General features: G+C 28.4%; 3 protein-coding genes across 4 annotated transcripts; 1 reads left to right on the top strand and 2 right to left on the bottom strand.

Moving 5' to 3' along the window:
* Positions 1 to 26,623: 26,623 nt before the first annotated feature.
* On the bottom strand, positions 26,624 to 31,123 carry LOC100199702 (E3 ubiquitin-protein ligase MYLIP). Its single transcript, XM_065813599.1, has 4 exons — positions 30,878 to 31,123; positions 28,762 to 28,958; positions 28,244 to 28,672; positions 26,624 to 28,174 (listed from the first exon to the last, which is right to left on the bottom strand). The coding sequence occupies exons 1-4, from the start codon at positions 30,965 to 30,967 to the stop codon at positions 27,427 to 27,429; spliced, it is 1,464 nt and encodes a 487-aa protein (XP_065669671.1). The 5' UTR covers positions 30,968 to 31,123; the 3' UTR covers positions 26,624 to 27,426.
* A 12,174-nt stretch (positions 31,124 to 43,297) lies between these two features.
* LOC105845888 (uncharacterized) lies at positions 43,298 to 54,573 on the top strand. Its single transcript, XM_065813598.1, has 2 exons — positions 43,298 to 43,936; positions 50,159 to 54,573. The coding sequence occupies exons 1-2, from the start codon at positions 43,318 to 43,320 to the stop codon at positions 50,542 to 50,544; spliced, it is 1,005 nt and encodes a 334-aa protein (XP_065669670.1). The 5' UTR covers positions 43,298 to 43,317; the 3' UTR covers positions 50,545 to 54,573.
* Positions 54,574 to 86,428: 31,855 nt separating this feature from the next.
* On the bottom strand, positions 86,429 to 107,646 carry LOC100201986 (uncharacterized). 2 transcript variants are annotated; one of them, XM_065813597.1, is made up of 26 exons: positions 107,283 to 107,646; positions 106,586 to 106,636; positions 100,978 to 101,193; positions 100,563 to 100,728; positions 99,209 to 99,357; positions 98,924 to 99,064; positions 96,407 to 96,513; positions 96,073 to 96,131; positions 95,789 to 95,934; positions 95,261 to 95,710; positions 95,069 to 95,175; positions 93,095 to 93,153; positions 92,854 to 92,999; positions 92,266 to 92,727; positions 92,047 to 92,156; positions 91,726 to 91,960; positions 91,364 to 91,618; positions 90,891 to 91,277; positions 90,379 to 90,762; positions 89,894 to 90,280; positions 88,607 to 88,996; positions 88,341 to 88,529; positions 87,773 to 87,832; positions 87,440 to 87,688; positions 87,125 to 87,292; positions 86,429 to 86,990 (listed from the first exon to the last, which is right to left on the bottom strand). In XM_065813597.1, exons 2-26 carry the CDS (start codon positions 106,629 to 106,631, stop codon positions 86,947 to 86,949), a joined length of 5,112 nt encoding a protein of 1,703 aa, XP_065669669.1. In that variant the 5' UTR covers positions 106,632 to 106,636; positions 107,283 to 107,646; the 3' UTR covers positions 86,429 to 86,946. The 2 variants fall into 2 exon arrangements, with proteins under 2 accessions (XP_065669669.1, XP_065669668.1); XM_065813596.1 differs by lacking the exon at positions 107,283 to 107,646 and adding an exon at positions 106,882 to 107,109.
* Between the last annotated feature and the right edge of the window lie 36,533 nt (positions 107,647 to 144,179).

The following is a 144,179-nucleotide window of genomic DNA, read 5'->3' as shown; positions in this document are numbered from 1 at the left end:
GGATCATCCATTACTTTTAATAATGGACAACCACAAAACTCATATATCGATTGAACTGATGGATAAAGCTAAGGAAAGCAATGTTGTGCTCTTGACATTGCCACCCCATTGCAACCACAAACCCCAACCACTTGACAGATCAGTACTTGGGCCATTAAAGAAATTTTACAATTTAGCACGTGATTCATGGTTAAAGGCACATCCAAATACTCCTATGACGATAAATGACATTTCTAAAAATTTAGGAACAGCTTATACGAGAGCCTTTACTTCCCAAAACATTCAAAATGGTTTTAAAGCAGCTGGCATTTTCCCGTACGATCCATATGTTTTCAATGATGTCGACTTTTTATGTTCTTATGTATCTGATCGACCAATTCCAGCAAATGACAATTCCAACAAACAAACAATCCCCACATCACTGTGTATTGTATCTAAAGTTATTAATGAAAAGAAACAGCAAATCAGCACTTCTGCCTACCATTGGACGGCAGAAGATATAAGGTCATTTCCAAAAGCGGGTAAAAGGGTGGCAAAGAGAAAAAGTGCAAAAAGAAAATGTTCTAGGTCTAACAGACACACCAACAAGAAATGAACTAGTTGAAAGTTTATCAGAATGTAAAAGAAAAAAAAAAGATAAAGATAAGAAAAAGAAAAAAAGTTACCCCCTCAGACATCAACGTAATTTTGACTCAATTTAAGCATCAAGCAACCTGTTGAACAAAGTTACAAATGCATTTAGAATGGTATTTTATTTTTGTTAAACATAAATAAATTTTGTGTATTGTTATGTTAAATAAGGAGTAGAATAAACAATAAAATAATGCTTAAAATTATTTGTTTCTATTTTTGTCCCATTTCACCCCAACCATTGTCCCATTTCACCCCAACATGAGGTGAGACGGAACAAACAGTGTCACTTTAAAAAACTTGAACTTAATTCGATGGTTAAATAATGGGTTTTGCAATAATTTAACATAACAATTCATTGGACTATAGTTTTAAACTGATTTGTATGGTTTTTGTGGAAAATTTAAAGTGCAGCACGCAAGCAAATTTTTTTGTCCCATCTCACCCCGTTCTCCCCTATATATACACACATATATATATATATATATATATATATATATATATATATATATATATATATATATATATACATATATAAATATATATACATATATATATATACATATAAGTATATATATATACATATATATATATATATATATATATATATATATATATATAATATATATATATATATATATATATATATATACATATATAAATATATATACATATATATATATACATATAAGTATATATATATACATATATATATATATATATATATATATATATATATATATATATATATATATATATATATATATATATTTATATATTTATATATAGCCCGTAGCAACCGGGTGGGCAACAGGAGCATTCCCCCCCTTCCCCCCAATAATATTTCAAATAAATAACTTTGAATAAATTGACTGAAAAAATGACAAAAACAACAAAAAATGTCCTTGAAACTATTTCAGGGTAGTACTGCTCCCTCAATATAATTTTTGTTCATACGGACCTGTATATATATAAATTTATATATATATATATATATATATATATATATATATATATATATATATATATATATATATATATATATATATATATATATATATATATATATATACATATGCAAAAAGTTGCAAAAAGTTGCAAAAAGTTGTTTGGGCATGATGCTAAAACCTTCATACAGTAAAGATATCTCGCAGTTTATTGAATCTGCTGAATAATTAGAATACTATTGTAAAGATGTGTTCGACAAAACATTGTCACTTGGTTGGAAGTTCCATATTATTAAATACCACCTAGTAGATTTTCTCAATAGGAGTCAGAAAGCTCTTGGACTTTTTTCAGAGCAGACATCCGAGGCTGTACATAAAAATTTAACAAAAACATTGAAGCGCTATGCTGTCGCAGAGACTAAGAAAAACCATGGATTGAATCTTATAAAAGTTGCTTCCATCTACAGCTCTATGAGAATTTAAATTAATTAAATTCAAACTTTTTAACTTATTTATATAATATATATGATCTTATTCTTTAATTAAAAAAAGAAAAGTTTTTGATTTCATTTTATTTTCCTTTGAAACCTGTAATGTATATAACGGACCCAAAAATACTAATTCTAGTTGCACGTAAGCCGTAAAGTCATAAAATCATTAAAGGTATTATTATATATTAAATTAACAACATTTTGAAGACAAAGATAATGGATGGTCATTAGGGTTTCTATGATTTTTTTAATGAGAGATAGCTAAAATAATACAAATGATATTGTTTTTATATCAAAATAAATGTCATTTGTATTAAATGATATTTATTATAATATAATCAAAATATCAATTTTGGACTTAGAAGGAACGCTTTCGATTTTATTTTTAAAACATTCCAGCTCGTACATATACATATTAATAGAATCTGAAGAAAAACATCATGTCTTTTGAAATTCAACCTAAACCCTTAGAATCAACTAAATTCAACCTAAAACCCTTAGAATCAACTAAATTCAACCTAAAACCCTTAGAATCAACTAAATTCAACCTAAAACCCTTAGAATCAACTAAATTCAACCTAAAACCCTTAGAATCAACTAAATTCAACCTAAAACCCTAAGAATCAACTAAATTCAACCTAAAACCCTTAGAATCAACTAAATTCAACCTAAAACCCTTAGAATCAGTGATGGGCAATAGCAGCAACTTAAAATTATAATTTTATTTTTTTCGGTAATAATTTTAATAGATAAAATCTCTTTATCGCCATCAGAAATACACATGTCAGGCCTGATAATAGACTGCAAATTATTGTTTACATAAATTAGAACACCTTCACCTCGCTTGTTTATTTTACGTACACTTTTACTCAAGGTATGCGATTTTCTTTCTCTCTGTGTATATATATATATATACACACACACACACACATATATATATATATATATATATATATATATATATATATATATATATATATATATATATATATATATATATATATATTTTTTTTTTCTTGTATTTTTAAACACTGAGTAAATTCTTTGCCTATATATTTTTACCACTTTTTTAAGCAACCAACTTCATTGAGCTTGTAAAACGCAAAAGTAGCATCATTTATTTTTTTATCAAAGTTATTATTTTATCAAAAGTAGCTTTATTTATTTAAATACATAAAATATAAAATAAAAAAAAATTGTCAATAATATACAATAATGTTTTATACTACAACTTTAATACCATTTTAAATGACTCTTGATACGTTTTTTTTCAACTCTAGAGGGCTTTTTATAGCAAAAAGATTTTCTTGCAATATAATATATTGAACGCTGTGAAGGATTCAGAAAGTCATCAACAAAATAGCCTATTTTTATAATATATTAAGTTATTTGCATGCATGCTCTTTGCGTGTGCTGGAGTTAATCCACAATTAAAATAATTGTAAAAATATACTTTGTATCCAACGATACTGGCAAATACTTCATCGAACCTGCACACTCAATGATATGGGGATGGCTTTTTTTTAATTGATATAACTCCAAGTCTAAAGATAGTTATTAACAATTCATATAACAATGTATCTCCATAAACACTCAATCTATCTCTATTAAAGTCAATATAACAAAATAATGTGCATAGTGCCAATCCCTAAATAAATTAGTCAATAAAACAAATTAAAAAAAAAGTATTTAAATTAGAACTTTGTTAAAGTTAATATTAGAAATGTGTTGAGCTTAATTAACTCCTAAAATTACTGTTTATTACTTTCGTTATTAGGATTGGTTTGTATTTTGCTTAACTTTAAGGACTAAGACAATAAAGAATAATTAAAAAAAAAAACTTATACTAAACCTATTTAACCATGTCTTGAAGTTTTCTTTCCTAGACTGTTAGTTAATAATAAATGAAGTAAATTTTAATCATGAAAGTTCACAAAATTTAACCACAATTCAAAACCGTGCGCTTTATTAAAAAGTAATGATAAATGTTAGGCATTTTTATAATATGATTTCCATTAAACATATTAAACATGCGGTAGTGGTGTAGTGGTTAAGCGCTCGCTTCATAGGCGAGAGGTTCCGAGTTCAATCCCCACCAAGTCCCTGGTAGTACCGCGCTCAATTTGTTTCTGCGCACAGCGGCCTTGTTCGTCAAAGTTCGTGTTTCGGAGTTATAGAATTCAGAGAGGGTTATAACCACTATTAAGTAGCCTCCTCATCTGTAGTGGCCTTCTTGGCCTTGAGGAGGTGATCAACAAACAAAAAAAAAAAAAAATTAAATTTATCCAAACAGAGTACAAGCAAACAGAGCACAAGCAAACAGAAGCAAAATCAATAACTAATAAGTAAAATTAATACAATAACTATGAACTCGATAAAAAAACATTTCTCAAAAGCAATTACAAAAGTATCAATAAAATATTATCTCCCAAAATCTTAAAACCTTTATCTTTAAAGCCGCCCCTAAATTAATAAAATTGAAAAAATAACGAACTAATTTTCTTTTCTTTCGGAAAACATAATAGTATTGTTTCAACAAAAAATGGCTTAAAATTTGATCTTTTGATGGTAAGTTTTGTTAAAAAAAAATCATTATATTCCAAAAATTAGTTCTATTTGTCAGGCTGGTATTTTTTTACTTAATTAATGTTACTTTTTTGAGCTAATATAAAGTGCTCATATTACCAAGTGGTCTGGGTAATATGAGCACTTTTGCTACTTTTTTAAAACCTCTGTGTTTTTAAGAAAAAAGTTCGGGTAACCAAATATTTAAGTGGATCATGAGTAAGGATCCCTAAAAATTGTTTATTCGCAAAAACTTTGGATCCAGCATAAACATTTTTAAAAATATTCCAATTTTCGCTTAAGGTGCTCATGTTACCAATACTACTTAAGGTGCTCATGTTACCCGAGTCTACCTTAATTTTAAATACTTACCAATACTACTTAAGGTGCTCATGTTACCCTAGTCTACCTTAATTCTAAATTCTTGCAACTAATATTAACAACTAAAGTTATAAATAGTTATGCAACTAAAATTATAACAGAAGTAAAAAAAATATTTTAAATGGAATGACAGTTTCTGCTCAAGTTGAATATACTTGGAACAAAAGAAGAAAAACTCTCAAAAAACTGACTAGGATTTCATTTGTAGGCAGCGACTGTGGAAATATCCCATTTGTACCTTTAGAAGTGAAACTTAAAGGAACACGATCTTGAGTTTGTCAGAATATTTTAATGAAACTGTTGTGACCAAAACCTATGAAAGCAAATTATTCTTTTTGTGTATAAAATTTTAAGATCATTGAAAAAACAATCATCAATACTAAAAAAGCTAACTGTTTAAATTATTAAACATTTTGTTTTGTCAAAAGAAGAAAAACAAGCTCAACAAATTTCTGCTGTTTCACTGAATGGACGTAGTGGAGCAAGTTGAGATTGTTAGTGGTTCTTTAAAAAATTTTATGAATTTTCTTTTTTTTATCAAGAAGATTTTCATAGAAGTACAACAAATGAAAAGAATATTGGAGTAAAAAAGTTATAATTTTCGCAGTTGTTGAAGAAATTCAAGAAAACAATTTTAACCTTTCTAGAATCATATACCGACTAAACTAAATGAGTTGAACTTGTTTCTCCTTTCTGATTTGAAACTCATTAATTATTCACTTTTTTGGTAAGATTTTTTTCTTAAATAGTTTTGCTTGATAATAACAGCTTAAATATTTAGACTCTTGTAAGTTTTTAGAAGGATATTAAGACATGTTGTTTCTAAAATGGAAGAATTGAAACTAAAAAATCTTGATTCTAAACCTTCACTATGATAAAAATTTCATATAATCAAAGCTTATGAATTATCGGTTGTAATCTGATTATCTCAATAGATCATTCAAAGATGATCTATTGAAATAGTCCTGCAGGAGTCTCAATAGATCATCGTTGCCTCTTAAAATACTTAGTGTGCAGGCAAAAAAAGCTGTTCAAAAAAATGTGGGCAAAACGCTAGGGCAATTTTTGGTTTCGAAATGTCAATCATGGTAATCAGCATTGAACAAATGACATTTTATGACATATTTTAGTATTAGAGTATGAACAAATCATTGTAAAACTGATTTTGACTGTGGAACTGTAAATCTTAAATCTAAAAAGTGAATTATTTTTATAAGGTCCTGAAGAATGCGTTAAATTTAAAGCATTCTTTTGAAACTTAATAAAAAACTCTTAAAAAACTTTGTTAAAAATTTTTAAAGACTTTGTTAAAATTGAAAATTTTTTTTTTGACTGTTTATGTGTATGGATTATTAAAATACCTCATAGGTCCTAAAAGCAAGCAGAAGCTTTAACGCTGTCAAAATCAGACAAATATATTGTTTTCAAAAATAAAGAACAATGAATTCATAATTTAAATATTTATTTAATATTATATTTGCATATTTTATATATATATATAATATTATATTTACAATTATTTAAAATATTATTTTAAAGTTGCAATTTAAAAAATTTTTTTAGTTCGTAGAGCTTAATTAAAATAAAACTTTGGAGATACCACGAGTAGTGATTTTCGCCAAATGCCGAATATTCGGCTAGACGCTTGACCGAAGTACCGAGTATCAGCTGCTGAATATTCGGCGACTCTTAGTTATTTTAAGGGTTCCGACCTGCTTCGTTGAAGTGCAACGTCAACTACATAGTGGGCGTTTTTGTTTCATTTGTGACTAAGACGTGTCACAGCATGCATTATTTGTTGGTTGTTACATCAAATACTTTGATTATAGTAGGTATGTATAAATCTAACACTATTTAAAACATTCAAAAAGACTTTAATAATAATAACCAGCTCAAGTATATCTTGCTTTTCTGAGGTAATTTTAGAAAATTCTATTGATAGATATAGCACAAAGAACTTCAAACTTATTAAAAATGATACCTTCCGACAACCTGAAATTAAAGTATGGTTTAACTTTAATGGGAATGTCAACTAAACGGTTGCACGTTCCAAAACTAATTACCTGGGATTAGTTAAAACACAACAAAAATGACAAATTTAATTGATTTGAGAAAGATAAAGATGTGTGGCACTTGTAACAATTTTTTTCAGAAAAAAGTTAATCTTCAGTGAAAAACTAATCCTTCTCAACGAAAGGCTGCTTGACACCGATAAACCATCACCGGTGTCTAGTAGCATCGGTGATGATCCATATTCACTTCGTAAGAAATGGTGATGTAAATAAAACAATCAAATCAATCTCTACAGAAAATATGCACACATATTAAGATTTGGAAAAAAAAATCCAATTGCAAATGAAAAAGGTTTTTACTTGAAGATGATCGTTTTATTTGGACAGAAAACCCTTTTAGACGGTTGTTAGCAAACATAAAACAGAACAGAACTAATAAAACTTGCTAAAATTACCTAAACAGAATTTGCTGTTTTTAAAAATGAACTTGCTCTTTTAAAATTACCTTATTATTTGCAGGTGGAAGTGTACACAGTGAATGGCTATTTTTGGAAGCATGTATAAATTATGAGAAAAAGCGCATTTATTTGTCAAACGATGAAAAGCTTTTTCTAATAACTTACCATCTATAGATTTAAAATATCAATTATGCTAATTATTTGTTATAGTAAAAATTTTAAAAAAAAGTTATATGAGATCCTTATTTACGCGTTTTTTTTTGTTACAATCTGGTATTCGGCCAAATAATTGGAAATATTTTGGCCGATTCGACTGGTTTCGCTAGTAACAACTTTGAAAATGCTGTTTTAACGCAATATTGTATTTTCACATCATCTGGTGATTTGATATGCTGACACCTCATAAGATTACAAAGTTAAATAATATTAAAAAAAAAAAAAATTAAGTTTATACTTTTTACACTATGTAAAGTGGAAGGCATCGTTATGCCTTATGTTTTATGGCTAGTAGCCAGGTCTTTGTTAAACGTTTACAAAAAAGTACTTTAGACCAATGCACAGTGTGCCGGATATTAGACATATGGTGGAAAAAATTATTTTGATCTTTTTTTTTTTTTACTAAAACCCTTTATATGTTCAAAAAATCCCTTTTTATTAAGATATGTTTACTTTTATTATAAATTTTAGTTAAATAGTTGCCAATACTAAAAATTATTTAACAAACTTTATAAAACTTTAAAAACGCGGATTTAAATTTTTTTAATTTAAAATCATAGAACTTCTTAAAATCGTGGAACTGAATAACAAACTCTTCTGGTGGAATAAACTTAAAATAAAAATTGATGCAACAAACTTTAAAAATAAAAATGCGCACTTACTTTGGAAAAAATGAAAATTTATCACTTGATTTGAAACTCTATTATCGATACTATTATATAACAGATTTGAAATATATAAATAAATATATAGATTTATATATATATATATATATATATATATATATATATATATATATATATATATATATATATATATATATATATATATATATATATATATATATATGTATGTATATATATATATAGATTTATATATATAGATATATATATAGAATAAATAAAAATTATAAATAAATATATAGATTTCAAACTCTATTATTGATATTATTACATTTTCACGACGTTTTGGTTAGGTCTGTAGATTATTTATCATTTCTATATATAATAGTGTATTATTTTTATTTTTAATATATTGGCCGCAGATTTTTGGTGAATGATATTACAACGTTTTTATTATTATAAAGTCTACTGAGTTCTAAAGGTACTATACAGATAATCAACAGGCACTCTTCATTCCTCACTATTTTCATTTTAACTTACCTGTTTGTAAACACTATACCCTGTAGCACCATCAAAACCAGCCTTGCATATAAACGTTAGTTTAGTTAATTCCTTAGCATTGTGATTAGCACAGTAGTTTGTATATCACATTTTTTAATTTGTATATCACATCGCTTTTTAAGAGTGTGTTTTAGAAGATTTTTTAGCGATAATTGTACTAACTAGCTATTTATTTGAATGTTCTTGGGATAGCATTTAGCTTTTGAAGATCTTATACCATTATATAAAGGATATATAGAGTGAAATATCGAGTAGTGATTCTCTTCTCTCTGGTAGAAGAACACACGCCTAAAGAGCTAGAATTGCTTTTTGATTTAAGTATATTCCGAAACTTCGCTAAAGAAAATACTCCAGATTTTTAAAAAAGTGGAATACCCGAGTTAAATGAAATAAAATATTTATATTATCACGCCATCCTGCTGTTTCAGTAATCACTTATTTACCATACTTTAAATTCTTTCTGACCTGTTCGAAGTTCTTTACAAGTTCCGGGGTAAAAGGATATTCGATATTGGGTGACATGTTGTTTCCTCTAAGTTCTTCATTCGTTACCACACGAAGGACTCAGTCAAGAACATGATGTTGACAACCAATGAATTGTGATTATTTCAATTTCTTTTCAGGAAAAACGTCTTTGAAACTGGCGACAATCTCATTCCTTCTTTGTGACAATCCCTTTCCAGCTTCTTTAATACTTGATCTAAAATATACCCCATCAAATTTACCCCATCAAAATATATCCTATCTTGACACGACTATTCGACAAATGGTTCCTGCTTTACTAGTTGATAACTTTGAAGATGTTACTAATTTGGTTGCTGTTTTGGTTTAGCTGTAGTTCTTACTAGTACTAGGGCTTCCAGATAAAACTTTTATTTAAAAATTTCGAACCTGAATATGTTCGAACTATTACGGATAAAAGTTCGAAATATTTCGAACTTTATTTTAGTTATGCCAAAACACATAAATGTAATACAAAGTATGCGTAAAAGTATTTATTTGTTAATCATCATTAATTAGGATAAAAGTAAATAATATTAATGAGTACTCTTTATAGTTTGCTTGAAAAAAATTGGTGCATCTAAAGTTTTGTCATTTATAGAACTTCTTGTTTTAGTAGCAAAAAAGTCTAAGCTAGTCTTCAAAAGTTCTCTCAGCTTCTACGGATGTAGGAGGAATTGTTTGAAGAGCTTTGAAAAGTAAATCAAAACACTTGGGCCTAACTTTGCTAGCTTTAAAAACACCCATTTCATTTTGAACAAGGTTTGTTCCAATTTTTTGGTTAACTTTCATTTCAGTGTCTGATTGTTTAATAAAAAGTTTGAGTTGTTGCTAAACTCAATTCATTTTTGATACTTTTTACGTAATCAGTTATATTATCAGTATTTACTTTCTTGTCATCATCATAGCTATCATCAGATGGCTGAAATAATCGTTGAATGAGATTAGTAGTAAGATTAGTAGTTTTTTTTTTTTAATCTTGTTGCCAAATTGGTCATTTTTATTTAAGATATTTAAAAAGTTGATTTACAGATGTGTTAGCATCATGAAGTTTTTTCTTTTAAATTCAATCACACAAAAGATCAGCATTTCTTTTTGAAAGAGTACTAATGGCCAATTTCAGTGGTTTAAAAGCGAAAAAGTTTATTTATGACGTCAAGCTTTTTATTGTAGTACTAAATTTTTGTTTTCTTCAAGTTTCATTTTCAAAAAAAATGACAAAATCGCTAGCGATTTGTGGACTTTTAGGGATTTGGTATTCCTGGGCACGAAATGCTGATCGCAAAGTTTCACTTTTAGCAATGGTATAAAAGTTGATTCTATCAACAGCTGATAGTCGACTCAAAAATTCAGCTAAAGTTATTCTAGTTATGTTTACATCTTTAAACGCATCCATATTTTTTATTTTGTACAACTAAAAATAGTTTTGTACAACTATTTTAATTTTAAAAATTAAAAGTAACCGTTCATTTGTTAACATATTCCATTTTTGACTTAAGGTGTTGCTTTTGAAAAAAAGTATTGGGCAACAAAAATTAAGAATAAAAAAAAATGTCTAAAAAAGTCACAGTTTAAAAAAGATTTTGATTTAATTGTTAAAAAATAATAATAAAGAACCTAATTTTGATATATTTATATATGTTCAGACTTTTAGAGAAAAAAGTTCGAACTTGAACCTCTTAAAAAATGCCAAAAGTTCGTACGTTAGAACTTGTTCGAACTAGAAACCCGAGCTGGTACTTGTCGACTGTTTTCTAAATTCTCAGACTCTTAATATTCTGCTCCAGACTCGTATTTGGAAGTTGACTTTGTTGCTGTTGCCTTTACTGCTGTTGAAGTTGGCTTCATGAACATTTCTCTTCTTTTAAATGGATAGATAGTTTTTGAAATAGCAGCTTTCTCAGTTGCATGCTCGACCAGTCCTTCGCTTTCAATCTGAAGATGATACAGTATTTTATCCTTACTGCAGGGCTATTCACCATTTTTTTTTTGTAATGTCAAAAATTTCCTTCAATGGATCATACTTTCTTTGTTTTACACATTTATCGTACGTCTTCAGGACTTGATCCAGTTTTGCATGTAAGACTTGAACTGGTATATGGTGAAATTCAATTTCTTTTCCCATAAACTTGTTACTTCTTTCTCAATTCGCTTTATGTATTCTTGTTTCTCTGTGATGTATTTCTCCCAGAAAAAGATAGCGACCATTGGATTTTGAGAAGTATCCTGCTGTTATCTTCCAGTTCTTCTAGTGGAACAGCTCTTCTTTTCTTATGTGACTCATAAAATTGTACAAGATTCTTCATCCAGATTGTCTTGTCTCTTTCAGTAGTTGAAATACCTTTGTGTAGGACATTATGATTGAGATAATTATGATTAAGATAAAACTTGAATACAATTCTGAAAGGTAATAATAATAAATATAGGTGCTGGAAGAATTTAGAAAATTCTTGAAAGTTTAAGAGATTTTTTAAAACATCCAAAACAGTCCAGAAAATTCTAGATTTCAGAAAGTCATAATGCCACAGCTTGCAAATACTACTTGTATATCATTTTTAAATATTCATGTTGTGGGTGACCTTTTTATAAATTTGATCAGAACAAAACCCATTTATATATATATATATATATATATATATATATATATATATATATATATATATATATATATATATATATATATATATATACATATATATATATATATATATATATATATATACTATATATATATATATATATATATATATATATATATATATATATATATATATATATATATATATACCCATTTATATATATATAACCAATTTATATATATATAAATATATATATATATATATATATATATATATATATATATATATATATATATATATATATATATATATATATATACCCATTTATATATATATAACCAATTTATATATATATAAACATATATACATATATATATATATATATATATATATATATATATATATATATATATATATATATATATATATATATATATATATATATATATATATATATATATATATATATATATTATGTATATATATATATATATATATATATATATATATATATATATATATATATATATATATATATATATATATATATATTGTTGTTGTATGATTTAGTGTTAAAAACACTAAACTCTTGATCGTTGTAGAGTGCTCAATATTTAAGAAAATATATATTTTTTCAAAAAAGAGCGTTTTATACTTAAATTTTAGAAAAAACAACTTTTAATGGAACTTAAAGTTTCATGCCTATCGGCAATTATCAGCCATGAAGTACAAAATCAAAAATATAAAAAACCGTTTAAAAATTACAAACAACGGTAGAATGAGTTCTGACGTTATAGTACAAGAAGACGTAATGGAAAACTAATCTCCGCTATCAATTAATGAAAGGAGAAATTTATTTTTTTGTCTGCATTTAGAGACTAATTCACCTCTTTTGTTTAGCAGATTGTTTCCTTTGTAAAATAATATTTAGAACTTCTCATTTAAACAAAGCTTACAAATTTTTGACGCAGGATTGTATGATTTACAGCGTTTTTTTTTATTTTTTTTTCGTTCTTTTTATTACATTATAATAAGCATTTCGTTACAATATTTAACATACAAATATATAATAATAAAAACATATATATATATATATATATATATATATATATATATATATATATATATATATATATATATATATATATATATATATATGTATAATAATCGTTATTAAATAATAAAAGAACGCGGGAACTTGTAGAGGACCATACGGTCTTGTCGTCGAGTACGCTAAGAAACGATCGTGTTAAAATATATAAGATATTTACAAGATAAAAAATAAGTTAACGAAGTAAGAAACTTAAAATATTCCGTTACAAATACAAGATACATTATTATATATTACAGTTGTTAATGATGCATATATAATTTTTATAAATCAATAGTTAAATAGGGGGTAAAAAGGAAGATCACTAAAAAAAAAAAAATATATTGTTACATCTTCAATTGTAAAAATGAGTTCTTTAAGCTTTCGTTTAAAAGAAAAGTAGTTACTTTGATGAATAAAATCCTTAGTAAAATTTTTTAAAACTATTTTATTCCATAAGAATGGTCCGCGATAATCAATACAAAATTTAAAAAGATTTGTTTGAAAAATGGGCTGCTTAATAAAATTATCATTCCGCAAAATGTATTTATTTTTATCTTTCGATGAATACAAATTATGGAAAGAAATAGGGGATAAATTGGTTTTACATTTAAACATAAAACAAAGAATATTAAAAATGTTAAGCTCATATATATTAAAAACTTTCATTTCAAATAATAGAGGCTTGGCATGAGTATAACGGTCTTTAAAATATATGCGACGTACTACATTTTTTTTTTTTTTCAAACATCTTCGCTTCCAACAAGGCTGCAAGCAGCCACTAATTAAAGTTGGAAGTTACTGAAAGAGAAAAGATGAAGATTGTAGAGCAAGATAACGATTGACAGACGACTTAAAAGATTGCAAATTATATGAGTCAGGAAAGCAAGATGAAGGAAGCGAATTCCAAAGAACTGATGTTCGAGGAAAAAAACTAGACAAATAAGCGTTTTTGGAGCACTTAGGAACAGTCACAGAAAAAGGATGACACTTAATTGAAAGACGAGTAACACGAGAATTAATTATAGTAGATGGCACAAGAGACGCTAGCTCTTTAGATCAGTGCCCATTATAGTATTTGTAGAAAAGAGAAAGAGAAGCAACATTACGACGATGTGATAATGGTTGGAGGTTGGCTGCAAGAGCAGGTCCAACTATGTTTACAACGCGTTTTTGCACCTTGTCTAAAAGAGAAAGGGCATCATTAGAAGATCCGCCCCAGATATGGCAACAATATTCCATGCAAGGCCGGATTTGAGATTTATAGAGATAGAGAATAGAATCCGAAGTAAGAAAGTGACGAGCTCGATAGAGAGATGCAACTTTAGCAGATGCTAATTTTGCAACTGATTTGATATATGGTTTCCAAGAAAGATTGAAAGTAAGAGTTAATCCTAGAAGATGAAGAGTAGGTGTATCGAGTACATCACCGTTCATAAATATAGGAAGATCTAAATTATTGCGATAACAATTGGCTGAAAAAAATTGAGTTTTATCTGAATTAAAGTTCACCAGCCACTGAGAGCCCCATGCTGTAGGAGAAGTAAGATCCTTTTCAAGCTCAAATGCCCCCTCCAAGCAATCAGAGGGTGTTGGTTTTTTATCACGACAAGAATAAATGGTAGTGTCATCAGCAAATAATGCCACCTTAGATGAGAGAATATCTGGAAGATCGTTAATGTAAATTAAAAAGAGTATAGGGCCAAGGATAGAACCTTGAGGAACCCCTGAAGTTACAGAATAAGAAGAAGAGTGCTGTCCATCGAGGACAGCTTTTATGCTACGATTGGAAAGAAAGGATTCAATGATCTTAAAGATGTTGTCGGATAAACCATAAGAAGAAAGCTTATGGAGAAGACCAGCATGCCAAACTTTATCAAAAGCCTTTGAAATGTCAAGAGCGATGGCCTTAACCTCTCCACCTTTATCTAATGCACGATAAAATCTATCAGTTATTACTGTTAACAAATCAGCTGTAGAACGAGAAGATCGAAATCCATATTGATGGTCAGAAAGTAAGTGATTAGATTCAAGATGAGAAATTAAGTGTTTGTTAATTAAAGATTCAAAAACCTTGCTTATGATAGGAAGAAGACTTATGGGACGGTAGTTAGACGAATCAGATCGCTCTCCAGAATTTTTGAAGATAGGGATAACAGATGCCGCTTTCCAGCAGGCTGGAAAGCAAGACTCTAATAAGTACTTGTTGAATAGTTTTGAGAGTATAGACAACAGCTCCGGAGAACACTTCTTCAAGACAATAACAGGTACGTTGTCCGGACCACAAGCTGTAGAAGAGTCTAGGCAGGAAATCACTTTAGATACAGATGCTGGAGTGATATGAGTGTCAAGCAATGGATCAACCTGTTTGTTGACAATATCAGGTAGAAAGCAGCTAGTGGAATCAAGAGATGATATTGATGAAAAGTTTTTAGCAAACAGTTCAGCTTTGTCTTTAGGTGAGGTGACAAAGAATGAACCATTCAAGAGAGGTGGAATTATAGATTTGCCCTTATTATTGATATTATTAAAGATTCTCCAGAAGTCTGAAGAGAGCCTAATTTTTGAGATGAGATACGAGATTTCATGAGAGTAGCAGGTTTTGGCGTTAGACAAAACCTTTTTACAATTGTTTCTAGCAGTAATAAACAGACGCCTGTTTTCATGAGAATTGTTTTGCTGATAAATATGGAAGTAACGGTTTCGATTGGCAATCGCAGCAACACAGTTTGAAGAAAAACATGAAGGAGAGTGAGGCTTGACCTGGAATCGTCGAGAGGGAATAAAAGATTCCATGCCAGCCTGAATCCACGAAGTTATGTAAGAAACACATTTGTCGACAGGAAGACGAAAGATTTCTACCCAAGGGCCATCACGAAGAAAATCACGGAAAGAATCCCAGTCAGCTTTACTGTAGTTGTAAGTGGTTCGATAATAGGGGTATTCAGGTGATGAAGAAGAATGAGATAATAGTTTTAGAGAGATCAAACTGTGATCAGAAGCACTTAAGGGTGAATGTGGAGAAACTGAGCACTGACTAGGATAAGAAACAAGACATAAGTCGAGTAGAGAAGGTAAATGATTCGGGTTGTCTGGAAAGCGAGATGGAAAGTTGGCTATTTGAGTTAGGGATTGAGAAAGGCAAAAGTTGTGGGCTTTAATGCCTGCCGAATCACTGACACTAGAACCAAGCCATTCAGAGTGGTGAGCATTAAAGTCACCGACAACAACTATATTAGCTGATGGATAAAGAGAGAGGGCTTGGTCAAGATCAGAAATAACGTCAAAAAGTGTGCAGTCTTGAGATGAAGGAGAGCGATATAGCACATAAAAGAATAGTCTGTGGTTTCAAACCTAGTTTCACGACAAATGGGTGAATTCTTACGAATGTAAATGCCCAGGCCAAGCATGTGACTATTGGAGTCTTTACGAATTAGAGGAAGATAACCATCAACACTAAAATCACAAGATGAGACAGCTGAACTCAAATTAGTCTCACAAAGAGCAAGTAGGTCTGGTGAACTTTGCAAGAGATAAGACTCAACAGTAGAAAAGTTTCTTCGAAGACCACGAATATTAGTGAATGATAGGTTTAGAGAACTTGGTGATGATGATGGTTTTTTGTGTTTTATAGTTTTTGGTACTTTATTCATTTTTAAATTAGATTGAAGAACTTGACTCAAAGTATAGATAGTACTCAGAACACTGTTTAATAGCCCAAGCAATTGTCTCATTACTACTAATAAACCCTAAGCCGTAACAAAGGGCTCCAAAGGTGGCCTCCGCAATGCACACCAAAAGTACAAACAGGGACACCATCCATGCGCAACATGGCACTGTTAATACTTTGATATTTTTCAGCTGTTGACGGAATCAGCCTCTCTGAGAGCTACCACAGAGTTTGGGAAACCTGACTACTAGCCGGCCTCAGAACCATAAAACTGAGTTTTAGAGCTGTACCCTTATTAGGAGATAATCGAATGAGTTGCCTAGTCAACTCATTTTATTATCTCTGCGCATAGATGTGATGTATACTGACTTTGCGAAAGCCTTTAACAAAGTGACGCACAAAAGACTTCTGGATAAGCTAAAAGCTTACTGTTTTTTCAGCTCACTGATCAAGTGGATATCAAACTGGCTGCCTAACCAAAAGCAAAGGGTTGTAGTTGGCAAAGCTGAATCTGAGTGGAAAGAGGTAATTAGTAAAGTGCCTCAGGGATCGGTGCTAGGACCGTTGCTCTTCATCATCTACATAAATGACCTACCGGAAAACATAGCTCACCACATCAAGATATATACTGACAACAGCAAAACACTAGGCGTAATCAAAACAGAGGAAGATAAAGCACATCTCCAGCTAGACACTGATAAAACAGTAAAATGGTCCGAAAAGTGGCTAATGCTCTTTAAAATGGGAAAATGCAAATGCATTCACGTAGGTTGCTCCAACAAATCAGTCAACATCAACACAATGTCTAATTAGATGGGAATAAGATAAGAACTGGGTACGACTTCAGTCGAACGAGATCTAGGTGTTCTTGTTTCAGAAGACTTGAAAGTCAAGCATCAAGTTGAAGCAGCGGCTGCAAGAGCAAACCCAGTACTTGGTTGTTTTAAGAAATCCTTTAGAAGTAGAGTTCTCATACTTTAGAAAGTCCCTTACAAACTGTATGTTATGCCACACCTCGAACTTGCCATCCAATCATAGTGCCATATCCGAAAGGAGACATCAAAGCTCTCGAAAGCATTCGAAAGCGAAGCTGATCACAGACATTAAACATAAATCATATAAAGAAAGGCTTATAATTCTAGGCCTAACCAAACTAAAAGAGTTAGAAATGATCTAATTCAGCAATATAAAATTGCGCATGGTGTTGAGAAAATGGAATTTGTTGTGCCTCAAGTCTATGCACAAACGCTTTCTCAGTATAACCTTCGTGGCAATAGCTTAAGACTTACCGAGCCATTAGTCAAGAGCTGTGTCGAAAGAGAAAAGTTCTTTACAAACCGCGTAGTTAACGCATGGAATACTTTACCATCAAGCGTTGTTAACTCCTTTTCAACCCTTTCAATCCTTTTCACTTCTTCATCAATATATTATAAACATTTTGTTCTTCATGGACTAAAATTATTATAATTATTATTGATTTCTGAATAAACAAACAAACAAACATACAAAAAAATTAGTTATGTAATAACTGTAGTTATTTTGAAACCAGGGGCTGTATTCTTATCTGTCCGTTAAGCTTAACGGTGCGTTAGTTAGAAAAATTATTTCTAACTTCATTAATAAAAAAATCTTTAAAAATATAATTTTTCAAATCTAAATGTTTTATTTTAGTATTAGTTTTATTTAAATAAATTTAAATAAAATTTTTGTCATATCTTTAAAAATATTTTAATGAAATTTCAGACAAAGACTCCGTTAAGCCCAACGGAGAGATGTGAATACGGTTGCTGGAAGTTGCATCAACTACATTAAAAATTAAAAAAACATGAAAATAATACTATGGAATTAGGATAATTTTAGATTAGTTATAATTTCAAAATTTTCTTGTAAACAGAGCATACTATGTTTACAAGAAAAATTTGAAATTATTACTCATTTAGATCAAGTAAATTTACTAAATAAAAAATCTGAATTAATTTCTAAATGCAGACATGACAATAAGTACCTTTTAAAAAATTATAAAAACAAATGATCAATCTAAAATTATCCTAATTCCAATTCTTTTCGTGATTTTTTTAACTTTTTAATGTAGTTGATGCAACTTTTTGGTTGCAAAATAACTACAGTTATTACATAATTGATTATATCAATTTTCAACTTGCTGTAAAACATTTTTTCTATAATTTGAATTTTTTGATGTTTAGACATTCTTCCCGATTAACCTACTGATGAGAAAGAAACTGTCGAAGATAAAAATTAGATAAGTGTTTTTACTAATTTATTATTGTTCTGTTCTTTAGGAACATTGAGCTCTCTATTTGTAGAATACACTAACATAGTTAATATATATATATATATATATATATATATATATATATATATATATATATATATATATATATACATATATATAAATATATATATATACATATATATAAATATATATATATATATATATATCTAACGTATATATACATATATATATATACATATATATAAATATATATATATATATATATATATATATATATATATATTATATATATATATATATATATGTATATATATATATATGTATATATATATGAATATATATATATATATATAATAAAATTTACGTTAGTTATGTAAAATTTTATACATAACAAAGGTTCCTATCAAATGAACTTGATATTGAACATAAGTTGCACATTTTAACACCTAGCGCAATACGGCCCGCTGTCTCTATGCCATCTTTCTTACTCAACTTCTTCTAACTTTCTCTCTAATATCCTTCATTCTTCTAAAAATCACATACTCTTGGTCTGCGAAGGGGTTATGATGCTCTTTAGTGAGCTGAACTCGTCTTCGTGGATCTTGGTATGTGGCCTCTATATGGCAATTAGCCGGAGTAGGATAAACCACATGGAGGATCAACGCTTGGAAAGAAGGTATATAATAAATAAAATAGTATGTTAGATGTATTTTTATATTTATTTTTTTATAGTGCAGTCTTTTTAAAAAAGCTCTCTTAATTATTATTTTCGGTATCTGATCTATATTTAAATTATTTAAAGTTGTTTATTTAAAGTTAATTATTATTCTCAGTATCTGATCCGTATTTAAATTATTTAAAATTGTGGTTTTAGACAAAGTTATCTGTAGAATAGAAATTTTGATGTTGATAATTCTTAAATTACTATTAATTTATTTGTACTTATATAAAATTTATATTATATTGATTAATTTTGATTGTAAATTTTAAAATGAAATAATGCGATTGAAAGTTTTTCATGGTTTGGTTTTGATTTTAAGCCAACCTTGAATTTCAAATGTACCTACATCTGAATCTTCCAGTGCTATGCTAGAGAATTGGATAGATGTTTTCAAAGTTCCCTGGAAAAGCTACCAGCTGAAATTGTGGAGCAAATACATAATTTCAGCTCCTCTTTTGCCAAAACACAAAAGTGCTTTTGTGTGTTGGCAAAAGAAACTTCTATACAAGTGCGCAGCCTAGCACTGGAAGATTTAGATGTAGGTACATTTGAAATTCAAGGTTGGGTTGAAACCCGAACCAAAGCATTAACCTGGGGAAAACTTCTTCTAGCTTTCTCTCTAATACCCTTTATTCTTCTAAAAATTACATACTCTTGGTCTGCGAAGGGGTTATGATGCTCTTTAGTGAGCTGAACTCGTCTTCATGGATCTTGGTATGTGGCCTCTATATGGCAATTAGCCGGAGTAGGAAAAACCACATGGAGGATAAACGCATGGAAAGAAGGTATATAATAAATAAAATAGTATGTTAGATATATTTTTATTTTTATTTTTTTGTAGTGCCCAGTCTTTTAAAAAAAGCTCTCTTAATTATTATTTTCGGTATCTGATCTATATTTAAATTATTTAAAGTTATTTCCGTTGATTCCGGAAAATAAAAACTACGGAAACATTTAATTTTTACGGAGAAAGTGCTGTCACTTTGCTGCCAGAGATTCTCCGTTGAACCTACAGCGAATTTTTTAACAGTGCAGCCTGCTTTAGTTGCGCCCAAATAAATCTGCTTATATGAATCCTTAGATAGCCCACAATCAAGTATCAGAGCTAGAGCTTTTACAGGTGTATAAGACACTATAGAAAAATTTGACTCATTAGATTCTGATAGTTGATGATATAGATATTGAACAAAGTGTTTCAAGTCTCAGATTACTCAACCGCCTTGGACTGCAAAAGTATTAAATAATACAAGTGAAATTTTAGATATAAAAAAGTACTTTAAAAACGCCATCATTTGAAATTAATTTATTTGACAGCTTACGTACAAAGTAAGTAGTATTGCTCATTTGAAAGTTAGTACTTGATTTTATATAATTTTGAAATAAAAAGGTTTTAAAATTATTAACTATGTTATGCTTATTACTTACACAAAATAAGAAAATTGAAAAAAATTAAAAAAATTTTTTTTTTTATCAGCAGCTTAAAATGCAAACGCCATGATCGGTATAAAAAAATATATGAAATTTTATAAAGGCTGGATGTCTCAACATGGAATAAAACAATGTCACTTTTGAGAATGATTTTTTTTTTCAACTTTCATCTTTTACCTAGCTCACTGTGCAGACGAAATATAAATATTAGATTTAACTTCTTGGTACTTTTTGGTTGCATAAGTTGGCCTTATGAAAAATTGATAACTTTTGAAAAGTAACTAAAAAGTCATTGGTTTTATTTACTTTTTGAAAAAGGTAATTTTTTTTTTAAAAGTATATCAAGAGATCCAGGTTTTCATAAGAATTTCAGAAAGATTAATTGATTTAAGTAAAAGTTGCTAAATTTTATATAATTTATTGATAAGGTCGTTTTGTATAAGTTCTAACAAAATTTTGGTTCTTTTGAGACCGAGAATGATATACGTTAGGAGAATATTTTTACTGATGGGTGGGACCCAGCGTGTAATCAAGAATCATGCTGAAATTAACTTTTTTTAAAAGTAAATAAAACCAATAACTTTTTTGTTACTTTCAAAACAATGTTTATCTATTTTTTTACAGCTAACCCATGAAACTGTTAAAATGTGAAAAAAAACAAAAACATAAAGGTAATTAAAAAAATAATAATAAAAAAGATACTTTTACGTCAAGCTTCTGTTAAAATAATAACACATGTTTGCTATCAAGTATAGATAACCTTTCCTTTTTTACAAGACAAATATTCTTATTTCATCTTTGTGTTTGTTTTTTGTGATGTGTTTTGCATTCTGTTATAATAAGTTCTCTAATAAACTTTTAACTTTATTTTCAAACTTTTTAACTAAGTGATTTTTTCTAAAGATTTTGTTTTATTATAACTCGTAATTTAACTAAATAATATTTCTACGATCTTTAGTAAAAAAAGAATTACTTTAAAACAACCCTTTTGAAGAGTTTGCATTAATTGAGTTTAATCGAGGCCTATTATTATGTATATATTTTTTCATACTGTGACTGCAGTTCGAGGCCTAGTTATTATGTATGTATTTTTTCATACTGTGACTGCGGTTTGAGGCCTAGTTATTATGTATGTATTTTTTCATACTGTGACTGCAGTTCGAGGCCTAGTTATTATGTATGTATTTTTTCATACTGTGACTGCGGTTTGAGGCCTAGTTATTATGTATGTATTTTTTCATACTGTGACTGCAGTTCGAGGCCTAGTTTTTATGTATGTATTTGAGATCTTTGTTTGGTTTATATAAAAGTTTATATGGTGTTAATACAGTAAGGTTTTTAATTTTTCTTTTTCATTTGTTTATCAATAAAAAAGAATACTTCATTAGTACATCATATGTGCTTCTTTTAAAACTTTATTTTTGCATTCAATAGGGAGAACAGTTCACCCAGGTTTCTGATGATGACCTATGGTATAAGAATACAACGGTTAAGTATTTTTTTATACCTGTAACTAAAACGATATCGCTTTTAAGGTGAACTGAATAAAACTAGTAATTAAGAACTTTGGAAATTTATTGTATTTGTAATACAGGTTTAACTAACCACAAATTACTTAACAAAAGAACTTTTATTTATTCAGGATTTGTAAATTCTACTTGAAAGTTTCAAATTAATTTATAAAATATTAAAGTGTTTATGTAATGATTGTATTTTTTATTAATGTTGCTCAAGTAATATATAAATTATATTCATTTTGTTTACTATCATATTTCGTTTTGTTTATTACCACATTTTGCTTACTAGCAAGACTTTAAAAGGAAATATTGAAAATTGAAGGAAAAATAAATCAGATTAAAAATAGCTCATAACGTAGTTTATTTCAAAATTTATAAATTTAAACTCACAAGCGAAAGAAAATAAAAATGGAAATAATAGCGACAGGCTAATAAGATATCAAGATGAAGTATACTATCAAATAAATGTTGAATATATTAAACTAAATTTTAATATATATAGAAGTTATCGTAAACTTTGATTTTCCTAAGAACTATAAATGCATTAGGGGAGATTGGGGAGAAGTGGGACGCAAGAAAAAAGTGGGACGTCCCTATAATTCCCATTAGGAAAGGTTCCTAATTACTGTTATCTAATGTAAACAATGTGATTTATATCCCTCTATTTAGCAGATACCGCTTTGTCTCCCTGTGTATGGGAAAAACCACATTTTTGAAAAGTATATAGTACCCCAAAAAACAATTTATGAGGGGTAAAGTGAGACAACGAAAATAAAATGATCTCCCAATTTTCCAATGTCACTATGTAACATTTCATTGTGTAACATTTCACTGTGTAACATATTATTGTGAAACATATCGTTGTGTAATTATATTGTTGAAACCTCAATATTTTGATAAAGATTACGTGGTTTACAATTTTAATAAATTTTAAACTATAATTTTTATTAAAAAGTTGTTAATTATTCGCCAGTCTCACTTTACCCCACACTATTCCCGCTTTACCCCCAATGGTAAGGTTCCTCTATAACCAAAAAATTATATACTTTGTTTTACCTTGCTGTCAATCTTAGAGGATGGAGTCCCGAAATGATGCTTTATTTTTTAAAATTTGTTTGGTTCAGTACATACATTACATTAAAAAGATATTAAAAGTATTATAGAAATATTTTTGTCTCACTTCTCCCACCCTCTTCTACTCAAAATGAACCAAAAAGCGCTAATTACGATCAGACTATAATTTTAATTTTTACCTTAGTAATATTTTATTGATGTCATTTGCATTCGTGTAACACGCTTTTGGATTAAATTATCAGTAACATTCAAAAGAAACCGTAATTCCCAATATAGATGTAAATTTGATACAACTACCAGAATTCGTTTAACAAGGTACAATTTAGAATAATAATGCTACATATCAGTTCTTCATTGCGATGTTGAATTTATCAACATACTGTATATGACGTAGTATATATATATATATATATATATATATATATATATATATATATATATATATATATATATATATATATATATATATATATATATATATATATATAACGTCATATACAGTATGTTGATAAAATTCAACAACGCAATGAAGAGATTGGATTGTCAAAGATAATCTTCTTCATTTAACTATCTGAAAAAAATATTTCGATGTTTATATTGCCCAATAAAATGTATTTGCACCTGATTTGTAACATCAATTGCTTTTATAACTGTTTTATTTTCTTTTATAATTAAAGTTCGTGTGATCAGAGTGGAAAGAGATTTAGAAGTAAAACTGTTTATGAACTATAATTATATTTTATTTGCTTTGTTTGACGACGTCATTTTTGTTGACAGGGTTTCATTGCTTTAGGTCTCAAAACTCTTAAGTAGACTCGGAAACTGAACAAATAGATAAAGGAGCCAAGAATGTTCATGGCTTACTCTTAGTTTACATTAAAACAACCTTAAATTAAACTTTTGATTAAAAATTTACATTTCAAATTTTCAAAAAATTCTTCAATGTTTTAGCGTATTTTCACTTTGGCACCTACAGGCTACGCCCTAGAGTCTACTGAATTAAATAGTTTTTTTAACAAAGATAATATTTACAAGTTTTATCAATAATAAATGTTATCGGAAAATTAAATAAAAACTAAAGTAAAAAACTCAAAGAAAGCTATTTTTGCATTTTTATGAACTACGGCTCTCTGAGTTAGAGTATTACGTCAGTAACATAACGAAAGTAGATGACAATCTTCAGAATAATTTATGCAAAAGCAGCTAATTAATCTATACAAACTTCTATGTACAACACAGAAATTTAAAGTCAAATGTTCATGACCAAATAATAGCAAACCAGGTCAGTATAAAAGTTAGGTCATTAAAAAAAATATTGTTCGACTTGAAGATAAACACAATTAGTCTAAAAAATTTAAACATTTACCAATATTACTATATAAGTAAACAAATATTAGCTTTCATTATAAGTCTGTAAATTAAAAGCATTGAACTATGAAGTGCAGAGTCACATCGTAAAAGTGTAGCCTAGTAAAAAAACAATTTAAAAAAATTTATGCTAATCCTGTATAAGAAAATTAGATACTTATATATTAGTAAACAGTATATACTAGTATGTAAAACAGTCTTAATATAAAAGGTTTATCTGACTGAAAAGTAATTACTTACTAATCGCGTTATTCCAAAATACTTTTAATGAGCTTTAAAAACCATAAACAAGGCTGAAGTAATTTTCGCTGAAATTATTTTATTTAAACGGTAAAAGAATTTAATTTAATTAAAACATTGCATTAGTTGTAGGCATTTATTGTAACTGCATGTCACAATAATTTCAATTCATCACAATAATTTCGGACATTCGTCACAATAATTTCAATTCAAGAATTGGCTAAAAAGGTTTTCAATTACCAAAAAATTAAAAAAAGGTTTTTTAATTATCAAAAATTAGTAATTTTATGAGTTTAGTGCATCTGTAGACAAAAAAAAATAAATTGAAAATTTATAAAATTCGGAATATTTTACTGCGCTTGGGTGTAACTTTCAACTTAATTAAGTGTCTAATAACTCGTAATATCTCAAGCAACTGATTATACAGATTCAGAAGCAAATAAAGTTGTATTTAAATATTAAATTTTACATCATTGCAAAATTTGTGAACGACCAATGAATTATTCGTTATAACTTTATTTGAAAAAAAAAAAAAAGAGGAGAGGGGTGTTATGTAAAAAACATTCGCTTTGCTTACATGTTTTGAACAAATAATTAAATGGTATATATTTCGCATAAATGTGCTTGGATGACGTTAAATGTAGAGGAAAACACGCTTAAAAACTGCTGCTTGCACACTAAAGCAAAGAGTTGCACTGTTTCAAAAGGATATAATTTAAAACAATACCCATTAAATCTAAAAAAGTTAATAATAATAAAAATGCGTTATCAAGTTCATTCGTCAATAACCGGATAACATGACATTTAGTGTTTAGTGCAGTAGAAATGATCACGTAAACACGAAATAAAGTAGAAACGATTACGAAACATTACGTAAACACGAGATCATCATCATGAAAAGCTTTTACCAAACAAAATTGAATATAATTTTCAGTAGAATCTCTCCAACATTAAAGGTGACTGTTTAGAAATGACGTTGTAACTTTGTTTATAACCGTTTCGACGCAACTCTCTCGCGTCAAACAGTGATAAAGTTAAAATAAGCTTAAATAAATATGAAGCTAATTTTTAAAGTTTTGCGTATTTTTTTATTCCATTTAAACATAAGATTAAAATTAGGAATATTTTTGATTTGTTAAATTCAAAATATAAAGATTAAAAGTATATAATTTTAAACAATTTTTCCGAAAGCTCTTTTTCCAACGCGGCACGTTTTTAAATAATAAAAATATATCCGCGAAAATTTGTAAAAATTACTTTAAGTATAAAATAAACTAAAAGCATTACAACCCAGTAAAAGTAAACAGATTAAATAATTTTATTATATTTTACACTTACATATGCAATGCACATTCAACGCGCACTAATCTAATAAACATACTATAAAATAACTTAACATTAAATAGTTTTAAATTTATATAATTATCTCTTCAATCGTAAAACCTTAAAAAAAACTTTTTAAGTTAAAACCTTTCCAAGAAAATAAAACAAAATTCCACAGAATATTTTACGAGCAGGAAGAAAAAGCTCCTAGCCGTACACATAAAAAAAGTTCAGAAACATCGTAAGATTTTATACGAACATTAAAAAAGATTTTAAAGCAACAAACAAAAAATGAAATGCTTACAAATAACAAAAAAATACAAAACTTTGCGTGGTTAAGTCCACACGAACCAAAAACTGACACAATTCAGACATTTTAACTAGTATACAATAATAAAACTCATTGTGTAAAGAAATATCAATGATCAAAAAAAGACCATTAAAATGAAAAAGAGAATAAAAAAATCTATTAAATCGTAATAAATAAAAAGATTTAAAACTTTGAGATGCTTCCTCAATTAATCTTTTTAATTAATGAAAAAAAAATATTTTTATTGTAAAATCATAGCTACCATTCATTTCAGTATTATCACACTAACTGTTTTCATAAAAAAAAGCTTTTTAATAAATAATACTTCAACTCAAATTAATAAAATATTAAAACACAAGTAAAGTGTATTGAAAATGTACAATCAATTTTTGAGCAGTCTAAAAATTGACTGGCTAAAATTTTTTAATTTCTTTTTATATAATTAAATAAACAAAATCAAACAAGTATCAATTAAAAAACACCCTTTGTGCATAGGTGACCTGCGTTCTGCAGAGTGGACACTCTCTGCACACAGCAGCGCATTCTGTGCAACACACTACATGGCCACAAGGACAAAAAGCAGTAGAAACTTCTTCATCCATACATACTTGACACATTCTTTTTTCAATTAGATCTGTGACTGTGTCACGCAATTCCTCTAATGATAAACTGTTTATATCATTTGAGTGAGAGACAGTAGACTTCCACTGCTCTTTTCTATTAAGTTTATCTTCATTATTTATAAAAAAAAATGATTCTTGGTTCTTTTGCTCTTTTGTAGAGCTATTTGCAGGAATTTCATCTGCTAAGCTCAAACTGTAAACACTCTTTCTATTAAAACTTCTGTCACTGTGATAAAAGGCTGACTGTCGATTTTTATTTGGAGCATGTAGTACTGACCAAGCTTGATTGTATGCTTGTCTTCTAGTGCACATTACATCAAACAGAAAAAGTTTCCCTTTATTCGAATTAGGGAAAAATACAGAAAACACTCTACCAAATGAGTTTCTGCTGCATTTTTCAATTACGGAACTCTTTACAGTATTGCATTGAAAAAAAGAATGGTATTCTGTAAATGTTCGAAATAGACTAATGGCAGCTGAATTACGCTTTAACAAAAAACTTGAATGAGTGTGATCAGTATTGCCATTTCCATGAACAATAGTGAACCGTTTACCTTTGTATGATACAGTTGATATTGAATCATAGGTTATGCTGTAAATAAATTAAAAAAATTATAATAAAACTTAAAAAAAAAATTCTGAAAAAAAAAAAAAAACTCACAATTTTAAAAGATTAGCAGTTTCTGTATTCTTTTCTTTGCAAGAATTTGCTCGATAAACTCTCAAACCATCATGTCGAACTGACAGAGTTAGCTCTTTAGGATTATCACCCATAGAATGAACATGAAATGATTCAACACCATATAGGTCTAATTCACTAACCAGTTGTATAAATTTAATTTTTGCCTGTGAAGGAGTAACAGAGTCTAACTTTAAATGTTCTGTTTCCACAACTTTTTGAAAATCTAAACTCCATTCCTCATCCAAATGATACAGCACAGAGTAATCAGGTAAAGCTTCAGCATTAAAGTCACCAACATGAACTTGTGCTGTAAGAGCAAATATTTGAGCTACTATATTTTTATCAATTGATTTCAAATCAATTTTACCATGGTTGATGTGATTGATTAATGTTGAGTAATACAAATCTCTAATAAAAATAACAATAACAGAAAACTCTTTAAACAAATTTAAAAATCAATAAAAAATGTATTTTAATCAAAAATACTAGTAACAAACCTAGTAATAGGCTGTTGAAGTTCTTGAACATTGACAAAATATTTCACCATTAATTGAATTCTATGAGGTCCTCCTCCGGTATACAACTGATCTAATAGCCTGTTTCTTAAATTTAACCAGGACTCAACGCCATTTGAAGGGTTAATATAACGAAGACCAAAGTAATCTTTTTCAACCAAATTTATTCTAGATGCTATCTATAAAATGTTGCATATAACTTATTAAATCTTATGTAATTTATGTTAAATGATAGATTTTCATAAAAACTATTAATTTAAATGTTACATTACCGAAATAATAGTAATTAACAAAAAACAATTTTTTAAAATGGTAGACATTTTATTCCACTTCAATTCTACTATGAAAAAAAAATGCTACATTTTATTTTTTATACATTTTTTTTTGCCAACATTTTGGAACATTTTGTAAGAACCTTGTAGTAATGCAGGATACCAACAAAGACCTAGTGGCGTTGGATCTCAAGACTAATTAAATTGTATGTATATATATGTATGTATATATATATATATACACATATATAAATACAGGATTAGACACGCTCTAATAATGTCATACTAAAAAAAGTTGCGGAGACATACAGTACATACATCAACTATCTTATAGCTTGCTGCCGCATAGGAGTGCTATTACATCAACTAAGGGTTTGGCATGGGGCAGCAATATTTCCTATCATTATTCTTTGTTTTATTCTTATTTTTCTGAAAAATTAAAAATCACATTTTTTAATTGGGATTGAAAAAAATACTTGTGATATATGATAAATGCTTGTGATATATATATATATATATATATATATATATATATATATATATATATATATATATATATATATATATCACAAACAAATCATAGCTAAGGACGAAATTTCCTAATATTTTTTTCAATCCCAATTGAAAAATGTGATCTTTAATTTTTATATTATATATACATATTTTATTTTTATATTTTATACTTTAATTTTATATATATATACATTTTAAGACTACTTAAATTGTATACATATATGTATGTATGTATATATGTATATATATATATATATATATATATATATATATATATATATATATATATATATATTTATATATATATATATATATATTTATATATATATATATTTATATATATATATATATTTATATATATATATATATATACATATACACTTATATTTGCTGAATGAGATTAGCATAAAATTAAAGTATAAAACACTTTAATTTTATATATATAAACAATTTAAGACTACTTAAGTTGTATACATATATGTATGTATGTATGTATGTATGTGTGTATGTATGTATGTATGTATGTATGTATGTATGTATCTATCTATATATATATATATATATATATATATATATATATATATATATATATATATATATATATATATATATATATATATATATATATATATATATATATATATGTATATATATATACAATTATGTTCAGTGAATGAGATTAACACTATCTAATACGATTTTCACACTTTAAATTTTATAATATTTACTTTAATCCCAACAGTTTTTTTGGAATTTTTTTTTTTTTTTGCTTTTATAAAGTTTTTTCATATCTTTCAGTTTAACCAATCCCAAGCCTTCAATCAACGTAAGTACTGAAGTCCTTGCAAATAACTAATTCAGTATGAATATTTCTATTTGACATAATAGTTATCCTTTCTACTAAGATAGTAACTTTTCAAAGCTTCATTTATGTATACATCAAGATTCTTGATACATATATAAATATACATATATATATATATATAAATATATATATATTTATTTATATATACATATATATATATTTATATATATATATATATATATATATATATATATATATATATATATATATATATATATATATATATATATATATATATATATATATACATATATATATCAGTGCTTATGTATGAATGGTCATAATTGCAGAGATATCTACTTATAATGTAGATATGGTAGTAAGTTAGTAAACATTATCTCGTTTAAAATTTTTTAACTTCATAGTTATTATTCACAGAATTGCATTTTAATTCCATAAATAAATTAAAAAAATAACAACAATATCAAAAAAAGAAAGAAGAACTAACCTTTTCAAGACAATCTATTCCACGGCTTCCTTTCGGCAATATAAGCTCGTGGATAGTTCCGCTCGGTTCTGACACGAAACACCACATCATAGAAATCTGTTGGTTGTGTAGTGGTTTTAATTGTCATGTGAGTGGCAGTATTGTTGTAGATTAGAGGAGGTTGATGGTGGTTTGTTGCGCTGGTTCCGCTAGAAGGGTCAAGAACAAGGGAAGATTTTTTTTGTTATTAAAATCCTTATATCTTACCTCGATAAAATATTAATAAACGTTAAATATTGAAGGGAGTTATTTTACACAAGTTTTTATGCTATTATTTGTTTGATAGTTCAAGTTTAAATTTTAAAATAAAGAGAAATGCATTTTAATTTAAATGCAGTATATATTTTTAAAATTAAACATATAATATATATTTTTAAACAAATTGTATATAACTAAGTGACAAATGATACACCCGGCTTTTATTGCCTTGTTTTTTTTACCATTTCTATTATAAACCGACAACTTCTGTATGGTAACTACTTCTCCGCTGTGATTGAATTGTTTTTTTGAATGAAAGACTCTGTAAAGGAGACAAACTTAATCAATTTTCTCATGACGTCTTTGAATTTCATACAATTCTATTTTTAAAAGTGTTTTTGGAAGTTCTGCGACGCCTTTTTAATTTGTTTTTTTTTCCTGCATGTTATGCTTGTACGAAATTAATTAAACAAAAATAAAGAAAAAAAAAATTGAACAAAAATAAAGAAATATAAATTCAATATATTTGTTAAATGAGCTAGTATCCTACGGGGAAAGGATAAAATAAGCAAAATAAGGAAAATTAAATTTACAGAAATCGAAACTGATATAAAAAGTATAAACAATAGTATATTTCTTTTACCCCTAAAGAAGGCTTTAATTTATGCAAGCTTTTGCTCTAAATATGCGCTGTGTTAATTATAAAACAACCACGCGACGTATTTGATTTTTGAATTAAGAATGTTGAAAAGTATTTAATCTTTTATCTGTTAACGATTTTTCATTGGCGTACATTAAGCATACGCCATTATTTTTAATACACCATATTTTACTGACATTTTATGCAAGTTTTTATTCTTGTTCTTCAAACTTATTTAGTTTATCTATTATATTAGTTTATCTAGATAAAAAAAATTGAATAAAATTAAAGTATTAGAGTGGCGCAACAGGGCCGCCAATAGCCTTGATGACGCCTTCTTAAGCACGCATGATTTAATATGGAATTAAAATCAAAAGCTTATGCAGTCGTACATATTAATATTAGTAATTTATTTTTATTACAATTCTGCTGTTTTTCATGAATCGCATCTGGATACGAATTGCAACGCAAATACAACATGCAGTCAATAGGATTACTAGCCAACTAGTTCTTTGGAAATAAAATTTTAAATAACCCTCTATTTAAAATACACTCTTTTTGAGATCCAAATAGCGCTCTCCCCCATTGTTACTTAACAACTGTTCTTGATACGACAGATACTTGTATTAAATTAAAATTTTGAATCAGGGTACATATAATAATAGTGCAAATAGGCTAGAGTATGTTTGAGTATATTTGTTTTATGCGGCAGCCCAATTTTCGATTCATGTTAGGCGGATATGGCTATGACGGATTGCGGCCTTGCACACTGGGCCAGAATATAACAAAAATTAACAAAAATAGAAAGCGTCTAAATATAGTCATATTATACATGTAATCATATTTTTTGGGGGCCAGGGAATCCATTTCTGACATCAAAATTAGGTTTTGATCACTCTGAACGACGGGCTCTTTAGTAGGGCGTTTTTGATTTTTTGGTTTTGCAAATTTGACACGTTCAGACGTTATCATGTCGAATGATAACGTTTTGCAAAAGAATTCCTTTCCTGTGCTTTTTCAGAAAGCATACTAATAGGTATGCTTTTGTTGTGAACTACCTGGTGAGAATGTACAAACAGTTGGTGTAAATCCTGCGGCACATAATACCAGAGGTATAAATGGTTGAGGTATAAAACGTTGGACTGTCTCATTGCAATAGATCTCCATAGCCTCAGGGCTTACCTCTTCCTTACAGGAGACTGTATATAGTACGATGTACAAACGCATGGTTAGTCGATGCCCAATACTTCAACAGCAACAGAATAGTTTTGAAGACATTTATATTTATAAATATTTTATAGATTGTTAATTGTTTAGCTTAAATTATGAAAATCATAAATTTTTAGATTAAAAAAAAAAAAGCCTTGCCGTATTAACCATCTAAAAAAACGTCTTGCCGTATAACTACGGCGTTAACTTTGGTTCAAAAATCTCCCGATTGCCAGTTTGCTCGTGTTTTCACACTTACAGTCTTTAGTATAGTACCACACTTACAGTGTACAGTATAGTAAGTGGAAACCATGTGAAAATAAGAGTTAAATTTTAATAGACCAATCAATATCAAAAGTTTTTGCGAGTAGTTTCTATCGGTACAGACATTTTGCGCTAAACTTGAATTTTATTTTTAAGAAAACAAAGCGTACGTTTATGTACCTCATCCTCCCATAGTTTTAATTATGTCTTGAGATTATACTTTCACATTTGTAACATAATATGAAACCGATATTTGCAGAAAAAACATTACAAAATTGGACACTAGAATTATAATTATATTTCGGAATAAAAATTAATTATTAAAAAACTATAAGCAAAACAATTTTTTAAACTTAAAATTTTGTAAAACACCAAAATTAAACTTATCTCCAAAAATAATTTAAAGAAATTATAAAATATAAGTAATCGAATTAGTAAATAAAATAAAGGGAAAATTCTTCTAAGAAAATGCTGCTGTTAAAATTATTTTAAATTGGTTTGTAGTTGAAGGTTCTTTTGATTTCGTTGCAGGAAAGAAAGTAATCAATTGCAGCCTGCCAATACCTAAAAAACAAAAATAAAAATTTACTACTGTCTTATCAATTTATCATACATGTTCTATTTTCATTCAATTTGTACATTCTTTTTCATAAATCTACACATACTGTAATTTGCATAGCTTGTTGAACAGCCTAGCTTTAGATATGTTATGGATTAAATAGCTAAGCTTAACTTAATCTTAAACCAATAGAATAATTTATTCTTAAACCAATATAATAACTTAACCTTAATCCAATAGAACTAATATATACATCTACACCTTAATTTGTTAAAAATAAATAAAAAGCATAAAATCAAGAAAGGTATCATCTAATTGAGATTTCTATAACAGGTAATATTTATAAAAACTAATAGAAATAAAATATTTTCATATTTTGAATATCTTCTAATGAAGATTATATGAAAATATCTTGAAATGATATAAATAAAATCCAAGTCTAAAAAATATACATACAAATCCGGAGTACTTTTGCAACTCCACATCCCTGCTTGGATCATGGCTTTACTTAGATAACCTTAGCACAAGCATCAAGGTTTTTAATAATCTGATACCTTGTATCAGATTACTATAACCTCATTCAAAGTATATCTGATACCTTCTATTAGATGTTTATCAAATTTGAAAACAAACTACAAACTGTTTTTGTTTTTTGAACATGCAACATATATATATATATATTTTTAAACATCTTTGCTTCCAACAAGGCTGCAAGCAGCCACTAATTAAAGTTGGAAGTTACTGAAAGAGAAAAGATGAAGATTGTAGAGCAAGATAACGATTGACAGACGACTTAAAAGATTGCAAATTATATGAGTCAGGAAAGCAAGATGAAGGAATTGAATTCCAAAGAACTGATGTTCGAGGAAAAAAACTAGACGAATAAGCGTTTTTGGAGCACTTAGGAACAGTCACAGAAAAAGGATGACACTTAATTGAATGACGAGTAACACGAGAATGAATTTTAGCAGATGGCACAAGAGACGCTAGTTCTTTAGAGCAGTGCCCATTATAGTATTTGTAGAAAAGAGAAAGAGAAGCAACATTACGACGATGTGATAATGGTTGGAGGTTGGCTGCAAGAGCAGGTCCAACTATGTTTACAATGCACTTTTGCACCTTGTCTAAAAGAGAAAGGGCATCATTAGAAGATCCGCCCCAGATATGGCAACAGTATTCCATACAAGGCCGGATTTGAGATTTATAGAGATATAGAATAGAATCCGAAGTAAGAAAGTGACGAGCTCGATAAAGAGATGCAACTTTAGCAGATGCTAATTTTGCAACTGATTTGATATATGGTTTCCAAGAAAGATTGGAAGTAATAGTTAATCCTAGAAGATGAAGAGTAGGAGTATCGAGTACATAACCGTTCATAAATATAGGAAGATCTAAATTATTGCGATAACGATTGGCTGAAAAAAATTGAGTTTTATCTGAATTAAAGTTCACCAGCCACTGTGAGCCCCATGCTGTAGCAGAAGTGAGATCCTTCTCAAGCTCAAAAGCCCCCTCCAAGCAATCAGAGGGTGTTGGTTTCTTATCGCGACAAGAAATTTGGTTGAAAGTTAAGAAAATTAAGAAAGTTGATTTCTTATCGCGACATATAAATGGATATTAATGAATATAAATGAGAGAAACAAGTTTTTTAAGATATATACCAACATTTGTATAAAAAATTATTAATATAAAACATTTAAATTTGTAAAAATAGAAAATTTGTGAACACTTCAGTTCATTACTTATATAATGTAATATATTCAAATAGTCATTTGAATATACTAATTATAATTTCTAAAATACTTTTTTGTAGCTGTTTATACTTTTTATTCACAGTAGTACCAGTCCTTACATTCCTGGAGGTCTTTCAATAATAAAACTGTTGTAATCAATAATAAACTTCAATAATAAAAATGTTAATCAATTTAATAATAACTTAATAATAGGTTAATAATATGTAACCAAGTAAAAAATTTATCCTTAATAAAAATATTTAATAAAGTTACAATACAAGTATACAAAAAAGATGCAGAATAAAATCCAGGCTATTTTAAAATTTAATGAACACATCTTTAAAATTCATGAATATGAAATAAAACAGAAAACAAAAATATATATATAAAAAAAAATAATATAAACAATTATGAAGATCTTATAATAAAGAGATAAAACTTGGAACTTTAAAACCTTTCAAGCATTTTTTTTTCTCACAAAACCTGCTTACCTCAGCCAAATAAAATTAAAAAAATATTTATTGTGTTTAAATATCCTAATAACACAATAATGTAAAATAAACATAAACTTACTTCATAAAATGATTTGATTGCATTTCTCGGTTAAACATGGACAACACTGATGTGTAGCCAGTCACACGTTGCAAGTTAAGATATTTGTAAACATTTTTTCATACTGTTTTATATATATATATATATATATATATATATATATATATATATATATATATATATATATATATATATATATATATATATATATATATATATACCTATTAATAAATATTATTTTTATGAAAAATATTTTATCGACTATAAAATTAAAAAAAAAATTTTTAAATGTCATGTGACAAATAAATAAAAAATTGTATAATATTTACATTTTAACATTCAAGATAAATTTTAAAAAATAGTTTGTTTTTTAATCAAATAATAAAAAAATATTTTTCGAAAAATGGTTGCCAGTTTTCTGAAAATTAGTCAAAAAGTCACATAGAAACATCAGAGATAAACTCATACTTATCTTTTACTTCATTTATAAAAAAACTCCGCAAATGGTCCTTAGTGTGTTAGGTCGATATTTAGTTAGAGATTTTAAAGTTAATTCATCATTTTAGGTTTTAAGACTTTTTCAAAATCAAAAATGTCAATTTTTACCAGAAAAAATAATTCATTAACTTTTAAAATCTCTGGCTAAAAAGAAAGATATTAATGCAAGTATCAATTTCAAATATAAAACTTTGTGTATAGAAGAGGCATAGTGGTTTATCGAGTATCTTTTTGTAGACTTATTTATTATGATTAAAATAATACGAAAAATGAGTAAAAATTCATATATTTTTCCATGAACAAAAAATGTAACTCATATTTCAACATATTAACAAATTAAAACATTCAACTTTTGACCAATTAAGCCATGACCCTTGGTTACTTAACTGCACATTTTAACGTAGATTGAACCAAACGTTAAAATATTCCAATTTAACACTAGAGTTGTTAACCGGAATATTTCGTACAATTCCGGAAAAATAAAATTCTTTCGGAAGGATATTGAGAACCAGGATTTTTTTTTTTTCGTACCGATTTTTACGAAACAAAAAAAACCGTCGATGTTCATTTTGCAAATGCTACTTACGAAATGTCGCCGTTCGCAAGTTGAATTACAAAATAAAACTATTTTGCAACATAGTAGTGCTTACCGAAGTCGCACTTGCGAAACGACTTGTTGGTCAAACGGATACATATGTGAAAAATAAAATTTTTATATACCAAAATGTTTTTAATAAAATATTATTTTCAGTATTGCAACATATGAACATTTTAAAGTTTTATTTTTTAAAATAATGATACAAAACCAAATTTCTTTCGAAACGAAACTCTTTCGCACCGCAACTTGCGAAACAGTTCTTATCGGAAAAAAAATTACGAAACGCGGCATAATAAATATATTTAATTGCGTTTTATGAATCAAATACGTATAATTAACTAAGTAATTAAAATACTAATTTTTTAAATTGCATTGATAAATTTCAGTTTTAAATTTCTATAAAAGAATCAAGACTTTCATAAAATCTACTTTTTAGAATGCCATTTAATGAATAAGAATTAAATAATAAAGATAACTTGAACAACGTTAACACACGAATGCAATTGCGAAATCGGGAAACAATTCCTTTGTTGAAATCAAAAAAAGACCTCATTTAAGTGATGAATGCTAAAACTTAATTATAAAAATAGTATAAATTTATACTCGAATAGTATAAATTTATACTTAGTTTCAATTTTTTTATTTTTGAGGTGCTCTGTTATATGAGCTTTTGCTTTTATTAACTCAATAACAATAAGTAAATTTAAAAAAAATTTAAACACATTGATGTGTTTAATCCTTGATTAAACACATCAATAATTTTTCTTAAATGTTTTCCTTAATAAATAAATAAAAAATTCAGGGTGGTAGGGTGGGAAGTGCATTTGTTGCCCCTTGTGTGGTTGGCCCTGGAAAATGCTTTGATTTTCAACATCCCAACGTTATTGGGGCTATACAACTGCTGAAAGTTTTAAAGCTCTAGCTGTTTCGGAAAGCAGTAAGAAATTAGTTGCAACATTTTGTAGCAAAAAAACGGTCACGTACAGTGCAACCCGGGTCTTCGCTCCTGGAAAACATTTTAACATATAAGCTCACCAGGACTATACAAACGCTGAAAGATTCAGAGCTGTAGCTAGCCTGAGAGGTAGTGATAAATTAATTTCAAGATTCAGTAAGAACTGAAAAAGGCCAAACGACACTTAAAGTTCAATTAAGATTTGTAATGGAACCAAATATTTTACTAAGTTTTTATATTTGAGAATATAAATAGTAAACCTCCATTTCTGCTTAGCCAAAGGCAATAAATATATATATATATATATATATATATATATATATATATATATATATATATATATATATATATATATATATATATAAATGTAAATAAGTAAGTTTAATTTCAAATAATATAATAATATATTCAGCAAAGAGTGCTCGATGAATGATATTAGAGCTATATACTTCTTAGATGTATCCTTTAACTTAGAAAAATGCTCATACCAACCTTTCAAAAAATTAAATGAATATCTACGTTACATCCACTCTGATTCCAACCACGCTCCGCAAATAATAAAGCAAATCCCCGTCTCTATCAGCAACAGATTATCACAAAATTCCTCAAATGAAACATTTAATTTTTCTATATCAGAATACGAAGATGAATTAAGAAGAAATAGCTTCACTAATTTTAATTTAAAGTATAACCCCCAAAAATGAGAAAAAAAGACAAGAAAAAGAAATATAATATGGTTTAACCCCCCGTACAGTAAAAGCGTTTCTACTAATGTCGGAGACATCTTCCTAAACTTAATCGACAAACACTTTCCAACATCCCACCCCCTAAGTAAACTATTCAATCGAAACACCATTGAGTTACAGCTGCACCAAAAATATCGAAAGTATAATAATAAAAAGCCACAACAAGAAAAAGACTAAAAGAATACCCACCCTGCAATTGCATAAAGAAAGCAAACTGCCCTATAATAGGAAAATGTAGAGCCTTTAATGTTATTTATAAATGTATAGTATCCCCTCCCCCCCCCCAACACCCCAGAAAAAGTATATATTGGTCTAGCAGGAAGTGAATGGAAGAAAATATGGGCTAACCACAAACACTCATTCACAAAAAAAAAGATGAAAAATTCAACCACGCTTTCAAAGTATATATGGCAGATAAAAGAAAACTTAAAAATAACACCAAAATTAACTTGGTCAATAATCAAACAAATCCCCGTCTACAGCAACGTAACAAAAAAATGCTTGTTTTGCCTTCATGAAAAACTTTGCATTATATCATACAAAGGTACGCAAAAATTATTAAATAAAAAAACAGAAATTATATCTAAGCGACGTCTCGAAAACAAGTTCTTGCTTGACAACCACGAGCCCAAAGATTAAAAAACCAAACCTCGCTCGCAAATATTTATAGTTTTATAATTGTTTTTGAACGCCACGATGTTTATTGAGCATATTTTTTAACGAAAACAACAATGTATTTTCTACCTGATGATTGACTGATAAACGCAAGAAACTTTTAGCAGTAAAAAATCATGCAGTTATCTTTATTTAATCTTGTCAAAAAATCAATTATATATAAATGTGTGTATATATATATATATATATATATATATATATATATATATATATATATATATATATATATATATATATATATATATATATATATATATTAAATGACGACATCTTGTATGAGAGTTGAATAAATTTAATATATGAACATCAATAAATACGAATTCTGTCAATACTAATTTTTTTATTTTTCTAAGAAATTTTTGCTAGATTATTGATACTAGCATCTTCAGCTTTAATTACAAATTATTAATTAAATTAAATTACAATCAAACGGTAACGTCACATTTTAATGGCTTCTTTAAATTTCGCTTTAATTGGGCTTCTTTCACTGATCTCAAAATATAACAAAATATAACAAAATATAGTTATATTTTGAGATCAGTGGGCTTCTTTAATATTACGTAGGTATAAAAATATGGCGTCCAGAATTGTGTCTTTACTGCTTTATCCATTTGCTCTGAAAAAATTTTAAATAAAGAAATCGATTTCCTAATAAACGTGTTTGCTGAAAATGGATATGAAAAAAAAAAATTACAAAACCTTGCAAATATTGTTATAAAAAAACGACACTCAAATAATGAAATAATTTTATCTAACAACGAAGCAACCATGCCAACTATATCACTACCGTGGATCCCAATATTATCACCAAAACTTCGAAAAATCTTTAGGAAAGCAGGTTACAGGGCAGTTTTTAAATCTATTGCAAATCTTAAATCTTTGCTAACTTCACGCAACAAAACAAAACTACCATCAAATAGCCATCCCGGAGTATACCTAATAGAGTGCGAGTGTGAACAAAAATACATCGGCGAAACAAAAATGAAAATAGCAACAAGAACAAAACAACACCAAAAAGATGTTTTTGAAGAAAAATTAGAACAATCTGCAATTGGACATCATAAAATTAAATGTTCATGTAGCATAAAATGGAATCAAGTAAAGACGTTAAAAGTAGAACCCAAAAAGTTTGAAAGAAAAGTTCGAGAGGCAATCGAAACTCAGTTCAACAAATGCGGACCTAAAAATGGAGGTATGATTTTAGATATGTAAAGACGCAATTCTGGACGCCATATTTTTTATACCTACGTAATATTAAAGAAGCCCAATTAAAGCGAAATTTAAAGAAGCCATTAAAATATGACGTTACCGTTTGATTGTAATTTAATTAATAATTTGTAATTAAAGCTGAAGACACTAGTATCAATAATCTAGCAAAAATTTCTTAGGAAAATAAAAAAATTAGTATTGAGAGAATTCGTATTTATTGATATTCATATATTAAATTTATTCAACTCTCATACAAGATGTCGTCATTTAAAAAATATATATATATGAACTTGCGCAAGTACAACTTCCGCAATAGCAACTTGAAATACGGAAGATAAAAATGCGAAATTTTCGTAAGTTTTTGTTTACGGCGAACAACCCTAGTCTACACGACAATTAGATTTAAAAGCCGCGCGAAAAATTCGCGCTGAAAGATTTTTGGCCAAAAATTAACGCCTTTTTTTTTTTGATTTAACTCCTGAACAAGAACATCTTTGTTCTCATTAACATATCTAAAACGTATAGGTCTGCAATACAAAGTTGATCAAGGTTTCTCTTTAACCCATAGAATTTCAGATGTAGAAACTACAGACAGTTAAAGTGGTACCAAGCAAGTTAGGAAAAGACTTTCCTCAACAGAAGAATTTTCACGAGCACAATCTTCAGTTTTCTCTTTGTAATTAGATTGTCCTGTACTTCCATCAAGTCCAACTTTGCTGATGAGTAAAAGTTTGGAACTTGGAGGACAAGTATTGACAATTTTAATCATCCTTTTTGTCGTATGATTTAATATATCTTGAAATCCTACTTCAGCTGAGTAGTCTTCTACTTGTATTCCAAAGTATAAGGGGGAATTGTATAAGAGGGAATTGTAAAGAATACATCATTCTGTATCTTTTTTCCTTGGCTCCATTGTGCAACATTTGATAATCATTCTTAGATAATTTGCATTGTAATAACAGAGCAAGTGCTTCAATATTGCTATAGCAACCACCCTGCTGTACTACTTCATCATCTTTACTACTAAGTATTTCCTGCAATACCTGCGTATCTTTTAACCTTCCATCCATCTTGAGACGCATCATAGCAACAGATAGCAGCTCATCTGTGGAATTTTGGATGCACAGTTCTTCCGATTTTCTTCTCTTTATCCAGTACAATCCACAAGAAAATTCCACTGTAGGTCTCCCAGTAGACACTCAGTTATAGATTTTTAGGTAGGAGTTCCCGGAGGTAGAACATCCACTTTTTTAATACTCTAGACTTTACAAGTATTTAAATAATTGTTTTACAGTCTTGCTCAAAAAGGGTTGGCAGTCTTTGAAATCAATATAATACTTTTGAGGGTGCAAAATTTTATACGACTTCCAATCCATTCATGTTGAAAAAAGCTGTAAACATTTAAATATTGACATGATAACATAAAAATATTGGCGTTGACAACATTACATTTGCATAAAGACATATTACACTAAATGATTGTTATATACATATATTGTTATTTAATTACCAGGATTAACAGGTGGATCTGCACGTTGAATATTCACTACATGCTTGATATCGCCATCTAACTAGTTCTGGTACTTAGCCTCAAACCGTGTCCTAGTTCGTTTTTTCTCCTTTCATTTCCTTCCAAGTATGTTCATAAAATCCCTTTTATTGTCATCTGATATATTTAAACACATCCGAATAATGTTAGCCTCGATATCTACTATAATGTTAATCTTCTTTTCCCACATGACCTCTAAAAGTTTACAATACAAATCTCGCCGCTTCGTGTTGAAACTGTCATTTAACTTTCTCAATTTTAATTATTAAAAGTGGGTTTTGTAGTTTATTTATTTTTACCCCAAATTTATTTAATTACTAAAAACAATGACTTGAATAAAAAATTTTAAACAAATTACATATATACTTTTGTAAAGTAATTTTTTTGTTAAATTTTCAAAATTTGGTCAAGTCAACTTTTGACAACGTGCGGCAACCGGAAGGAGGGGGAGGGCAAGTGGGGACAAGACTGTTAGTAAAAGTAATAAAGTATGCATTTAAACTAATTAAACATCTTCAACGTTTCAACTTTAACGCTGATCTTTTTTCGAAAAAAATGCTAGAAAATCAGGCAACGATCTAACCTTATACTGAATAAAGACTCTTTAGAAACAAAAAAGCAACCAAAAATGCACAATTTTTTCAAAAAACTGTAAAGATATTTTTTATTTTACGTAACAGCTTATTTTAATCATTTTTTATATGTTCTGTGAATGGCTTTTTAAAATTTGGCACATAAAGGAGAATAAAAGAGAATTTTAGTTATTTGAAATTTCGGTTATTCGAAGTAAATTCTTAATCCCTGAAGAGATTCAAATAACCGGGAATTTACTGTAGCTTATTAATAAAAAGTAGAGAAATAGCATTCAAAGTCTTTGAATGCTATGCTGCGTGTTGAATGCTAGTCGTTGAATTTAGTAAAAGACTATACATGTTTTAAATTCACGAATTTCTTTAAATATTTTATTTTTATTTATTAAAACAAAAAAGTATTTTTTAAAGTGTTAAAAAATCAGAATGAAATTACTTAACCAGAAAGTATTTGTGCTACTATCAACTTGTGTAGCTATATACATTTTCTATCATACTGCTATTTCAAAGTTTTTTGCTTATTTCGAAAAAGTAAATTTTAAAGAATTTTATGGTTTTACAAAAGGAAACATTTTTAATTTTTACTCGGAAATTTATGGCCTAAATAAAGAGACAATCAACAACTCCACTTGTTTCAACAAAGCTTCATTGATATTTAACACCCGACCACTGTGTAGCAACCTCAAATTATATAGCTCAAATGTGTTATCGTATGCCTATTACCAAAGTGCTCGAAACAAAACTTACAGAAATTACATTACTGACGTTATTAACGAGGTCAAAAGTAGTAAACTTTACCAAAATTGGAGTGTAAGGATATATCATAATGTAAATGATATGTATAATCATATATATGATGAGTACGAGAACTTATTTTTTTGTGATGTGAGAAAAACTCCATATTTAGGAGATTTATCTAACATAGATGGAATGATGTGGCGTTTCCTACCAGTTGGTGATTTAACAGTTGATGTTGTTTGTTCGAGGGATTTAGATTCTCCTATATTAGAAAGAGAAGAAGATGCAGTCAGTTATTGGTTAAAAAGTTAGTTTTTTAAATCTTTTTTCTCACTCTTTATATATATATATATATATATATATATATATATATATATATATATATATATATATATATATATATATATATATATATATATATATATATATATATATATATATATATATATATATATATATATATATATATATATATATATATATATATATATATATTCTTCCTGATGAACCTACTGAAAGTGAAACACAGTGTTGAAGTAATCAAAAATTATATAAGTGTTTTTACTAATTTATTATTGCTCTGTTCTTTTAGAACATTGAGCACTCTGTTTGTAGAATACACTAACATAATTTATATATATATATATATATATATATATATATATATATATATATATATATATATATATAATATATATACATTCATATATATATATATATATATATATATATATATATATATATATATATATATATATATATATATATATATATATATATATATACATTCATATATATATATATATATATATATGAATGTATAAATATAATAACTTATACAGGGTGGGGCAGAGAAACATGCTTATTTGAAACATATATTATAATAAAAGCATTGAATATATGGAAATGAATTTTGTAATAGCATAATCAAGAACAAGTAAATTTTACAATTTGCCAGTTTTAAAGATGATATCGCGCAAATGACGTCCGTTATTGTCAATACATTGTGTCAGTCGTGTCCGAAAATTGGTGCCGAGTCTTTCCAGCATCTCAATAGGAATGTTGGCGACGGCTTCACGAATGTTATTCTTGAGATGGTTCAGGTTGTTGGATCTCTCATGGTACTCGACGGACTTCAGATGTCCCTACAAGAAATAATCGCAAAGCGCAAGATCAGGGGACCTGGCTGGCCACTGAAGATTGCCCCTCAAAGAGATCACGTGCCCAGGAAAGGCTTCGTTCAAGAAACCCATGGATGCTCTTGATGTATGCGCAGTTGCACCATCTTGCTGGAACCAAACATCGTCCAAGCCCATCTCGTTCAGTTTTTGCAGGAAGAAATCCTGTAACATTGTCACGTAACGCTCGAATGTCACCAAAACTGTCCTCTCATTTTCTTCAAAGAACCATGGGCCAATTATTCCAACTCGGGATATTGCGCACCAAACAGCCAAACGTTGCGAGTGTAGAGTTTGTAGGTGAAGTTCTCGTGGGTTTTCAGCGCTCCAATACCGCATGTTCTACTTGTTCACAGCCCCAGAAAGATGGAAGTGCGCCTCATCGCTGAAGAACACAAGCGTGTTATCAGGCAAGTCGAGAAGGGCCCTACACGCAGCATCACGAGCATCGAAGTCCCGAGGAACCAGTTCCTGGGCGACAACAATCTTGTTGGGATGGAACTTCAATTCCTCATGAAGGATCCGTCTAACAGAACGAGTTGATAACCCAAGAGCTGGTGCATGCTTGCGGGCAGATCGTCGGGGAGACCTCAAGATGGATTGCCGCACCGCTTCGATGTTCTACGGAGATCTTGTAGTCCTTTAGAGGCCAGGCTTGTTCTTCTTCACATCTCTACGTTTCCTGAAATTCTTCACCCACGAAACAATTGACTGTTGTCCTGGAACACGGCCACGAGGTGCAACATGGAAATGCCGACGAAATGCACGCTGTGTGTCGATGATTGATTTACCAAAGGAAAAATATGCCTCAAACGCAAAAGCACGTTCCACGTTCGTCCATTCCATGACTACTGCAAAGAAAAAAGAAAATAAATTAATGCAGCTCATCATATAAACAAAACTTTACAGTTTACGCTCTTGATTAAGTCCCTCCTTAAAGTTATCGTAGCAAATCACACTTCAGAAAGGCTAGTTCAAATAAGCAAGTTCCTCTGCCCCACCCTGTATTTAAAAAGATTAATTAACAATTACGAAAGAAACAGTGACAGGTTAAAACCCCGTCAAGTCTTGCAAGTAAAGGGGTAAAAAATTATTAGCGAATATTACATATTTATATATGTATAAAACTTAAATTACTTTAGTAAAAGCTTTTCCGACTTAAAAATTAAAATTTTGTTAAACAAGTTAAAATAAAACACAAATTTTGTGAAAACATTTGCATTGCAAGAGTTGAAAAGTTTTTAAAAGTTACACAATTTAATTTGTACAAAAACGATGTAACTCCACTTTTATTGATTTTCAGGTTTTAATGTATTATTAGTATATAAAGGAAGTTCTATCAGATAGTAAAAAAAATGACATAGATTCAAGCATTCCTTGCGTCATTAAACACAGGATTTGATAAAATACGTATAACCTACATTCATTTGGTGCAAAAATGAAGTAACTCCGGAGTTATCTCTTTTTTTCACCGGATATATTTTGTGTTTACGCCACATTGAGTAGTGCCCGTTCGCGTTTGTTTAACGTTGTAACTAACCCAAAGGTACTGTTGCGCTAGCCACGGTACCTTTAGATAACTTAGGTAGATAAATTGAAGATGAAAAAATTAAAACAACGTTGCTTTAATTTTTTTATCTACAAGTAACGGTAGTAAAGTCTGATTCATTCATTTAAAGTTGCGGCAGCAATTATTATTGGTTAATTTTAAAAGTTTTCAAAATTCTAATACTACTTGCTATTCACGTTGTACATTTAGTTTTGCGGTACCTTTGTGGATACGTCACTACGGTGGCCGGAGCTCAATTTCTCTAATTGGAAACGATTGTTTCGAACTTTTTTCTATATTTTTTAACTACTTTTTATAAAAAGTTATTATTATTGTTGTATATTGTAAGTTACATTGCTTTTTATTATTTAAGTACATCGACTGATTTAAAGATAGAGCCGCAGAGAGTGAATATACATCGACTGATATTGGGATAGGCGCAGTGAGTGTGCATATATCGATTAAGGGTTTTGGTTTAGGCAGACATTCAAAAAACAAATCAACCAATCAGAAATTACTACCGTGATTAAAATTATAAAAATTAAACCAACGGTACCGTTGCGCGATCAACAGCGTGTAAATTAATATAATATAAAATCAATCTTCAAGAATTAATTGCATACATTTTTTGAATTCTGTTTTTCCTAAACCGGTTAAATGTTCTGATATCATAAAGTTTTTAATAAGATTTGTGGCTATAACATATAATATTGAAATGGATAAGAATTAATTGCATACATTTTTTGAATTCTGTTTTTCCTAAACCGGTTAAATGTTCTGATATCATAAAGTTTTTAATAAGATTTGTGGCTATAACATATAGTATTGAAATGGAGCTTTATAAAGCAACCGTTTTTATAAAGCTCCATTTCAATACATGATTTCGCTAACTCTGAGTTTGCCGAACAACCTCACGGAATATATTTTTTCGAGCAAACAAAAAAAAAAGTTAAAAAATATGAAGGGGCTAAATATGCTTTAAAATGGAATAAACGGTCTAACATTACTCAATTTTTGACCTCCGGAAATTACTTAGAGATTAAAATTGTTTCTACAGATTTGCTTGTTAATATAAAAGAAAGTGTGGTAAAAACTGTAAGTCAAAAAGATCAACATTCCTCTGAGTAAGTTAATAATCTAGTTAGTAATATTGTAAATTAATATATATAATCACAACATTTATACACATGTGTGTGTGTTTATATATATATATATATATATATATATATATATATATATATATATATATATATATATATATATATATATATATATATATATATATATATATATATATATATATATAGAACAGAACAATCATAAATTAGAAAAAAAACTTATTTAATTTTTTTCTACAGTTTGTTTCCCCTTCACCAGGTTCATCAGGAAGCAGACTATATAGGCTTCCTGATGAACCTGGTGAAGGTGAAACAGACTGTAGAAGAAATTTACCTAAATTTTATAACTTTACACTATTTGTATAATCAGGTAAATAATAAGTATTTTTTATCTGTTAAGTTATTACTTAAAAATATTGTTTTGAGTGTATGACATACAATCCTCATGTTTGTGAGTGTGAGTGTGTGTGTGTGTGTGTGTGTGTGTGTGTGTGTGTGTGCTTTACATATATAATATGGTTTACCAGACTTACGGCTATACATCTTACATTTTTTAAGGGAAAATTAAGATAACGAATATAATAATGAGCAAACTTGGCGCAGTTTTTAAAGCGGTGTTGAAGAGGTCTAAGGTTTTCACAATTGTGAAATTGGTAAAGAAAGAGCCGTAAACTCTACAAGAATTCCGTAAGAAACTTACCAAAGAAGACGACTGAATTATACGCCACAATTGTTTGTCTTCCATTTTGTAACCAAGGTCAATCGAAAATCAATTGTAAACAGAGGCGAATAAAAAGAGGGGGGTATTTGTAGGGGGTATCAACTTTGTTCACTGTGTTCACTGTGTTCACTCAACTTTGTTCACTGTGTTAATGTAGCTCTATAGAGCTTAACGTTATAATTTAGCTCGGATTCAATTTCTGATTCACAGAACATGTTGACTGAATGTTACTAACTTTGACTTGAGTGTCATTAATTAACTAGACACTAGACATAATATCTACATTTAAATCAGAACTAATACCAACTGACGTATTCATAATACTTTTATTACTAGAAATGAATGATTAGTTCATAGTATTTATTTCTTTGAGTTTTGGTTAGTTTTTAGTTATTATTTCTTTGCGGTTTTGGTTGATACAAAAGCAACTAATCTCGTTTTTCTTTTCATTTACTTGATTCAATAAAAGTTCATACTTAATTACAAACATCATTGGGTAAGTTCAGTTACCCAATAATTTTGGGTAACTGGAACAAATTAAAACCTAGTTCTTAAATGAAATAAAGACTTAAGTATTAATTGCTATGCAAGAATTTTACTTATTTAGTCAATGAAACACCTGTCTCAAGTTATCTCAAGTTGTCTCAAGTTGTCTCAAGTTGTCTCAACCTGTCTCAAGTTGTCTCAAGTTGTCTCAAGTTGTCTCAAGTTGTCTCAAGTTGTCTCAAGTTGTCTCAAGTTGTCTCAAGTTGTCTCAAGTTGTCTCAAGTTGTCTCAAGTTGTCTCAAGTTGTCTCAAGTTGTTTCAGTAACTAGTAGCATAATTCTTTTTTTTAACTAATTTTTCTAATTAGCATTTTTCCTAATTTTAAATTCAAATATTTTATTTTTAAAATAAGGAAAAATATTAGTCGGAACTATTTCAAAAAAATGCTGCAAAGTATTTATTTATAAAAAATAACTCAACTTTTTTTCTTTCTTCTTTTTCTTATGTTTTTTAGTTTATATACACAACGAAAGTTAAAAATTACTGTATAATTCCCAGCTAACATTCTATAGCGGAATTTACGCGGACATTTAGACATTTAACCGGTCCACTGTAGTTTTGTTTATCGGTTACTCAGTGCACCATTAGTGGCAGCCGCCAAAAGTAACTTAATTTTTGGTATGATGGCTAGTCGATGACTTGCCGCTATATAACATGTTAAAAAGCCACTTACAGCGAATGGCACTAATGGTCTCCTAGTGGGCACAGTACCTTAAAAAAACGTCTTTTGAACGTTTAAAAGACGTTTAAAAGGCGTTTAAAAGACGTTTAAAAGACGTTCAAAAAACATTTTAAAAGACGGTTAAAAAACGTCTATTTTAAGTCTGTGCCGACTGGGCCACTATATAACCGATAAGTAAAACTCTAATTAACCGCTAAAAATGCCTATATAGGTTTACTGTAAATCCACTACAAAATTATTTGTTGGATTACTTGTTCACTGGACAACTGAAAAACTCATCATCAATTAACTCAATAGTTAAATATTTATTTAAAAGGTTAAAAGTACATAGCTAAAGCAATTTAAAACCTTCTGGTAACATGAAAAATTAAAAACTTCTTCCTATCTGTTTTTTACTACCCAACTGCAACAATTTAAAAAATATATACAACTATATACAGTTTTAAAATAAAAACATACTTTCTGTTTAAATTGTATTTTGTTAATATTTTATTTAAAATGCAAAACTCATAGGCGATAGCCAATACTTTTCCAATAATGCAGTATTAGTCGGGCTGGTAGTGTTATTTATTGAAAAAAAAACAGTTAAATATTCCTATCAATATTGTAAAAAATATTTAACGATCAACAAGATGCTTTACTTTAATTTTTTTTTAATTACGTTTAACTTAATCTTTCTGTTACATGATTTTTGTTGTTATTGTTATTGTTGTTGTTGCTGTTGTTTAATTTTAGGTGATAAAATGTCACACGTCATGCGCGATCATTTAATGCATACTTCATCAATAATGGGCGGCTTGTGGTGCATAAAACCTTTTAAGAATAGATTATTAGCTGAAAGACTATTTGCTTTAGCTCTTTCTAAGTCCTCAAGAAGGAATTCTAAAATAACACCACCGTATGGAAGCGATCAACATACATTGAACCAGTATATATGGCCTCTTATAAAAAATGACATTATGATTCATGATTCTTACAGGTGCAATGGTATTGCAATTCCTTTTCCAACAAAACGAAATCAAAGTCATTTGTTTGTTGGGTGTCCACGTCCTTGCAAAATAAAAAAAATACAAACATGTCCTGTTAAATGCCGTAAAGAAAAAGATTGGTTGTACTGTTGATCTAATTTACAGAAAAATTGAAATTTATGAAAAAAAAATTTTATTGAGTGATTATAAAATTACCCAAATGTGTGATTTACGTAATTATGAGAAACTAAAAGAATAAAAGTTCATGATTTTTAGCAAATATTTATATGCATAAACAGTGGCGTAGCCATGCGCAAAGTCTGAAAACGCCATATCTGAAACATCAGAAAATCTTAGCTGCGCCAGTGTACGTAAATGTTTCAGACGTGTGCATGTAATCAAATTCAAGACTTTTGTTGCAGTGTCATATTAATGTTCAACACCAGTGTTATATAGTAGTAAATTGATAACAGTTTGTTCCTGAAGAAACTATAAAAAAAACACTGTAGATCTAGAAAATAGATCTCGAGATCTATTTTCTCGAGATTTATTTTCTCGAGATCTATTTTCTCGAGATCTACTTTCTCAAGATCAATTTTCTAGATCTATAGTTATTGTCGCAATAATTTAAGAGTTGATGGGGTGTGGCGGAATAGTGTCGCAAAATTTTGATTGTCGCAAATTTGATTGTCAAAAATGTAAAAAAAAGAACAGTGTCGCAAATTATCGCATTATTTATTGTCAAATAACAGAATAAGGAATTATGTCACAAATGACCTTAATAAATAGTGTCGAAAATAGAAAAAAAGAATAATGTCCTAATAAAAATGTCATACTAAAATACCCGGCTGCCGGGGGCTTCTACATCAACTACCTTATAGTCTACAGCCGCAAAGGAGTGCCGCTACATCGACTGAGGGTTTGGAGTTTGGTAGCAATCTTTTCATTATTCTTCGTTTTTTTCTTCTTTTTTTTTTCCTTTAAAAGCCGTATGCAATAAAGATTAGCAAAACGAGTGAGCAATTTCTAAAATCAATTATTTGCGACACTATTCCGTTTTTACTACTTTGCAACACTATTCCTTTTTTTTGTTTTCGACACTATTCATTAAACTCATTTGCTACACTATTCCTTTTTTTTTTTTTGCGACATTAGGCCTTTTTAATATATTCGACACTATTCTGAAGTTCATTTTCGACACTATTCCTATCACCCGTTGATGGTATTGTAAAACTACCATCAGAAACGTGGGATGACTTTGCAAGAGCAGTTCAAAATATTTTTAAAAGCCAGCTTGGAATTACAGATGATATAGTGGTCGAGCGAGTCCATCAAATAGGACGAGTTAAAGAGAAACTACCAAGAACTATAGTCGTCAAATTCCTAAATTATAACGATAAATGCAAAATTTTACCATCTGTGAAAAAACCTAAAGGAATTATAACTTTATCAATGAAGATTATGCGAAAGAAACCCTGGAATATCGTAAAAGGTTATGGGAAGAAGTTAAAAAGCATCGTAAAGTGGGTAAGTATACAGTAATCAAATATGACAAAATTTTTATTAAAGATATGCAAAAACAAAATAACGTAATCACAGAAATAAAAGGAGATTCTATAACTCTCGGTGTAGTTAAGGCAATTTTAAAATATTATAGCGTCTATATGATATTTTGTTGACTACGACATACTTCAGTTAAATGATCAGGCCTGTGAATTATGAAAAGACAAAAAAAAAATTTAATGAAAAATTTTGTGGCATTGTAAAATATAAATGTTTTTAACAAAAAAAACCCAGACCTAAGAATCTTTTTTATTAAAAAAAATGTTCTTAAAATCACAATCGCTCGTTCAAATTTGAATAAGATTTTAGGTAAATAAGATTTTGAACATCATAATTTAATAATATGATCTGCTTTGATTATTTATTGGGAATTGTCATTAATTATAATCTCTTTCTTGGTCGGAATTTTAGTATTTTTTGCGAAAATTAATAGAAATATTGTATTTTGACAACTATATATAGTTAAAATACGTCAGAACCGATTAGAACTAGGATCTACAGTAAATTAAGGAACTTTTCAAAAGATTTTAACTAAGTTCATGTAAACGCCGATGAGCGAAATCGATCTAAAGACTCCAAAATGGTGTTTTTTAGATTCACTATTATGGGGTAGTAAAAAGGTTTTGAAAATTATATATAAAAAAGAAAAGTTTCTTTAAATATTAATGAAACCTGAAGCGAAAAAAATTTTAACATCTTGAGAGCGCAATATCGATAATCGATAAAACACGGCTAGAGAAAAAGGATTTGACGTTTTATGCCGACAAAATGGTTTGAGGTATATGTTCTTCTATCGCTCAACTAACCGATGACTTAAAATACAATAACTTTTTATTTGTTTATTGCAAATAATAGAACCACAGATAAACAATAGTTCGAAAATTTTTTTTTTGAGATTTTTAGTTTTAGGGAAAATTTGATTCAAAAATTAAAGCCATTTTATAACCTAAATACTTTTTTATAATATTTAGTGTTTTTTTGATTTAATAACAAAATCAATTATAGAATTACATTACCATAACAGTGTGCACAATTTTTAATGGTAGGCGTTGATCACACAAAAAATATGCCTCCGACCAGGTTAACTTTTAAGAAAATTTTTTTTTTTTTTAATTTAGCACTCGTCAAGACAAAAATATAATTTTTAAATTAGTTTTATTTTTTTGTAAAACCTTTTTTGCATTACCATTAAACAAAATATTTTTCAAAAAAGTACTGTCGCACATTTACAATACCAAATTTGGGTTCTTTCCTAGATGTTAAAATTTCAATTGCTACAGTTTTTTTTTATTATTATATTCTTAGTTTTGAATAAGGGTCTTGTTTATTGTTACTTTTGTAAAAAAACGGACGCGATGGAATTGTTAATGCGATTCTTAAAAACGCTAAAAACGTTAAGTCATACAAAAAACAATCATAAATTTTGTGGTTTAGAAGTTGCATAAGTTTTCAACTAATTATAATTATAACGTCAAATTTGGTATTTTTTAAACGGTAATATTTAGCTCTAACTTATGGTAATTGTTTTGCTTTCATTTCACATTTAAAAAAAAATGTTGAAGTGCGTAATATAAATGTAGAAAAAGACCTTAATTGTTGTCATAATATAAATAACGATTGTTTTTACTACTATCCTAATGAAATAGAAAATCTGTTAGCTTGGGTAAGCTAACAATAAACTAACGATTTAAGTAATAGCGCGAATTTTTATCTTCCCCGTTTTGAGTTAAAATCTTAAAATAGATACACAAATAAACGCAGTGGCGGCGTTCTTGTTTACGTGAAGGAAACCATTGCGCATTACGTTAAGCGTTTCTGACGGCGATAAAGAAATTTTAACTATTGAAATCTTATACAATGAATCTAAAAGTGTATTACTAAGCTGCTGTTATCAACCACCTGACGGTCTGAGCGAGGATTTAAGCACGTTTTTTAAACAAAATGTTATCTAAATAGGCAATAAAGAAAAAAAATTATTATTGGCGATCTAAACATGAATTTTTTTAACTACGAAATAGACCGTAAAATAAAAAATTTTATGATTTAATATTTGAAAAAAAAAAAAAAGAAGATCAACTGAAGGAGCCATTATTCAGTTTACACACAAAGTCTCAAATTCTCTTGCTAAATCACAATATACACTTGGTGTTTTTGTCGATTTATCAAAGGCTTTTGATACAGTCAATCATGATATCTTACTTAAAAAACTTGATTTCTACGAAATAACTGGTAATTTGATCAAATGGTATAAAAGCTGCTTGTCAAATAGAAAGCAATTCGTCTTCCACGGAGAAGAATTGCTTCTTATTGATCTTTGAAATAAAACATTAATTGAAATAAAATGAGATGTTCCACAGGATCTTTGGTCCACTTCTCTTTTTAGTATGCATCAACAATCTAAATAAGGCCTCGAACCTTATGGGCATCATGCTTGCAGACGATACCAATTTATTGGTAAATCTGCAGAAATTTTTGCTGCTGCGACGTCTTTACCTCCATCAGAAAAATGCAAAGCGAAAAATATATTTTTTAAACCGTTTTTCGAACACAAAACCTTTATTCAAAGATATGAATGTATTAAACGTTAACTTAACTTGCATAACACTTTATGTTTTACGTTTTGTTGTATGAACAACCCTTTATTGGATGTTTTTATTTTAACCATTTATTATTTCAAATGTTTTGGATTATCATTTTGTAATAAACTGTATTATTTTATATTAGATTTATATTGTAATTATTATATGGTTCTGGCGACAAGATCGATATGATCTTCATCCAGATTCCAAGTTTATATGTTTTTATTACATGTAAATCACGACATGTAAATAATGTAAAAAAAAAAGGAAAAAAAAAGAAAAATAGGAGCAATTCCTCTAATTAATTGTCCAGCTAGAGTATCAATAAATTTAGCAACTCTAATTGATCACCATATTACAACTACTGTCTTCAATAACATTATACAAAAAATTATATTGAAAGCAGACATGTATATTAAAAGAATATTGAAAAGTATATTGAAAGCAGACATTTGACCATTTCCCAAAATTTCTATCATTTAACTCAAATACTAAAGTTAAGACCAAAACTAATAATAAAATAAGTGAACGCATAATCGGAATAATAACTGTACAAAAAGCAATCTACCAAAAAAGCTTTTGATTGATGGTAAGTTAGTCAGTGATAAGATAATAATAGCTGAATACCTAAATAGCTTTTTTCTTAATGTGGGTCACAAAATAGCAGCAGAAATTCCGCCGAGTTCTGCATCATTTCATTCTTACTTGATTAAGAACCTTACCTCAGAAAAGATTATAAAAGAAACAAATCTAGATTCTAATGAATTGCGACCCGCTTTAAATTCTCTAAAAAACAACAAAAATGAGGACTTTGATAATATCAGTAGCTTTGTCGTAAGATCGGTATTTGATATCATTGAACCATCATTGCATCACATCTTCAATCTTTCACTGAAATCAGGTATTGTTCTTGATAAACTAAAAATTACCCAAGTTACCCCTATTTTTTAATCTGGAGATGATTTTGATACTAATAATTATAGACCTATATCAGTTTTACCATGTTTTTCCAAATTACTAGAATGCGTCATGTATAATAGACTTTACAATTATTTGACGGATAACAACTTTCTATACGGTAAACAATTTGAATTAAAAAAAAATCACTCAACCGACCATGCTATAATTGAGCTAGTTACTCATATATCTAATGCTTTTAGTAATGATTGCTTTACGTTAGGAGTTTTAACTGATCTTTTTAATACCAAGTTCACACTAGCGATGTTTGACGGAACATTATTCCGGAACAAAATGTTCTACAAAATGTACGCTGTAGAGTTCACATGTAAATTTGGCTTGACGGTACATAAAAGAAAAAACGCTTAAACGCTTAAACAAACGGTAAGTGAAACTCGAATAAAAATTAGTGACAAACAGTTTTGCATATATACATTTTTTATAAAATTTATTATTTTTTAATATTTATTATTTTACGAGAGGTAAAACTAAATGTAAATAACGCTGAGGGTCCTGCTAGCTCAGGATTAGACAATAAAAACCCAACCCAAAATACCTGCCAAACAAAAGGTGACGTTGGAACTTTGTTATCCCATTTCTTGTAAAGCTTGGCTTTTATGGATAGGTCATATCTCCTTTAGTCGTTTTTGACGACACAGAATAGTAGTCCGTCAGTGGTATAGTACTGAATAAACATATTATACATTAATAAGCTATCCACGACCATTTAAAACGATTCTCATTTTGTATTCATACATGTTTAAAATTTATTTATTTTGACACATTTGATAAACTAAAGTAAAGTAAGTTTAGTTTAAAAAAGTAAATACGTAACCATATTACAGCTAAAGCTTTAAATAATAAAAAACATTATTACTACTATATTTGTCTCTTTCATAAAGGTATTTAGCAATTGAGTCACGAACATTTTTTCCTGGTCTATTGTTCCCAGCAGTAGAACTGTATTGGGTTGAGCCAGACCGTCTTCATAATGATGCGCGAGCCATTCTATTATAATAGTGTCGTCATAATATTCACAAATGTTATGAAGATTGACGCAAGCATTAACAATTCGTGTAGTAAAGTTAATACCGCATTCCATACGTTTGCAAATGACACGGAATCGAGCTTTAACGCGTCCAAAAGCATTTTGAACTACTCTTCTAGCTCCGCAAAATATTTTATTGTAGTTTTTTTGAACTTCACTAAGCTCCAAATTTTCAGGATAAGGTTTTAACAAATGACGCGTTAAAGGAAATGCTGAATCTACTATCAAACATAGTGGAACAAGAGAACCCCCCAGCTCTTTACAACATTTATAAAATAGATTTGATTCTAAACTTGCTTTCAAAGAAGAATTCTGGAAAATGCAGCTTTCATTGTTTCTACCAGGCGATCCAACACTTGTATAAATGGCATCCATTATCAGCTCTTACGCATTGGGGAAAACCAAGAATAGCTTCAAAAATCTCTACTAAATTTATTTAAATTTTCTTCTGACAATGGAAATTTAACATATTTAGGGAGCAAAATGTCATTAACAGCGTTAATAAATTCATGAACAATTAAATTTGTTGTTGACTTTCCTATTCAAAAACGGCTAGACACAACACGATACTATTCACATGAAGCAAGATAATGTAATGCAACTGCAACACGTTTTACTACTGAAATAGATTCTCGCATAGTTGTGGTAGTTTTGCCTACATGTGGATGCAATTTATTAACTAGAAAATTAAATGTTACGATTTACTCAAAAATGTTCTTAAAATTCACATTCCTGCATTTGAGTAAACATCATTAAACTCAACATTAAACCTTTGAGAACTTTTCGGTTAACCCAAACTTTCCATGTTTTTCCAGTAGTTTTTCCTTCACAGATTTCCACATCCCTGGTAGTACCGCGCTCAACTTGTTTCTCCGTGCAGCGGTCTTGTTCGTCAAGGTTCGTGTTTCGGAGTTAAAGAGTTAGGAGAGGGTTATAACCACAAGTAGCCTCCTCATCTGTAGTGGCCTTCTTGGCCTTAGGGAGGTAATTTCTTGCCAATATTAAAAGATCCTTTTTATAATCTGAAAACTTGATCTTATATGTTTTTGATCTTTATATTTTAAGTCTGCCAAATGTTGCAAAAATGTAAAACTGTAAAGTATTAGAAATTACTTCAAAGAACGCGGAAAACTTGCAGAAGACCGACGGTCTTGTCGTCAAGAAACCGCTATGCGTTACTAATATTTATGGATGCTTTTATTTAAAATAAGTTTATATATATATTTTTAAAAAAACAAAAAAATGTTATCGGTTTTCGGCAGAATGAGAATAAAAATCCAAAATGCAAAAAAACAAAGAAAGCAAACAAAAAGTAGTTTTTAATTTTTTAAATATATTTCAATACACATTAATATAAGTAAGTACACGATTTGCTAAATAGGTAATATATAGTCGTTTGAGTGTTGATAAATAAGCCTATTATTTGGTTTTGTGTTTTTGTTATTGCTGTTGTTTTTGAGTTATTTAGAGTTTTTTGAGTTATTTAAAGTTTTTTGAGTTATTTAAAGTTTTTTGAGTTATTAGAGTTTACATTGGTTTCGGAACAAAGTTAGTTTTATACATAGTTTTAAATGTTTTTGGGTTAATAAAAATTCATAAAGTTGTTAGTGTTTAAAATGAGATCTTTTAATCATGTTTTCAGAGTATTTAAGTTATCCAATTTTTCGAGTTGAGCATTTTTGGATATTATTTTGTTATATATACAAGGACCACGGTACGAAATGGAAAAGTGCGAGAGATTAGTTTTTTTTAAAAGGTACGTTGAAATTTACCGTTCCTCTGGTATTATATCTATTTTTGCTATTTTGGAAAAAATTCTTTGAAAAATGAGAAGGAACAAGTCCAAGTTTATATTTGAGCATAATTAACAAATTTTGGAATATATTGATTTGATATACATTTAATGATTTCAAATTTTTTAAAAGTGGCTCAGCATGCGAGAGTCTATCCTTATTAAAAACTATTCTTGCAGCATGTTTTTGTTTTCGATATAGTGTGGTTAGTTTGGATCTATGAGTGCTCGCCCACGCAACATTAGCGTATATGTAGTAGCTTTGTATAAACGAGAAGTATAGAAACTTTAAATTATCAGGAGACAGTAAAGGACTAGCTTTGTAGAGGATACCAATGTTTTTTGGTATTTTGGTATTTAAAATATCTATATGTGATTTCCATGAGATGTTCTCATCAATAAGTATCCCAAGAAATTTAGTTGCTTGGGTTCTCTATATTTCTTTAGTATCTATATTTAGCGAAGGTAAATCGGGTGGTATTTTTTTAAGGTTAGAATGAAAAAGAATGTATTTGGTTTTTTTTGTGTTTAACGATAATTTGTTAGATTTTAACCAACTGTTTATTTTTTCAAGTTCAGTATTTGTAGTTTCATAAAGTTCTGTAATTGATGAGGATGCATAAAATAAATTGGTGTCGTCCGCGAACATTATGAAATCTAATTTACTTGAGGCTTTAGGAAGATCGTTTATGTATATTAAAAACAAAAGAGGTGCAAGAATGGAACCTTGGGGGACACCGCATTTTATTTTAAGTAATTTTGAAAATTTTTTTCCATGAGCAATAACGCATTGTTTTCTGTCTAGTAAAAAATTTTTGAACCAGTTTAGTGCAACACCTTTTATCCAATATTTTTCCATTTTCCTAATTAAGATAGCGTGATCTACCGTTTTAAATGCCTTAGATAAATCAACAAAGACTCCAAGGACGTATTTTTTGTTTTCAAAGGAGTCATTTATATTATTTATAAGGTCAAGAATTGCGTGTTCGGTTGAATGTTGCTTTTGGAAGCCAAACTGTTTTTCATTAAGGATTTTGTTATTTGTTAGATATTTATACAGTTTATTGTATATTACTCTCTCCAAAAGTTTTGAAAATACAGGTAGCACTGAGATAGGTCTGTAGTTATTTAGTGTAAATGCATCACCGGTTTTTAATATTGGTATTACCTTAGCTACTTTTAATTTATTCGGTACGGATCCTGTAATAATTGAAGATTTAAATATTTCATAGATTGGTTGTTTTATTTCCGGAAACACATTTACAACTATATAGCTACAAATGTCGTCTATCCCAGGGGCCTTATTCGTCTTAAGCGAGTTTTTTGCAATTTCTAGTTCTTCATGGTTTAGTCCAGAGAAAATATTTAAACAGAAATGTTGGTTTGTGATATAGGTTTCGAAGGAGATATCAGGGCATTGAATTTTTGAAGCCATATTAGGGCCTATGTTTGCAAAAAAGCTATTGAAGTTTTCAGCGATAGAAGTTTATAGCGATAGAAGTTTATCGATATATTCAGTTTCGTTAACGATAATTTTTTCGGGTAAATTATTTGATTTAGTATAGTTTTTACCTATTATTTCTTTCAATATGTTCCAGGTTTTTTTAATATCACTTTTGCTTTTTGCAGTTGTTTTGAATAATATACTTTTTTTGAATTTTTTCTAATTTTTTCAAATAGATTTTTGTATTCCTTGATATAGAGTTTTTGCTTTGTTTTTGATGATTTTCTAATCCCCTTAGTTATCCATGGGCAGTTTAGATTTCTTTTATTTCTTTCTCTTCAACAGGGAAATGTTTATTGTAGTGATCTAGAAAAATATTTATAAATAAATTGTATGGCAGACTTTTGAATTTTATAGCCGGATAGCTACCATTCACCTTCATGTATCGGTAACTTTGTACCAACTCAAACAAAAAGTCCATATCATCTCTCCATTTATTAGTCTTTACTTTACAAATTTTTTCACCTTGCTTAAAGTTTGATTTTAAATTTTCATAGTTTTTTTGCAGGTTTACAATAAATTTGTAATGTATTTCTGGTGATGAGCTTTTTCCTTCATCTAAAATTTCATTCATGGAATGCTTCAAAATTGTGTCTAACACATGATGCTGACAACCAATAAATTGAACTGGTTCAAGATTTTTTCTTTCAAATTCTCTATGAAGTTGGCTTACAACTCCATTTTTACTTCCAGTATTAACACTGGTGGTATCAGATATTATAACTTTAATACTACTCCATAGTTGAAATTTATCTAGCACTTCAGCTATTCCACTGTAAATACTATTAGCTTTACCATCACCCAGTTTCAAAATGGCTAACTTGATCTCCTTTTCTGCATTTTTTAAAATCAAGACTTGATACTCAATCCCGGAAATTCTTTTACCATCAAAATGCAACACCCATCATCATTTTTTAAATGATTAATCATATGCTTTTCCATTATTTGAGCTTCTGACATTGTAGCTCTATAAACCCCAGATTTGGATGGTGCTTGCACATTAACACCACATTCAGATAAATTTTTGCAAACTTCTGCTGATCTCTTAATACTTAGTTTTGACTTCTTAACTAAGTTTACAGCAACAGTGGTGTTCTCATATTTTCTCTTTGTTCTTTGGCCTGGCGGATTATAATCAGAATCTTGCTCAACATCTTGTTCATTGTCTCCTTTATTGTCATCACTGACCTCTACTGTACCTGTTTCAGCTATGATAGTTTTCTTCTTGCCAGCTTTAGATGGATGTACTTAAACAATTTTTGATGCGCAATAACCAGCTTGACCATCAGTTTTCACCAGTAATATATAAAATTCTTTATCTTCATTGCTAAGTTACCATTCACTTTGGTTATATCAAATAAATAATCCCACTTTTCTTCAAAACATTGTTTGGATTTTTGAACAGAATGATATTTCTTAATAAGAATTTCTACTTTTTTTGTTATAGACCTTTCATTAATTTTTGGTAAACTCAGTTTAAGCCATAAATCAGATAATTCTGCCCCAACCATTTTACATCTGGAATACACTGACTTCTCTAAATTTCATAAGTAATTATACCGACCAATAACAGAATAAGCTTTTGGCATTTTATTCATAATACCAAGTGGCTGCAAAACTTTGTGTATGTGAGATCTTGTTGATTTTGATTTCTCAAAGTGGACTAGATTTTTTGTCCAGGCTTTGATATTTTCAGGTTTTTCAGCTCGGAGCTTATTCTGGACATTCTGAAATATAAAGTAAATTGAAATAATTTTAAGTTACATGCAAAATTAAAATGAAATCTAGTAAACACAAAAAATCACCTTGATTGGAACACGTTTATCTTGACTGCTAATGACAATAATTCAATCTTGTGCTTGCAGAAATTGATAACATCGGATGCATTCAAACAATGTATACTCAAACTTATATACTTATATGTTTGTTTATTTGTATCACGCTACACCAATGATATTGTAATTATTATAATTACAATATCTTTGTGCTACACATTAAAAATTGTTAAAAAACATTTACAATTTTTTATTTTCATATTACAATTTCATATTTACGGGTGACATTTTTGCAATCAAATGTCTTAAGGTATACATTTTTATAAATAAATATAAAAATGTCAGCTTTTAAAAATATACCCCTTGATTTTTTTAAAAAAAAGTTGAAAAATCAACCCCCTAATGAACACTTTGTAACTATCTTTCCATAAATCTATTAATACTCTTATGTTAGCAATATTCCATACAAATTTATTTACAGGAGATATGCAAAGACCACTATGTGTTGTGCTGGCGTCAATACTGTCTTTATCTGAATGCTGAGACATTGTGTAAACTTAAAGTTTACACAATTTCTCAATGTCTCTTTACCTACTAAAAAGGATAAGTACATTGAATCTAGCAACAATAACAAAAACAAAAAACTTAATAATAGAATCAATAATAGAAGATTAAACTTTACAATTGGTATAAATATTATGGGCTTAATAAATAATTTAATGTTATGGGCTTTAAATAATTTAATAATGCTATGGGCTTAGAAAATTGTTTAATAAATTGTTAAAAATTGGTAGCCAAGAGAACAGAAACGTTCAAATGCTAATTTTATTCTTATTTTTACTTTTCCATGCAATGTAATAATTATGTCATTTAATAACATTGATCTATCAACACTATTGTTTATTTTTATTTTTAAATGTCAATAATTGTAGCACATTGTGGCAAAGATATAGGATACAGTCCTATCAATAGTCAATCAATAATATATATTCTGAATAAAGGTCTTACTTTCACAATTATTCACAAGCAGTAAATTAACTAATAATAAGTAAATTTTTATAAATAAAAATTCCTATAAATTTATTAAAAATCCATTAATAACAATGCTTGCTAAGAATATAATTAATTAAAAACTATTAAACAATGAAAATTAAACTTTCTTAACGCAATTTAAATGTTACCTTGAGTTATACTTATTGTCAATTCAAATTAATCTGATCCCAATTAAGAATACTACTGTCTTTGTAATAATGGTATAATTGAAGATTAAGTTTTTAAAGACTCACATGGTCTCACATGGTCTTTAAAATGGATCATTTTAAACTAACAATAAACTAGTAATAATTAAATTTCTATTTATTCAAGTTTTAAATATCGTGAAAAATAACATAATATTTTTGATGGTTAAATAAATTGTTTTAAAATTGTTTTGATTGATACTCGTGTTGGATCGGAATTTCCTTGGTTGCATGCAATTAACACAAGTATTTAACTCGATGAATAAAATTATGAAATAATATTCAAAAAAATGTTCTGAATTCCATAAGAAAGATGGAAGGCCAAGACTAAAAGTTTAAAGGTAACATGTTGCAAAGCCAATAGTATCGATGCTCTTTTCTTGATATGTGACCAAGACCAAGGACAATACAGAGATCAAGGACTAAAAACTCTGGTTAAGATGACAACAACTTTATAAAAAGAATAGTTTGAGCCTTTCACAACAAATTGCAATGCATTTTTATTGTGTCATTTTGCTAATACTCATACAGTTATTTTAAAAATAGTTGAGTATAGGCACAATGTTTTATACAAAAACTAATATATGTTCCGGAACATTTATTTGTTGTGGGTTGGAGGGACGGTACAAAAGTTCCTTAAATATTCCGTGAATTTTTGTTCAAGTTTCGTTCAGACGGAATGTTCCGTCAAATGTACCCTCGTGTGAATAGCCTATAAATCTTTTGACACCGTAAATCACGACATTCTTCCAAAAAAACTTGAAGTGTATGGAGTAAAAAATTACAACTTACTTTAGTTTAAAGATTATTTATCAAACAGAAACCAATATATTCAGTATGAAACAACAAAAACAACAAATGGCGCCACAACTTGCGGGAATCCCCAAGGCTCTATCTTAGGACCATTATTACTTTTACTATATATAAATGATTTATATTCAACATCAAACTTATTAAAATTCATCCTATTTTATAAATCAAATAAAAATAAAAATATTCCTCTTAAACTACTTGATCTAAAAATAAATAATACTAATTCAAAAAAAGAAACTTTCATAAACTTTCTAGGTGTGGTTTTGGATGGAAATTTGTCGTAGAAACTCCATATAAACACTTTAGAGAGAAAGCTCTTAAGAAATATTTCATTAATGTATAGAGAAAAACCTTTTCTAAATATCATTTTTTTTAAAAAGTTTATACTTTTCTTTAATACATAGTCACCTAAGCTATGGTAACATGGCCTGGGCAAGCACAAATTATACTAAGCTTAAAAAACTCTACAGTAAACAAAAACATGCCTGTAGAATTGTCTTTGGAGTAAGTAAAAAAGTGTCTTGTAAACCTCTCTTGTGCAAACTTGGAGCGTCGAATATTTACAAAATTAACATACATTTTATTTTACAGTTTATGTACAAAATAAATTATGGACTATAATAGGGTTGAAATATCTCCGCCGATATTTCAACCTATTTTAGCGAAATAAGTCATAAATACCCTACTAGATTCTCATATAACATCTTTGTCATCCTAAAATTTACATTAAAGTCAAATTCATACTCAATCCAACACCGCGGACTTTATTTGTGTAAACTTTTACCCCAGATTGTTATAATCAAAAAGAAACTTGAACAGTTTAAATCTGAATCAAAGCGTTTTTTATTATCTACGGACTTAAATTTTTTTTCTTTTTTCGTAAAAAATATAAACTAGCACAATTTATTTCCAAAATGGGGCTCGGTGATAAAACAAACTAATGTCTTCTTCTTACTCCATCCATTTGTTTTATTATTTATGTTATTTTGTAGAATGTAACTTTTTACGGCAAAATTTAAAAACAGTTTAAAAAAACAATTATCATTGCTTCATTGGAAGCATATAAACTTTAATGACGACGAAAATGTATGAAATTTTTTTATATTTCTTTTGACTATAGAAGTGACGGTTCCAGGATTTTTTGGTGTTTGAGATTATTTGACATTACTTATGTCAAATAATGAGGCTTTGCAAAAAACTGCGATGATTGAGGGCTGGGAACAATAAGGTCATTTATCTCAATCACCCTTCCCCCTCCCCCAAACGTGGGGGCAACAAGTTGATAAAATATTTTTTGTACTTTTCTCAACTAGTCTTATATTCATCGATATATTTTAAATTTTGTACTTCCTCTCAACGCTCATTATGATCAATATAAAATTTGTTACCCCTCAAATTGAGTGAGTTTTAAACTTTAAACTGGTCATAATTTTTGAATGCTAAAAGATAGTTTTATGAAAGTTAAAATTTATTGATGAATATTAAAATAAAGTTAAAGGGTTTTTTCGTTCCCTGCCTCTGATCATTGCAATTTTTCTCAAAGCCTCAATATTTGACATAAGTATAAACATACAAATGTCTGGATTTTGCTCCATGCCTGGAAGTTAGCTCAGTTATCTCAAACACTAAAAAATCCTGGATTTTTTAGTGTTTGAGATAAATTTGGCATCATAGATAGTGAGGGCTCTATCTATGATGCCAATTTTCCTATCTGTGAAAAAACAATAAATCAACAAAGCTTAAATGCTTCTTGGATAACTAAGGGTTTTAAAAAATCATCTTAGATCTAAAAAAAGCTATATATAAATTAATTAAAGACCTTTAAATGAAAAATTATTCAAAAATTTTAAATATCTATTTAAAATAATCTAAAAAACTTAAAAAACAATTGCTACTCAAAATTAATTGAAAACAAAGATGTTTTTAAACCTTGATTAATAGCTAATTAGTTCAACAAATTCTTCATTGACAACGGTTCCAAAATGGCAAATAAAGTTCCTAATACCCAAGTTGTGTTCAATATCTTTTTAAGACCGATGGATGATTGTATTTGCTCCAATTAATTATCTTCTGAGCCATCATTTGCCCCTGGAGCTGAGAAAATAAACGGAAACATAGTTTTAGAATACTTGAAACAAATGTTAAATTAAAATACTTGAGAGTCATTTTTTGTAAGAATCAGGCAGTCAATGGAAGTGACCTCCTCCAAATTGCTTGAATTTTTTATATATTGATCAGAATATAGAAAAAACCTGTTGGGGAAAAAAAAAATTTTCAAAAATGTTTCGTTCACTCGGAATCTGGGCTTAAATTTTTGAGATTTTTTTAAAAATTTTCAGAAATTTAGTTTTTGCCACCTTTGAACCCATTTTTTTGGCAAGGCAAAAAGTTGCACATAGCTTTTGTAGTTAATATCAGACGTAACCCAAAAGCTCTCTCCAAAAAATATAAAAAAGTTGCGTGACACTGTGCGGTTGGCTAATTATCATAGTTCAAAAGTACAAAATCAATCACTTTTGTCAATTTTTAATCGGAGTTAATTCTAGCGGCGAAGTGTTGCACACAATTTTTCTTTTAGGATTTGAAATTATCAAAGGTATTGAGTCTAAAAATGCAAAGAAAGTTATGTGATACCTAAGGCCTATTAATATATTAAGGCTTGAAATTGGAAAAAAATGTTTTAGTATACTTACAAAATGAACCATTACGGCAGAGGCGCTTAGTTTTGTAAAAATGTAAACATATCCAATTGTCAATACAAAAAGGTCCTAACATAATAATAAAAAAATTCGTGTGATCTTTAGATATTAAGTTAAAAATAAAGGTACAAATTGTTAAAAATGATTAAGTACGAAGAGATATTTTTTTGGACACACAGATGAGGTTTTCGCTCACAATAAAATTTCTATCATCCAAAATTAGCATTTAGCATTACACAAAACATTGCACGTAATGTTAAGAAAAAATTTAAGCGTTTCTGACTATGATATAGAAATCATAACAATTGAAATAAATAATAATAAAAAACAATACATGATCAGAAGTGAATTATTTAAATTTACGTCATAACCAAATAACTTGTGGTGATCGAATGGAAGAAGAATCGCTGATATCACGATTGTGGAGAAACAAGTTAGTGGGCGGTTGTTTACTTTACCATAAAAATGTCTTAACTTTATTTTAACGATCTTTAAAATTTGCATAAATAGAGTAGATATTTTATCATTGCTATTGAGAAATAGGTACTGCATAAATAGAACTTCTTTTTAGTTGAGTATGAAACAAAACAAATATTTTTATGAAAACTGTTGTTGCTTTTCAAAAGGAAATTGTGGATCATTCAAAAAACATAAAATTATAAACAAAATGTTCTACATTCATCAGCTGGGAGATGTTGATGTTAAGAAACACCTCATCAACTTAAAGGTAATTATGTATTTTAAATTTACGCAGACTGTAATATAATTTTTATAATTACATACTTTATAACTTCTCTGCAATAAGATTTTGAGACAAAGTTCTTTAAACAAAAAAAAATAGCTCTTTTAATTAATTCCTCACTCTTTTAATAAATAATCACTAAATTAATCACACTCTTGCAATATTGTATTTTGATAATAACAACAATGTATTTCAAACTTGTAAACATTTTTCGTGAAGAGTCAGATTATAAACAATGCTTTAAATGACACACTTAATAATTGTTTAAAAAATTGTTTTTAGGTCATGCGATTAAACGATAATAATATTTGGGAAGAAAATGGACTTATTGCAAATAGACTTAAAAGAAATCTTGAAAAGGATGAACAAATATGTGCTTTTCACCGGTACACGTTTGGTATTGCATGGAGTCCTCCAAAAACATGCTTTCATCCTCACCATCTAAATATAAAAGGAAAAAAATCTCCCGCTTTAAGGGCGTCACCAATACATATCGTCATATCAATGTCAAAGCGATACAATGAAGTATTTTCAGTTGGTGCAATGCTATGTTTTACCCATTTAAAGCAAGAAATTGCTTTATCTAGAGTCAACGAAAACACCAATTTATGTACAGAAACACAAACACAACAAGAACAAACATATATGACACCTGCTACTCCAAATGAAGAATTTGATCCCGGTGAAATTAATGTTTCACAGGAGATTTTGGACGAATCTCTAAGAAGCCGTGAGAGTGTAACTGAGGTTCTTAATGCAAGTCCAATAAAATTTAGATTAAAAAGGAAGTTCGAATATCTGGAAGATACTACTAAAGATAAGTTAAAACGCAAGTATGTTCGCCTAGAAAACTTATTAAAGAAAAAATTTGCGGAAGCTGTTGCTCCTGGACAAGAGGAAATACTTATAGATTTTCTTAACAGTAAAAATGTTGATGAAATAAATAGCCCTCTCCCAATTGAAATTATTCGTGCTCAGAAAGTATATAAGCAAAGTGATTCCATGGGAAAGTTAGTTATCCTCTCATTATTAGACCATACCAAGTATACCAAAAAGTTTATAATGAACACATTTGAGTGTACCAAACATCGTATAGAAACAGCAAGAAAATGGCATGCATCTCATAAAGGGTTGGCATTTCCAGAGAAGAAAGTATTCGTCCGATCTAGTCTTGATCAAACAAAGTGTGAACATTTCTTAGACTTTATATTTACAAGCGGTATTTTGCATGATGTTGCTTATGGAATAACCAAATTAAAATACGACAGCGGTGAAGAACAAAAGATAGTGCATGCAATACTGACGACAAAATATAGCCACGCTATCATGTTCTATCGAAAAAGTTGTAGTGAAAACAATTATATACCATTATCTGATTCAAGTTTGTGGAAAGTATTGCATGCAATAAAACCTTCAAGTCGAAAAAGCTTAGCTGGATTAGATGATGTTACTGCTTCAGGCATGAATGGTTTTCAAACATTACAAAAATTGGCACAAAGATTTAGTTCTAAATCTCTCGAAGCTGCCCTTGAAAAAGGAAAAAGGTATTTGAAAACAAGTTATCAAACCAATTGTAGTGTCAATGACTCAAAAATTTCTTCTCATAGCTCAAAACATGCCTTACCAGATCCATCTGAAAAAAATCTTCAATCCAACACAGAGATATCAGAAGTGGTATGTGCCGATTGCTATGATTTGTGCAAAGCTATCGAGATGATCAAAGAACTAACATTTCAAAATTCTGACGATGCTGATTCTATTTATGATTTGGAAATTGCTGTAAAGGATGTATTCAACTACATAAAACACCTGATGAGAGATTCTCAACAGAAAAAGGCAAAAATCGAAGCTTTTAAGCAATTAAACGATGAAACTGCTTTCTGGCTTAAAGATTTTTGTCAAAAAATTCTTCCGGTTTGATACAGAGAGGGCCAAAGAGAGTATTTTGGCAAGAAAGGAATGAGTTTACATGTGGATATATTCTTCATAAAAATAGCAGGAAAGTTATTCAAACGTGTTTACTTTACTTCAATGTATAGGTGTGATCAGGGAATAGGTGATGTTGTTTCGTTAGCCACTGCAGTTTTAGACCAATTCAGAATTGATCAACCGCATATCAAGAAAATGTTTACCAAATCTGATAATGCCGGCTGCTATCAGGGAAATCTTTCAGCTGAAGCAATCTACAATGTATGCAAAGAGAGAGATATAAAGTTGCTGAGATATGATTATAATGAACCCTGTTGTGGAAAAGATCAATGTGACAGGGAGAGTGCAGTTGTAAAGACAATTTTAAGGAGTTACGTTGACTCTGGTAATAATCTTTTGACTGCTGAAGATATACACAAGGCTATGCATTATAGTTTTGGTGCTAAAGATGCAAAAGTAGCAGTTGCTCAAATTAGCAATGATAAAACTGTAGTTACTGGACCAAAGATTAAGAACATTAGCAACTATCACTCATTTGAGTTTGGTGAGAAAAGTATGAAGATGTGGCGTTATTTCAATATCGGTGAGGGAATTGAACAAGAGTATGGAAATCTTAAAATTCAACCCTCGATTAAGTTGTTGTTGCCATATAGCAAAACAGATAATTCAATTAAGCGTAACAAATCACTTAAGGAAAAACAGAAAAGAAGTGACAGGCAATTATATTCATTAAGATTTTGCACTGAAATGAATTGTACTTTATCATTTGAAAGCGATGCTGAGTTAGAAGAACACATGCTATCCGGTCTTCATACAGTTCCGAAATCATTAACATCATTGGATAAAGTTCGCAACTCGTTTGTTCATAAGATGAAAATTACTTCACAACTAAATATGCCAATTTCTTCATCCTCTAACAGTGCTTCCGTAAAAGACAAGCCACATTGCATGAACATTTTTCTATTGCAAGGTTGGGCATTACCAGTTCGAAGTTCTTTTAGATTTTCAAATCAGCAGAAAGAACTGTTGTATAAATACTTTATTCGTGGAGAAGAATCAGGTAATAAAATGAGCCCTGAGCAGGTTCACATGCAGCTGAGGAGAGAACTTCCGCCTGATCAATATGTAACTAGCCAACAGATAAGATCTTTATTTTCAAGGTAGGCATTGTTGCTATCAAAACTTTTGCAAATTAGATTATGTTTCTGACTGTTAAATAGTTCTTTTACAAATATGAAATTAAAATTTAGGTGAAAGTTATAATTTTGTGTGTTTGTTTACATATGTTTAAAAATATGTACAATTGATATTGTTATAGATTTAGTAACCTGAAAAGAAAAGGTAAGCTAGTAGAACCGACAACAGAAAATAATGAAAATAGTCAGGTTAACGATAACAAAGAAGTTTATGGCGAAAATGATGACTTTAATCTGGCTGGAGACAATGAAGATGATAATAAATATGAGGAAGACATCGCCAATCTTGCAAAAGAAATTTGTCTTGTATGGAAAGTGAATGATTGGGTTGCTGTTGCATACGAAAAACAATGGAATATTGGATATATTGTGGAGGTAATATTATTCAAAGTATATATTAGTTTCAAGTTTTTATTTTGTTTTACAAAACAGTGCTCTAAAATAAAAGGAATATAAATAAAATGTAAAAATAATTTCAGAATGACATTATATAAGACTTTACAAGTTTTATTGAATGTAAGCAAAATTAAACAAATCATAAACTCTTTATTATATTATTTTAAATGTTGCGCTAATACTTTTAGGTATCTATAACTGGGATCAGAGTTAATTGTATGATTAACGGGCAAGAGAAGAATACTTTTCGCTGGCCAGTTACTACCGAGGAGATAAATAACCAAACTGATAAAATTATCTGTTTAGTAAATGCTCCTTTTCTAATCAGTGGTTGTGGCGATTATTCATTATCCGAAGAAGACTATAATACAGTCATATCATTATTCTTAGAGAAACTTACTGCAGCAGAGTAGAAATTATGTGTGATGTGGTGGATAATGTGTGTAAATGACTCTATTAATAAATGAAAAACTAATTTTTAAATGGAAAAACATTTAAATGTTTGATTTATGTTTTATTTAATTAGCAATATAGTTATCTTGATGTTAGATTTTTGTTCAGTTTTTAATTCATGTTATATCATGCGTGTGACAAAATCACACGAATTTTTTTTATTATTATGTTAGGACCTTTTTGTATTGACAGTTGGATATGTTTACATTTTTACAAAACTAAGCGCCTCTGCCGTTATGGTTCATTTTGTAAGTATACTAAAACATTTTTTTCCAATTTCAAGCCTTAATATATTAATAGGCCTTAGGTATCACATAATTTTCTTTGCATTTTTAGACTCAATACCTTTGATAATTTCAAATCCTAAAAGAAAAATTGTGTGCAACACTTCGCCGCTAGAATTAACTCCGATTAAAAATTGACAAAAGTGATTGATTTTGTACTTTTGAACTATGATAATTAGCCAACCGCACAGTGTCACGCAACTTTTTTATATTTTTTGGAGAAAGCTTTTGGGTTACGTCTGATATTAACTACAAAAGCTATGTGCAACTTTTTGCCTTGCCAAAAAAATGGGTTCAAAGGTGGCAAAAACTAAATTTCTAAAAATTTTTAAAAAAATCACAAAAATTTAAGCCCAGATTCCGAGTGAACGAAACATTTTTGAAAATTTTTTTTTTCCCCAACAGGTTTTCTCTATATTCTGATCAATATATAAAAAATTCAAGCAATTTGGAGGAGGTCACTTCCACAGTTTCAGGAATTTGCCTGATTCTTAGAAAAAACGGCTCTTGAAAAGATATTATTTTTAAAGTTTTTAAAGCGTCAATACAACGAGGAGTTCTTTCTGATCAATTAAAAATAGCCAAGATAATCCCATTCTACCGCCCTATCTCTATTTTATCAACATTTTTAAAAATCTTAGAAAAAAATTATTTACAACAGATTATATACTTATTTTAAGGAGAAGAACATTTTATGTATAAATTAGTTTGGTTTTAAAAGAAATAGTTCTACTGAGCATGCAACCACCCAATTCGTACGTGAAATCTCTAGCTCTTTCAAAAATTTACAATTCACATTTGGTATTTTTAAGATTTATCAAAAGCATTAGATACAGTAAATCATGGGATTTTGATTCATAAACTTAAATATTATGGAGTGAATCGCGTAATTTTAAAATGGTTTAAAAGATATTTAACAAACTGAAAACAGTTTGTTTCTTTTAACGATCCTTATCAAAAAATGTTTTTGAAATGTCATGTGGTGTTCCGCAAGGATCAATTTTGGGGCCACTTCTTTTTTTTAATCTACATTAATGGTTTGCATAAAGTTTCTAATATCCTAAGTATTATGTTTGCATATTTTTTTCTGATTTCAAGATTTTATCTGAAAACAATATTAATAAATTCTTTACTACTATGAATAAAGGACTCTTAAAAATTTTTCTAGGTTTAAATGCAATAAACTTCTTTTTCATTCGATATCTAAAAAATGTTAACTACCCCCAGCTCGACCTGATCTTTTTATCGACCAAATTGAAATAAAAAAGAAATTTTTAGGTCCTTGATGAGAAAATCACGTGGAAACAGCATATTGATTACGTTGATATTAAAGTTTGGCCAGAATCTATAGAAATAAAAAAGTTTTATCCCAAATTTATTATGTATTAATTCATAGCTGTATAAATTATACAAATATTGCTTTGGCAAGCACTGAAAAAAGTAAGTTACAATCTCTCTATCGCTCTCATGTAATACGTGTAATTAATTTTGCTGATCGTTTTTCTCGCTTTAAACAACTTTTTTCTGAAATGAGTTTACTTAATATTCACAAACTCAATATTTTTAATATTTTATGTTTTGAATATATATGTAAAAATAATTTTTCTCCTACCGTTTTTAATGATCTATTTACCTTGAAACCTACCAATAAATACTCTCTAAGAAATACCAACTTTCTACGTGAGCCTTTTTGTCGAACATATTTTAACCAATTTTGCATTGATTATCGTGCACCCAATTTTGAAATAAAATTATTTTGCCTAATTTGAATTTTAATCTACCTACTTCTTTGCATCTTTTTAAAATTAAGCTGAAAAATCTTTTACTCTCCCATATTATCAAAATTTGACAATAATATTTGTATTATGGAAATATTTATTAAACTATATTACCTATACTTAAAAGTGATAAGTGTATGTATATATTATTTTGTTATGTTGTACTTATACTTACTTTACAACCTAATATTTTGTGTGCACAAGTACAAGGTTCGTACTGATCTTATTCTGATAGACTTTAAGATTATACTGATTTTATTTCAGAAAGTTTTTTAAATCTTAGTAGCTGCTTAGTTTATAAATTTTATTAATTTTTACTTACTCTAACAAATGTAAACTAAAATGTTTTAAAATAAGAATTAAAAAAAAAAAAAAAAGTTTCTTATTTTCTCCATCAATAACATAAAAGAATACAATAAGGCTTCAATTAGCAAGCCGACCCTCTCAGCTAACAAACATACATTAGGCCAACGTTTGTAAAACCATCGCGAACGTCGGTTATTTTTTCTGATGCAAATTCAACGTTAATCCAATGTCGTGTGTTAAACAAAGATATCGATGAAAAAATTATTACCGACGCAACTAAAATAAGCTTTCGCAGTTTTGCATACGTTGAATATTGGTCCAAGTTATGTAAAAACATCTCAATACTTCATTGTTTTTACAATATAAACCCAATGTTGATCCAATATTAGTATATAGATCAATTTTGGATTAACTTTACAATCTAAACTCAACATTGGTTAGTCAACATGTTAGTATATGAATCAACTTTAATCTAACATATTCAATGACGTTGCGAGTGCAAGAATATATAACTTAAATAAAATCTTGAATGAATATTGAAGTATCAAACCATAAGTAAACTAAATAGAATTAAAGCCCATATTTAATTGATAGATCAGGGTTAGGGTTAGGGTTATGAACCCTAACCCTAACCCTGACCCTAACCCTAACCCATTTTTAATGGATGGATTTCAATTAAATTTCATTTTATATTTTTTTGTCTCTCTCTCAAAATAAAAAATATATTAATATCATATGCAACGTTTAGCCAGCCAGCTCAAAAGTTGAATCAACGTAATATTTAGGGCCACTTCTATTTCTTGTTTATATAAACGATTTAAATAAATTTTCTAACATTTTAAATACAATTTTAATTGCAGATGATACCAGCTTGTTTTATTCTAATAAAGATATCAATATATTATTCCAAACATTAAACAAAGAACTAGACAAACTAACCCAATGGTTTAAATCAAACAAGTTATCCTTAAATATTACTAAAACAAAATACACTTTATTCCATCGCCTACATAAAAAATCAGATATTCCTTTAGAACTTCCGGACCTTTTTATTGACAATCAATTAATAAAGAGAGAGCAATCAATAAAGTTTTTAGGCGTGTTTCTAGACGAAAATGTAACCTGGAGGGAACATATAGGTGTAGTTGAAGATAAAATATCAAAAAATTTAGGTATAATGTACAAAGCAAAGCAGTTATTACATCGATCTTGTTTAAAAAACATTTACTTTTCTTTTATTCATTGCTACTTAAGTTATGCGAACATTGCTTGGTGTAGCACTAACGCGACGAAAATAAAAAAATTGCTTAGCAAACAAAAACAGGCTATAAGGATAATTTCAAACGTAGATCGCTTCTCACACACACAAACACTATTTAATGAACTCAATATCCTAAATGTATATAAACTAAACCTCTATCAAGTTCTTATTTTCATGTTCAAACTTGATAAAAATATATTACCAATCTTATTTTATTCAATTTTTGAAAAAATAAATCACATATACCGTACTAGATTTTCAAAATACAACTACATTCAATCCAAAACTTATTATTCCGCTACTAAATTCTCTATTGTAAACCGAGGACTAAAGTTGTGGAACATAATATTAAATAATGAAATGAAAACTAATTATTCTCTAAACCAATTCAAAACAAAACTTAAGCAATTACTTTTGTTAACTGAAAATGAATTAAATTTTTTCTAATAAAACTTCTTTATATTAGAAATCAATAATTAATAGTTAATTAAATAATTACTTTAGATTATTAATACATAATTAATCAATAATTGTACATATATTTTTATCATTTTAAATGATAATCTTCTTTTTGAGAAATTTATTTTTTATTTTTGCGTTATTTATTAATCTTTTACTTTTATTTTATACTGTTTATTTGCTTTTACTTAATTGGCAATGAAAAGTATTATAAATATAATTAAATAAGTTAAACTATAAAATGCTCTACCAATAAAATGTTTTTATGTAAAATCATATCTTCTTGTTTTTCAAACCAATTCTTAAATGTTATTTTTGTCATTTAATATTTTAATAAATTTTGTTTCTTTTATTTTACAAAGCAATTGTTATATCTTATTTTTTGAAAAACTATAAATTTTAAACGATATGCAATATATTTAAATTTTCTTTTATAATATATTTTATAAAATATATTTCAACGCAACTTGCAACATTGTTCTAACGTTTTAACAATGTTCATTAGTATCAAAAGTTCATTAGTATCATCATTAGTAACAAAAAAAAGTAAAACAATGTTTATTGGTATCATCATTAGTAACAAAAAAAAAGGCATTAAAATTCTCAACAAAGATTTTCAAGTAAAAAAAAACTCAGAAGACTTAGAATAGTAATAAATTCTACTTCAGTCAAAAAAAACAACAACCCTATTTCAAGGGTATGCTAGCAAACAACAACCCTATTTCAAGGGTATGCTAGCAAACAAGAGGGAAAGACATTGCATTTGATGTTTAGGACTCACAAACATCTCGAATAACCGGGATTGTCTCGGTTTAAAAAAATTTGTTTCTGCATCCGGATGTATGAACTGTGTCAAAAAACTTGCTGTTATGGTAAAGGAATTGGAGGTGGAAAAGAAAAGATACCGTAAAACGAAATGAAATGGAGCTGTGAGGTGAATAGAGACAGCAGTTATAAAAGCTTTTCGTATGAATACCAGGTGACAGGAACAGCTGATAGACAAGTAAATCTTTTTTGTGCTATCAAATATCACTCAGCCCCAAATAGTTGGCAACATTTTGATTTGGCTGCGACATGATCTACTGTAGTATATTATGTTAAAAAATATAAAGAAAGTATGCAAAAACTTTTTTGGTACAGACAAAAGTTGTTTCCTAAGCAATATGATAAAACTGTGAGAAATTACAGAAAATACACCTAGCTTTAGCTTAGATGTAGATGGCCGAGTTAATCAAGTTTTGTAATTGAAAGAATGTCTTAGAACATTTCTTCGTCTTTAAAATACAGGGATGTGTCTCACTTTGTTGAGGACAAGTTCGGTTATTCTCAAATAATAACGGGTGATAACTAAAAATCTGGACAAAGTTAAAGTTAATTTTGCTTCGTGTTAAAATAAGTATACATAATAATTAAAATATATTTATTTAGCTCACACATTCTTTTTTTAAAAAAACATAAAAAGTATTTGAATCAATCATTTAAAAATGAAGGTGAACCAAATAAACGAAGATGAGCAGCGGAAACGTGTGTATGAGTGTGTATTAGGAAAATATAAATCTCGGCAAAACATACACAGTAAAGCATTTTCTTGCTGAAAATATTCCAAGAACTACCATTTATGACATAATAAAACGCGCTGAAAACAAATTTGGACATGAAAGAAAGCCTGGAAGTGGTCGTATAGCCAAAAAAACGCCAAAAAGTAAGGTTTTTAACTTAAAACCATGTCTGACCATCAAGATGGTATTTCACAAAGGCAAATAACTCGTAAATTCAGTATTTCGCAACCGTATGTGAATAAAATACTCAGAAATCAGTCTGCTATCAAATGTTATAAAAAGCAAAAGATTCCAAAGCGAGATGAGCAAATGATACTAAGAATTCGAACATGCTGCAGTCGGCTTTACCAAAATTACCGAGGCATTGAATGGATCATTGACGATGAATCGTATTTTACTTTAAATCACAGTTCCATAAATGGAAATGCTAGTTACTACTCCAGTGGTACTTTATTGACTCCACCGAATGTAAAATACAGCCAAAAAGAGAAGTTTCTAGAAAAAATAATGGTCTGGATTGCTATTTCGGCCAAAGGTACCTCAAAACCATATTTTCGAGAATCTAGCAACGCTATCAACCAGTTTATTTACTTAGAGCATTGTGTTCAAAAGAGACTTATCCCGTTTATTGAACAGCATTATTTAAACGATAATTTTGTGTTCTGGCCAGATCTTGCATTTGCTCATAATGCCAAAAGCGTATTGGAATATTTAAAGGCTAAAAATATTGAAATTGTACCAAAAAAAGATAATCCGCTAAAATTTACCCGAATGCAGGCCCACTGAAAATTTTTGATCATTATTGAAAGGTCTTGTGTATAGGAATAATTGGCAAGCAAGAAAACTTTCACAACTTAAAGAAAGAATTAAGTATTGTTTGACCAAAGTTGATCCTAATGTTATCCAAGAAACAGTTAGTCGCACCAAGAGTTTGATTGTCAGAAGAAATGGAGGCATTGAATCAAATTGAATATTATAATTGAATAAATTAAATAATTCTCTATAAAATCCTTTTTTTACTTTTATAAAACATTAAAAAACAAGGAAGTTATGATCCTTTAAACTTTGTCCGGATTTTTAGTTATCACCTGTTAGTATGTACAAATCAATTATTTCTTGATCGTAGAGATGTTTTGAAATTCAATGTAAGTAATGCTGACAACTTACGTTTTGTTAATACCATAAAGAGTGGTATCCGAACTTTTTATAATAGTTTTTTATTTTAGCTTTTATTTAAAACTTCACTTGAATTTTATTTCTCATTCCAAATAATACTAAAAATGCTCATTTTTGTAATTTTACAATTTGTTGCGACTGTTATTCATGTTTTACATAGCTATGCTAAAAATTTTTCTCTTTGATGTTCACAACTCCACCTTTTGTAATAAAAACCTTAATGATAATTAGCTTTTTTATAGTTAATGAAGGTTTTGTCGAATTGTGTGGCTATTGAGCATCGTGGTTAGTTTTGAATGTTACTATAGTAAAAAAAATCTGTGTGTGTACATAAAGTGCACTGCAGTGCACTTTATGTACACACAGATTTTTTTTAAACTTAAACAGAGACAAACATCTAAAACAGTTGATGTCTGAATTCACCTCGTATGAGAGGAATAAATAGGGACAGACTGAAAACAAGCAAAAAATAATGTTGTCATTACTTTTATTTATCAAAAAATGCATAACTTCATAGGAGTTAGTGATACCAAGGAGGTATAATAGAATGGAGGGAAAACGATGTTAAAAATGTCATTTCTCAAAGAACAGTCTTAGTAGTGACATAATTTTCTATTAAACACTGCGTAAATATCATAATTTAAAGTTAACTTACTCAACTACATTCCACTTTTAACAAAAATTGTTCAATGATATTATTTCAAAACGTCATAAGCAAATAAAGCATCGCAAATAAAAGATGGAAGTTTAATAAATTTGTAAATAATATTTAGAGTTAATAGTTATTTTTTTATGTTGTGCTTTTTAAACGACTTATAATAAATTTCTAGATTAGAATTGAATTAATAAATGTCTAGATAATAATTGTTAGTATTTTTGCCGGATTTACAAAAAAAGTATATTATATCTTTATATTTAAAATATAGCAATTTGTTTTTAAATTCAGCAAAAACACTTCAACACAAAATAAAATCCTGGAGAGATATAATAAGTTCCTTACCAAAAAACGTTTTTTAAGAACGTAACAAACCTATAGCTAAACGGGTAAGAAAAGATAAGGTAGTAAAGTAAGTAAAGATAGTAAAGATTGTCTAAAACTTTGTAAGTAAGTAGTAAACAAGGTTACTTACTTGGTTACTACTTGGTTACTTTGTAACCAAGGTTACTACTTGGTTACTTTGTAACCAAGTAGTAAAGATTGTCTAAAACTTTGATATTTATACCAAGTATCAAGTATATTTAAAAAACGATTACTTAATGTAGATCATGAATTAAGTTGTGATTACTAATTGATAGTTGGAACAGTTGTTAAAAAAAGTTATTTTATAATCAATGGATAAAATTTTATGTTCTATGTCTTATCTAGGCAGTTGTTATAGGCTATTTTATGATAAAATATTGTGAAAAAGATTATAAAAATTTTAGAGAGCCCCTTTTAAAAAACACTTTTTTTGGTATTTTGGAGTTTTTTTATTTTAACTATAAGTAGCAACTATAATAATTTGTTTTCTAAATTTTCTAAATATGTTTTATCTTGTTTTAAATATGTTTTATCTGTTTTAAATATGTTTTATCTGTTTTAAATATGTTTTATCTGTTTTAAATATGTTTTATCTGTTTTAAATATGTTTTATCTGTTTTAAATATGTTTTCTCTATTTTAAATATGTTTTATCTGTTTTAAATATGTTTTATCTGTTTTAAATATGTTTTATCTGTTTTAAATATGTTTTATCTGTTTTAAATATGTTTTATCTTGTTTTAAATATGTTTTATCTGTTTTAAATATGTTTTATCTGTTTTAAATATGTTTTATCTTGTTTTAAATATGTTTTATCTGTTTTAATTATGTTTTATCTGTTTTAAATATGTTTTATCTGTTTTAAACATGTTTTATCTGTTTTAAATATGTTTTATCTGTTTTAAACATGTTTTATCTTGTTATTTGCTAAGCATATTTATGTTTACTGCCGTAGCAATCTTTGTTTAATACTAAAATTAGTTTGTAGACCCCATCCCTAAAGGGGTTAAGGCATTTTTCAATATCTATTATATTGGCCGACAAGATACTGGAAACTGTAAAATTATATATAAAAAGACTTGATTGAATATATACAGTATTTACAATTTATTTTTGATTTAAAGACGTCATTATTTAATGAAAGGAAAAAAGTAAAGAAAACTTTTTTGCTAAACTTAGAACTATTCAAAAATATAGTTAGCAATAAAAAAAAAGTACTAATGATTTCGAGGTCATAAATTCCACGGCTATGTTTAAATAAGTGCTCTTAAGACTCGAGTCTCACTCGCCACAACCTTGCTATGGCACTTTTAACTTTATAAATCAATAAATTAAAAATTAATGCTATATTTTATAATAGTTTAAATGTATACCGTATTTTTCAACCAATACTGCCAAGTGGGCAATTTGTGTGTGCGAGTGTGCCTGTGTTTTTAAGTATCATACCAAGCTAATTAATTTATTATTACTATAGTGAACATTCAGATCAAATGTTTTTACTAATGTCATTTATAGATATATTATTATAATCTAACACAGCTAGTGCATTTATAACATATACCTTTTATAAAGATGATTTAAATGCAATCTTTATACATGAAAATCTTCCGATATTTTTAAAATGTTATAAGCCGATTTTACAAATAAAATGAGGGGGAGAAAGTGAACCCTTAAAAAGTACCGACTGGTTTCTTAAGAATAAATAATAAAAAAGGTCCTTAAAAACTAAAATTCACCCGACTGAAATATGTCAAATACCCGACTAGCCGACTAAATTCGTCAAAAACCGACTATAACTTGAAAATCACCTTCTATAGGGGGAGGGGGGGAGGGAGGAGCGGTGAAACGCCTACACACACCCTAACCTTAAAATCACCTTTGTATGCAATCTTTAAACATAAAAAACTTTCTTTTTTTTTAAAAACCTTACAAAAATAATACACAATAAAATTGGTTAATCTAGAAAAGATGAAATCTAAAAATGATATTCTTTGTATTTTGTGAATACTTAACATCGTAGTTGAGAGAAGTAAAAGCTAGAAATATGTTATACGCAAGCTCAAACGATAAGCTAACTTGAAAAACATCTACTTTTTGTTGTTTCATAAAAGTAATGTAAGGAAAAGTGACATAACAGTTTGAGTGTTTTATTGCTTTTTAAAAAAATGCGTGATTCTTAAATTGATTATAAAAATTTGACTAAAAGATGTGCATTTTTCGTTTGTGGGTCTTTATTATTTTATATTTTTTGTTGAAAAATATTGAAGAATACCCAAATACTACGATGATAAAACGCATATTTTTGAAACAAAATGAATTTTATAATACTATACAAGTTTATTGCAAAAAAAATATATATATTTAAAATTTTATTGAGCTATTATTGAGTTTTTTTTTTAGTTTGACTATAATTGAAGTTATTGTCAATTTTTCTTTACTCATACTGTCAATTTTTCTTTACTTTTTAATATGAATAATAAACACAAGATTATGTATCATCTACACATCAGTTATTGTCAATTTTTGATTAATAATCAGGTTTTATTCAGAAAATAAACTAAGGGGCCAATTTTAAGCTACTTCCACGGAAAATGGGCTCCTGGCATTTTTTTGTTTAACGGTTATTTCTTAAAGTAAGGCATCGTTACACCTTTAATTTTCCGATGTTAAATTGTAAAACATAGATTTAATTTCCTAAAAAAATTTTTGTTCATAATTTTTGGTTGGTTAAAGCTAGTTGGTTCTATCATTTTTTGAAAAGGGGCCCGTTTTAGGTCACTCTCCCCAAAAAAATTTTTATCGTCGTCAAAAACATGCGATCCGCAGAACTAACTATGGTGATTATTTAACACATACAAAATTAAATTTTACTAAAATGAAATTATTAAATTTAACTCAATGTATTTATGTTTTATATATTTATGGAGAAATAATGACACACCACCCACCTACCTTATTTTAAAATACTTTTAAACTTAGACCTTACAAAAATACGATACGAGAATTCGATTTTTTAAATGAGCATATTTTTGCAAAATTTTAAACCAACTTTCTTTTGCTTTTTTAGACTCAACCTAAAAAAATGTATTCTTTCATTTGCTAATATACTCGGGTATTTCTAATGGTATAAAAATTGTTATGCAATTAGAATTTTAGTATTTTATTTTTACTTTATTTTTTAATATGTTATACTTATCTTATACTTAGTAATACTTTATAAGGTTATGACAACAAGATTTATGTTACTTTTTCAGATCCCGTTCTTTACAATTTATGAATGAACGCACCAATATATTTGTATGTTGTCTCACAGTCTACGGCTTACTTGTGGAATGATGAATGGAATGGCTTCTTGTGGAATGCTGAGATCTTAAAGCTGTTTGCAGTTTAAGTGACACATCTTCCAATGTTCTTTTATGGTTCTATAAACAATAAACGCTGATGTTTGTGACCTCAAAGAATCTAAGGATTGGTAATAAGAGGTCATTACTGAGTTATTTTTAACAATATCTTGTGTAACCTCAGATTCAATATTCAAAAGTTTAAATTTTACTTCAACTTGTGACAGTAGAATATATATGAATAATTCGAAAATGTATACTTTTTTAATTTTATTTAGGTGCCCCAAGAAGTCCTTATGGTTTTATTACAGAGCACCGCGGATAAGCATTTAATAGGAAGTTTACTCCTCCTTCCTAACCGATGTCGCAAAGCTTGCCGCAAGGTGGGATTTGAACCACGGATCTTTTGATTCTGAGGCAAGTGTGCTACCACTGCGCCACGGCTGCTTCATATTTATCAGGTTCTTTGAAATATTTACAACATTTTGTTCGGAACTTAGTAAAAAGTTTTTGGGTAACGCGGGGTAAAATGAGACAGCGGGGCAATATGAGACAGTTCGCGTTTATCATGATGCCAGCCCTACAAATTATTATTTGCAAGATTTTTAAATATGCAGTTGTGTTCAAAAACTATTTTGTGTCAAGAAAAAGATATTGAGTCACTTTGAAATAAAAAGTTGAGTAGAAGGGGAATCATTTCACCCCTCGGCTTCGTGAAAATTACGAGTTTTTAAGTGTTGTTATTATATTTTTTCCTAGCCTTTTTTGATCTCACTGAGCGGAAAAGCTTTTTATGTTTAAAGTTTTTTTTTATTAGAATCTTTAGGCCTTTTTCTATCATTTCCATTCTTTGGTATTTTATTTCTTCAATAAAATAGTGAGGAAATTAGGCAATTCGATGCCAACATGATACGGGGCAAAACGAGACATTCTGTTTGTATTTGCTTTGCCGATATCTAATATTATGTCTATTAAATGTTTTACATTAAAACAACAAACATAGCAAATATTAATATTTACGTGCTGTAAATTTAAGTTTATTATACTGTATATACTTAATTTTTATTTTATTAATTGAAATGTTTAGTTGTTATCCAATATAGAATTATGTTTTATATTTTGTTAACTTATATTTAAACATAATAAATATTTAATCAAATTGAAGCAAATAATTGCCTGATGTTTATATTTACTATGTTTGTATTTTATAATCTTATTGTATTTATATGTAATTGTAATGTAATAAAGTAAGTAGTATATAAAATATATATTGTGAGTAGATTTAAACATATAGGTTATTGCAATAAACTATAAACAAAATACAATGAATTTTATGTGTACTTTAAATACATAAGTTCAATATATGCATGTATGGTTTTATTAATTCTTGTAGTTGTTCTAAATATATATATATATATATATATATATATATATATATATATATATATATATATATATATATATATATATGTATATATATATATATGTATGTATTATATATATATATATATATATATATATATATATATATATATATGTATATATATATATATATATATATACATACTATATATATATATATATATATATATATACATATATATATATATATATATATATATATATATATATATATATATATATATATATATATATATATATATATATATATAGTATATATATATATATATATATATATATATATATATATATATATGTATATATATATATGTATATATATATATATATATATATTTATTTATATATATATATATATATATATATATATATATATGTATATATATATATATATATATATATATATATATATATATAGATAGTGAAATATGGTTAGAAACTATATAAAAAAAACTGATCGTGGCAATTTTTCTGAGCAGAGCATGTTATTGGCAATTGAATCCGAAAATTAAAGGAAATGTCACTGAGAAAAGCAGCTTTGACATTTAGTGTAAATAAAGATGCTTTACATAGAAGGATTCAAAGAAAATTAAAGAATTCAGAATCTTGTAATATTCATAAAAGATCACTTGGTTCATTTAAAAAAGTATTGCCAGATGGTACTGAAAATCAATTAGTTAGCTACATTAAAGAAATGGATTCAGTTTATTATGGATTGTCGATAAGTGACATTCAACAAATTGTCTTCCAGTATGTAGAAAAGTATAACATAGTTCATCCATTTAATAAATATAATGGTGTTGCAGGAAGAGATTTTGTAAGTGGATTTTTGAAGAGACATCCAGACCTTTCAATTAGAAAGCGTCAGGGGTTGTCTTTAAATCGTAGTTATAGTTTAAACCGCAGTTCTGTGAACATTTATTTCAAGAATATAGAAATTGTTCTAAAAAAATACAAGTTTGAAGCTCATCAAATTTTTAACTGCGATGAATCAGACTATTTGTTCCACCAATGATGATTTTCAAGAGAAAGCGTATGAAATTAGAACTAATCGACCATGCTCCCACTGGAACAATTGGAGGGTGCTCTAAAAATGGATGGATTACAACTGATCTGTTTATGGAGTATATAAAACACTTTACTAAGTACACTAGAGCTTCTATAGAAAATAAAATTCTTTTAATTTTAGATGGGCACAAAACTCATACAAAAAACATTAACTTGTTGGATTTTGCGAAGGAAAATGGAATATTTATTATAACCTTACCACCTCATACTTCTCATAAGTCGCAGCCACTTGATCGAAGCTTTTTTAAACCGTTAAAAACTTTTTATAACATAGAATGTGGATCATGGTTGCGTGAGCACCCAGGAAGAAAAATAACAACTGATCAACTTGGAGGTATATTCTCCAAAGCCTATAATAAGGCTGCCTGTGTAGAAATTGTTTGTTCTGGCTTTCGTACATCTGGAATTTGTCCTTTTTGTCCGGATATAATTCCAGACACTGAGTTTAATGATGACAAAAGATCTAATGTTATCTTACATAAACCTGATAAAATCGAATCATAAGTTAATTCGAGCACCTTATTACCATTGCCCTCAGGATCTTCAGAAAATATTGATTTTAATACAACACCATGCTTTTCTAATATTGTACCAATTCCAAAGATCATTTTACCACCAAAAAAGGGAGAAGAATCACAGATAATAACATCACATTATAGAAAATCACTATTTGAATCCTCTGAAAAATCAAAAAAGTTAAAAGAACGCAAAATAGAAAATAAAAATGCATTAGGAAAAAGTTAAAAGTTTAAGTGTTAAAGACTGGGAATGTTATGTTTATAATGGTTTATGGAGTAAGGCTGCAAAAGGAGAGAAGTGGAGTCAAAGTTCAAATTGCACAACCTGGGCTCATTCGGACTGTTGTTCGTTTCAAAATACTGGTCAAGCAATATGTGATTTATGTGACTAGTGACAGTTCAAGTATAGCTGTAATATATTATAAAATGTACTGCTTGCTAATCCTCTTAAAGATCTGTTTCGTTTATCTTTATTTATTTAAATTACTAAAAAAAAAAAATCTGTCTCCTTTTGCCATGCTATGCTGGGCAAAATGAGACAGGATAGGTGCTGTCAATAAATGATCTCTGGTGACCAAACCACTGCAGTTTTGCAACTCATATTTTGTAAGCTTCAAGTAAGATGGTAGATTTGAAAAATATCAAGTTATTTTTTCAAAAGTATTAGATAAATTAGTGCTTAAATGTCTCATTTTGCCCCTCGTTACGCTACATTTCAATTATTCATGGCGCTTAAAAACCGTGCATTTTACAGATCTGTCCCTAAGTACATCGTTAAGTACATTGAAATTCAAGGGTCCTAATCAATATTTTAAAATATGTAGTTTTGACTCTTGGATTTACATTATATACCATGGTACACAAATACAAACTAAGGGTATTTATAGATCTACAATTATAAACAATGCTCTATATACTTAGTATATTAGAAACATTATATACAATGCTCTACTTAGTGCATTAGAAAAAAACACATGAATTGAATATGATTACATGACATATTACATATGATTCTGTTTATACTAAAGTAGATACTAATTACTATTATTACTTTAGTATATATTAATTAATAACTAATATAGATTAAAATATAGAAAAAAACTACTCAAGGACATATTAGGTAATCAAAAAGTAAGGAAATACGTAAATAAGATTACCACTAACTATGATTAAAAAAAAAACCTTTCTTTTTTTTTCAAGCATACACAGCTTTAAGCAAATAAAAATATATACAATAAAACATACAAAGTAAATTCGAAAAATGTTGCCGTGAGAATTATCAGCAGTTCGTATTTTCAAAAGGCAAAAAAAAAAAAGAAAACTAAGCAAGGTTGCAAAATAATAAATGCGATGCTTAGTCTCTTCATGTTGAAGTTTTTGAAAGCACCTTACGCTATTTAAGTATTTTCGAGGATCGAAGAAAAATTCACAAACACCAAAGGTTTCAAGCGAAATGCGTTATATTGTTATAAAATTAGTTAACCAATATAAAAATCTAAAATAAAAAACTTTTTTAATTGGTCGATGTGGTAGTGATTGTGCTCTACCCTTTCTTATATCCATTAATACATTATATATTTTGTTTGTAATCCTCATTTGAGTAAAGTTCCTTTGCATAATGGGCTTATCCCTACTAATCACAAGCACTTTTGTAATCTTGTATTCAATATCTTGTATTAAAACTATAAAACTCCCCAACTTGATCTCATTTTTGGATTTTCTTCAACTAAAAAAAAAATATATAAACAAAACTTTTATTATTTACATTACTATAAGACCGAAAGTTTGTTACAATTGTTTATATAATTTAAACGAATATTTTTAATAATTTGAAATATTTTAACAAAGAAATTTCCTTACTTTTATATAGCATCTTAGCTTTTGTTATTACAGAGCTGCCTGAATGTCTAACGTTTCTACGTGATCTATTTCTTAAAATATTCGAAATACTTGATCGCCATTTTTCAATCGGATTCGTTTGAGATGCACTAGCCATTTTTATCCTTCTTAGCAAATCTTTCCCATTTTCTGAAAAATTGTTTATTTTAATACATTTATAGACATCAACAACAATGATACATGTGTCTATGCCTATACATGTGTTTTATACTTATAAAATTAATCTTATTTCACTAAATATTCATTCTAACATATTTTAATAAAGATATATCATACCAGAATTTTCTAAACATGCTCCAGAAGGCATGTTCCTTTTATCATTTTCATTTATTCTAATAAGAATTGCATAATGCCAATATTTCCATTCTTCTTCGCTTGCCCCACCAAGAAACTCACGTGGGATCGGCTCATTCATGTCTTGACAAATGATGCTTAAGTGGCAATGCTTGCGAAGCTCAATAACGTATTGGCCGTCCATGTGCCCAATCCCGTTTGAACGAATATCTTTACAGGATTTAGGAAGACCTAAAATAGATAAAACAAAATATTAGGAAAATAATAATCCATGTAAGGTTTATAAAACTTATAAATTGATGTTAGAAAAAATACCTTCAGGGAGGTCTATTAAATCTTCTTCAGATGTTACGCCAAATTGTGTCGAGTTTGATGCTATATGAAATTAAAGAAATATTTCAGTGTTGAAAATATTAATAAAGTAAAAAAACTAAAAATTTGTTTTTAGATTTTTATTGCTCTAATGCTTGGCAAAGCCGCAAGATTCACAGGCTCTTCTCAAAAGCTTGCTGACGAGCTCCACTATTCCAAAGGTACTCTTAAAAAAAATATCTGTACAGTTCTCACGCTTGTTATTTAAAACTGTTACCGCCTGAAATTATTTAATACTGTTATTTAAAACTGTTACCCCTGAAATTCAAACAGAAAACTTGAATGCTGTTATAAAAATACTTTTTCCTGTTTTCAAAATAAAAATTCATCACTTGCATTGAATACGATATTACTAAACTTATAAAATGTAAAATCATCTCCTTATATAAAACTTTCCAACTTCTCTATTTTCTTTAAGAGCTAGAGTAATTTTCATTTATATTAGCAATAACATAACCAGGTGCTTTAAATACTGATGTTAAAAAAATTAAAGAGCAATTATATAAATTACCTGGAGAAGCAGGCTGTGTTATAGGAACTTCAGTTATCATTTGATTAGGAGCTTCATTGAGTTCATCAATGCTACTTACAGCATCATCAGCTACTGTTGTATCATTAAGAACAAAAGGGGTGCTCACTTTAGAACCATAAACTCCAGATGTGACATAATAAGTAGGTTGATTAGTATTTGGAGGCGGACCTTTAAGAAAAAAAATTAACAGAAATAAGAAATTTTTTTTTGATTGGAACTACATTAAAAGTTATCAAATTCATTACCAGTCATTGTTTCTGAATATTGATAAACTTCAATATCTTTATGAATTTCAGTTTGGTTTTCTTGTAAAATAAAGTCTTGCAGGTCTTCACTATGATAATCACCACTTCGAATCCATTCTTTCTGAGTTACAGTATCATCCCTACACCAGCCATTATGTAAAACAGCACTGATTATCACATTTCCTGACATATTTTGTTGGAGTGCTAGTGAGTATGAAATTCGATTTGATGATGCTTTTACATTATAGAATGTTTCTTTTGCTGTAATAGGTTGTACACAATTAATGACCCCAGAACACAATTTCATTTCTTGAGCTTTGATTGTCAAACATGACTGGCTTTTTATTTGAACATTTTGTGGCAGTATTATATCTCCATGAAGAGTAGGTCCTTAAAATGAAAAAAGAATAGGTCCTTAAAATAAAATTGTCTAAAACTTAGCTTTAAAACTATTTTTAGGAGGGCACCAAAACTATTTAAAAGTCCTAATTATAAATGGTTATCTAAATATTTCAAATAAATTAACAATTTCAATAGTGATTGTTATAATCCCATTTGTGATCTGTCGCCAATTATGATCATCTCCAATTGTGATCTGTCTCCAATTATGGATCAGCCCCCAATTATAATACATGTTTATGTTTATCGAACAATAACATAATTTATGATTATCATTTATGCTATTCTGATTACCAGACATTTTTTTGATTATATGACAATCTCTGACACAATTATATGTCAGTCCTTATCTAATTACCCTATCAAAAACTATATCTGATGCTCCCTATCATGATTATCCAACAGCCCTTATTATTGTTATTATCTGTCACCAACTCTTGTAATTATCTGTTATTTCCTATTGTGATCATGTTTCCTATTGTAATTATTTGACATTTCCTGATGTGTATCAATGTTTTCCAATCTTAATAATATGCCTTTTACAAAACAAATCTTTCAAGAATATTCTTGGCTATGCCAATAATATTTAGTTGTATCTTTTGTCTGTAATTGCATAAACTTTCTTTCAACATATAAGAAAAAAATAAATTTTATTTATTTAAAGATAAACCTTTTATTTTGTCTTTTTTTTAAACTTTGATTAGTTATTTAATAAATTAATTTTGTAATTAATTTATATATTAATTAGTATAAAGATTTGAAAATTGTGAATACTTATAAATTCTTTTAACAATCAAATAAAAAAGAAGAATATTAATATAATGCTTAACTTAATACAATAGATTATAAAAACAATAAGAGATAATATTTAAAAAATTAGCAAAATACCTGATGGATTAAGTTCAGATGCTAAAGGCACAACATAAATATTCTTGCCAACAACAGTAGTTTTATTGTCTATTTCATAATCATGAATCTTGTCATTATAAAGATCTCCTTCTTTAATCCATTCTGTTCCATTTTCAATTCGACACCACCCTAAATTGACCACAGCACTAATAATATATTTTCCTGGAGTATGAGACATTAGCTGTAATGAGTAAGGTATGCCATTATTGTTAATAACATTTACAAATGTTTTGGTTGCAACAGGGGAAACTTGGCAAGCAGCATTTTTACACTGAATAAGCTTTCTAGAAGAAACAGTCAAGCAAGTCTCAGGAGGAAGAACTTGATTTTCATTTGATAATATTACTCTGCCAGTTACAAACACACCTAAACAAAAGTTCTAAAAATGCACAAAATTATCATAATAAAAAAAAAACAAAGTTAACAATATCCAACAAACAATAAAAACAAACTTAAAAAAATACCTTTAACGTCATTAAGTTTGATTACTTTAAAATCTTTAACAATTTCTGATGTGGTTGAAGTGACTTCATAATCCTCTATGACATCGTTATAGTAATCTCCAGAAACCATAATTTGAGCACTCTCTGGACATTTACTAACATGCAGGACAGCACTAATAATATAAGTTCCTGGATCCAAATTGGGTAAATCCATGCTGTATGGAATTGTATTATTTATAACAGTAAGATTTCTTATAGTTGTGTTTATTGAATGTAATGTTTCAAGACAATTGCTACTTTTGCATAAATGAAGTTGCTTGGTGCCTAATGAAAGGCAAGATTCAGCAGTAATTTCTTTTGCATCTGTATCTTCTGGTAGAATAATACTTCCTTCAAGTTTTATACCTATTTAAAAATATTGAAAATTTTTTCATATACTTTAGCAAGTTAGAACCCTTGATACCCATTGGTGTTTGACATGAAGAAATTATTGTAACATGCAAGAATAAAAATTAAAACCGTAAAGATTGTACCTGTTTCTTCTGGCAACAACTTTTCCAGATTGATATCCAGTAAAACCTTTGTTGTTGATTGATCAATCTCAAAATCGTGAATTGTGGTGCTATGATAGTCACCCCTATGTATTAAATCTTGTGCATTTGAGCAACACCAACCAACATTTATAACAGCATTGGCACTATATTTCCCATATTTCAACTTGGCTAAATCTAATTGATAACTGACTGTTTGATTTCTTACTACAAAATTATATATTGTTTGGTTAGCAGCAACAGGAATATTACAGGTTATGCCTTTACCACAAAAAACCAATTCTTGGACAAAAAGAGTAATACATGATCCAGATGGAAGAGTGGTTGGAGCATCCTCAGGAAGAATAAGGTTTCCAGATATTCTAAGACCTGAAGAAAAATTTATGAAAAACTTTATAGTATAAAACACCTTTTTAAATAATTTATTTGAACACGGAAAAGAACTAGAAAACTACCTGAACAATTAGGTTCTTTATATCTTTCCTCTGTTCCTTGAATACGGACCCCATCATTATTAACACACCAACAAAACCCTGTAAGAGCATGACACTGAACAGTTTTATAATTTCCATCTGACAAACATTGGGGAATAAATCCTCCAACTGTAACTCCAGATGATGATTCTGCAATTAGTTGCTGCTGCTGGCAAATTGTTAAATGTGTTCCACCACTCAAAGTTCCATTAATATTTTGAGTTGATGAGGATGACGCTAAAGTATTTTAATATATTTTATAACACAAATAAAATTGAGATTCAACATGTAAATATTTTGACTTGTTTTAAAAATTGTGAAACTATTATCTCATACAAACTTACCAACAAGCACAAGAGAGTTTTCTTGTACTAGAATTCCAGTTAAGTTATTTGCTAAAACAGCATGCTCTAATGGCTCAGAAAGTGCTTTATGACCAGCCATAAACTTTATTTTGAACCTAACTCCAACTTTTTTTTCTGTTAAAGCTACATCATATGAAGATGGAATATCTGCTTCACTGAAACCAATGACATTTGGACTAACAAACTCACTAGATTTAGAATAAATTTCCTTGACCTAAATTGAAATAGAAAAATAAACACTTAACTAAAAAAAATTGTAAAAAAAAGATCTAGAACAAGAGCTAATGTCAAATAAATTACTGAAGAAACAATAGAGCTTTCAAGATATCTGTACAATTGACTATTTTTATCACCCAAGCTTGGCTGCCAACTTTGTTGCAATGTCATAAAACCTTCAATTTCGTTTGCCTCTGAAATAAGAATTTCAATATTTGAATTTAACAACATAAATAAAAAATAAAAAAATTGTACTAAAATTAAAAAGATAAAGATATCTAATGAACTATTTATCAAATAAACCTTGCGGTACTTCAGTGGGTAAGATATAGCTATTTGATTCAGTTGATAAATATTTATACAAAACACTTTGAGAACCATTACTTAAATAAACTGATGGCTGAGTAGGGTTTCCATTCAATTTATATAGTTCAGTTTCAGATGGGGATGTATTTGTCTGTTGACCTGGTTCCAATGAGGATGCATTTGTCTGAAGAGGCAAAAATGGATTGTAAGTAACTTTATTTTCATTTGTTTTTGGTAAATAAGAATTAAATGTTGATGCTTCTGTAAAATATTGATTACTAGTAACAACAAAATTGCTATGGCTTGGAGGAGATGAAGTAGTTGACAAAAACAAAGGCTTTACATCCTGTAAATAAATGTCTTGATGTGCTTGTTGCTTTTGTCCATATTGTTCATTATTGTCACCAGAAACAGCTGAGGGCTTGGGTCCTGGGGGTGGTTGTACTGTTTCACTCAAAGCTAAATGAAATTAAACTTTATCTGATTTTTTTTATATTTATTATTCAATGGTATATTTTGTTCAATGGTATAACCATTGTATTAAAATTTTTATTTGAAAAAAGTAACTTTGTAATGAATTCTTACAAAATACATAGAAAAAGTTTTTATCCACTGGAAATCCACTCAGCGTTCCTTGCCCTATGATATTTTTAAGTTTTTGTTGAGGATAAGGTTCTTGAAGATGAAATCGTACAGCTAGATTGACAATGGTTTTATCTTCATCACCTTTCCTGAAATAAAAAATATATTATTATAATAAGTTAATGAAACTTTGACTTCTATTTAAAAATAAGATAATAATATGTGATAAAATAATAAGACTCACAAAAAATCTAGCACAGTTGCATCAATATAAGTGTCATCTTCCATCAGTGCCCTGTCAACCTAGACAAAAAATAGTTTAAGCTAAAATAAATAAAAAGTTTATTTGTCTAAAAGAAATGCCAAACTGTTAATTCCAAAACTAAAATAAAATATTGTTGTTGCTTTATTATTATTTATCATTATTACTATTATCTATTTGCCAAACAGCAAATTTACATAAAACAAACTTGGTTTATAAAAAAAATCAATTACAATTGATTTTTAGAAAAAAAAGCTTTAATTTTATAAAATTTTTTCACCATTATGCTAAATGGTCCTGTTCTTAACGAATCAGTTGGTTAGTTTTTGTGTCACTATTTTTAGTATACACCCATAATTAAGTATCCAAGTTTAATAAGGAATTAAACATGCATACCATATTTATTTTTATACATACATAAATAAATACATACATACATACATACATACATACATACATACATACATACATACATACATACATACATACATACATACATACATACATACATACATACATACACACATACATACATACATATATATATATATATATATATATATATATATATATATATATATATATATATATATATATATATATATATATATTTGCACTATTAGGATGATTTAAAAGTACTTTGATTAAAATGCTTTAATAAAAATCATAAGAATAATAAAAATGCTAAAGTGAGCTAAACTACATAAAAAATAAACTATCAATGACTGTAAACTTGGACTGATATATCAAAGTTTTAAATCTTAGGTTTCAAGATAAGATTGCTTGCCTAGAAAAAAAATTTGTGAAATGTATGATAAAATAGTGTGTATTATTGACTTTAAAACATGGTAGATATAGTGTTAAGGTGTTCGGCTGTTTTGGTTGGATTACCACAGGTGACCTTTGGTTGGAATACCACAGGTGACAGAGGGAGTAATGACAAAAATAGTCTACTTGTACACTTAAAAAATTCTGCCACACCTTCGGAAAGATGGTTTAATGGGAAACCATTTATTTTTCAGAAGAAAATGACTTAAAGCTTAAATCCAAAACATATTTTACAAAAAAAATTGTATAAGCTATTTGACTGAGTTCAAGAACAATCAAATATTGAATAGAATGATTTAACCTCCCTGATCACAAGATCTCTCTCCTATCAGATTTTTATGGGAAGTAATGTCAAAAACAAATGCCTAATGATGCATAAGATATGGAAAAACTTATTATTTAGTGGCATAAAATTGACCCCAAAAATTGAATAAGTTGTTAAGTAGAGTGCCAAGAAAATGTAAGACAGTTATTGTCACTAAGGATGATTAAAAGACAAGTAAAATTAATTTTATGGGATTTTATAATTAATCTTTTTGTAAACCTAATAATAGAAGGATAACATATAGTTCAGGTAGACTTTGTTTTCAATTCCTCTCCAAATAGTTAGTAAAACTTTGATATCTTATATCAAAAAGTATGACCATTCAAATAATTATGGACCGTATTGTATATAGAGAGAGACAAAGAGATTTATCATATGATAAAATGTAGCACTAGATAAAATTTATTCATTGAAGGGCACCGATGGAATTGATGATTTGAATAGGGGCAGAATTGTCTAAATAATCGACAACTACTACAGCAAAAAAATTTTAAAAAATTTACTCTTTTTATTTTTTGAATAGAAATTAGGAGACGCCAGCATTATCTATTTATATATTATACTATCTATACTTATATGTTATACTATAAACTGATATTTATTGTATATTCAAGAGTTTAAAGTAATTTATTACAATGAAAACTTTGTGAAAAAATAAAAAAAAGTTAAAAAATTGTTTTTATTTTTTTAATTTTATAATCATAATTAAAAAATTTAAAAAGTTTAAAATTGATAAGTAAACCTTTTAAAGTTGTTTTTTAAAATTTAAATCAGGTTTTAAAACTAAATGAAGTTAAACTTACAGCTTCTTCAATTGTTGCGCTATAAACAATATACTCCTTTGTATTGTTAAAGCTAAATGACTTGTTCCAAGGCTGCTCCATTTTAATAGATAATCGAACTTCTTTATCTGAAAAATTCTGTTTTCCTTAATACCATATACTATACAATACACACACACAAACTAAATAAAATAAATAAAATTTCCAACTCACATCGAAGTGGTTTTAACTTTTTTGAATGTTTTAAAGATAACAAATTATTTGACATTGAAAAAGGAATATCTGTGTAATTAGTATAGGAAGGCATTGATGTTGAATCAATAGGGGATTGTGATAAAGGCAATATTGCATTAGGCTGATTTACAGATTTTGGTGCAGTTAATGGTGGCGATGCTATCTTTTGAGAAAATAAAACAGGGGGTTTGCTGGACTCTTTTAATGAAATTGATGGAGGAGTTACAACTTGAATAGATGGACTTGAAACATACGTATCATTAGATGAACCAATACTTGAAAGGATAGATGCTTCAAAATCTTTATAAAGATTTACTAAAGGCAATAGTAATGTATTGTTTTGAACATTTTTTGGAGACTTTGTTGGTGACGATTGCATAATATTAAACGTATGATTTGCTTTTATTTTAATTCCTTTTTCAGATATACCTAAAATACATTGTAAAAAACTCAAATAAATAATTTTAAAAACCATTTATTTCAAATTTTAGATAGCAAAATCCTAACCTATTATCTTAAAATATCTGTTATCAACAGGCATTCCATCCAAATCACCACCTGCAATCATGGCCTCACATTTTTCAATTGCATGTCTTTCTTCAAGTTTAAACTGAATTATGCATTCAACAATTACCAGTCCTTCCTCACTTTCTCTAGAAAAATATATTACCATAAAATCAAAATGCATTTTACAAATACAAATGAAAAGTAGAAATAAAAAAATTAAATAACAAAGAAAGCGAAAAGTAAACCAAAAAATTATTTTTCTTTCCTATTATAACATATTTTACCTAAACTCAATAACATGAGCATCAATGTAAAAGGAATCATATGTAAAGATTTTTGATATCTACAAATAAAAAAAATAACTGAAAGAAATTAATTTTATACAAATTTCTCTTCACTTAACCACAAGGTGTTTCCAAGTATTTTATTGGTTACACTTTTTGTAGAATCCAAATAAAAAACATCTAAGAGCATGTAATGCACATGAACAAAGTAAATTCATTTTTATTAGAAAAAAAAATAAAAATTAGAACTAAGCTTTTAAATTTAAAAAATAGTATTTCATTTTTTTCAAAAACAAAAATGATATATATGAAAAATAGGTAAAAAAAAATTTACTGCATATTCTATGTTTCCGCTAAGTTCAACAAACTCTGGTGAATTATTTTGCTCCAAAAACATAACAAAATGTTGCTTGAGTTTGATTGAAATGTGAACTTCTATATCTATAATATATATATATATATATATATATATATATATATATATATATATATATATATATATATATATATATATATACATATGTGTATAAATATATATAAAATATACATAATATATAATTATATATATTATATATATATATAAATATATATATATATACATATATATATATATATATATATACATATATACATATATATATATATATATATATATATATATATATATATATATATATATATATATATATATATATATATATATATATATATATATATATATATATATATATATATATATATGTAAGTTAAGCGTATTCTACAAATAGAGTGCTCAATGTTCTTAAAGAACAGAGCAATAATAAATTACTAAAAACACTAATCTAATATTCTTCTTCAGAAGAAGAAATTATATAAGTGGTTTTACTAGTTTATATATATGTAAACTAGTAAAAACACTTATATATACTAGTTATAAAAATATATTGTGACATCAGAGATAGCATCTCTGATGTCATACTGAAATAGCCAGCTGCTAGGGGCTTCAGTACATACATCAACTATCTTATAGCCAGCCCATCAAAAAACTGATATATATTTATATATATAATATATATATATGTATATAATATATATATGTATATAATATATATATGTATATAATATATATATATGTATATATATATATATATATATATATATATATATATATATATATATATATATATATATATATATATTATATACATATATATATACATATATATATATACATATATATATATATATATATATATATATACATATATATATATATATATATATATATATAAATATATATATATATAAATATATATCAGTTTTTTGATGGGCTGGCTATAAGATAGTCGATGTATGTACTGAAGCCCCTAGCAGCTGGCTATTTCAGTGTGACATCAGAGATGCTATCTCTGATGTTACAATATATTTTATATATATAATCAATTCTAACTATACAAATACCTTCCAGATGTTATCCTCTACACCCGCTGTCATCTAATTCAGGCATACTACTGAATATCTTAAGAAGTGTGGAAACTTTGAGATAGTAATTGCTAAATTCATCCAGACTACCATCTGAATATTAATGCGTCTTAATGACGGTGGTTTATATATCAGAATGGTTACCAACTCGACAAAAAAGCTTCATCTTACAACTCTTTTACACCTCTGATTTATATAGCTGAAAACTTTAATAAATGTGACGTGAAACTATTATGCAAGAATGCCAATGTAACATCTTAGCTGATTTTATCACAAAGCTTATTGCCACCTATAAAGCATCTTACTTCAAAAATCTCACTAATAAGACTAGTATGTGATCACATAAATGTTGACTATCAACCCCAATTCCCAGCTTACTTTCAAATACTAAATCTTGAACAAAACTAAATTTGAAATTCTCAGATGTAGTTTGGCAAGGCATTGATAACATATTGATACTTAATATGTTATAATGCTTTGATATATTGATACTTAAATATATCATTGCAAAACATATTATATTGTACTTCTAAGGTAAACTACAATCAAAAACCAATTTGATTTTTTTCCTGGAAGAAGTACAACTGATGCCATCATACAAGTATTAGACGATATGCTATTAACCGCAATATCTCACTAACAGCTATTTTTATTTTGCAAAAGCTTTTAACCGAGTTGACCACTTTACTCTCATGCACAAACTTGAGATTAACTTATCATCTTGGTTGTCATCCTGGATTGAAAAATGGCTTAAATCATAAACAACAACTAATATTTAACAAGGAGTCTAGTAAATGAAAAGATGTACTATCTAGAGTGATACAAGGAAGTATCCATGGTGAAATTCTCTTTTAATCTATGTAATATACATAAAATTCAATGATGGTGTAATGATAATAAAATGCTTCTTAACACAGCCAAATGAAAAGTTATTTATATTGGGCGAGGCACAAAACCTGTCATAAAAATAAAAAACAATTTAATAAAATTGTCCTTTGCAAACATTTTATTAAGCAACTCAGAATATTTGGAGGATGGTCTAAATTTATGCTTATATCTGCTTATTATATACCCTGTAATACACCCTGTTAAAATATCGTACTATTACTTTTTGTAAAATCAAATTAGTACTTATTTTATTTAAAAATTTAAAAATTTATCTATAGTAAGTATATGTACTTTATTTTTTATAGATTAGGGTTATGACTGTTCTAATATATTTTGTACATTTTTAAATTTAAAAAGTAAACTTTAAATCTGGAAATTTTTTTCAGTAAAGAGAGAAAAAAGCAAAAAATAGCAACAAAACAAAAAAAAATATTTCTTTCATGTAACAAAAGAAATGTATTACTCTTAAAAACTATATACTTTGTTAATATAAAAAACTTACATGATGTAACATTGATCTTCTTTGGAACTCTCTGATGAACCACTGACTTATTTTCAGAAATAATTAGTGCAGGAAGCAACCGAAGTTTAAGTGCAGTTGAAGTGTGAGGAGTCCTGTTTGCATTATTTCCATTAATCCATTCTATTAAAAAAAAGTTTAAAACAAAAATTTTATACTATCATCATCATAATCATCAACATCATGATCATGATCATGATCATCATTAATTTGGTATATACAATTTGGTAAATATTTAAGGAATACTTAAAGAATTAAAAAGGTTACCTAAAACTCTGAAATACTTAGGATCAACTTGCTGATTTGAAATCCATCCCCTACTAATAATTCCATGAAGATGAAATATTGGGTCAATTTCGGTTTTAAAAAACCGTATAGCTATTACAGCTAAAATTTCATTAGAAACAGCAGTTGGCCTAAAATATACATATAAAAATAAGGAATATATTTATTAATATACTACCTATATTTGTAAATAAATAAAAATATTAATGAAATATATTATTTTAAAATATATAAAGATGCACTAAAATTTCAAAATTTTTTTGGATTTGCCATAAAATAAAAAAAAGGTTTGTACAGACATTTTCACAAAATAAACTAAACATAAGTTAAAGAAAAATAGCAGCTAGACAGTATTTTGTATAAGGTTTTGTTGTTTTGCTTGTTATACTATGCTTTAGTTTTGTTTGCATTTATAAACAATCAAATGCTTTTTGATTGTTTATAAACTATTTATGCATTTTGCCAAATTTGATTGATAATCTAGTTTGCTAGTTTGTCATACGTTATAGCCTGTCTATAACTATTATAAATGTCTATAAATATGCCTCAAAATTAATTAAAAAACAAAACTATTGGTTTGACTATATATGAAATAAAAACAAAAAAACAAACATACAACTGAAAATAAAAAATGTTCTATTTAACTTTGAAAAAATAGTATCTTAACTAACAAAACCATTATCTTAAAGTATCCAATTCATTTATCCAAAACTAAATGATTTTAAATGTCTTTTAATGATTTGTCACACTCCCACTTGTTATTATAGTATGCTCGTCGAAATTTCTATACTCTATGATATCTTTATTTAGAAATAAGAAGACAAAATAATGAACTTTTATAATAGTATATATTACTACGATTAATCATTTTTATAAAACAAAGATATATTGTATAACAGTTTTTTATGTTGTTTTATTAAATTAATTTTATTTATTGAATTAATAACTAAAATATTATTTAAAGATAAAAAAATAATAATCTAAAAACTAGTTTAAAATTTTTTTTGGATGAATTAATGAAATTTTTTTGCAACGCAGGCCTGTTTTTCTGCCTTTTCACTGTTTAAAAAAAAATATTTTTACTATTCGAGGAATAAGGAAGGAACAAAATAAAAATGGAAATCATCAAAACATAATTTTAATTCCTTAAAACAGCAAATGTAGCAGCAATGTTAGATTCAAGAGAAAAATGCTTAAGTGTGAAAACTTAAAGTTTTTTGAAAAAAGTTTTACTTGAATTTAAATGATCAAAATAACTGTTGAAAAATTAAAAAACGATTGATTTGAATTAATTGAACAAAAAAATGACTTAGATGAATTGAAAATGAAACTTTACCTAAGATTACTAACAGCACTTGAAAGAAAATGATAGTTTGCAACAAACTCATTATTGATTGCATCAATAAGATTTCCCACAATCAACATGTATTCTGGACTTGTTTTGTTTGATAATTCAACTCGCCAAGGGTGAATAACTTTAATTTCAGCTCGAACTTCCTGAACTAAAATATATATTTGCCAATATACAACATATTTTCTAATAATTTTTTTATTAAAAGTATTGTAACATACTTTTGCAGTTATATTATTATTTTTACTTATATTAATGCTATTTAATTCACTTAAATGGAACACAATATAATATAGTCAGCTTAACTTGTAAAATACAAACAAATAACAATAAAGATAATAATAATATATTTTTAATTATTGTTTAAACTGTTATTACTAACCAACATAAACAATATTACCTTGCTTTTTAACATATGGTCGATTTCCATTTGGACTTGTACTCACAGTTGTTCTTTCATCAATGTCTATACCAACTTCCCTTTTCGATTTAATATTTAGTAAACTTTGATATAGAAGACGTTTTGTGCGACGTAATTCAGGTTCATTTAAAGATTGAGCAACTCTCTTCTTGTGTAATTTAGTGTTTTGTTTATGGCCGTGGTCTTTACTGCAAACTAATAAATATTTAAAAAAAAGTGGTTAAAATAAATGATATATATATATATATATATATATATATATATATATATATATATATATATATATATATATATATATATATATATATATATATATATATATATATATATATATATATACATATATATATATATATATATATTAGACGTGTATATATATATATATATATATATATTAGACGTGTATATATATATATAGATTATATATATATACACGTGATATATATATAGACGTGTATATATATATATAGATAATATATTAGACGTGTATTTATATATATATATATATATATATATATATATATATATATATATATATATATATATATATATATATATATATATATATATATATATATATATATATATATTAGACGTGTGCGAAACTCGAAGTTTCGAGTTCGAGTTTATTCAATATTCGAACTCGAATCGAATGTATTTAGTTAATCAAATATAATTCGAATTTCGAACCTAAAGCTCGATATTTAAAAAGTTGCTGTAAAATTATATTAAGACGCTTTAAAATGGAGGACGAGAGAGTAAGGAGCGTTGTGCGAAATTATTTTGATAGGCGTAAAATTAACGATACTATTTTTGTTTTTTGTAATATTGGAAAATGCAGTCAAAAAATATCTTGTCCTACTTCATCTACAACTGGCTTATTTACTCACCTGAGAAGTTGCCGTAGGGAGGAATCAGCGGGGTGTGATAAAAAGGCACAAGAAGCAAAAAGAATAAAAAAGAAAGAAAATAAAGCTGGAAAACAACTGTCAGTTGTACGATTTCGTCGAAGGACAAGGTTTTCAGGCACTTATGAAATTTATTGTTCCTAAGTATCATATTCCGAGCAAGACCACTTTTTCTCGCAGTATTGTGTATAAAAATTTTATGTATAAAACTATGTATAAAAATTTGAAACGTGAAATTATTGATCGCATTACTACTGAGTTTGTTGGCATGCCATCCTATTGCTTTTCCACAGACATATGGTCTTCTCGCGCACTGGATTCCTATATATCATTTTGTTTGATATATTTAACTGCTGATTTTTAAATGCGATCATATACACAGGAGAATAAACCGTTTGTGGCTGTGTCACATACGGGCGAAGCAATATTAGAATCTCTCGAAAAGTCAATTGAAGATTGGTCGCTACCAAGAGCAGTACCAATATACGTTCTTCGAGACAATGGTAGTAATATGAGAGCAGCCATGAACATGTGACAAAACTTTATGGACTTACCTTGCTTTGCTCATACGCTTCAATTATCAATTAAGATGCAGTATCCGAAATTGAAGGCATGATTAGTATGATAGCAAAATGTAAAAAAATCGTCTCGCACTACCATCACAGTATTAAATCTTTTGAATTGCTGTATGCACAACAAAGGCAATTAAAAAGAGATGAACGTGGGCTCATAATGAGTGTATCAACGCATTGGAATTCCGACTATTACATGGTTCAACGCCTTATGGAAAAGAAAGCCCTTAGCCGAAATCGCATTAACTGGTAAGGTGAAGAATCTCACTAAGATCGAATGGAAGCTTGCCGAAGGTTATGTAAAGAATTCTTTTGAACAGGCTAGCAGAGAGTTGTGTGGCAAGAGTATATAGTATATTATATAGGTGCCCCAAGAGCCTTGAACATTTAAAGGGTCCCTAATAATATGTAAAAAAGTAGGTCAACCTGGTACTTGAAATTAAGCAAAATTATATAAATATTTTAAAAACGTTGTTTTGTATAAAAAGTTATTGTTTTTAAATTTTATTTTACAAAAACTATTGATTTTTAAATAAAAAGTGCTATGCCTAATATAAACAAATTTACTTTTATTATTATTAATTTACTTATCATTTTAAAGTAAATACTTTAATAAATATTTTCTTTAAAATATTTTTGGTTAGATAAAGTTGTTTCAAGAAAAGTCAAATAAACAGTATTTATGTTTTTAACAGGATTTAATGTAACCTCTTGATTTCATAATTATAATAATAACGAAAATAATGGTATTACTATTATTAGTAACTATCTGGTTAGTTTTATAACTTAATATAAGAATTAAGGTAATAACCAATATAAAATTTACGTAAAATCGCTTAGTTATTTTCATATAATTTACATATAAATTTTACAAAATAATACAATTTTTTTCTTGTTTTTTGACGGTAATCCCTATATACATTAGGCTGATAACTTATTCAAATTTTATTAACTATTTTAATGGCCTTAAAATTAAGAGATGAAACTTTTTTTAGGGACAGTGAAATTATATATAACTTGATGATTAGTTTTAAAAATGTCCCCCATAGACCACTTTTTTAAAACGAGCTAGTTTGCTTTTAGTATCACTTAATTCAGTATCTTTCTTTATTTTTAATGTGTAAGTACATTTTTTATAATGTAATGTTTAAAATTATAAAGGATATTTCATTATTTAAATCTTTTTAGGAAGGGATGTATAAAATAAGCAGTGATATAAACAAAAACAAGTAAACTTGGCAAAGCAATTTAGTTTTTTTTGAGAAAGCAAAGGCGAAAAAAACAGAAATTAATAGAATTGAAGAACTACTTGACAAGCTAATTAGAATTCCAAATGTACAAGTTACTTTAAGGAGGTTTACTTACTTGGCCTCTTTAGGTTAATCTGTTTTTGGAAGATGCAGAGTTATCGTCTGTGAATTTATTTCATTATGGACCAAACTGAATTTTCCAGCGATAACAGAAAAATCAGTTTCAAGAAAAGTTGAAAATTTGGTGATTAAATACCACAGATAATCAGTATCAGCTATTATAATAAAATTTTATTTGATATTACAAATAAAAAAAGGTGTATGGCTGAGTACTGAAAAAAAAAAGTTTTACTAAGTGCAAGTTGAAAGTAATGTAAAAGTAAAATATATTACTTTAAAAATTGTTTTAACTCATCCATCTGAATGTGTCAAAAATAAAGTAACTGTTGTCAGCAAAACCATGCATCAAAATAGAAATCATTAACTCTGACTGTAGTCAGAGTTAGTGATTTCTTTATGAAAGACTGCCGATGATTTTTCTCCTTCTACTAGCAATTTCAGTAGACCTAAAAGAAAAAGAAAAGCTTCAACTGCTTCAGCTGTTTCTTTAGTAAAGAATGTGAAGCTAAGTACACGCTAGAACAAAAAAGTATGCCATCAATTGTCAGAAAAAGGTATTAATATTGCAACTCCAACACAGGCAGGTATTTACAAAGCAGTTATGAAAGAAGCTGATAGAATTAAAGAAGAGTTAAAGAAATTTATCAAAAATTTTTTATAGGCGTACTACATTTTGATGGCAAGAAAATTAAACAGAAAGAAATGCAAGTTATAGTTTTAAAAAACAATGATCAGGAAATAAAGTTGGCAGCCTTGATTTTAGAGGATGGTCAAAACATTTGTTTCAGCATTGATTAATTTGTTAAATGAATTTGATATATGGGAAGTAATAAAAATGATTATTTGTGACTCCACAAACTCAAATACTATATCAAAAGGTGGTGTTGTAGTATATTTAAAAAAAGAGTTTATAGCCAGGAATTTGGAAGCTCCACAATATATTAGTTGCCAGTATCATCTGTTAGATTTGTTATTGAACGCCAATCATCAGCATACCAGCAGTGGTCTGGTGAGATGACATAAAGTTTTTGAACTATAACTGATTATTTTTATATAAGATTTTATTAAAGTATTATTTTTTTTTTTAAATTATTATTAAACTTTATTATCGATTTTAAATAAACTTCTAAGGTTATATACCAGAATAAAAGTTAACCAGAATAATAGTTCTCCAAATTAACGATAAAACCTAAAGGAGTGATATTTAGAGTAGTGGTATTTTCTTTTTATTTCATTAATAATTATAATTTGTTAACTGGCGTGTTTTATTACAGTTTGCTGGATACAGCTGATAGGCAACTATACGATCTATTCTTATCGTTTGAGCCGAGATGACTCTGATGCTTTAGTTCTAATATTATTTATATCTGTATCTGTTGTGTAAAACGTTTGCGATTAGTGAATCAGGGATATTAGTCCAGCAAATATTCTATAATGGAATTTCAGTCGATCTATATAATCATTTTGAGCGGTCCACTGTAGTTTTGCTCATCAGCTACTCAGTGGACCTTTAGTACAGCCGCCAAAAGTGGCTAGTCGATGGTTAGCCACTATATTACATGTTGGAAAGTTATAGCGGATGCCATTAATGGTCCACTAAGTAACCGATGAGCAAAACTTTAATGAACCGCTCAAAATGTCTTTATAGTTCATTGCAAATCCACTGCAAAAATATTTCCCTGGGAGAATACTGATCCAGGGATAGTCTTTTCAAAATATTTTTAATTCATTACTAACTTTTTATCTAAGTTCTCAGATTTTTTTTTACATAAAACACCTAAAAAAAGGCTCTCAATAAAATAATTAAAAACACAAACAAAATAAACAGACAAATCAATAGTCGATAAGGTCTCGGATAGCAGGTTGTCTAGAAGTGTCATAATGGCCTAGAAATGTCATAAAGATCCATCAAAGCTGTAACTTAATAACTTTTAAAATTTCAACTTAACAACTTTTTTGTGCAAATCCTAATGTGATTCATTTTTGAAAAAGGAAAAAAAAATTCTTAATATATTTGTATGCAATTTCCTTTAGTTCCACATTGAAACAATTGTTTTGCAACTTAAAATAATTGAAGACATAAGTGGATGAAGGTGTTATGTTACACCAATATGGAACTGAGATATCAGGAGTTAAAGTTTTGAACACATATTGTTCTAGATATCTTTATATAGCAAAGATATATTCATATTTATGGAGGGATATAGTAAACAATTTTTATGCTTTTTGTGTATTTGTGTATGTAATATTTAAGTGTGAATAATAATATAAAATTTAAAAAGTGGAATTTTGTATTTTTGCGACATAACGCCTTCATCCACTTATGCCTTCAATTGTCATAGTAACAATTAAAAATTTAATTAAAATATTTTATTAAGCATATTCAAAATAGTTTTGTATGTTTTTAGTAATAATGCGGTATCAATGTTACGATCATTTAAAATTAGAAAAGTTTAACAATGATGTTTTTTTTTCGTTTTTTTGCTTTGTTCAAATTTTCAAAACATGATTTTAACAATAAAAAACATAATTTTTGAAAATTTAGAGTTTTAAGTTATGCTGACTCCTTTAATTTTAAAATAACTTGAAGATACACTCGCATTATACCCTTATCTTCCAAGAAGGGGTAAACAAGATAAAATATAACATATTCATAGCACTGATGTGTGATGTATTTTATCATGTAATTTTCTCAATTTTTATTTTAAAAGTATGGAATTAATGGAGATCTACTTACCTAAGCTGGTTATCAGAAACAACAAAGTCAGTTCGATCAGATTCATGGATACTAAATAAAAACAGCAAGAAATGTTTACTAAGTTAAATAAACTTTTTTCCCTAGTAATACCTAACTGAAATTCTAACAATTTTTTTTTTATAATCTTATATTGATATATTATGTATTAACTTTGGGTTCAAATAATAAAAAAAATAGCATTTAACATTAGCAAAGTAAAATAATCGAATGTGTTATTGTACCGAGGTATTATTTAAATAAGTATTTTTTAGTTAAGTTCATTTACTAATACTTACTAGTGATTTATGTTATATCAACATACAACATAACTGTCAAAATCTTTCGAAAAAGAGAAAAAAAATTATCCACGTCGAATTTCAATTTTTCGTTTGTAAATATTTTCAATTTTCTATACGACAAAGAAAATTAATTCATAAATTTAAAATTATTGAATTAATTTTTACTTAAATATGAAATAAATATTAAAAATGAGTTTTCTAAAAATTATTATTAAAAAAATCTTTATTTTTTTTTTTAAATTTTTTTTTTGTGTAAAATAAATTTAGTTTGATCTCCTGCTCTTTGGCAGGTGAATTTTTGGATGTTTTTACGGTTGCTTTGGCTAGAATATTTCCAACTTTCGTGTCTCCCCGGTTGATCGGAAACTACGGTTAATTTAACTAAATAAAATTATTACCTCTACAAGTTCTTTAGCAGAATAATAAAATAGTTTCCTTTTTAATTATGCTATATAGCTGTTTTCAAATTTTTCATGTTTTCTGTAACTTTTCTGAGGCTCCCCAGATCTTTTCTGAAAAATCAATGAAGCGCGTAGTTAACTCTTCACTTGTTCACGTTTGTAGGAGGCAAATGGATTTATAAATAAACCCAAAATTTATAAAACAACCAATGTTCAATAATTACATTGAAATGACTATCCTTATTTTTTAGAATACAAAATTCAATGAAATAACTTGGTTTATTTGTTTAATTTGGCTTTTGTGGTCTGTTTTTTTTTGTTTTTTTTTTGACTGCCGAAGAAGTAGAAATTCATTCGGGACAAAACAAATATTTAAAAATGCAGAAAACATCAAAATGTATTAAAATATTTATTACGCCTTTGATTTTCTTCATTGCTCGTAAACATTTCGTTTTATGCTTTCGAATAGTTTGTCTATATTTCTTCATACACAAGTATGGAAAAATATCGAAAATTATATTCCTCCATACATAAGTATATATATATATATATGTATATATATATATATATATATATATATATATATATATATATATATATATATATATATATATATATATATTGTTTTGTACCTGCTAACATTTTATTTTATTGTAGTTTTACTTGTTTTATATAACATAAAAACTGTAAAAATAAATTATACACATTATTATCTTTCTAAATTGGATACGTTGAGTTTTTAAATTAAATTAAATTAATAAATATATTATATATATATATATATATATATATATATATATATATATATATATATATATATATATATATATAAGAATTATAAATTGATTTTAATTTCACTTTGCAAATATGCCATATTTCTGTAAGACCACCTTAATAATGCTCTATTGTAAAGAGTTTTAATATTTGTAATTAGACGGGACTATTTTTCTGTTAGGGAGTGGTGGAGATAATTTTTCTAACATACAAAACATTAAAAATAAGATTTAAAAGTTTTATTAAGTTTCTTTTTATTTAATTTTTTTTTAAAAGTAGTTTATTTTATCAACACCTGAAACTTTTACCCGATAGTTTTATTCGCTAGTTTCCGAATCAAAAGTTTTTTAACTAAACACAATCTACCTTTTTAAATGGTACAACTTTTTGTTGCACCATTTGAAAGGTTTTACCTTGGTACCTCGTATTATCTTAGTGTCATTGACAAGGCCACTAGGGACTTTCATGACGCCCAAGGTGTAGCAGAAAATATGCGCCCTTATAAGTTTGCATTATTTTAAAAAGAATTTGAATTAAAAGCATGCAATTATAAATGTTAATGACTTTTTACATCCGTACTTTTATGAACCGCACCTGGATTATTTTTGTTAGAATTAGTTTAGATCAATACCTTTATGAACCACATCTGCATTAAATAACATTTGCGCAACACATTTAAAATGCACAGCGTAAAATTATTAGATTCTTTGAAACTAATATTTAAAGTGCTTTTTTTTTTGCTTTTTTTCATGCAAAATTTATTATGTCTTCCAATGACAGAGCATTAGCTTATTCATTTTTAACTTAAAATTTCAATATGCAGTCTTGTTCCATATTGATCCAAAAAATAGTTAATTTTTATCAGTTTTAGTTTACTTAACTTTCACCCTCTGCAAAAGATATTCGCATTGAACTAAAAAATTGAATTAGTGTGCATATAGATGAGCAAAATCTCCAAGTTAATTGGCATCATGCATAAAATAAAACACCTTCTAAATATAACTTGCTTAAAAAATATATATTATTCATTCATTCACAGTTATATCAACTATTGCAATATTGTTTGGGCAAGCACATTCTCTTCAGTACTAAATAAATTACCCGTTTAACAAAAGCAAGCATGTCGAATAGTATGCAATGCTAACAGATATACCCACGCCTAACCATTATTCAGGGAAATTGGAGCTCTAAATGTTTATGAACTGAACTACCTCCAAAATTTATTGTTTATGTTTCAATTGCAAAACAACTTGCTACCAAAATACTTTAAAAATCAATTCTCCACCATTGATCACAAATACCCAACGAAGTACTCTTTTCAAAACTTTAAAATTCCGAAGGCTTCACTTAAAATAACTGACTTCTCTATCTTATCTCGAGGACTGCGACTATGGAATTCGATCCTTAAAGAGGAAATAAAAAACATGAAATCATCAAATCTCTTTAAAGCAGTAGTCAAACAGCACCTATTTAACTTATGTGACGTCAACATACTATCCTATCTTTAAATATCAAATTAAAAATAACGAATTTATCCCTTTTGGATGACCACAAACGATGATTATATCACAATACAAATAGTTTTTTTTCTTTTTTATACTCATCAATCAGATCGTTACGTACAAGGCTTTGTTTTTTTTTTTGTTTTTTTTTACGTACAAGGCTAAAGTTTATTTCTAGTTATGATTTTCAATGTCACGTTAATCTCACGTGAAACTTATTGCAAAGTTGCAAATGAAAGGGGGTTGATGATGAGACTGCAGTCTTCTACTTGCTCCTATCATTATTTCATTTTTTAACTTATTTATAAATGTATACATATAAATATACTTGTATCAATAAACGTATTAAAGTTAATTTTATTAAAAAAAAATAAGCTATAAGCCCTTGAGTATATTTGGTTGAAAAGACTTAAAGAGTTTTCAGGAGTTTCCATTAAAATTCCAGGAGTTTCCATTTGTTTTTTATTTTTATTTTTATTTTTTCATATTTTTATTATTATTTTAATACATATAATTTTTTAACAACTATCTTATTAACTTTAAATTATCTTATTAACATATCTTTAGTTTATCAGGTATCTAGAAGATTAACCCTTTGTTTTTAGGATAGTTTGCATGGCCGACGATACGGATTTCGAAGTGCAGGAGCACAATTGTCAATTTCTAAAAAAAAGTCCTCTATATCTAAATTTTTCTTAAAAAAAAAAAAGGTTTTTTAGAAAAAAAGTAGGGGAGGGGGGAGGGGGAGTTAATACGTGCCCCCTAGCCCCCCGGTGTTGTTGATCCTGGTTTGAGTAGGCTTATTCATCACTCATTCTTTTAAAAATGTGTATAACATGTATGAAAAAAAAGTTAATTAGTTTACCAATTGATGATGATTTCAATTATAACTTGATGTAACGGTATAAAAGCTACAATTTGGTAAATTCCGTCATGAATGGTACAAGCTAAAGCATATAATGAATGTTTAAATGAATGTCTTCTTTGTCAAAATATCTCTATGCTAACTTTTCAAATTAAACCTGATTTTTTATTTTTATTTTTTTAATTTTGTATTTAGGTGCCCCAAGAAGACCTAACGGTCTTGCCACAGAGCACCGCGGAAGCGCATTTAACTAGGAAGTTCTCGCCTCCTTCCTTACCTAACGCGAATATATGTCCGGAGTTCGGTTCGAACCTGGATCTCCTGCTTCAAAAGCAAGCGCTCTAATTACCGCACCACGGCCGCACTGTTTAAGATAGCAATATACTTGCTTTAATTTTTTCAAAAAATAAAAACAGGGAAATGATAGTCAACCACTTACTTCAACTTGGCAGCATTGATCATGATTACCAAATAATTATTTTTAATCAAGTAATCATTTTTAAGTACTGACTTGATGGCAGCATAAATAATCGACTAGATAAAACAAAAAAGATTTTATTTGAAAAAGGTGAGTTTAAACTTGCTATAAATTTAAAAAACAAACCAAAACCCAAGCATATATAAACAGTAAAAGCTGAAGGCACACAAAGCGATTGATATTGACAGTGTTCATTCAAAAAAATTTAAATTATGCCTAAAATCATTTGCAATCCTTTTTTAAATTATTTTCAACAAGTTGTTTAAATCTGGAATTGTACCTGATGTTTGGCTTAAAGCAAATGTAATTCTGCACTTTAAGAAAGGTTATAAACTCAGCCCATTTAATTATCGTCCGATATCATTGACAAATATTAGATATGTAGCTGTGAATATTTTAACTTCAAGAAGTTAAACAATTCATACTTACATTATTACGTCATAGTTATATATCTAATAAACAAGAGTTTAGCTGCAATAAAATTTTAACTCATTTTCATCATTGTTTTTTGTAAAACATGACTTTTAAAAAGTCATGTTTTTCAAAAAAAGGTGCCCATTTGTTAGCTCTCCAGCGGCGAGCTAATTCATTCCAGATAACGTTGACACAGTCCTTATAAAATAAATATAAAAATTTAAATGAAATTTTAAAATATAGAAGATTATTTTTGAAGTATAGTTTTATTGATATTTCATATCCATAATGCGGCATATATACTGTATTATGAATATGAAATATCGAAATATAAAAATATTATAATATTTTTAGACATTATGGTAATTTTACGGAAAATGTAAAAGACAATAAAAATGTATAATTCTGGAATGCTGCAAAATCTAGGTTCCTAATCAAGTCATATCCTACCAGTAGCGGAAAATTCTTGCAGTTATTAAATTCTTTCAGCTTAGCATTACTTTTTCCAGCGTAGAGAAACGGATTAACTGAAAAATTAACGTTTAAATTATATTTTAGTTATAATAAATTCCAATACTATTGCTTGTCGCAACTACAAAAATGTGTCAGTATTTTAAAATTTTCTTATTTGAATTATAACTTTGATTAACGCTAATTAAAATAGTTTACCACAATATTTAAACCTAGCATTTAACCGCTCCACTTTAAAGACAGATTATTATTTTTTCCCATAATATTATAGTGCGCGTATTTATAATAATATTTATAACAGTAACGGTAATATAGTATTGGTTTTCAAATGTAGATTTATTAGATCTTGGCGAAAATTGCAGATATTCTAAAATTTTAAAAGATAGCAGAAAGCAAAAAAAGTAAACAGAAATCTGTTTTCAATTTTTTTCAAAGTAATTTTTATCAACTTATATCGAGTTTTTTTACAAAATTTTAGCAAACGTTATTACTTTTGACAAAAGTTTTGTGTATTATTTCTTTCTTAATCTCTAACATAAATATACGGACAATTTAGTTAGTAAAATAATATTTCTATTTTATTTGAAGAGTTAGAAGAAACTGAATTATAATTTAACTATAACTGTTTCTGTCCAGAATGTGGCAAGAGTGTAAATGATAATTTTGTTTTTGTGCTTGATTTTGAGCCTAAATACGTTATTGGAAATGATGGCTGCAAAACGATTGCGGAAGACGACGGAACGACGGAAGAACAAAAGTAGATCTGAAGATGAAACTTATGATTGATAAAGATGAAACTTCATTAATAGATCATTAAAAAATAGATTATACTCTTTTATAAAGCAATTATTCCATTAGTGGCGGATTAAGATTTTTTTGGGGCCCGGGGCTATTTTAAAGTAGGAGGCCCCTTTTTATGGGCAATGACAAAAATGAGTAAAAGAAAGACTTTCTAGATAAAGCTATCGTTGATATTTATTCAAGTTAAGATTTTATATTTATTTTATTGAATTAAGGTAAGTGATTTCTTTCTGCTTTTCTTTTCCGCAAACTTGCTGACTTCATTAAACCTCATTAGTATGTGATGCCAAAGTACAGCCATGAATGCAAACTCTAGCTTAGCGATCTTATTTGTAGCAGCTTTCCTTTCAATAAATCCCATCTGTGTGTTGAAGCTACAAAATATAAATACAAACTCTGCAGAACACCAAAATAGTTGATAGAGTTGATGCACTCACTAACACTGCACTACCCTACTAAGTTTAAAGAATGTCCAGCGCATGGGATATAAAAAGCTAATTTACTCCGCTCTTTTAAAAGTGCTTGTAATCCAGAATATTTACCTGGCATACTGCTTGGATTATCGTATGCCTGTCTACGACAATTGCTTTTATCAATATCACATTTTGCCAGTAGATCTAAAATGCCAGTAATCAAGAATTTATCTTCGTGGCTTTTAAATTGTAGAAAACAAAAAAATTGCTCATACAAGTGGCCGTTTAAATAATAAAGAAATATCACAGAAAGTCGATCCAAGTGAGAAATATCAGGTATAGAATCTACGATAATTCCCCAGTATTTTGTTTTTTTTATTTCGCTAATAATGTACGTTAAAACTTTTTGAGACATAGTATCAGTTAGCTCTTCAAAAAAAGTTTTAAACAAATAAGATACATTACTTTTGCATTTATTTGCAAAAGCGTCAATGTGTTGCTTTAAAACTGGATCAAATTGAGTCAATAGCTCTAACACGCAGGGGCGCCCAAAGCATTTTTTCGTCTTTGAGATAGCTAACTTCCAGACATGGAGCAAACTCCAAACATTTATATGTTTATACTTATGTCAAATAAGGATACTTTGCAAAAAACTGCGATAATTGGAGCTTAGGAACAAAAAAGCTCCAAAAGTTTAGCCCCACCTGTCCCAAACGTGAGAGCAACAAGTTGATGAAATATTTTTTGTATTATTTTCAACTAGACTTATATTCATCGATAAATTTTAAATTTCATAGTAAAATATTTTAGCGTTCAAAAATTATGACCATATAAAGTTTAAACCCCCCTCAATTTGAGGGGGTTGCAAATTTTATATTGTTACTATTCTATTTAAGATCGCAGCCCAATAATTAATCTCGCCTTTAATCTGGCTTACCATATATTCATCGATATGAATACTTTGTTTTATGAACTCAATCAACTTATTCATACATTGAATATGTTCCTTTCTGTTTTCGTGGCCAGAATTAACAAAATACACATTCAGTGGATTCAGAAAACATTAACCATTTTCGGTCACACTTTTCACCATTATTCATCACTTGTTGAAAATATTTAACCGAATAATATCGATATAGGTTTTCGAACATTCGTTTTGAAGATTCGAAATTAGAGCCTTTATTTTTAAAAAAAGCATACCCCTTGTTTAAATACTTCATACGTTCATTTTGTTTTAATTGTAATGGCCATAAAGCAGGGTCATCATGTAGAATGGTATCCAGGGAAAAAAATCATGATAAACATAAGCTAAATAGAAAAATAATAAGTGTATGTAATGAGTGTCATAAAAAGTGAAAATTTATCGAAAAATAGTATTAAATGTCTAAAATGTAAATTGTTTGTTTAGCAGATGTTAGAGGTGTCATTAAAGATAGTGAAAATTGGAGTACCTGAGTCAAGTTCATTATTACGCATTGAAGGTTTAACACTTTTAATTTTGCGAACTTTATTTAAAGGATCAAGGCAGGCTACCTCATTTTCTATGTTATTAATTTCATCTTTTCTTTCATCGATTTATTATTTTCTATAGTTTGTGGAAATTGCATATTGATTTGGCTCAATGAAAACAGTTTGTCATTTTCGGAGATTTAGTTACCATTTCCTCTCTCTTCTTCTTCTCTCCTTAATAATAACTGTATAACCTGAAAAGTGCTAAGCTATTCGTATTTTCTCTTGAACCTTCTCTTTCGCAAGTTTAACGTTACAGCTTTTATATGCATTCACACAAGAATTCCTTTGTGCGAAAGTACAGAAGAATTGTAGAGTTGCAATCGTTAATACATTTTACAAAAACAAAATAATTATTCATTAATAATCATCATTAATAAATTTCCAAAGGGATTTGTTTTTGTAGCAATTTGTACAAATATTACATTCGATTTTTTATATAAGACGCTGCTACCAATCTAATAATTTTTTTCGTAGAAGCGATTAGCGCTCCTTCGTTAGTCGAAGACCGAAAAATTGTAATGCGGCGTTTTTGATGACAGTCTTTTTTTATTTTTGTGTTTTTGTTTTCAATTAGACAATTTAGTAAATTTAACTTTAGCTTTTATAAGTTAATAAAAGATTTAATTTTCAGAGTTAATAAAAAAATCTTTTACTTTGAATCGGAGCCCTCAAAATTGTGCGACCCGGGGCTATAGCCCCCCTCCTTAATCCAGCACTGTATATAATATATACATTCATATATATATATATATATATATATATATATATATATATATATATATATATATATAGCAATAATAACAATAATATTAATAATAATGACAATAATAATAATGAAAAATCCGTCAGAATATTAAATTTGTAGCTAATGTACTACAAATGTCCCATAGCGCTGTTTCGATATATAAAAACTTTTTCTAAAAGTTACATTATTATTTAATACAAAAAGTTAAATGATTTCAAATCTTTCTCCTCTTTTTTTGTTACACATTTGAACTCTCTTGAAAGGGTTATCACAGCTGGAATGGACGAGACTGTCATGAATTTAAAAACAAACTTTGACTAATAAAACCAATTATTATTTTCTTTGACTAATAAAATCTATTAAATTACTGCATTTCGCATTTTTTTTAGTTTTTCCAGTAACTCCATGCAAAGAAATGCAATAGGTTTTAATCTGGACTGCTAGCAGGCCATTCTAATAAGATTTGATATGAGAGACAAAATGTTATTTAAATAGTGCTACTGGTTGGTTTTAACTTCACTATCAAAACATTTTGTTGGAATTTTCCTTCCTTGGAGAATGCACCAAAAACCATAACCCATGATGCATAACATCATAGCAGCATAACTGATAATTTAACATTTCGTGGGTTCTTTTGCAAACTTACTCCATACACTCAATAATTTTTTCTGTCAAGAGAACGCTTAAGCGGGAATAATTTCTAATCAGAAAAAATTATTGGTGGGTCACCGTGCCGTTTTTTCATCATTTTGCATCTCTTAACACGCTCAAGTTTAATTCTGTTTGCTAGACCAGCAGATATTGTTTTTTATATGCTTTCATTCCTAAGTCCATTTTAATCAAATTTTTGATGTTTTTGGGATAGGTTTCAAATTCTTTTACAATTGATATTGCAACTGATTCAAATGGAGTCAAATTTTTTCTCGAATGGCTGCTATGAACTTTTTGGTACGAACCACTCTTTTTCTCTCTGGTTTATTTGGTAGAATTTCTTCTCCAGTTTTCTTAAAACGTTTTATGATACGATATGGTAGGGTAGCGCGGGACTAGTTGGGCAATTTTTACTAAATCTAACCAATCTCATAAACGGTGCGTCGGATTTACATAATTTTTTCAATATTTGAAAGTTAAATTAACCTCCTAAAAATTTGTTAAGAAAGAATTTTAGTTTTGGATTTTTTGAGAAGATATTGCCTAATGTTTGCGGAGCTGCTCGACCTGCCCTAGCGGGGTAAGTTGAGCAATAGTGCGTGGTAAGTTGTGCAATCAACAAATATGTACGGTACGAAACTTGGGTGAATCTTCAATAAAACTTTCACTAGTATTAAGCATGTGTATAATTTATAAACTTTTAATTTTATACACTTTAATGACGTAAGTAAAAAAATAGAAAAAATTAAATATTGAGAAAGGGTCATAAAATATAAAAATATTATTTTATACAACTATCTTGAACTTTGAAGCCTGATTTAAAAATTACTAATTTTAAAAATATATAAAAATAATATCACTATTATTTTTCATCAAAATTGTTTCTTTGTGTTCGATAGTTCAGTTTTATTTTATTTTTTCAAAGCTGCTCAAAAGCTTTCAAAACTTACCTCTACTAAACAAGGTTGGGTGACAGGAATAAAGGGAAAAAAGGAATAGTGTCGCAAAAGAAATTAATGAATAGTGTCGAAAACAAAAAAAAAGGAATAGTGTTGCAAATAGTAAAGGGAATAATGTCGCAAACAGTAAAATCGGAATAGTGTCAAAAGGAAAAAAAGGAATAGTGTCGCAAATAATAAAAGGAATAGTGTCGCAAATAGTAAAATCGGAATAGTGTCGAAAACATAAAAAAGGATTAGTTTCGCAAATAGTAAAAACGGAATAGTGTCGCAAATAGTAAAAACAGAATAGTGTCGCATAAAGTAAAAACGGAGTTGTAGTCGGTTAGAATTAGCGGAAAATAGAGTAAAACCCAGACAAAAATAGCATAATGCTGAAATTTGGAAGAGAGAAAGTGCTTTAGAAAGTCTTTAGGTGGGCGTAAAAGAAACCAAGTTAATTGCGCTACATTAATATCCCTTTTAGGCAATTTTAGGGGCAAAAAAGGGTCCATTTTGACACCTCTAAAATCTTATAAACTTTATACGTTTGGATAGAAAATTTTATCTCGATCAATATTTATATAAGAACTATGACTTATAAGCAATTAATTGAAAAATTATTCACGTCTAAAAGTGTAAAATTTTCCATTCGACGTTTTTGCTGCGATAAACGTTTTGTCATGATGTTGTCAAAATATTGTCAACATCTAGTTTGAAAATTTCCGTAACCAAGACATATAAATTCTGGTGATGTATAGTCTTTAGAACCATTTTTTATAAGTAGTTCTTCAAAAGGAGATTGATAGTTTTGATTTACAATTCTAAGGGTTCTCGTGTATTCTGTTAATACGATTGTTAAGTTTTCTGCTATGAAATAGTCAAACTAATGGAAAGTAAGAAAAATGAGATGTGATAAAAGCGTTAAGTATAAGTTTTCTTTAATTCAGAGACATAAAAGAAACGAGTCTGGAGAGCGCGTTAACTTTTTGACTAACTTATTTACATAAATTGTTAACATGGTTATCAAAGAAAAGTTTATTATTAAACACTATACTAAGTAATTTTTCATTATCAGGTCACTCACAACAGAATTTAAGTCATTTTTTGCACTAAAAGGAGTGTTTTCATCAGCATATCCTGCAGTATCAACATTGGATAAAAATAGAAATAGATCACTTATGAAGATATTAAATAGTAATGGACCTAAAATTGAGCCTTGTGGAACGCCAAACAAAATATTAGAGTAAGAGCTGTATTGATTATTTATTTTTACTCTTTGTTTTCTATTACTAAGGTACGATTGAATGAGCTTTAATGCGTTTCTGCTGAGACTATATGCATTCAATTTAGCAATAAGCAAAGCATGAAAAATTTAATTAAAAGCTTTTAAAAGGTCTGTAAGCAAAGCCCCAAAATGTCCTTTTTTATCTAGACATTTTCTGCATTTCTGAGTCATAGTTTATAGAATAAGATCAAAATAGTTCAAAAGAGAATAATCTCGAAAAGGGTCTTTCTAGAATAATATCGAAATAGAAAATAAACCAAAATTGTGAAAATAGGAATATTATCGAAAATGCCAAAAGCAGAATATGCTATAGGTACAGATCTTGCGTTTTCTTCAATATATTTATTCCCAAATCTGCAGCAAAACTTGCGGGTTGGTACTGATAAACTTAACCAACGTCGGTCATTATCAACTTTGCAGACTTTGAAAAAATTATTTCAATTGTTATTGTTACTCCAAATATTTCAATGTATATACTGGTTTAAAAAGAAAGTTTCAGGGTTATGAGTATTTGCGTGCATGCTTTTTAAAACTATATATCTTTTTTATACTAAATATTTTACTATGATATTTAAATTTTGTCTATTTGCAATATTCTTTTTTTGCAATTGCAATTGCAAATATTTGTTTGCATTACTTTTACATTATTCGTTATATTATATAAAAGTTTTTTTTTTTTTAAAGTGGATTATCCTAGTTAAAGTCAGACGCTCGGGACTTTTATCTTTTCCTTGTTTTTGTTTTTCGTATAAATTCTATATAAAAACGTTTTATATGCTGTGGTTTTATGACTTCTATTTTTTAATATTTTGCATTACGGTATATATTAAGGGGCTTGGCAATAAGACAATTTGTCTTCTTCTTGCCCCTGCAATTTGTAATTACACATGTTTACGGTATGATTAAATGTATACGGCAAAAAATAAATAAATAAAAAAGTACATGTTAGTTTTGAAAAAACTAGAAGAAAAACTGCCTAATCAATATTGAGACTAGAAACTATATTAGTGTATGATAAACTCAATAAAAAGTACATCTTGATGCTTTATTAATTATATACATACCTTTACTAACATCATCCGCTAAAGACGGGTCGTTTTCTGCATCTGAATCATCACAATCACTTTTCATTAGAAAGTGTTCCGAATCTGAACTGTTTATTTTTGGCATGTTAATTGTGAGATAGGTAACTTTTCCACAATTCAAAATTTATTTTTCTATTAAAGTAAATATGATTATAGGTAGCAGCAGTGCTGGCTTTAGTGGGTGGACTGGTTAGCAGCACTGTATAGATGGGTTTTGGGGTTTGGTACTTTTTCCATAACAAACTACATACTCAATGTATTGTTGGAAGTGATTATCCGGAAAATTTTTAAAATGTGGGTTAAACCACTTTTCCACTAAACCCCTCGAATAATAATACCGATTCAATACTGCAGGAAAAATAGGTCATTATCAAACGCTTTATACAAATGATACAAACGAAACAAATGTTTTATCATTTAAGGAACATTTGTTTGAAGTTTATGATAAAAACTTCCCAAAATGTAACTTTTATAAAACAAACATAAGTCTAGAATAACCATGAGTAACAAAAGGTTTAAAAAAATCCTCAAAAATTATTTAATACCTTAAAACAAAAAAAATGTCAAACTATTTGAAAATCAAAGGTATTACCTTAAATTCATTTGCGACACTATTCCGTTTTTTTGTTTTCAATACTATTCTTTAAACTCATTTGCTACACTATTCCTTTTTTTTGTTTTCGACACTATTCCTTAGATTCATTTGCGACACTTTTCCGTTTTTTTGTTTTCGACACTATTTATTAAATTCATTTGCGACATTATTTCTAATTCTTTTATTCGACAATCAATCATGTGACAATTTGCGACACTTTTCACATTTTCGAAAATCAAATTTGCGACAATCAAAATTTGCAACAATCAAAATTTTTCGACACTTTTCCGCGTCACCGACAAGGTAACGTATTAGTTAGGTTTTAAAAAGAACAATAAGACTTTTAAAAAAACGGGTAATTTTAATTAAAAGATTGATAAACTGGTAAAATATCAACGCTAAATTGATGGACGGTAAAAAATAGTCTATAAACATTCAAGAGAAAAATAGCAAATACAATTTTTTTCTCTTTTTCGGTCCAAAATGGAAAAAGTGCCCATGTATCTTACTCAGTAGCATATCAGCAGTCTTTTGTTGCGCATTGTGTTAACATTCTAATTACCTAACTTTCATCCATCAAATGTTTTGTCATGTGATGCGTAGTTTTTGAGATATTTTAATTGTCCTTTTTCATCCATTTTAAATATATTAAAAAATAATATGTGTTTCTGGCAGCTGATAAATACAATTAATAAATATGCAAAAAGCGTTTTCATTGGAATAGAGAGATTTATCCGCGACAGTTCTCTAAAATTTGAGGGTATTTGTAAATCCAACGATTTATAATTTACCCAGTAAACACGCTAAGTTTTTAAATTTATATATTATGTAAATGTTTAGTCGCGTTAGTATAATATGAAGCAATTTATAAATTTTTTACTTTCAAACGCTTTTTTACCTTTCAATTAAACTTTTAAACTCAAACTTTCCTTCACCTTTTAATAAAACCGTTTTGCTGATAAGTACAAATATTTTACTTTTATTCATTAGTTACACATTCAGATATAAATTATGACATTTGTTAGAGTTTTTAATTTAACTTTAAGTAGGTACGTGACAATTGCGTTTTACGGAACCGAATTTTGTGCTAAAATTTTGTGCCACGATTTTCGCAGTCTCTTCAAAGTTAGCGTGCTTGAGGAAGGCTTTCTGAAATAACTTTTTAGTATTCGTTATCAACATAGAGTATTTTTAGAAAGAAGAATAGTTGAAGCTTATTATTAATTTGGTTTTAATTATACTCAATTGATATATTAGCGAGTTTATTGATGTCAAAGTTTTAGTTGTACTTCTGTGGTGAAATTAATGTCCAGGATATAGTCTATATTTTATCTATTCAATTTGTATTTTTAAGTTATTCAATTATCTATGCACCTGCCAAATTTCGTTAAAAAATATTATGTAGCAGTCACCCTATTTCTTGCTGCACTTTTGTTACCTAATTTACATTTTCCCTGTTGTTAGCGCGGGAGACAGAGGGGTCCGTTGATTATTTGTATATATATATATTTTTTATATATAACATTCATATTAATAATATTATTAGCAATATTTAACTTATTTCATAAATTGATATTATAAACCTAGATACTTTATAGTGAAAATATGATTTAAAAATATGTAAATTTAAACAAAATTGTTTTATTAAAAGGATTTTTAGTAAATAATAAAATAAGACTTAAATTTTATATTTTATTTAGAAACAAAATGGAGAAAGAAAATAAAGGTTTCACATAGTATTTTGTATCATATTCATAATATAGTTTATATATGAATCAAATTAGTTATGAATCATATCTAATTTGAAGTTTGAACGTTGTCTTTATTTAACAAGGAAAGCCTTTAGATTATAATTTATAACTAATAAATAAGTTATTTTTACATAAATTTATTAAATTAATTTTAAATTATTATTTTGCCACTATCTAAACCTTTATGTATAACTTAAATATTTCTTTCGCTGTTTTAGATGCTCTAAGTTGTGAAATGGCGTCAGCCAACAACATCAGTTAGTTACTTTCTTTTTTCAATAGCTCGGTAGTTATTTTTATTATATATATATATATATATATATATATATTAGTAAAAAACACTTATCTAACTTTTATCTTCGACTTGAAGTTTCACCATTGCTGGATCATCAGGAAGAGTACATTTACATATATATATATATATATATATATATATATATATATATATATATATATATATATATATATATATATATATATATATATATATATATATTAGTAAAAAACACTTATCTAACTTTTATCTTCGACTTGAAGTTTCACCATTGCTGGATCATCAGGAAGAGTACATTTACATATATATATATATATATATATATATATATATATATATATATATATATATATATATATATATATATATATATATATATACAAATGACTTACTATATGCAAATTTATATCTTAATTTTTCAAAATAAAGTTAATTTAATTTGTTTAGATGAACTTGCTTTACAGAGGATCAGTCAGTTATATCCCTATTACATGAATTAATTTAGTATTTAGTCATTTACTATTAGTTATCAAATACAGTTCTTTATCAAATACAGTTCTTAGATCAAAAAAGAATAGGACTGTCGACTATCTAGACACTCTAGATTTAAGTTTAAGAGAAAAGATTGTTAAATGGTCAATTAATGTTGCACGTAAAAACAGATTTGCAAATCGACTCTATCGATGCAAAGTAGGAGATGAGATTTGCAAAAGACAAAAAATCAAGCGCCAAAAAATGGATGAAAAAGAAAAAAGAAAGTCAGAGCGTGACCTATCTAAATTAAATTTTGAAGAGATTATTAATTCATATAAGCACTTATCCAATGACCAACTATTTGATTTAGAAGATGTCATGTCAGATAGAATTGTTGGGAAGAAACTAGAACATGAATGGTACGATCCAAAGACATGCAAAAGTGTTTTATATCGCGGCAGAGTAAAAAAAGTTAATAAAAGAAAAAATGACTTCATTTACACCATTTCTTACTGGAAAGATGATGAAACTGATAATGAAGCTGTTGACTATTGCATGAAAAAGATCCAGCTTGCTGCTGATGTTGTTTCCGGTGAGTTACAATTTAATTAATTTAATAACACTGCAAGTGTTGTGACTTGCCAAAAATGTATTGCAAATGTTGTGACTTGCATAAATAATACAGCAAGTGTTGTGACTTGTATAAATTATATAGCAAGTGTTGTGACTTGCCTAAATAATACAGCAAGTGTTGTGACTTGCCTAAATAATACAGCAAGTGTTGTGACTTGCATAAATTATATAGCAAGTGTTGTGACTTGCCTAAATAATATAGCAAGTGTTGTGACTTGCCTAAGTTATATAGCAAGTGTTGTGACTTGCCTAAATAATACAGCAAGTGTTGTACTTGCATAAATTATATAGCAAGTGTTGTGACTTGCCTAAATAATACAGCAAGTGTTGTGACTTGCCTAAATAATACAGCAAGTGTTGTGACTTGTTAAATTTTTTGATAGACGGCTCTGGCTTACCTTCACGTGGTTTCTATCGTTAAAAATGGTTAAAACAGTTTCATTTTTGGAATTAATTATTTTAATCATTCACTAAAAGCCAAGACAAAAATATATTGTATTTTTTTTAAAACAGTTTTATATTATTATTATTATTTTTTAATATTTTATTTATTTTTTATTTTGAAACAGAAAATTTGTTTGTTAACCAAACAAAATGGCTAGCTCGTTAACTATACTGTATGGTCCTTACTTCTGTTAATGTAATAATCACATGAAAGACTTTATTATAGGTTTTTGCTATACTTGGTTAGAAAGATGACATGTTTTTTACAGCCAATTGACTTATAGCCCCACATTAGTAGTTGTATAATTTTTTTTGTAATATATATCCAATTAAAGAATAATTTTTGGTAAGAAGTGGAAAGGGCATTAGAATGCCTCTTTCTTATGACATATTTGGATACGCCCTCTTTTAAACTCCACTCTCTTATGACCATGGATGCACCACTAATGTATCTTTTAATCTAGTGGAATATGTTTTTTACTTCTTTGTTGTTGTACTTTAAATATTCAATCAGATATTTCAAGAATTGAAACATTTTTTGATATTATAGTACTAAAACATCATCAACATATCTACTGTGAGTTTTACATTAACCTCCCATATTTGGTGGTTGTCTGGTATGAATTTATTTCCAATTTTTTAATTTGTTTTTTAAATTTATTGTTCAAATTTTGAAAAAAATCTTTTTTTTTTTAGGTTGGGTGGAGAGGTGGGGGGGGGGGGTAGGCAGGTGGTGGGCATACGCCCCTTTGTAATAGAAACACCATTTTTATACGTAAGATTGTATAACATAATTTTATATTGTGTACTAATTTTACTCATTATAGTAAAGATATAAATATTTATAAAATCAAGTCGTTTTTGATCCTAGGGTGTGATACACCAATCGCCACCACACCCACCTCTATTGCTAACATTCACCTCTCGTTTATTTTGGTGGTTTACTATAAATTTAAAATAACTTTTTTGTGTATTTATATTGCTTATGTAATTTTAAAAAAAAAAAATTTCTGAAAAAAGTGTCCAGTTTTATACGGGCGAGGTGGTGGTTTGGTGCCCCCTCTGTCCATCCGATACACCCGGTGGTTTGAGTTTAACATAAAGTTGTAACCCACTCTTACACCTATCTTTTGACACCAAGATATTTGTATTTCGATAAGAATTGGCAAAGTTATGACAATTTAAGTGAAGAAAAGCATTATTTTGACCACAGTTTCTTCAACAAATCCATATATAGAAAAAATCGCTACTTAAACCGTCATAACTTTTGAACCAATTGTTCGATTTTGATAATTTTTTCACCTTTAAAATACTGTAATAATCCTCTTTCTAATGATATATAACATTATAGTATTCAAACAATTTGAAATTTTTTACTCACGTACCTACTTTAAGATGATTTTATTATGTATTTGACATTTTAGCTCTATTTTAACTATTAATAAGAGTTAAAATACAGCTAAAATGTATATGTGCGTATAAAGTAGTATGTTTGCGTGTGCATTTCTGTATATATGTGTATATATATATATATATATATATATATATATATATATATATATATATATATATATACATAGGTTATTATATTCTAATATATAAATATATATATGTTATAATATAATAATTTATATGTATGCATTTTGTGTTTGAGAATGACTGAATCTATAAATGTAGGTATAGCTTTTATGGTATCATTTTTAGCACTTCCCTAAACGACTTATTGCTATTGACAATAATTTACCAATGCATTGATTTTTGATTCATATATGATGTCTTTCTCTATATGTTTACTTATTCGTTACATTTTTTCATTTCATATTTATCATATGATGGATTTTTTAAAAACATCTACTAATGATTAGTCCAGTTGAGGTCTAAACTTCAATGTTGCATATGAAATATGATATGTCATTTTAAAGTAGTTTCTAGGCTTTTCTAAATGCGTTTCTTATTCACACAGTTTTACAAGCAAGGTCTGCAATCAAATTTGAGCTAAAAATTTTTTTAGCCTTTAAGGAGAATCGATGTTGTTCTTTGTTTAATTTAATTTGGTTAAATATAGTAGTTTTAATAAATAAATGTTTGTTTGTTCTTGGTTTTTTACTTATTTGTTTTCAGATTCTTTAGAACTAGGCAACTTAGCTAAGCAAGTTTTTTTTTTTTTTTTTTTTAGTACAATTGGAAAGAGCTGAAAGCTATTTTTTTAGTGCAATTGGAAATAACTGAAGTGTTTTTTAGTTACTTCACACAGTATAACTGGTACTGATTTGAGTAAGTTTACTATTTTTTTATTTATTTTATGTTGGATTTATTTTATATTAGATATATATTTTATGCATTTAACATGGAAAACTGTAATTTGTTGACACAAAAGTGATCAACAAATTACAGTCAGTAATTTGTTGATCACTTACTTAAATAAATTTGTGCATTGTAGTCTAGATTCTTTGTTAAATTAAAAATAATTGATGTAAATAAATATTGTTTAATATTTTTAATAAACGACTTATGTATATATACATAAAAAGATATGGATTTCAATAAATCTTAAGTTTAAATGTAGTCTTAGATTAGAAAAGATCACAATTTGTAAGATTCTTTTACATTTTTTTATTATTCAGCTTTAACAATAGTAATGTTACTGGCAGAGCCGGATTTACAGGATTTACGGGCCCTAGGCCAAAAAAAGCCTGCGATCCTATATTTAGAAGTAATATGTTAGTTTAAAAAAATATAATCTTAGTTTAATGTAATTAAAAGTTTTATTTCAATTTTTTAGATATATTTTTTAGAATCTACATAATCTTTTTTCTGTATTTTTCATTAACGAAATCTTTAATCAATGAATCTATAATAATTGACTTTATTTTGTCTGCGTTGCTTGATAATAATGCAAAATTGTTTAACATTTCTTGTGACATAGTTGATCGCAAATCATTTTTTGTTAATTTTAATTTTGAAAATGATCTTTCTCCAGAGCAGTTGGATATCATGAAACATTTGAAAATCCTAAGAATGATTTCAGTATTTAGAAATGTAGCCTCCATTTGTTTTTCCTTTATAAGTTTGTACAAAAACAAATGGGACAATTCAGGAACTTGAGTATTAAAATGTTCTTTCAAATACAGATGTAGATGTTCAATTTCTGCATATAAATTATCATCAATATCTTCCGTGTAGTCTTCCACCAGACGATTAACACATGTCTTCAGCTTATCTTTGTTGAATCTCGTGTCTATTAAAAATATAAATTTGTCATTCAATTCCTGATAACATTGAGCTCTTTCTTTTAAATTTGTAGTAAGATTATTGATAGTTTTTAAAAAAACGTTTATCTTAAACTCTTCACGTGGACTTTATTAAGGTTCGTCTGATCAGTTTTCACCTAGTAGCTTTCTTAATACAGTGTCTCTTTTGTAAATAATCTATGTCTGGTAACAGTAATTTTGCATCTTGTTCTATTAAATCAAATGTGTTAGTTAATCCAAGATGATAATCTCCAAGAGATGAATAAAGTTCAGCTCATGTATCTAGAGTAATAGTTGCACTTTGCAATGATTTGGAAACAGCATTCATTCGTTGCAAAATTTGATCCCATATTATTTGTAAAGCAAATTCAAAAGTTTCCATTTTCTATAGCAAATTTCCAGCTGCAGCTCTTGTTTTGTGTTTCATAACTTTCACACTCATTGATTTTGACCAATCCTTCCGCTAATTTATTGTAGTTCTGGTGAATGATTTTGACCGAGTCAGCATTAATGCTCCATCGAGTATTCAATAGTGATTTCATTGAACTACTTGCAAACTGTTCCAAAACACGCCACAACTTTGTAGAAGCAGAGAAAAAATTGTACAGTTCTTGAACAAAACTAAAAAAATTGATTCCCTCAATGCAGCAATCTACAGCAGCCTCTCCTACCAAGTTAAGAGAATGACCTGAACATGGTAAGAATTTTGCCAGCTTATTGAACTCCAAAATTCTAGTTTTCATTCCTTTATATTTTCCAGTCATATTGCTTGAGTTATCATAAGACTGGCTTCTGCAGTTGCTGATTTCCAAGTTCAATTTTAAGTTTAAAAAGTCTATGGTTGCATTTGCTAAATTTTCCCTGGTGTGATTATTGATGTGAATGAAGTTGACAAATCTTTCAATAGGCTCATTAGAAATTTGATCAATGTACCTCAAGATCACATAGTTGATCTTTGTGACTCGAATCAGGTGTTGAATCTACTGGTAATCCATAATACTTAGATTTTAAAACATCGTCGCTGATTGATTGCAAAACTTTTCTTGCCATCAATACAGTTAATTCATTAAATGTGTTCTTTGAGAGTTAGTTTGTTTTTCCAGAACCACTGTCACCATAATTTTTTATGTGTTTTGCCAATAAAGGATCAAACTGAGCAATCAACTCAAGCAGACCAATAAAATTCCCGTTGCTCTCAGGCCCAAATTTTTCATTTGAACCTCTAAAATCTAAGTTTCTTTCAATCAATGTGCAAATTACAGCTATAACTCTTCTTACAACCTCTCTCCAGTAGTTTTTTTTATTTGCGAATTTCGTTAAGAAGTTGATCATTTAAAAAAACCTTGTTATTTTTTCTGTGAAAGTATGCTTATGAAGCTTTTCTGTAGTCTGATGAGTGTTCATTCTCCTGAATTGATGCCCCTGAATTTTTCCAATCTTTATATCCTGTTGAAGCTAAAGCACATTTTGAGGGTTCAAAAAGCTTGCAGACAAAACAGAATACACAACCTAATGCTGGGGAATATATGAGCTATTCTCTATTAAATGTTTCACCATTTACTTTTTTCCCCATTAACAAGCTTTTTGAGCTATATCGACTTTTTGAGCTATATCGATCGCTATCTTCATACATCATTTTAGAGGATTTAAAGTCATAATCTGCATTTTGACATTTTAACGGACCGTTCTCTATCCAAAATTGTATATCCTCAGCTGAAAGAATTTCCCTAAGTCCTGGATCTTTTCCTATTCAATGGCAAACTTTACTTTTGCCTCTTTACTTATGCCACAGTTTGCAAGATTAGCTGAAGTTGGTGAATTACCATGATATTCTGCTTTTAATAAAAACTATCAAGTTTTTGATGTTTCTTTATGTTTTTTTCTTTTTTTTTCTTTTTTTTTTTTTGCAGCTCCACTTTCATAGCTTCTTCCCATATCTGTTAAAAGGTTCTGAAAATGAACGCATTTAATTAATTTAATTGCTATTGTTTACGAGCACTGATTTTACTAATAGATAACACTCCACTATTTTTTATTATTAAAATTAAGTAAAATAGCCTTCATAAATAAGTGAATGTTTGTAAAAAATAAACAGGAAAACAAACATTAAAAATTTATGATTTTTTTTTTCCCAGCGCACTTATTTACTTTACTTAAAAGTGTCCAAAATATCGCTTAAGTTTAATGCAATTTAAAATTTAAAACAATTACTTTCTTCAGTTACTAAGATATTTTACTTAAAAGCGTGCAAAATTTTTCTTGAATTAAACGCATTCATGTTATTTTAAATAGAATATTTTAAAACATTATGCACAAATAATAAAAAATCAAATTTATTATTTACCGTTTTTAATATCAATCTGAAAAATTAATCAGGCTGTTTTGCAAATAAATAATGTTTACTACTATTGTAAACCTTAATTAATTAGAAAAACAGCCCTAATTATAGTTATTTTCTTGGTTTGATAAGTTGAACCAAGTAATTCTAGAAAATAATATTTTAGAAGGTTCTTGGTTGAACTTTTAATAATAAAACGTAATGTTATTAAAAAAATATGAAATGTTAAATAAAATTGTTGAGTTGATTATTCATTAAAGTTATTATTTATACTAATAAACAAAATGTTGCAAAATGCTTTTTGTTTAATTTTCGTCTTAAAATATTTTATTTTTTTTTAATCATGAAAATATTTAGAAAAATAAAAAAGTAAAATTTTTTACACAATTTCTAATGAAATTTTCTAATGAAAATGTAAAGGGTGGATGCTCGAAATCCGGACAATTTTAAATTTGCCGGCATTTTTTTGTTTTTAAATTCTATGTTGTGAAATTCAAACATTAATCAAAACAAACATTGTACTCTCGGGAAAAAAAAAAATTGCAAATTTAGTACATCATGTCAAAGGAATATGACTGTAGAGTTGCAGTGGTTGAGTCCCTCCGCGCCGGGCACTCTGTTCCAGAGATTATAAAATGGTTTGGCTTCCCAAAAAGCACAGTTAATGATATTGCAAAGAGGTTTAATGATGGTGCAGAGTCTGTAGAACGAAAAGAAAAGACTGCTCACAAACCAATCAGGAATAAGGCCTTCATCAGCAGAGTACAGAAGTCGATCAACAAAAACCCCAGTACATCCATCAGGAAACTGAGCAAAGATATGAATGTGTCTCATTACACCATGAGAAGAGTGATCTGTGATGACCTTAGGTACAAGTCCTATGTCCTGAAAGTCAGGTAGATGCTGTTTGCTTCGATGAAGGAGAAGAGAGTGGCTAAGTGTTCCGTTCTTTTAGCATCAATAAAACATTAAGCTGCCGGTAAACTTCGTTTTTTCAGTGATGAGAAAATTTTTACTGTGGATGCCAAAGTGAACAGAAGAAATGACAGATGGTTGGCTCAAGACCCAGAAGATGTCCCAGTGATTGGTCAGACAAAATTTCCAGCCTCTGTCCATGTCTTTATGTCTGTTTCTAGCAAAGACAATGTCATGCCACCACACTTCTTCCTGAAGGGCCAAAATGTCAACAAAGAAGTCTACTTGGACCTTCTGAGTAAGGTGATGAAACTTGGATGGACAAGTGTTCCGATGGTAGGCCATATGTGTTTCAGCAAGACTCAGCTCCTGCTCATACCTCCAATTTGGTACAGGGTTGGCTTGAAGAGAACCTCCCTATGTTCTGGTTTAAGCACTTTTGGCCTCCAAACTCGCCAGATCTCAATCCATTGGACTATTATGTCTGGGGCCCTTTGGAACGTGAGACCAATAAATCAAGTCACAACAATGTTGAATCTCTAAAGCGAGCAATTACTACTGCAGCTGCCAACATGTTGGCCGATGAGGTGGAGCACGCCTGCTCCAGGTTCAGGAAGCATATCGAGCAAGTCATTGAAGCTAAAGGCAGCTGGATTGAGTGAAATGAAAGCTCTTATATGTGTACATTACTGTTTAAAATTTCAGAAATATAGCTTTGAAACTAATACTTTTATTGTCATTTTTATTTTGTGTCAAAAAAGTCCGAATTTCGAGCATCCACCCTGTATGCACTTTCCAAAAATTAAAATTTAATTTTGTTGCAATTCGATTTTGGGATCCTTTTTTTTGCGGGGCCCCTAGGCCATAGCGTATTTGGTTAATGGCAATATGTTTAATGATAATAGTGAAATTGAAGTGGATAATATTAGGCTTAAAGAAGTTATTAATGTAAATATTAATAGGCAACTTGAAAATAGTTGTATTTAAGTAAAAGAGATAGGTCTAGGCAAGATGAAATTAATCGTTGTGGAAATGTTAGAAATAAAAACTCTGGCAAGTAAGTTTTCTACTCAGCGAGCAGAAAGCTTACTTGCCAGAGTCAAGCAGTGTTAATGTCTGTTAATTTGTCAAGCAGTGTTAATGTCTGTTAATTTGATTTTACTTTAGACAATTTAGAACAAAGCAAAGTATGAATTTTACTATTTATAGTAACAATTAATAACAGTTTTGAATTTAAATGATTTTAATTTTTTTTACAATTTCAAACATAATTATGTTCTTTTTTTTTTTAGTTCCCTTTGTCATCACTTGATTAGTTTGCTTACTGTTGAAACATGGTTTTAATTTTGTAAATTTAATATGGTATGAAATTTACTCTATTAATCATTAGTCAACAGTTAGAGAGAAGCTGGAGCTTAATTAAGAAATGCTGGAAATTAAAACAAAGGTAAAAATAATTTTGTTTACTGGTAACATAATAAAACCAGTTACTACTATTTATTGCGTGTTTTTTTAGTTTTTTTAACATTTACTTTTTTTTTAACATGCTGCTTTGCAAACACTTTCTTTCGCTCCCTCTCTTTTGTTTAGATGAGAGACGAATTAATAAAACTTTTTTAATTACTCGGGAGACAGTATTGTGTGCTTACAAATATTTTATGCTATGCACTATTGTTGCTGTGTTTTGTGTTGATAGACCTAGGCTGTTATAGCTATTTTTTATTCTTTATATTTTCTGTTATATTATTATCCTAATTCTACTAACAATAAAATGCAAATAATACTTTTTTAATTAAAAATTGTAACTTTTTTTTAATTTCTTCTTTTAGGTTTTTGCAGGCTTTACTTGACTTCCATTTTCTGGTACCTGTGTTGTGACAGATTTTTGTTATTAATGATTTAATTACACATAACCCCTATTAAGGGTTGCTTACTGCTAGTTTTTTTATTATTGCTACTGTTGTAAATTTTTACTATTATTATTATAGTTGTAGTTGTTATTGTTATTACTACTGTTATTATTACAATGATCATTACTGTATTATTACACAGGTCAACAAAAAAAAATTTTTTTCTGGTGCAGGGGAAACAATTTGTTTTTTGTATAGCATTTCTCATTTTGAATTCAAATATGCAACTCATTTTTCACCATCACCTCAAGTTGTAAAAATAGTTGTAAACATTTATAACATTTGCACTTTCAATTAAAGTGCAAAAGCGAATTTAAAAAATCGCGAAAAAAATCATATAGTTGGGCCAGTAATGGTACCAACTGTTTGCCAACTGTTTTATTACTGTTGGGCCCTTAATGTACTATTAACGGCCCAACTACTAGCCAACAGTTTATAAAACAGTTGGCTAAGTGTTGGTAAAAGCGTTACGTTTTTTTCACGGTACCAACTAAATAGCCAACTGTTGGCCCAACAGTAGCTAATAGTTGGTTATTAGGATCGGGCCAACTATTTACCAACTGTTCAATGTTTACTGGGTAGTCTATTATACCTTCTTGGTAAATCACAGCTCTGCAAATAAATTATTATGTAAACATCCAAAAATGTTGTAACTTTAAAGTTATTTTTAGTTAAGTTATTCAAAGAAGTATACTAGATAGCTTTATTTAAAAAAAACAATCATGTAAAGAAGTAAAAAGGATAGCGTTACAAAAAAATAAAATGATCACATGAGATAGTGGTCATTAAAGAACTAAGAAAATAAGATAACGAAAATGTTTTTAGATATTAGTGAGTGTTATTGATGTCAGAATAACATCAAGAACACGTTGAATTAAAATATCTGATGATATTTTAACTCAACCTAAAAATATACTTTTAACATGAACAAAATGTCAGAAATTTCAACTTGTATATGACAGAAATGAGTTCTTATTACTTGTTTCTAAATCAGTTTAAATAATAAAATTTTTCAAATTTTGGCAAAATAGGTAATAATTTCCTTTTCTTTGAAATTTATTATTTTACTTGTTTCTTTCACTTTAAATAAGAAAATAACAAGAATGACTGTTATCAATGATTGTAATAAGATGAACACACGCAATGCAAAAAAATCAAAGCTTTTAGTTTTTCTCATTCTTCTCCAATAAACTTACTATTGGGTGTTTAATCTCTGCGTTCTCATTAAAGTCTTCAAAAATTTGTCTCGTAAAGAGGGGTAACTTTTATTAGTTTTTAGGCATTTTTGAAAAACAATTCTTTTGAATTACTTTTGAGTTACTGAAAAAAAAAAATGAAGTTTATAAAGCAAGATAACAATTAACAGACAACTTAAAAGATTGCAAATTATATTAATCACGAAAACAAGATGAAGGGAGCGAGTTCTAAATAAATGATATTTGAGGAAAAAAACTAGACGAATAAGAATTTTTGAGCACTTAGGAACAGTCACAGTAAAAGGTTAAGACTTAATTGAATGACGAGTAACACAAGAATGAGTTTTAGTAAATGGCACAAGAGACGCTAGCTCCTTAAAGCAGTGCCTGTTATAGTTTTTTTAACCTTGTCTAAAAGAAAAAGGGTATCTTTTGAAAATTCGCTCCAGATATAGCAACAGTATTCCAAACAAGGACGGATTAGAGATTTATAGAGTTAAAGAATAGAATCCGGAGTAAGAAAATGCTCGCCTCATGATAAAGAGATGCAACCTTAGGAGATGCTAATTTTGCAATCAATTTAATATATAGTTTCCAAGAATAGTTGGAAAAAGTTAATTCTAGAAGACGAAGGGTAGATGAATCATCGAGTACAATATTGTTCAAAAAGATTGAAAGAATATTGCAATATCATTTAGCTGAAAAAAATTAAGTTTTATCTGAGTTAAATATCACCAGCTACTAGAAGCCACATGCTGTAGCAGAAGTGAGATCTCTTTCAAGCTCAAATGCCCCCTCCAAGCAATCAGAGAGCGTTGGCTTCTTATAAAGACAAGAATAAATGATAGTAACATCAGCGAACAATGCCACCTTAGATGTATGAATTTCTGGGAGATCGTAATGTAAATTAGAAATAGTATAGGGCCAAAGAAAGAACTTTGAGGAACCCCTGAAGTTACAGGAAATAAAGAGTGCTGGTCATCGAGGACAACTGTTATACTGCGATTGGTAAGGAAGGATTCAGTAATCTTAAAAATTTTGCCTGATACACTGTAAGAAGAGGGCTTATGGAGAAAACCAGCATTCCAATCTTTATCAAAGCCTTTAGAAATGTCACCATTCATCTATCTAATGCACGATAAAACCTATCGGCTATTACTGTTAAAAAACAAAAAGACTCAAAAACTATGCTTATGATAGGAAGAAGACTAATGGGATGGTAGTTAAACAAGTCAGATCGTTCTCCAGAATTTTTAAAAATAAGGATAACAGATGCCGCTTTCAAGCAGACTGGAAAATAAGATATTTCTGATAAGCATTTGTTAAATAGTTTTGAAAGTATAGACAACAACTCTGGTGAACACTTCTGCAAAACTTTAACAGATATTTTGACCGGACCATAAGCTGTAGAGTTGCTTGAGCCAAGAAGATTCAGCATTCAACAAGCATTCAACATCCTAAACTGGAAACAATCTTGTATAAATGCATCTACGCCAGCCTGATAGATAAAGAAAGGCTGCGAGGGTGGTCAACAGATAAAATCTGTTTACCCATGAAGTCTTTGCCTTAACAAGACTGTAGCTGGATGCATTTAACGTCTGCCCAAGATGAGTACTTTTATCGAAACACTTTTATCTCTAGCCTTTACTCAACCAAGAGCTTCAAGGCAGAGAGTGTTTTAAGTCACTGTTAGCTTCTCCTAGCCTTTGCCTAAAAAAGACAGCAGGACATGAAGCAGGTTGTACTGTGTTACTATTTACCAGTTGCAGGATAACATGGCATGACTCTGATGTAACATTATTTTAAATTTTATTATTTTTGATATAACACTGTATCACCCTTTTATTGGATTCCTTTAAAAAAAATTTTTTTTTGTCTTGTAATATTTTTTTTATTTCGAAAATTTATCAATCTCACCCCATCGTTAGTAGTGACTTTGATAACCTAAAAGTTTTAAAATGGCTTACTTGTTAAACTTTCTCACAAGTGTCTTGATTGTTTTTTAAAATTAGGGTTTTACTTAATTAGAACCCAATATATGTAATATTCTAGGGATAATGCTAGATTTTATAGAAATAAATACAACATAGAGTTTAAGAATTAAATTAAGAAGTTAAAGAATTAAATTTTAAGATTAAAGTTTAAGAATTAAATTAAGTTTAAGAATTAAATACAACATAAAGTTTAAAGCGTGCATACCGCCATATTTATATTAAGTAATAATAATAACACGAGGCATATGTGTATTATGCCGAACACGGATATTACATCTTCCTTCCATAAATTATTATTATTATTATTTTTTTAAGATGTGTTTATATTATATAGTTAAATAAGTTCTTTATAATATACACAGTTAAATGAAGTCCCTCAAGTAGGCAGGTCTGTGTTTAGTCCTTGACGACCTTCGAACGTCAGGCTGCGGTTCAGTCGATGGAGTTTCATGAATACTTGTAGCTTCTTCAATTTCATTGTTTGCTGTTTCCTCATTTGATGTAGGAGGTGTGATAGCTGCCGGTAATTCGTATGGTAAATCAAGTTGTTCATGCTGATATGCTAGTGGTTGCTCATTGGTTTTAATCAGATGTTTACGATTGCGCCGATATACTCTTCCGTACTTATCTACCACGTTGCATGATCTGGGTAATGTTAGTTTTTCTTTAACTGTCACTTTCTTCCATGTTCCATCTTTTCTCATCCGGGCGGTGTCATTTGCTACGAGATTTGGGAGTTCAGATGCGTTCCGATCATAGTATTGTTTTTTATGATTTCTGGACTTGGTGATCTGACTACAAGCATTTAAAGGAACTGCTGGTATAAGTAAATCATGGTGGACAGGTAGGGTTGTTCGCGTTCTTCTGTTCATGAGAAATTGGGATCGAGAGTAGTCCATATCTGTGAGAGGCATGTTGAGGTATTCTAGAAGACCAAGTTCAGAGTTGTCGCATTTTTTAAGTATTTTCTTCATAATTTTCACGCCCATTTCACTGAGACCATTTGATTGGGTGCCTAAAGTGACAGCATGTGGAAAACTAAACCATTTTGCTAGAGTGTGTCAATCCAAAACTAATTGCTTTAATGCCAATCGTATAGACCAAGTTGATCAAAAGGAAATCAACCTCAACGTTGCAGAATTATATATTTATCATGTTACAGCATCGATGGAATGTACTGACGATTTAACAACAAATATTTTAGTAAACAACAAAAATATAACATTTATATTAGATACTGGAGCCCAATGCAACGTCATTCCATACAACGTCTACAACTCTATTCCTGGAAAGCCTCCTCTCAAAAAAACAATAACTAGACTAAAACCATACGGTGGAAACAATATTTCTCTACTAGGAACTTGGAATCTGACTCTTAAAAAGAATAGCATTTCACGAGTGAGCCAATTTTTTGTTGTATCTCTTTCTGATGTAAAACCACTTCTTGGTTAAAGTTCCTGCAAATCTCTTGAAATACTAAACATTAACGATGTTGAAATTAATAAAGCTAAAATTTTAAAACATTATGGTGACGTTTTTACTGGCCTTGGTGTAGTTAAAGGAAACTATCATATCGCAGTTGCTAAAAATACAATCCCAGCCATTCATGCACCAAGAAAAGTACCAATCACTGTCCTACCTAAACTTAAAAGCACACTTGAACGTCTTGAAAAAGCCACAGTTATCTCAAAAATTTCTAAACCGACACCTTGGGTACACTTAATGGTCATCCTAGACAAAAAAGATGGATCCTTAAGATTATGTATTAATCCGAAAGAACTAAACAAGTCTGTTTTAAGACAATACAAAACCACTCTATCTACAGAAGAAATCTCTAGCAATCTTTGTGGCAACAAAGTTTTTACTGTCATAGACATGGCTGATTGCTATTGGCATATATAACTAGATAAACCTTCATCAGAGCTATGCACATTTAACACTCCTTACGGCCAATACAAACTCAACCGCATGCCATTCGGCATATCATGCGCATCGGATGCTGCACAGGAGATGATTGAAATTAACTTTGGTGATATCCCTAATATTCTGGCTATCCACAATGACTTAATCATTGCAGCTAAAACAGATGCAGATGCAATTTTCAAACAAATTCTACAACGAGCTCGTGAGAGAAACATCAGATTCAACCTAAAAAAAATACAATTTCGAGTATCTGAAGTCAAGTATCTCGGGAATATAATCAGCCATGAAGGTATAAGTATTAATCCTGATAAAGCCATGTCTGCATACCCATTGCCTGCATGTCAAGCAGATTTGCAACGGCTCTTAGGATTGGTCAACTATCTGCGACAATTCATCCCATATATGTCAGAGTTAACAGCTCCTCTCCGCCTGCTGCTTAAAAAAGACATACTCTGGTCATAAAACCATGAACATACCAGTGCTATGGAAAAAATTAAACAGATTCTTTCATCTTCTCCTGTACTCTCATTCTTCGACACATCAAAAGATGTCCAGATTCAGGTAGACGCATCTTCACATGGATTAGAAGTTTGTATTATGCAAGAAGGTCACCCGATCAGCTATACATCTAGTAGTTTAACTATAGCAGAACAGAGATATGCCCAGATATAGAAAGAACTTTTAGCAATCGTTTTTGCTTGTGAACGTTTCAACCAATATACCTATGGGCGACAGGTCTTGATAGAAAGTGATCATAAACTCAAGAGGTTTATGATCACTTTCTATCGATTATACATTTTGCTCAAGCCGCTGTCAGAAGCACCACCTCCCATACAAAGACTTCTGATAAGACTCCAAAAATATCAAGTTGTAGTAAATTATGTCATAGGAAAAGATCTACACATTGCTGACTCTTTATCACGTTCCCACCTCAACAATTTTGACGAGGATGATAGCCTAAATGAGGACTGCAACGTTATGGTCCACACTTTAGTTCAAAATCTGCCAATATCAACAGATAGACTAAAGTAATTGCGGCACGACACTAAACTTGACCCTGTGCTCTCTCAAATAACAAACTATATAACTTATGGTTGGCCTTGAAACCGACAAATACTTTGCAGTGAAAAGAAATATTGGCCCATCAGAAACAACTTACACCTAGCAGAGGGAATAATTCTAAAATAAAATAAAATAGTCATACCAACTGCTATGAGACCCCTCATATTAAGACAGATTCATTTATCACACTTTGGCACCGAAAAGACGAAAGCTGGAGCTCAAAACACTGTATACTGGCCAGGACTTACAAGCGACATTGATAAACTAATACTTAATAGCCAAAAATGCCTTAAATACCGTAATAACAACAAAAAGGAAAAAATCATTCAACACGCATTCCTGACTTACCGTGGAGTAAAGTAGGATCAGACATATATGAGTTGCATGGAAAAATATATATAATTGTTATAGACTACTTTTCTAAATTTATTGAGAACAGTGTCATTCCTGACAAAACGGCATTTTCTGTAATCAAACTCATGAAAACCATTTTTACTCGTCACGGAATACCTTCAACTCTCATTGCCGATAACAACCCCTACAACAGTGCAGAGTTCCTTAACTTCTCAAAAGAATACGGGTTCAACTTCACTCCATCAAGTCTTAACTACCCCACTTCTGGTACCATGTAATATTCTAAGGATAATACTAGATTAAGAATTAAATACAACATAAAGTTTAAAGCGTGCATACCGCCATATTTATTTCAAGTAATAATAATAACACGAGGCATATGTGTATTATCCCGAACACGGATATTACAATATAAAAACAAATTTATAACATTTCACTTGCAAAATTATCAATTTAAAAAAGAAATTGGTTTATCAAATATATCTACAGAATGGACAAAAAAATTTAAAAAAAACACTTACTGTTAGTATATTAGTTCATGTTAAATATAACCATTCAATCAATGCAGAGTGAATAAAAAAAAAAAACTTCAACTTCAATTTTTCTTAAACTTTTATTTAGGTAAAGCTGAACAATTACTCAGCAGTTTTGGAATAATTTGCTTAACTTTACGTGAATAAAAATTTGAGCGAGTTTTCTAAATTTTTATTTACGTAAAACTGAACAATCACTCTAAAAAAGCTGAGTAAAAGCAATTGTTTTTTTTATTCACCCGATCGTCTAGCATCATTGTAAAACGCAAATAATCACAATTGACAGTTATAAAATAATGCTAACACTATTAGTAATAACCTTTAATTGTTTACTTACATTTTAAAATAAAAAAACACAGAACAGATACAGGTTCAGAAAACAAAAAACTAAAAAATCACATTTTGTGAAGTTACACTTTTAAGAAACAAACACAAAAAAAAAAAAACCTAGCAATAGATTTTAAAACTTGACTTGTAAAGTAGTACTATATAGTAAAACTCAGCTTATGCAGGGTACTAGTTATGAAAACAAATGTTTTAAAGACTAGATATTAAGTTTCTTAAAAGAAATGCTCTCAGATCAAATTTCTGATACCTGCTGACAGCATACTGGACGGACACGCTCAATGAACTGTATCAATATCTTTTACATTTAAAAACTGTAGTTGATATCTATTACTCTCTTCTGTGGTTTAAGATGTTGCAATATGTATTTGAAAGGTACAGCAATAACGACGTTTTCTAGATATTTAAACAAATTTTTGGATCCTCAACTTTTCTTACGAACCTCATATTGAGAATTTTGGGTCTTGCTAAAACTTCAACAACCAAGGTAATAATTCAAGGTCGCACTTTTCTTGGTTTTTCCTGAGTAAACTACTACATGACAACTCCCTGTTAGAAAACTGTTGACATCAGGTTATACTTGATCAGTATCATTAAAATCAAAATCTGCTTTTTCATAACTTTCATTGGCAGAACCACTTCTATTAACTTTAATGTTTTCTGATTTAGACAATAAAGATTCAACATGTGTTGGTTTTGCCTTTTTATCTTCGATTTTTTGGTAGAGCGGGGCTAGTTGAGCATAAGGGTAAGTTGGGCAATTAAAATATCTCAAAAACTACGCGTCACATGACAAAACATCTAATGGATGAAATTTAGTGGATTAGAATGTTAACACAATCCGCAACAAAAGATTGCTGAAAAGTTTAAGATACACGGGCGCTTTTTCAATTTTGGATCAAAATAGTAAAAAAAAAAATTTCACTTTTTTTCCTTGTATGCTCATAAACATTTTCACTTAAGTGTTGATATTTTACCAATTTATCGGACTTTCGATCAAAATTAGCCGTTTTTTCCTAAGCCTTATTATTCTCTTTAAAACCTAACTAATGTGTCACCTTTTCTAGTAGGGATAAGTTGAGCAGCTTTGAAAAAATAAATAAAACTGAACTATCGAACACAAGGAAACAACTTTGATGAGAAATAATAGAGTGGTACATTATTTTTATATATTTTTAAAATTAGTAATTTTTAAATCAGGCTTCAAAGTTCAAGATAGTTTAATAAAATAATATTTTTATATTTTATGACCCTTTCTCAATATTTAATTTTTTCTATTTTTTTACTTACGTCATTAAAGTGTATAAAATTAAAAGTTTATAAATTATACACATGCTTAATACTAGTGAAAGTTTTATTGAAGATTCACCCAAGTTTCGTACCGTACATATTCATTTATTTGTTGATTGCACAACTTACCACGCACTATTGCTCAACTTACCCCGCTAGGGCAGGTCGAGCAGTTCCGCAAACTTTAGGCAATATCTTGCCAAAAAAATCCTTTTTTCTTAACAAATCTTTATCAGGTTAAATTAACTTTAAAATTTTAGTAAAAATTTCTCAACTAGATTTAGTAAAAATTTCTCAATTAGCCCCGCTCTACTCGGGTTTGTTCATCATCAATATTATCTACTATAATTACTTTGCCTTGTGCAAATTTTTTTCTCTTTTTCTCTTTGCTCTTAAGAATATCTGTTACACCTTAATTGAATATTTCTTATACAGTCTCACCGCCATGATCTTTATTGATTGCCACAAGCCTTTTTAATACATCTTCTCTATTCAATGGAATATGCTTCAAGCTTTAAATCCGGCTTTTAGGTTTTCTGCTTTTAGAGTATTCCACAACTTTGTTGAGAGGAACGAATAATCTTTAATAGACTCTATAAATATCTAACAGAAAACAATATTTTAAGTGAATATGAGTACAGTTTTCTAATGAGTCATTCAACGGAACATGCAATCATAAACTTTATGAACAACACCAATTCATCTTTTAATAAAAGACAGTTTGTATTTGGAGTCTTTATTGATCTTACAAAAGCTTTCGATACGGTCAACAATAAAATTCTGATTGAAAAAATGAAAAAGTATGGTATAAAGAACAAAACTTTTAAATGGTTTGCCAATTATTTAAATAATAGGCAACTACGTGTCATAATCGACGATATTTCTAATTCAAAGCTATTAAAAATAAAATGTGGTGTACTACAGAGATCATTTATTGCCCCCTTGTTATTCCTTTAATACATTAATGACCTTTCAAAAGTCTCTACAAATCTTGACTGCATAATGTTTGCAGATAATACAAATCTGTTTTATTCATCTTCTTCTATCGATAATCTTTTAGATAAAGTCAACCTTGAGTTTCAACAACTTAAAACATGGTTCAGTGCCAATAAGTTATCAATAAACGTACAAAAAACTAAATATATTTTATTTCACTCAAAGCAACAAAAAAAAGCACTTCCATCAATTCTTTCTTCTCTAAGTATCGGTTACAACAATATTAAAAAATCCCAAACAATTAAATTTCTTGGAGTAGTTGCAGATAAAAACGTTTCATGGACAGCCCTCAAAAAAACCATCAACACTCAAATATCTAAAAATCTTGGTTTACTTTTCAAAGCTAGACCATTTTTATCACAAAAAAACTTGAAAATTCTTTACTTTTCGTCTATACATAGTCATTTTACATTCGCTAAATTGCTTGGAGAGGCATACACAAGACAAAATTAATGTCTCTTTATCGACTTTATCGACATATGTGGTATATATCTTTTACGTTTATTTATTTTTACTTTCGACGAGAATATACATATTTAACGCAATAAATGTAACGATGTAGTTGAAAAACAAAGCGGTTCTCGACGGCAAGACCTTAAGGTCTTCTACGAGATTCCGCGTTCTTCCTCTTACAAACTTAATCAATAATATAATAGAATGATTACTTAATGTAATCATTCTATTATATTTTTAAAATTATTATAATTGTAAAACGACTAATATTGTAAAATATTTAAAGAAAGAACAAAACTGTAAAATAAAAAAATGAAAATATCAGATGAAAAATTTTAAACTAAATTATATATAATTTACAATTAAAAAAATTCCAATATCAGCATAATTAAAATAAGAAAAACACTCACATATATAAATATAAGCATATATACACTTGCACATGTATAGATGCCCACATATACAAACTGCTAGCAATTAAACATAAGCTAGGATTTGAAAGAAGATCACAAGGTCTTGTCGTCAGAACCTAATAAAATACGAGCAAGCAAAATAAAGACAAATATAACCTAAAATAAAATAAAATAAAAATTTAAATAAAAAAGTAATAAAATCCAAGTTAAATAACAATTTTCAAAATATTAGAAGTATCTGAGTATATATCAAGTGAAAAAATACCTTTTTTTAGATTGAGCTTGAAAAGATAAAAGGAAATTGGTTGATCGAAATTCCGCCGGACAATAGGTGGGGTCCACGAGAAGCAATGCAAAATTGATTAAATTTTGTGTGACAAAACGGCTCATTTAAAAATCTTTTATGTTCCTCATATCGTATTTGTTGTTAGGTTTGAGTTTGAAAATGTTATTAAAAGTGGTAGGGGATAAATTTCTCCATAAATATACAAAACATAAAACTTTAAAAACATTGAGTTCAAATAAATTTATTAATCTCATTTCAGTAAAAACAGGTTTTGTATGTGTAAAACGATCAGCATAGTTAATTATGCGGATCGCATGTTTTTGACGACGATAAAGAAGTTTTAACTTACTTTTTACAGTACTCCCCTAAGCAGTAATTTATATAACTATGGATAAAAGAGTTGGCTTAAGCAATTTTGTTTTAGGTAGTTACGAGCTTTATATAGAATCCCTATGTTTTTTGAAATTTTAGTAGATATATAAGTAATGTATTGATTCCAGGAGATGTTTCATCGATATAAACGCCTAAGAATTTTGTAACGGAATCATTTTTTATTTCAATTTCGTCTATATAATGTTGCGGCAAGTTTGTTGGTAAAAATCGCTTTTTTGCATACGAATGGAATAAAGTCCATTTGGTTTTATTAACATTTAAAATTAGCTTATTCCATTTAAACCAACTTGATATATGTTTTAATTCTTTATTCATAGTGGTAAAGAGTTCATAAATATTACTGCTTCAGAGGAATAGATTGGTATCATCTGGAGCAGTTTAATTTCAAAACAAGTTTTTTGGCTTCAACCTTATGGGTTAACAAACTGTTAATAGAAAGATTAGTTGATTTTTTTTTTAACTTTATTTACTGTTTAAACTGTTGAAATTCATTTAGGGTTTATCTTGTTAATTTTCTTTGAAAAACATTTCAAAATTTAAACCCTTATTTTAGTCAAAATGATGATTAACATGTACTAAAGAGTTGGAGTCGAAACAAAAAGCAAAAGAGTTGGAGTCGAAACAAAAAACAAAAGAGTTGGAGTTGAAACAAAAAATTTTATAACAAGTGACATACTAAAAAGATAATATGTATTCTGACCAAAAAAAACCTTTCATCATTTTAAAAAAATAATAAAGCACATTAACTGTTATTGAAAGGTTTTTCCAAAAATAACAGAACCTCAAAAAGTTTAACATCAGTTCAAATTTTCTTCAAAGATATAGGGAATAGCGATTTGAATTGCTTGAACTATTTGAAGCTGCTCATCAACAATTTATCAACGCTGACAGCAGTTTTTTTTTTTTAGCTTTAATGAATTTTCTGCTATTTTGTCGATTTGACAAACAGTGAGTCAAATATGAAATTTCAGCTAGTAATTCTCTGTCAATTTGTTTGATCAAATTTTTCTCTGTTTGAGATCCACTCTGTTTTTTGCACGTTTCTAGTAGTTTTAACTGTTATTGTTCTTTATTTATAACTGAATCTATTTATTATTTATAACTATTTATTATTTATATCTATTTATTATTTAT

This window comes from Hydra vulgaris, chromosome 12 (assembly GCF_038396675.1).
Source record: "Hydra vulgaris chromosome 12, alternate assembly HydraT2T_AEP".
Lineage (NCBI taxonomy): Eukaryota > Metazoa > Cnidaria > Hydrozoa > Anthoathecata > Hydridae > Hydra > Hydra vulgaris.
The sequence above is the reverse complement of the archived record's forward strand: the minus strand, read 5'-3'. Positions and strand labels throughout refer to the sequence as shown.

Bases quoted from the DNA above. Each gene is read 5' to 3' on its own strand.
- LOC100199702 (XM_065813599.1), bottom strand. From the start codon at position 30,967: ATGATGTGGTGTTTCGTGTCAGAACCGAGCGGAACTATCCACGAGCTT. The intron at 28,673-28,761 runs GTTTGTTACTAG...TATTTTTATTAG, and splicing joins CTTCAACAGCCTATTACTAG to AGATTTGTATTACTCAACAT. The intron at 28,175-28,243 runs GTGAGTTTTTTT...ATTTATTTACAG, and splicing joins ACTGCTAATCTTTTAAAATT to CATAACCTATGATTCAATAT.
- LOC100201986 (XM_065813597.1), bottom strand. From the start codon at position 106,631: ATGAATCTGATCGAACTGACTTTGTTGTTTCTGATAACCAGCTTAG. The intron at 99,358-100,562 runs GTAAAGTTTCAT...TGTATATTTTAG, and splicing joins AGTGCTGTTAGTAATCTTAG to GCCAACTGCTGTTTCTAATG. The intron at 87,689-87,772 runs GTATTTTTTCTA...TATCTATTTTAG, and splicing joins TTTAATAGACCTCCCTGAAG to GTCTTCCTAAATCCTGTAAA.
- LOC105845888 (XM_065813598.1), top strand. From the start codon at position 43,318: ATGAAATTACTTAACCAGAAAGTATTTGTGCTACTATCAACTTGTGTA. The intron at 43,937-50,158 runs GTTAGTTTTTTA...GTTTAATTTTAG, and splicing joins AGTCAGTTATTGGTTAAAAA to GTGATAAAATGTCACACGTC.